The 125,604-nt window shown below is 40.0% G+C and overlaps 8 protein-coding genes and 1 long non-coding RNA gene across 14 annotated transcripts in view; 4 read left to right on the top strand and 5 right to left on the bottom strand.

Moving 5' to 3' along the window:
- Positions 1-3,918: 3,918 nt before the first annotated feature.
- LOC102221067 (switch-associated protein 70-like) lies at positions 3,919-38,950 on the bottom strand. Of its 2 annotated transcripts, none has more exons than XM_005807438.2 (12): positions 38,739-38,950; positions 35,292-35,432; positions 25,634-25,807; positions 21,735-21,962; positions 20,076-20,222; positions 19,806-19,914; positions 18,736-18,917; positions 12,559-12,666; positions 10,233-10,399; positions 7,618-7,816; positions 7,110-7,206; positions 3,919-5,806 (listed from the first exon to the last, which is right to left on the bottom strand). In XM_005807438.2, the coding sequence occupies exons 1-12, from the start codon at positions 38,832-38,834 to the stop codon at positions 5,688-5,690; spliced, it is 1,767 nt and encodes a 588-aa protein (XP_005807495.1). In that variant the 5' UTR covers positions 38,835-38,950; the 3' UTR covers positions 3,919-5,687. The 2 variants fall into 2 exon arrangements, with proteins under 2 accessions (XP_005807495.1, XP_023206708.1); XM_023350940.1 differs by lacking the exon at positions 38,739-38,950 and adding an exon at positions 35,540-35,621.
- A 1,305-nt stretch (positions 38,951-40,255) lies between these two features.
- wee1 (WEE1 G2 checkpoint kinase) lies at positions 40,256-49,732 on the bottom strand. Its single transcript, XM_005807460.3, has 10 exons — positions 48,579-49,732; positions 47,889-48,100; positions 47,515-47,581; positions 46,171-46,343; positions 45,804-46,072; positions 44,881-44,970; positions 44,053-44,138; positions 43,785-43,955; positions 42,643-42,788; positions 40,256-41,371 (listed from the first exon to the last, which is right to left on the bottom strand). The coding sequence occupies exons 1-10, from the start codon at positions 49,068-49,070 to the stop codon at positions 41,215-41,217; spliced, it is 1,863 nt and encodes a 620-aa protein (XP_005807517.1). The 5' UTR covers positions 49,071-49,732; the 3' UTR covers positions 40,256-41,214.
- Positions 49,733-51,382: 1,650 nt separating this feature from the next.
- znf143 (zinc finger protein 143) lies at positions 51,383-69,416 on the bottom strand. 2 transcript variants are annotated; one of them, XM_023351457.1, is made up of 15 exons: positions 68,992-69,416; positions 66,350-66,478; positions 65,984-66,172; positions 65,752-65,832; positions 64,733-64,929; positions 64,512-64,580; positions 64,312-64,428; positions 64,064-64,139; positions 63,720-63,845; positions 61,054-61,233; positions 60,726-60,953; positions 60,483-60,616; positions 60,165-60,317; positions 53,922-54,050; positions 51,383-51,777 (listed from the first exon to the last, which is right to left on the bottom strand). In XM_023351457.1, exons 1-15 carry the CDS (start codon positions 69,191-69,193, stop codon positions 51,694-51,696), a joined length of 2,094 nt encoding a protein of 697 aa, XP_023207225.1. In that variant the 5' UTR covers positions 69,194-69,416; the 3' UTR covers positions 51,383-51,693. The 2 variants fall into 2 exon arrangements, with proteins under 2 accessions (XP_023207225.1, XP_023207233.1); XM_023351465.1 differs by having other exon boundaries at positions 66,350-66,462; positions 68,992-69,136.
- A 3,783-nt stretch (positions 69,417-73,199) lies between these two features.
- Positions 73,200-77,552, bottom strand: akip1 (A-kinase interacting protein 1). Of its 2 annotated transcripts, none has more exons than XM_014474992.2 (5): positions 77,476-77,552; positions 75,173-75,333; positions 74,970-75,044; positions 73,876-73,983; positions 73,200-73,757 (listed from the first exon to the last, which is right to left on the bottom strand). In XM_014474992.2, exons 2-5 carry the CDS (start codon positions 75,326-75,328, stop codon positions 73,596-73,598), a joined length of 501 nt encoding a protein of 166 aa, XP_014330478.2. In that variant the 5' UTR covers positions 75,329-75,333; positions 77,476-77,552; the 3' UTR covers positions 73,200-73,595. The 2 variants fall into 2 exon arrangements, with proteins under 2 accessions (XP_014330478.2, XP_023182845.1); XM_023327077.1 differs by having other exon boundaries at positions 77,321-77,539.
- Positions 77,553-78,345: 793 nt separating this feature from the next.
- On the bottom strand, positions 78,346-81,150 carry rpl27a (ribosomal protein L27a). Its single transcript, XM_005815185.2, has 5 exons — positions 81,085-81,150; positions 80,415-80,478; positions 80,249-80,324; positions 79,476-79,650; positions 78,346-78,521 (listed from the first exon to the last, which is right to left on the bottom strand). The coding sequence occupies exons 1-5, from the start codon at positions 81,085-81,087 to the stop codon at positions 78,393-78,395; spliced, it is 447 nt and encodes a 148-aa protein (XP_005815242.1). The 5' UTR covers positions 81,088-81,150; the 3' UTR covers positions 78,346-78,392.
- Positions 81,151-83,418: 2,268 nt separating this feature from the next.
- LOC111605928 (transcription intermediary factor 1-alpha-like) lies at positions 83,419-90,397 on the top strand. The gene is made up of 9 exons (XM_023325761.1): positions 83,419-83,487; positions 83,699-83,971; positions 84,091-84,215; positions 86,091-86,256; positions 86,848-87,407; positions 88,661-88,769; positions 88,925-88,999; positions 89,509-89,661; positions 89,880-90,397. Exons 2-9 carry the CDS (start codon positions 83,819-83,821, stop codon positions 90,060-90,062), a joined length of 1,524 nt encoding a protein of 507 aa, XP_023181529.1. The 5' UTR covers positions 83,419-83,487; positions 83,699-83,818; the 3' UTR covers positions 90,063-90,397.
- A 17,872-nt stretch (positions 90,398-108,269) lies between these two features.
- LOC111606193 lies at positions 108,270-110,280 on the top strand. Its single transcript, XR_002751950.1, has 3 exons — positions 108,270-108,476; positions 108,723-108,876; positions 109,863-110,280. It is a non-coding gene; the product is annotated as an uncharacterized LOC111606193 (long non-coding RNA).
- Positions 110,281-111,239: 959 nt separating this feature from the next.
- Positions 111,240-116,064, top strand: LOC111610659. 2 transcript variants are annotated; one of them, XM_023345526.1, is made up of 14 exons: positions 111,240-111,411; positions 111,517-111,658; positions 111,888-112,036; positions 113,095-113,214; positions 113,299-113,782; positions 114,321-114,381; positions 114,564-114,614; positions 114,687-114,731; positions 114,803-114,864; positions 114,943-115,006; positions 115,201-115,254; positions 115,458-115,484; positions 115,572-115,725; positions 115,804-116,064. In XM_023345526.1, the coding sequence occupies exons 6-14, from the start codon at positions 114,337-114,339 to the stop codon at positions 115,995-115,997; spliced, it is 696 nt and encodes a 231-aa protein (XP_023201294.1). In that variant the 5' UTR covers positions 111,240-111,411; positions 111,517-111,658; positions 111,888-112,036; positions 113,095-113,214; positions 113,299-113,782; positions 114,321-114,336; the 3' UTR covers positions 115,998-116,064. The 2 variants fall into 2 exon arrangements, with proteins under 2 accessions (XP_023201294.1, XP_023201289.1); XM_023345521.1 differs by lacking the exons at positions 111,240-111,411; positions 111,517-111,658; positions 111,888-112,036; ... (6 more) ...; positions 115,572-115,725; positions 115,804-116,064 and adding exons at positions 112,102-112,527; positions 112,619-112,773 and having other exon boundaries at positions 113,299-113,346; positions 113,552-113,635; positions 113,717-113,782; positions 114,321-114,550.
- A 2,595-nt stretch (positions 116,065-118,659) lies between these two features.
- rergl (RERG like) overlaps positions 118,660-125,604 on the top strand; it is a 12,861-nt gene continuing 5,916 nt past the window's right edge. For both annotated transcript variants that reach the window (XM_005807439.2, XM_023344704.1), the window contains exons 1-2: positions 118,660-119,364; positions 125,186-125,242. In XM_005807439.2, the coding sequence (XP_005807496.1) occupies positions 119,313-119,364; positions 125,186-125,242 (109 nt within the window). In that variant the 5' untranslated portion in view covers positions 118,660-119,312. The remainder of the gene's footprint in view (positions 119,365-125,185; positions 125,243-125,604) is intronic.

Genomic DNA, 125,604 nt, shown 5'->3' with positions numbered 1-125,604 from the left:
ACCGGTTCTGTTAGCGTCTGAGCCGACGGAAAATTGGATCTCATGATGTACGACTCAATTGCAAGAATCAAGACAGACTCCACGTCCAATTCTTCCCTCACATACAGGCTCCGACACAACGGTCCCTCTACGGACGAGCAAGATTGAGAATTCATGTGACGGTACGTACACAGCATGAACATGAACCGCTCAAGGTGACACACCTGCCAAATTGCTGCAACGTTCTCACCAAATTAGACCCCACCTCTGTCTTGGTTGGACAGTTGGAGTCACAGGAAATTGCTAAGGCTCGCTCCGTAGGAAGCTCCATTAACTTTAACATGTTTGGGCCAAGATACACTTGATCCCATTTGGCATCGGATCCAACAGAAAAGTGGGTCGGATGATGCAGCTAATGGGGCCTCACCGACCGCTAGCGATTCCCTGGTACTGCAGCTCCGACTGTCCTGAGACTCTCTATCTTAGTCGACTCTGACTTAGAGTAGTTTATCTTGGTCGGAACTACGCAACAATTTGACGGGAATGTCATCTATCAGGCAGGGAGTGAGGCACTAAGGCAAAGTAAAACATATCCACTTTGGGGGAAAACACAAACTAAAATATTTTACTTGCACAAAAAGCAACGTACTGACTCATGGCAGGAGCTCAGAAGTACATGTTTATGCTGCTGGGATTTCCAGTACACACTCTCACAGGAACACTTGACCTCGTGACTCTAGTGGTTCATTAAGGGACCCTCGACTCAAAGCCTGTATCGCTGCGTGAAGGATCGGACAAAGGCGGTGGTTCATGGCCTGTGTCAGCGTTTCTTTCCCTGTTGAGAAGTAAATCATTCCCACAACATGATTCTGCCCTCATCATGTTTCACCATAGAGATGATGTGTAGTGTGAAATGCCGCGTTATGAAGCGTACAAGGTGCTCATCTGACGTGGTTTGTGGTAACTGCAACTTTAAAAGTGATATGGCTTCATTCTAGTTATCCTGGATTTTATTTAGTAGTATCAGATTAAAAGGGGCTTAACACTCCAGCATGCCCTTACCTTTCACATTTTCATTTGCTAGGAATTTTGAAACCATGAGTAATTTTCCTTCCACGTCGTACATTTGCATGGCCTATCACATTAAAATCTTTATAAAGCACATTGACATTTGTGGTTGTAACAAAAGGAAATATGAACTCTAAGGGATGCGAATAGTTTTAGACATCCTAACCCAACCACAACTTCCACAGACGCACGCTCTAACACACAGAGATGTGCTATAAACCCCCTGCGATGGATTCCAGATCAGGAATTTAACGCATTTCTGTTTCGCATCACCTCCCAGGAATGCAGCACGCGTGCCACAGGCCTCATAACCTCATCACAGTGATTACGAGGATATATAAAGATGGAGCGATGATGGGATGCAGACGCTGCTGGGGGTTGTGGGGAGAGCTGGGAGTGATCGGAGGGCGCATCCGGCACTCTGGTCGACACTAACGACGAGCCAACTTGTTGTATAAAGCGGTGTTAGTGCAGCTGTGGTATGTGGAGACTGCATCTGGACAACAGATTTTTTTCTTTTTTTTTTTTTGGAGGGGTGAGAGGAGGTGGATTTTGTGTGTATGTGTTTGTTTGGCCCTTCCCTTTTCGCTCAAATGACTGTTGCACGATACGGAAAAGGGATGGAGTGAATTAGCTTGGTTGGGGATTCTGTGAGGATGGGGCTGGGGAAGGGGTGAAATAATAGTGGAGATTTTACAAGGTAGATTCATCTGCATAGAATGTGGATACTATTTTTTCTGCTGTAGGATGTCAGTCATTGAGATAATTGAGTTTTAGGACCGGACGTTCATTGCTGGGTGGATTTCCAGGAATGATGGGGAGCTGGGGACTTGCCTAGGTGAATTGGGGTGAGGCAGCCGAGAAGTCGTTAAAAACTCGGAGTTGACCTTTATTTCTTTTTTTTCTTTAAAGTTTGATTCAGAGTGCAACAAAAATTTTGAAACTTGGACGGGGAAAATAACACTTGAAGAGCTTACACACGAGAATATATTTTTTTTTTTAACCAATATTCATTATGATGTCAATGCTGGTCTCTTTTAAAAATAGATTTTCTGGCTCCCATCCCAAAATCTGAAGTCAGAAAAGTCTGAGGGACGATAAGCAGGGACGATGTTTTTCCAGCCAACTCGAAGTCCGTCTGTCTCTTCCCCTCCTGCTGAGCCTAATTGAAATGCCTGATAAGGTTTTATATTTTTCTTTCATTTATTGGATCGCTTTGCCTGTTGTTGCTCTGCAATCCAATAAATATCTCGTTTATGATCCGTGGAAGTTGGGCGCCTGAAACATGTCCAGAACTATAAGCACACTGACCTGACCTGACTGTGGGCGACCATCAACTTTACCTTCAACCGTTCTGAAATGCCACTGACTGAGTTGTCAAGAGACGAGCGCGTGCCCAAGAACTGCGAAGTGAGCTTTTGTGAGAGTTAGACGCACGCGATTCAAATTATTGTTCGTTCTCAAAGATGTGTGCGCACAGATGGCTCACTTAGCAGAAATCGCGCCATATTTTCATTGATTTTGGTAGAACTTAATTCCCAAAGGGACTTAAGGCCCGTGTGAGGGGGAGAAAAGCCTTGGTGTGTTTGTCAGAGAAGATTAGAATGTGGTTTTATTTTACTTTGTAGAGACATTTTTTTATTTTATTTTATTTATTTAGCATACTCAAGCAGTTTCAGATATTTTCAAGTCTTCATATTGTTTCTCATTTTACAATTGGAATTCACTGTGGGCATTATTTCTGTTCAGTAGTTGAAATAACAGTAAGGCTTTCTATAATATTGTATATCCATATGTTCGTTTGTTGCTGTTGCAATATTTGAGGTGGGATATATAGATTATTTTCTCTCCAAAGATTTTTCAGATTTGTTTCAATATAAAACTTGAAAAAATTAATACTTTTACAGTAATGTACAAATGTGCACTTCCAGTGACAGTATGCAGTATTTGCAACAAACAACAACAATGCTGGTGAACAAACAAGAGGTCTCACTTTGACATAAACTGCAGGTGTGTCTCCGACATGGTTGATTTTTGGCTAAAACTTGTTTCTTCTTCATTCACTTAAGTTACTCAAAGTTGGTAGCATATCCAGAAATTACAATGCGCTACCCAAACCATGCTTCATAATATTATTTTTCAATTAAAAAAAAAAAGGTGGTTAGTTTTTAGTGAACGGAGATTGTTGGAATTAATAACTAGAATGTTTTTAAGCTGGCAGCGCCAGTTTTGTTGAGGTTTTTTTGCGCGGGGAGGGAAATATTGCACACAAAACTAACTATCGTTTAAACAATAATAAGCATGTATTTGTGTCAACACAGTCTTTCCACGCCCCCTTGCATGCTTACAAAAACAACAGAAATATTTCATGATATATTTAGGAGAAATGAAAACAAACCTACAATTATATTTTTATTAACACCAAGTTACTCGTGAACACCAATGTAATAAATCACAATGAAATCAGATGTCAGCTATAGTCATGACTCTTTTTACATATTTGTGATGTCAAAAACTGTTCTTTCAAATTCCAAATCTATAAATAGTGCTGGCTTGTCCTGATATTAACTGTAGTATTAAAGATTCAATGAAAAACAATTCCATATCATTTTATTCATTATTACCAGTTTTCCCTGTTGTGTATTTAGTGCAAAATTAGCCGCGCACAACAAATGAAGGATTTATCTTTTATTAACAACAGAGCAACAGAACTGATTGTTGCGTTGGCTATGTTTATTATTGAACTTGGCGCCCCCTGTTGGCAGCTCTCTTAATCACAGGCCTCAGCTGAAGGAAAGTCTATAATGAAAACTGCTGCGCAATGGAAACAATGTTGGGATGAAGAGAGAAAAATTTGATTCCACAACTCAATCAGAGCAAAATTAGAAATAGTTTTTATTACACAGCTCGGTCTCCAGCTTTTTACAAATGCATATATCAAAACAACAACAACAACAACAATCACAGGAGTTAATCAGGACATTATGAGTGCAGTAGAGACATCCAGCAGTTAGAAGTCCTGTTGGTAGTGGACGCCGGCTAAAATGACTAAATGTCTCATCTTCATATTAAAATGGTCCGAGAGAGTCCAGGGACAGATTCAGCTTCTGACCGTTTTGACAGAAAAGGTACAAAATGTACTTTTAACAGCTTGAACTGCAAGCCTTTTGTTTGCTTGAGTATCAGGTTGAAAGCAGTGCCTTGTTTAAGTACGAGCAGAGAATCTGTTCCCTCATCAGATGAAATAAACCAACATCCCCCTTTAACCAGCTGCACATCATAAATCAATCAATTTGACAATACCTGCTGATAAAATATTGTACAAACAACTAACAATGTTACGGGAAGCGGATGGGCAGATCAACTGGCTCGTTGTTCGCTGCTCCTAAATGAGTTTACAGTCACAGCCACAGTTTACTGGTGGCTCTAGCACAATTTGTCCCTGAAACGTTTCAAACCTTTTGACGACAATAATCCGAGAGGAAAGCTCTAAAAGCAAAATGGAACTAAAATCATGAGGTTGCACAATTTCAGTGTCTCTCAAAATTCATTTTAAATAGATGTAGCTGAAAGATGTTTAATGCGTCCTTTATTTTATTGAAGTTGAGATTTAAGGGACTTCTAAATAGCATTCCATAATATAAATTCAACCCAATTCAACCGAACTTTATTAATCCCAAAGAATACTTACATCACCTTCATATGATCGCCCGCTGTCTGGCCTAAGAGTCGATTCAGGGAAATCTAGTTAAAAAACCATCAACACCCCTCTGTCTGTTTGCTCCATTTCGGTCAAACGTTGCATTAGAAGAAGTTTCGGTCCTGCAGGCAAAGAGAGTTTCTCCAGGACAGGAGCATCAGTAACTGCGCCACCAGTGGTTTAATGCAAACATTTTTTCTTCAGGTGTGATTTATTTCCCCGCTTAGACTCAAAGTAAAGGCAGAATCTTTTCTAAGGTTGTCATTTTTAGACTACACTACTCCATGTGCACCAGAAGCACAGACAAATGCAGACCGCACACTGTAAAAACAAACAAAAAAAGAATACCCACAATAAAAATGTCTGCTTGTTGTATTGATGTCAAAGTATTAGTGTGCTTTTCCTGTTTCTGTGCAGGACAACGGATCAGAATAAATCACTAGAAGAAACTGAGGAGCAGGATGATGCAGTTTTGTATTGTATTTTTGTGACGATATCTCAGATTAATGACTTCATATCTACAGCATTAACATAACAGCTCTGTTGTATTTACAGCCTTTAACTAGACCCTGTGACTGCCTGTGTTCCAGCGTTTCCTCACCGCTGTCACAGACGTCTGGATTCTTTACTGGATTCAAGTTAAACTTGGCGCATCATGTTTAAACTACAGCTCTGGTCTTTAGTGTTGTACACTGACAGTAGGGCTGGTTAGTCTATAGCTGGACAACACTAAAGATGTATTTAAAGGAACCAAGCTAATCAGTTAATTAATGCCCTAATTTAAAAATGCCTCAGTTTGCTAGTAAACCAGGTATTTGTATCCCGTTGGAAAATCCAGCCACCAGGTTTGATTTCAGTCACTATACATTTGTTTTACTGAACACGTCTAACCAGTCTTCTGAGTTAGTGACCTGTTTGAGGCCGAGTTCTCGCGGCAGCTTCACTGGGCCTGTGCGGCTTGGTTCTTCATCTCCTGCCACTGCTTCTCCCGCAGGTTGAGCTCCACGTCAGAGAAGGCTGCCGGGCCCCAGTTGGTGATGTTCTGTGGCCCCTTGGAGCCTGTGGACGACAACAAAAACATCATTCTTCATCCAAAGTTCCAGCAGGTTTCACCAGCTGGAAATGAACACTTTTCCAGATGATTATGAATTAAATTTAAGACAACAGAAACATACAGCAGAAAATTGCGGTGCTATTTGTAAGATTAGCTACAGACACCTTGCAACCTGCTGAAGGGCAAAAAACTGCTGGCGAACAATGGCTACCATTGGTTTTAGCTGTTGAGGTGTCAACACAGCGCGCTAAATATTAAATGTATGTGTGATATATAAAAGCAAAAGGGACTCAGTGTTTTGCTACTAATCATCAAAACTATGACAGTTAGATAACCAGGTTCAAGGTCATCACATTTCACAGGTCAGTGGAAGGTTTTAATTTAAAATAAAAGAGAGGGAGAGAGAAGTTATGCTAGCTTGACTTTCACAAACTTAACATATAGATGTGCTGCAGGACTCAGTGTTTTGGTTCAGTTAAAAAAAAAAATTAAAGCGACCCACACCCCAACTCTGACAGATCATCAGTACAGCAGGTGTTTAGCTAATCAACCACCGCTGTGTTCAGACGATCACTTATTAATAATCATAAAGTAAACACCAAGCCTGAAAACGTAAAACTGACAGACTGAATGTTCTGGGAAATGTTTGTGTGTTTTTTCCCCGTTGAATCCTGATACATTCATGGCGCTGTTAGTCGGCTGCTATGGCAACGGGTTTGGGTGTAGCCTAGTCGGCACAGAGAGCGAGACAAGCGAAGCAAACAAGTGGTTTTTGAAATGTTCGCCTTGTGTCGTTTCTTTTCCTGCTTCTGTGTCTGCCACAGAATCAGTTTTTGATATGAGCCATTAGGGCAGCTGCCCAGGGCGGCAATAAAAGGGGCAGCAGATAAAAAAGAAAACTTGTTATCTAGCTCCACTCTAGACAAGTTTTCTGTTGCTTTTATGCACATGGTGTTAATGTGGAGTTGGTGCCCCGATGAATGCAAACAGTGACCATGACTCCCCTAAATATAACTAAGTGTAACAATGTCACTGAATTAGCAAATAGTGTACATCTGTGGGCACTTTAGTCTTTGTAGAAGTTACATTAAATCCCAATAAAAGATTGCACTAGGACTTTTATGCAAGTATGAATCTTTCTGCAATAGACAGTGCTGTATAGTGTCAACATCTCACAAACATCTAAAAACTCAGGTTTGGGGTCCTAATCATGGAACTGCAACCTTAAAACACCTGCAGCCTCTTCCTCTACAACCAGATTCAGACTCTAATTCCAGGAGGACAGAGAGGGGAAGCAGAGAGCGTCACCTGGTTGGATGAGGCGCAGCATCCCTTCTTGCTGAGCCACTTTGTGCTTCCATGACTTGGTGTTGTTAGTTGCATCTTCCAGCTTTTTCATCACCGTCTGATTCACACACAAAGAGTTACTTTAGAAACCTTGTTAAACACATACACACAACAACTATTTTTAGCAGCAGTGAGAAACGGCTCGACATTTTTCATTTAATAAGTTTGACAGGCGGAGTATGAATTTGGAAGAGTTCATTCCCGCTGTTTTAAACTGAGTTCTTGTGAGACAAAAAAAAAAAACAAAACCAGAGAATATTTCCATCAGGTTTGAGATTACTGGACATGAGACACAACAGAAAAGGATGAAATCTAAAGCTGGGGTGATTTAGAAACACAATTAGGTTGAGAGGACCCAAAATGAGACATGGAGGGAAAACCTGAACTGAAGAATTTGTCATATTTAACAAGTCATGCTAAAACGTTAAGGCCCTGATTATTTCTGGGTCACATGACATTTGCAGCTGACCTGGTATTGCTCCAGCGCTCCTTGCCTCTCTTGCTCCAGCTCTTCCAGTTGTTTCATGGCGGCCTGCAGGGCGCTCTCCTTGGCCAGCCGCTCCTTCTCCAGCTCCTGTTTCTCCGCCTCGGTCTCAGAGATGGCCCGCTGCTGACGCAGGTGGATCTGCTCCAGCTCGGCTCGCTTCTCAGCCTCCTCTTCAAGCAACCTGCTCCACACACAGACGAGCAACGCAATCAGTGGCGCTTACTGATAAGGGCGAAATGGGCAACCGCCCCCCTCCCACCGGTCCTCAGTTTTCTTCTCTGGTCACTTTGCTAAATGATAAAGATGCACATTTTAACCAATCACACTCTGATACTGGTGAAGGTGAAGCAGGAAGTCTCTGTCCTGTTTCCTGTTGGATGACCGAGCCGGTCCATTTGAAGGCAAAAAAATACCTTGTTACTAGATATAGTTTTCAGATTTGGACTTGAGTGTTTCAGGTATCTTATTACTTATTTAACCAATTTAATGTGAAAATATTAGAATTTGGATATTGTTTTATTTACCTTGGTACAATATAAATATAAACCAGAGATTAGAATCAAACTGTCAGTAAGTAAAAGTAATCTTTTTCCTAAACACATGTGTTCTTACTTACATTTTTCATGACTACTTCTTATTTCTGCTAGAGTAATAATATCCTTTAGTGCAGGGGTGGGCACTCCCGGTCCTCGAGGGCCGGTGTCCTGCAACTCTTAGATGTCTCCCTGGTCCAACACACCTGAATCCAACAGCTGAATCTCCTCCTAAGTGCAGTCAAGTTCTCCAGAGTCCTGTTAACGACCTCATTATTTGACTCAGGTGTGTTGAAGTAGAGATGCATCTAAAAGTTGCAGGACACCGGCCCTCGAGGACCAGGAGTGCCCACCCCTGCTTTAGTGGCTTGGGGAAACTTTTAGGTTGCTCCAGCCACCTCTGACCACAAGAGGTCACCCTTTGCAGACGTTTTATTTTTTTCCTCCCTTAATGGCCTGCTCTTCAGATTCTCCCAGGCCTTCGGGTGTTTGGGGGGATTTTAGTGTTTTAGACTATTTTGACATTATCACAGTCAGAGTGACGACGTCAGTCTAAAACTGAACATCTGCACACTTTTAAAGTGGTGAAAACCATTCTGAGTGGAAACGCCGGATCTGCACATGAAAACGGCTCTGAATAACCAAACTACAGACACTAAAAAACGAAACCAAATTTGTGAGATTGTGACATTATCCAAAATAATGAAAATAGTTTGGATGAATTTTTTCCTCTGTTTTGTTCTTACATAAAGGTTCTGTCATGTTTACATCAGGGTATGGATGGAAAGCCCATATTTGACCTGAAATGGGTCATTTACAGCCCAGAGAACAAGGAAGGTCTTGATTATTAATTTGTTCAGTTAGAGTAATTTTAGAAGAATTATCAGGGATGCAAATAATTGTGCCACCAGTGAGTTTATTAAAAACAAACAAACGCCTTTCCCAGGACTGCCAGGAAATGTGGTCATGTGTGCAGGAAGTGTTTTTGAGTGGCATTCTGACAGTATGCAGGAAAGATGACGAAAGTGAAAAATCACTCCACTAGTGTAGATTTGTGTATGGAACGAGTCTGTGGAGTAGAAAACGTTTCAGTCTGAGATATCAGTGGCAGCCTGACGTTGGATATCATTGTGCATCAGCAGGTGGCAGTGTGGTGCCTTCACCATCTGTGACATCAGCCTTCACAGAAGTAGTTTTAAATTAGTAATCTGGAAATTCTTAAATCGACTTTATTTTATTTTTTCAGTATTATTTGTATAGATGTTAGAATCTTAATCCACCCTCCTTACCAGTTGGTGGCAGCAATGCACCGTTAAGTTGTTTGCCACTAAATACCACAAGAAGAAGAAGAAGAAGAAGAAGAAGAAGAAGAAGAAGAAGAAAGTTCTTCAATACAAGTCACTTCCAGCAGGAAGTGACTTGTATTGAGTTTGGACATTATCGTCACAGAAAGGAAGCACAGACAAAAAATAACTAATTTTGACTCTGAAGAGAGTCTGCCCCATCACTGCCAACTTCATATTTCGTCTGCAATCATTAATATTACCAACGATTCTAAGTAAATAAACTTTAACTCAGCTTAACCATAAGTAACCACATTTCCTTGTAGCTGCAAACAAAAACTCTGTTGACCCGACCTTAGGTTCTGTTCAGATGAAGCTCAGGCTGGTAGAGCTGATTGCATCAATGAAGGAAAAACATATTTAGCAGCAAGTTCAGGACAGATTGTCGTCTCTCAGACACTGAGTTAATTTAAGAACAGAGTGAAGCACTCAGCCAACGGGACAGTGGAAAGCTGATGTCAGCAGAGAGGAAGGAAGGACAAGAGAGGAAACGCAGCGGCTCTGTGGCAAAAACGAATAAATGACCCGGTGAGACTCCCGTGAAAAAAAGAGAAGCAATCTGAACTCTGAAGGCCTTTTGTGAGTTAGACGTTAATAACTTTCTTGTAATATTAATATCTTGTCCCAACTTTACGGTGGAAAAGGAAAGAAGCCCTGTATTCTTCCAGTGAGGATATTTCCTCTCTATGGCGTAATCTCCGCCCTCCACCTTCGGACTGACCGTCCCTGCAGCTTACGAACGGTTTCCTCATCCTGCCTGGCCCGCCTCTCCTCCTCCAAAGCCTCCTCCAGCTTATGGTACATGTCCTCCAGCTCCTGGACCCTCTGCAGGTACTGCTCCAGCTCAGTGGACTTCTGAGCCACCTGCTCCTCCATCTGCTGCCGTACCTGGTAGACGAGAAATGAAACCCCGTTTCTATTAGCAACGGAGGATGGATTTTGTGACGATTTGACATCTTTTTAAAGAAGATTCTAGGAGTCATATATACCTGCTGAACGTCATGCTCTCTCTCGCTCTCTGGCAGCATGAATGAACCGCAGACATGTCTTACACTTTCCTTTTATGAGGTTTATATCGCCGTGCTTCCCCTAGATACAGTTTAAATCACTTCAGCAGCTGGATTTCCACTAACCATACAATTGTGCAATTTGACAGTTTGAAAATAAATTTGTTTAATGGAAACACGACAATTTAGAAGATAACTCAAAAATGTTTTGATGTCAGGATGAGGTGGCTTTATTGGCCGTATTGAAATTGGTTTATTTCGCAAAATTGCAATGGGAATATTGTTTTGGCGTCACATGAGTCACATGATCGACAGCTAGACGTTGCCACTGGAAACCACGTAGAAGAAACCGACAGGAGGTAGTTGGAGAATGTTTTTTTTAATGATTTATCCCGCGAACAAACTTATTCGTGTGTGATTTTAATTGTGCTTCTTATTTAATTGAAACACTGCCATTGAGAAATTGTGCTTTTTCAATATTAGTGGAATACTGACAAGGTTTTGCGCATATTTGTAACAGGATCACAGCTACCGATGCTGGAAATAGAAACTTCACCACCACAGAACGTCGTTAAAACGCGGTACAGCTTTAGTATCTGCCCTTACTGATCAGAAAAAGATTGGATTCTTGAGTTTCCAACCAGCCGCCCTCACATCAGGACCGTCAAACCTTGAACATCTCTTGATTCAGGTCAATCTAGTAATATAGATCCACCAATAAGCTGGGCAATCAATAAATCAACCCCAGTTTCCTTAATTCTGGGTGTCACGGCTTCTACGCTCCAAACAAAAAATTATTCCAAGTAAACGTCTGTGGGTGACAACAAGTGGGTTGTTCCTTGAACGCACTTCTGACAAATATATGATGTCTATTTCCAGCAAAACTATAGACAAAATAATAACTAAATAATTCTTACCACTTAGATGTAAAGTTAACTTAATCTGATCCTACAAGTTCAAAGAGTGGTAAAAAAACAAATGTATATATTTTTAAAAACCTCCCATCATCACACCGTCCATTTGACAAACAAAAATCATTGGGAGGGTCAAAGTGACCAAAGTAATCAAAACAATCCCAAATACAAAAGTTAATGCAAAATTTTGGTTCCAAACCAACTTAAATATATTCCACCTGAATAAAAAAAAACTCAAAAAATTGACAGAACTTATGATTTAGAAAACTTCATCGATCATCAGTCAAACAGATTTCGTCTGCCTCCAGAAATGTCTGGAAATGAACCATTGCTATACTTAGTGACTTTTCAGACAAAAAATAAATAAAAATCAGCCAAAATTGGAACTGGCTTTTTTTGATCGGACAGAAAACTACAATCGGTGAATCCCTAACGAGTATGAAAAAGGTTATAAAGGGCATGAATGTTGCACTGAACTTAATATTTGTTTTAAATGTACTTGCTGGAGGCGACAAAAAACAAAGTCTGGGGGATTTCTAGTTGAAACAGAAATAAAATTAAAAGTAAATACGTCAATAAGACAGCGGAGGCAGCTGTCTGAGCAGAAATACGCAGATAAGCATCTTTATAGAAAGTCCATCACACAGCCACAAAGGGCGCTCAGCGGTTCATGTTATTTTCAGAGGAAGTCATGAACTAGATGAAACATCTTCTGGTCGCTACAATTACCAAATGTGTATTTCAGTAACAAGAGCATGGCTTCATTTAACAGAGAAACAAAGTTAAGCCAGATATATTAGGAATTGTACTTCAGGTCTTTATTGGGGTAGATTTTTTTTTATTTTGAGCATTGAGGTTTCTTTCAATCGTTTGTTGTTTTTTTTTAACCTGGCATACCAAGACGCATGCAAATACAGAGCAGCTCATTTATACCTGCTGAACGCCATGCTCTCTCTCGCTCTCTGGCAGCATGAATGAACCGCAGACACGTCTTACACTTTCCTTTAATTAGGTTTATAAAAGGAAATCTTTTATAAACCTCATTAAAGGTTTATAAACCTTTTTTTAAACCTTTTTATAAACCTTTCCATAAACCTCTGGTGGAATAATTTTCTGAATCGCGTACCATTTTTTCTCTCTCAAGCTCCGTCCTGTAGCGGTCCTGAAGTTCGGTGTGAGTCAAAAGGCGTTTTTTCTCTTCCTCTGCTGCGTTTGCTGCTGCCTCCTCCAGAGCCTGACCAGACATAAAAAACAGAAAACAAACATCAAAAAGGAGACAAGAACTATAACGAGCAAAGTGAAAATGGCTGTTTGGACAGATGTCAATACGGTCTGGTAAGATCCTAGACATTTAAAGCTTAATGTTAGATGATAACGTTTGAGTGTAGATGTTTGTGATAACACACGAGCTGTAATTAGGGGCAGTATTGTGTATTTTCCAGCCACATAGTTTCATTTTGTAGCACAATCAAGTAACAATGTTACCTTCAGTTGTTATAAAAATGCTCTATCAAATATGCCTTAAAAGAAGTTTGACTTCGTAATTTAACGCCTTGAAATTGGGCCTCTGTCTCTTTAAGAAGCGCCTGCTCTTTCTGACACTCCACCTTCAGGAAGTCATCACAACATGCTTCCTGTTAGCTGATTTCCTTTGGGTTTCTTTTAGCATTACACTTTTTCCTATGTCATCTTCCAGAAAATTCAGAATCATGGTGTGTGGGACAAACATCTGTTGCATCTACTTCATGTCGGGTCTCTTGGCTGCTTCTCTGATTAATCATTTCCTTGCACTGCCTGTTAGTTTAAATGGATGAACGTGATTTAGTGGGTCTGAATGTGTGCCATGCATTTTCATTCAGCATTTTCTGCAAATTGTCATAAACGTGGGGTCACTCTGAGAAGTACTGATCACAGATTACAGTAAGATATACTGTAACACGTTTTACCCTAGATTTGTTGGCTCCTCCACCGCAATTTGAATATTTATCTGAAAGAGTTTAAATGTCAAATATGACAAACAGCTGTAAAATCAGATCTGAGAATAAAATTATGCAACTTGTTAAGATATAACATCAACCAGGGGTGAACTTCGCGTTATCTTTCTACAACAGCACAGAGACAGAGAGTCTACAGCATGTGTGTGTGTATGTGTGCGTGCGTGCGTGCATGCGTGCGTGTGTGTGTGTGTGCATTTGTTTCTAATATCTTGTGGGGACCATTTTCCTGACATATACAACGTTGTGGGGACACATTGCTCCTTGTGGGGACCGAAGCCTGGTCCCCACAAGGGGAAACACTGTTTTTGGGTCAGGGGTCAGATTTAAGACTAAGGTGTGAATTGAGTTTTGGTTGGGGTTAGGGTTAGGTATGTAATGGTTAGGGTTAGGATAAGGGTAAGGGTAAAGTTTAGGCTGTAGAAACAAATGGAAGTCAATGGAAAGTCTCCGCAAAGATAGCTGCGCAAACATGTGTGTGTGTGGGGTGTGGGGTGTGGGGTGTGTTTGTATCTGTCTGTGTGTTCCTTGTGCATTCATGCTGCTAACTATGTGAGATGGCGTTCTGCACCTCGACGCCAGACTGTTGTGCATTCTCATGCTGCTGTCCCACACAAAGCCTGGCCTGTCCTCTAGTGTCTGTAGCATCACAGACAGAGTTACTTCACTCTGCCTGTGCGACTGGCTGTTTGTCACCATGGTGCTGCCTCCCGCATCATGACACGTAATTCAGCTCACAAGCTAACAGATATCTGCTGAAGTTCCTCTGAGGTACATTAGAGGTGATTTTCATGTCTTAATTAATAAAACATTTTTTTAGAATTGTCAGCCTGATAAAATAATATGACTTCTAATCAGTCTGTTGCGATTGTGATGATGGTAGTGAAGCTTCATTTGCGTCACTGAGGTCTGGATGTAGAGCTCTGTTCCTGTGCTGCTTTCGTTCTTCGTGTGTTTTGATGGTTTTGGTGATGGCACTCAACAAAATGTAATGTTAAGTTACAGATTTTCTCAATTGTTGACTGTATGGCGTGTTATGACTTTGTATTATTATGATGTAAGCCACGTTGATCTTCCTTGTTGCTGAAATGTGTAATACAAATACTTTTCGTTTCCAACACCGCCGCTCCGTCAGATTAAGGTTTGAACTTTAGGTCCACTGATTCTTCTCTTTTCAAGCCGCTCTGTTGTCGCTGGCCTTCACTGTCCTGATTAAATCTAGTTTGGCTGATGCTTCAGAAGTCACACAGCTGGTTTCACATGTGAGTGGAGGACAATGTGGCAATGGCTGCAAGGTGCACAGCTTGTGTAGCCGCAAAACAAACCCAAATCAACACCCCCCATCACCAATGCTTGACAAGTGCTGTAAAGTATTTGTGCTTAAATATTTTTAGTTTTCACCTAACATGCTGCAGTGTTGTATAGATACAGTAAATCATCTCTCTACTGTATTCAATTAAAAATACCTTATTTATTCCAAAGAAAAATTAAATGTGAGAACTTATATCATCAAAGTGTCTTCAAAAGGTTGTTGTGGATGATGATGATGCGTTGGGCAGGAAGCACCTAGAAAACGTTTTCCACTGTTTTTCACTCCTTTGAAGAGTGCCAACTCTTGGACATTTTCCACTGTGGATAATTTGCATCATTTTTGTAAAGTAAGCTTAATACAGTTTAGAAATGGTTCCATAATTCTTCCCAGATCAATGGACAGCAAAGATTTGCTTCTCTTAGGTGATTTCTAATGTACACCTGTTTGCTTCAGACCATCAAGATGCCATGACTTCTTTCATTGAAGTCACATTTGCTGGTGTTCATTTGATCAAGTATATTTTATTAGCAACATCTGGCTGCTACCTTCCAGAAAAAGCGTACCTGGATTGTCCCAATAAAGCATTTCCACATTTGTTTTTGTTAAATAAACCTTTAGGAAGCAGATCTAAAATAGTTATAGAATCTGGTCAAACTTGAGATACTTTCACATTATGTTTTTATCAAACTGAATGAAGGCGCATTTTATTTTTTACCAATGTTGTCTGTTTTGAATTGCTTCACCAATTCAGTTTTGCTCCTTTAACTTCATCTTCTGTTGTCCTTTGTGATACATTTTTAATTAGACTGGTTCCGAAGCCATAATTCTACTCAGAGGAAAATGTGGCAGTGATTATCTGAAAGTCAAACACAAATGAATAAACTGTGATGTAGAGTTTTAAAGGCATCAATAGACAAAAAGTTCAATTTTTTAACTCTGTAAATCTTTGCGTCATCCGAAACTTAAAGGTGCAGCAGAGAACATTTCAGAGAAAGGTGCTGTTAGCTACTGTGATGTGGACGCTGGGTGGTGTGTGTTTGATTTTCAAAGTTTGCTAGCCAGCAGTATTTACTGAACCAGTGGCTCGAAAAATTACCATCAATAAAACCTAATCCCATTGAATTTGTCTGCCATTTTGAGGCGTCTTCAAACTCACTGCAACACAGACTGTTACAGGAGATCCTTCCTGCCCGACGCCACCGGCATCGCCACCTGCAAGAACTCTCTGAAGAATCTTGGATCATTAAAGTGTTTAGTGTGGGGTGTTGTATATTATTATTCAGACTTAAATGCCCTGAAATGTAGATGAACTGTTTCCCCTTCCCCCCTCCTCCCCCCACATTGGTTCTTGTTATGGCAGCCATGTTGGATTTTGAGCTCGGGGGCAGGGGTGGGTGATGTGAAATCCAAGTTATTCTTTCCAAACTTCTAATTTGAACTTCAGATTAGAAATCAAAAGGCATACATATATCAATTTATTCAACCAAATACGCCACCTGACTGGACAAGCGTGATTTTTTTGTTGTTGTTGTTTTGTTTTTTCAAATTAAAAAAAACTTTGCTACTCTGAAAACTCGGCTTGGACCGTGTTGTAAAACAGCCACCGGTAACGACCAATCAAAACCAGAACTCTGACGTGACTAAGCAGAGTAATGAGTGACATCACCTTTTTTTTTTTTGATAAAGCTGACATTTCCTGTCCACCTCATTGTCTCTGGCGGTAATAAGAGGAAGCTGTTAGTCAAGACCAGCGTTTGATGAACTCAGGTCTAAGAAGAAAAACATCGATTGAGTAACGTGTCCTCTCTGCCACGCCCACGGTTTACTTTATTCATGAGAAGTCTGTGGCTTTTCAGAGCAAATCAGAGGTTTTAGGGGATCTAGTTGGGCCGGTTGAAACAACAGAGTGCATGTGTGAAACCAGCAGTGCATGACAAAGTGGAGAGCACCGAAGATAACCGAGCACTAAACACACTCTGGTCCTTTTATTACGGTGACATAGCTGCACAGGAATGCTGCCCAATCAGTTTTGTGACTTATTTAGCCTCCAGCAGTGCTGCTGTGACGTAAGTGTGTGTGGGAAACCACTCAAAATAATGTAACACACACACACACACACGCACATTATCAGGAAATGTGTAATCTTCTGCAGCTCTGAATCGTTAGCTTGCAGCAAAACAGCTCGATAACTGAGGGCAGCAGCAGAGGAAAAAGAAACACAAGATTTTATCTTGTAGAAACCGACATGGTGAAGAGACAACCAGCACAATGTCAAGGGTGAATGGTGTGTACAGGCAGAGACGTTTGTGTAGCACTTCTTTGCATTGTTTCTTTTTGCACACAGCCAAAAACACCAAGTGCTGCGTTTCTCAGATCCACATTCAACTCTGAGCAACAGAAAATCCCAATTTTCTTTTTTTTTAAACTCCAAAAAGTTGGAGTTAAAACAGGTGAAAGGAGCTCAGATGTAGATTGTGGTGCTGGTTGGAGTGTTTGTGGTTGTGGCGGTCCGTGTTTTGTTGTTGAGTGGGAGGGACACAATTCAAAGTGAACACCATTTTTCTGCTGATTATCTTCTACAGAGTTACTATTTCTTGATAGAATGAATTCAGTAGAACCGATCCGATATCAATACCTGTATGGACCCCAATATTGAAAGCAATTTTAGGTCATGTATTAGTGACAATGCACCCGATCCATAAGGGAAGATCTATCCACTCTAACTCTATGCTTTGTACTCTGAGCAACGTCAGGTTTTATCACTTACTTTACATTATATTTAGATTTCCCAATTGTACTTTTGGAACTACTTCAAAGAAAGTTTGTTGCAGTTTACACATTTGACCAATCTTGTGAAGCTAGTTAGTACTGTAACTCAGTACATTTATGTCCTGGTTTTAAAAAAGAAACACTTTAAGTCAATTCAGCACTGCTTTTCTGTATCGGACGACACTAAACCTCAGGTATCGGAAGTGAAAAAAGTGGATCGGTGCGTCGCTAGGGTTTAGGAATGTTTGTACTGTTTGCCAGGAAGTTGTATAACCACATATTACTGGATTCAGCTGCCTTGCCTGTCATGCAAGAATGTGATTTTATTTCCTGCACTGCTTTCTGTATACCTGAAAATAAAATCTTGACTCTTGAAGTCAGACATTCCACGATTAAATCTCTGCAGGTTCTCATTTGTTCTGTTTCTAGAGTTTTGTTCTTAGTTTTGCTGGTTGAGGCACTTCTTGGCCTGTCACAATAAATTTTGCTGGGCAATAAATCGTCCCTGGAATTACTATGATAAATGATAATATTGTTGTTTGGTGACCATTTCTGAAATATATTGATAAAGGCATAATAATGTAAGTGCCCTCTCTAAAATACTAATAACCTTTAGTTTTGCAAAGAACTAAAGTTCTAAAGTTGACAGTAGAACTGGAAGACATTTTATACATCCAAAATAAAACTCAACAACCAAAGACAATAAATGGAAATAAAAAACACACACGACAATAAACCATAGATAAAGTGGATTATGACACGTCTGTAAACAAAATGTAATCAGAATGGAAATCATTGAGCTCATTTTAACTGCGACAGTCCCAGGTTTCCCTCTGGTTTTGTGTTGTTTGAAGGATTTTTGCTCTTGCCTTTTACTTTTGTCTTCATGGATGCAGAATAATAATAAAAGCTGACAGCTGTGACACTTTATCTTTACTTCCTCTCTGTCTAATTTATGTTTTAGTGTGTTTTCTTTTTTTGTTGCTTGATCATAAACCACATTCGCTGAGTTATTCCCATGAAGATAAACAGCACAGAGTTTAACTTCCTGATTTACCAAAGTACAGTATATCCGTCCAGCTGTTTGTTCACTTCAGATTACTTTTGGGATTATATTTGCTGTTTTATAAATTATTTTCAGCCTTTTATTTTTATTTCCACCAGTTTCACTTATTTCCGTGTCCTCCAATAACACGCTTCCATTAATACAGAAATATTTTGTCCTTACCTTCCTCATGTTCTCCAGCTCAGACTGCTTGGCCTCGTTTGCCGTCTGCAGCTCCCTCATCCTGAGCTCCAGCTCCTCCTGCTCCGCCTGCTGCCTGAGCCGCAGGTCTCGCCGCTTCTGTCGGGCTTCGTGGTGCGGCGCAGGCCGGCTCAGACGCAGCAGATTCACGCACATCTGAATCGCTGAGAGGAACCGAGGAAGAAGAGAAAAGCAAAATAAAGATGTACTGCACCTAGTAAAAGTGCTTTTCCCACACTTTTGTTTTCATTATTTGGAGGAAAAGCAGTCAGTGGGTGCACAAGACTTTAGAAAGGGTGGAGGTTCACTTTGTAGCAGGACAATACTAAACAAGAACTACGGTTTAATAATTTAGACCACGTGTCAAACTTAAAATCCGGCCCACCAGAAGTTTTTATGTGGTCCTCTGGATTCTGGAACTTCAAGATAATAACATTAGTGGGCTTAAATATTATTTTATCAGTCAAATCACTGCATTTTTATCTGTATTCTGGCAAATTGAAGTTATCATTGTAGGCAGAGACAGTAATTTAGTCGTATTTGTTATTAGGTAGCTTTATCAACACGGTCGGCCATAACCAGCCCTTTATAGACATTCCTGATCCTGATTGTGGCCCAAAATGAAAAAGAGTTTATCATCCCTGATTTAGACCAAACTATCATTATGTTGGAGCAGCAGAGACCAAAATCAAATTTACAATCATTGTCAATACTTGAAAACTCATGATCAAAAACGCTCTCCATTCAATTTCACTGAACTTCAATGATTTTACAAAGACTAAACGTCGGTAGAGAGAAATCCCAAGATACTCAGGGGGCTCAAGAAATATACAAACCAAAACAATAAATAAATAAATGATGTATAGTATTCTTAAACTTTACAATTATTTACTTTGTGCTTGTTTATCACATTAAATCTTATTAAGATGCACTATTGTTTGTGGCTGGAGGATGACAGTTCTTCAACAAGGTTTGATTACTTTTCCAATGGGGAAAATATGGAGAAGAGACACAATTCTTTGAGGTTTCGATAAACTTTTCACACAGCTCACCCTGGATCCACTCCTGCTTCTTCTTCTTGTCCGATGCGCTGATTTCGAAGCTTTTATGAGACGACTTGATGAGGAAGAGGCACTTCTTTCCCTCTTTGTCTTGTAAGGACTGCAGTGGAAAGCAAGAATGAAACATTTCACCAGTCTGGACATATTATGAACCAAAACATAAAAATGCACACTTCAGAATTAAATAGGGTTGTTTTGTTTTGTTTTTTTATCTCCGTGAAACAAACAAAGCACAAAGCAGTAGAATCTGTGGTTTCGTGCCTCCACACTGCAGGATCCGTCCAATGGGATGTCTCCTTTCTTCTCTGCGAGGTCTTCGCCCACATAATACGAAATAAAGCCAGGCTTCAGCACAAACCAGCGCTCTGTCCAGTTCTTCCTCTTGTGGCCTTTCTTCATCATATATCCCTACAAAGAAAAAGAAATATGAGAATTTTTTTTTTTCTACCTGTTTTGGGAGTGATGTCAACATTGTGGATTGGCCCAACCGGATCTGTGGAGGAAGCTACGCATTAGGGTGATGGTGAGGAGGCCTTTTGGGAATATGCCTGTCTCATTTTCTATCAGAGATAACCTTTCTGATTGACTGAATATAATCATTAATCTGAATTGTGATGTTCTTCAGAAAGCGGCCCATTCCGCCATGATGGACGTCAAAAGTCCTGTTGAACATGTCAAAACGCAGACGCTTGGTAGCCTAATATTGCTTTTGATTAGTCGGTTGCATTGTAAAAATGATCATAGGGTTCACTTTTTACCTAGAAGATTAAGGTTCATATGCTTCATAAGTAAGAAAGTTTGGTAAGATACAATCAAATACAGCAATGGAAAAGGGAAGCATCTAATAATTAGTAACCATGGAGAAAATGCCCATCATGTAGCCTAGCAAAAAACAGTGGCTAGCATCTAGACTATTATACACTTTCAAGCCTGCTACTGTGTAAGGGAAACACTGTTTATGATTTGGTGGTTTGAATCATGTGGTGTGAATTCAGGCGAAGGCAGAATTGATCAAATCAACTAAAACATCAGGAGGGAAAAGTGCGGGTCGCTTTCTAAGCCAGCCAGTTCCAACTTTTCACAGCTATGAGCCTTAAAAGAAGAGTTACTTTCATCGATACATTACCTTGACTTAAACAAGCGGAAACCATGGTTACATTAGCAAAAACAATCATAGTTCCTCTGTTCAATACATCCATCATGGTGCTGCAACGTTTTTAGTGTCCGTAGTTCTAAAGGGTTGATGCAGAAATATGAATAACTGTATATAAGAGTGGCTATAGTCATCGGTTAAGTATTTACTGACAAAAATCATGACTGTATGATTCCTTGATGCCAGAGTCTCTCTGACTGGCGGTGGGAGGAGCTACTTTTAGCTCCTGCTGACATGATGGCCCCGTTTCACACTTAAATATAACCTGGCTGGTTGAAATGACACCTAAAATGTGGGAAAATACACAACATAGAGTATATCAGGGGTGTCAAGAAAGGTAAAAATTTGGCCAACAAAATAAAAAACAACCGATAACCCAAAAAGTTTGGAAATTGTCTGTTTTCCTTTTACTAGCAGCAATCTGAAGCTGGGTCTTTCATGATAAAAATTTTCATAAAAATAGTATTTACTGTTGTAATACAAAAACTAAAAAATTCATAATCACAAACAAATTTTTGCATTTTTAATTGAATTAAAGTAGGTTAAATTTGCAAGTTTTGGCCCACAGGACAAAGGTTTGGACACCACAGATATATACATTGAGTAGGAACTATTTTCCGTGGTGGACCAATGGACAAAGCCAAGTTATTTTCTAATGAAAAGGAAGAAAAAGTCCTGGACTTGTATCATGTCCAGATATAAAACCTGATAACAGTTGTTAATCAACCAGACAGTTTGAAACCAGAAGAGGTTGAAGTGTTGCCCACCTGTTTGAGTACATCCAGGATGAGCTCCTGGTAGACCTCGCTGATGCCCATGGACAGCGTCGGCTGGTCCATGCCCTTGCTGAACTGGCCTGAGCCCACCAGCGTGATGAGCTCCCACACATTCAGACACTGCTGCTTGGAGCTCAGCTCCAGCTTCAGGTCCTCGAAGCGCTCCTCCACCCAGCTTCCTCCCATCGCCTCCGTCAGCTTACGCAAGAAATACTCGATCTGTGGAAGAGGACGCACGCCACATATGGTCAACTCCAACAAACAAGTTCAGCTGCTACGAAAGGGAAATCGCAAAGACTGTTTGATTTCATGGAGTTATTCCTAGGGTGGACATTCACACTGCAAAAACACAAAATCTTACCAAGTATTTTCTGTCTGGTTTCTAATGCAAATATCTTAGTACACTGAGTATACTAGGTAACTTTTCAGCAAGATATAGGAGTTTGTTTTAAGACAATAATTCCTTAATATTGATGAAAAAGTACTAGTTCCACTGGAAGACAATTTAATTTATAGTAAGACCTTTTTCCCATAAGTGAAATAATGTGCCAGTGGAACTCCTATATTAAAGAATTATTGTCCTATATCTTCCTATATCTTATCGACACATTTGTGACGGACTTGGCCGAACTAGCAAACACTCAGACTGTTGGTGTGGACAGAGACGTAAGTTGGATGTGAGTCTTGCTGAGACTCGCAGCCCCGCTGAGGACTCAAAAACTCACTAACGGAATGGAATCGATGTAGGAGAAGTTGCTAGTTTCGGCTCAGTGGAACGCTCAAACTAATTTGGATAATTGGAAACTGAGATGTATTGGAGAAACTTTAGGGAAGATTGAAATTTATAATCTACCTTAACTAAGACATTCTGTATCTGAATTGGCTTTCCCCGTGTTGCCTTGGAAGGGGCTGCATATTTCCAATCTCCTTGAAGATATGTAAACATAACGCTCCTTTCTACCTCACCCCCTCCTGTTATCCAGGCAGCTGTGGAGCTGAGCGCTCCCAAGGATATTCCTTGATAACAACATCTAATCGGACTTCTGCTGGGAGGCTGAGCAACGTGGTTTCATGACCTTGTGATGTCACTGCCTTCACTTGTGTCTTTGTTTTGCCCTTTTGTTTTGTCTGAATGTTGCCATGTGCCCTGTTCTTTCCTCTTTTTATTTTATTTAGTTTACCTGTTAGAGACTGTGCAGTACTCCCTATTTAACCCAGTAAAGGATTACTTTAGTCTAATAGTAATATCAGAAATTGTGGAGTACGTACTATTTAGATCAATATTATACAGACTCATTTTTAAGCCAGAAAAGGAATTAGAATAGTCACTCTTTAGCTTATTTTATCAGAAACTGTAGAGTATTCACTATTTAGATGTCTTGTAAAACACTTTATATTACCTCGTTGCTGAAAATGTGCTATGTAAATAAAATTACCTTACCTTGCCTTATTTCAAGTATACTAACAAATTTGTGCTAGAAAATGGACCAAATATACTTGGTTAGATTTGGTGTTTAGCAGTATGTCGTTTATCATGTATCGTTTATCGTGACAAAATTTCTTTTTGTGATAAAATCCTGGTTTATTGTTGTTACGATAAATTCCAACTAATGACGTCCAAAAGGAAAAAAGCCAAATGGTGCATATTGTTGGAATTTCTACAGTTTGTTCAATGAGAACATCAATAAATATCAATAAATTTCAAAATGGGCTTAAATGAAGTTACTGTGTGCAGCTTAGTGATACAAATCTACAAGTGACTGGGAATGTTTTTCAAGAGCAATATTCATAGTCCTAAAGTTACATAAAAAAGTACTAAATAGTTCTTATTGTCACCTTTAGAGTTATCATACAAAATGTTGTGATAAAACTTTAAGTCCGTATCGGTCACCTCTATTTATGGATGCTGTGCAGTCGAAAGGAAGTCAGCTCTTACTTTTTTAGTACCTTCAAACAGTTGCTGTAATGGATAAACACAGCAACAACATATCCTTTTTACAACTGGGAGAAACATTTAAGATCCTTTTGGGATAAATAAAGTATTTATGAATTGAACAGAACCTACTTGAACAGAACAAACGACAACTCTCCCTGATCTTTCTACCTTTTACCAAAGTAGAAGTCTACATTAGCTGAGTGAAGTGTTTAAAATGTCGTTTCAATTCAACAAACAATCCTGTGATTCAGCTCTGATGTTTGCCATACTCAACAATAAATCTTCCAGCATTTGTAAAAGAACAGGAAGCTGGAAACTTCCTTTTCTGCTCTTGAGCAACTGACCAACTGGTGAAACAGCAACGCACCGCGTATGCAGCACATCACTCTGAATGCCTGCTACAGTAGAATCGCCTTTGCAGAATTTGCAGAACTGCTGGAGAATTTAAACAAAAACGTATTTATACAAAAAACAACTGAAATGAGAAGTTCAGATTAACTGGCTAATATGACTCCGTTCATATCTTGTACATTTGTGACTTCCTCTAGTTACCAGCCAGAAATTTGTCACTTTGCTAAAAGTGCCTCTCTGGTGTGAACGACGTCAGAAACGTCCACACACTCATCATGAGCTCATATTTATTTAAATTTGTTTTTAATGAGTTTTAATTCGCAGGGTGGAAATCATTTTTAATAGGTTTATTTTTAAAACCATGAACTGGATGTTCCTGTTTTGTATTCATTTTATCTGATCAACATGAGTCCCTTAGTATCAATAAAGAGATTGTTTAATCTATCTGGTATTACATATTTGGAACGTGAGAGGGAGGGAGTTTATGTTCTTCAGATTTTCATTCAGGTTTCTGCTAAACTTCCTAAAAAGATGCACCAAAACTAAACTCTGTGGAAATCAAATATGGAGGCTTTGCATAGTGAAATGCAACTCCACTGCCGTGCAATGATAAAGATCAACCGCTGAAATGCTTTAGAAATGTTGTTTCACAGCTGCTTTCACACACATTTTCACTACAGGATGCCAAAACTGATAAAACAGGATTAGGTGAGCATCACATACTGAAATGCTTGTTTGTAGTCCCATGTATTTATTGTATGGAGGGCAAAAGAAAAATAGAGAGCTTGCCAACGATTACTACCATTGGTTTTCGGTGTCAAGTTGTCAACATAACGTGCTAAATTTGAAATGTGCAGGTGATATATAAAAGAAAAAGGGATGCAGCATTTTGCTACTAATTGTCAACACTACAACAAGAAGATAAGGTCCAAGAGTATCACATTTAACAGGTCAATAAAAAGCTTTTAAAAAAAGAAAAAATATAGCGAGGGACAACAAGGAACTTGCTCAAGCTAGCAAGGTATGCTAGCTTGACTATGACTTTGTTTACTTGCCATTTGCAGTGGTGCGCTGCAATAGATGAAAAATACCAGCTTCTGCAGGTTTCATTTTGTCAACAGAGTTGCTCCGCTGCAGCAGTGCAGCGATGGATGGCAGTGAAACAATCGTCTTTTTGCCTTCTTGTGTTGTGAGCGCGTGTGAAATTTTTGGATGTATACAATAACATTCAACGTGTCTAAATGTGGTGCTTTTTTGTACATTTTGCCACCTTATTACTACAAATTTTAGTGTATTTTATCTAATAAACCAACATGAAGAAGTGCATAATAGCACATTTTACTAGCCTTGAATAAAATCTAATCCAATTAAACGAATTCAGGAAATTAAGCAAACATTAGCCTCCTGTCTAGGTTTTATAGATACTGATCCTGATACTGAGCCATTTTATTTTTACAGTAGTATTTTCCACTTAAGTTGGTCTGTTTCTTTTGTAACATGAGTAATAGCTATTGCTAAAGATTTTGTAGTGGGGAAACAAATGCTACCCCTTGCCCCATGACCTTTCCTTCATTGTAGGGATGCTGCTGTGATGTAATCTCACCTCCTCTGTGACGATGACCAGCGGGTATCTGTCCTCACACAGAAAGTTGAATATGCACCATATCTTGAAGGCGTCGTCGTTGGAGATGAAGAGCTTTTTCTGACCCAGGTTCTTCCTAAAGCACAACGTCCAGCACATTTTATTGAAGTCCTGGCGGTCAAAGTTATCCTTCGCCTATTGCAGAGAGAAGGAGGGTGGGAGGCATGAGGAGGACAACAAAGCAGGTCTTGTGAATTATCTGTTCGAAAACAAGGAAGAGAGTTTTTACCCCCCACAAACACGAACAGTTTGTCAAAAGATAAAACCACCTGAACATTTCATAACCTTGAACTTTCTCATATTTTTTCTGCCACCAGCAGCACAATGGAAAGCATATTATTGACTTTTTCTTGGAAGCCCAGCAGAAAGTCGTGCGTAACCTTGAATTTGAATGAAAATAGTACTTGGTTTTTCTGATTTGAAAAAGCAAAAGTCCAAAAAGTAACTTGAATTTAAATTCTGCCCCATGTTACATTGATACCCCTGAATAAAGAGCAACCAGGCACATTCAGTAGTCAGATACTGTTACATCTGAGTAAGTTAATCTCAGTATAAGTGCATTTTTTGAGCAAAAGCCTCAGATGGTTGTAAGAGAACATTGAAAAATAAAAATTTAAAAGTGATCCATGCTTTATTATTTGAACCAGGACAAATTGCCCTCCAGAGGTAACACATTCTGTAAATACTGGACGTCTGTGTTAATTTAATTTCAGTAGACCAGCACAATCGTTCTATGAGGTTTGATGGAGAACATTAGTAAAGAAAGCCTAGTGAAGATTGAGGATGACAGCAGACAGATCAGAGATACAGTCATGGAGAGGTTTACAAACTGTTGGGTTTATAACATCTCAAACTTTAAAAGTCTCATGGAGCGCTGTTCAAACCATCAATTTATGACAAAAATAGTATCTCGCACAACTACAAACCTTCCGAGATATGACCAACTAAACAGATAAGCTGAAAGAAAGAGACAATTGAGATCTAGACCTTCAGAGTCACATAAAGACAATTACAAAGGCAGCCTTCTGTCACCTTTCCAGGAATAAAGTTAATGAATTTCCATCAAGATTTTTAGAAACTTATCTAGGTGTGTATCTTAATCCAAATTGACTGCTGCAACTGTATCTTTACGCGGCTGCCTATAAAGTTCTACAACTTCAGCAGATTCAGCTGGCGTTCTCACTAACACGAAGAAAATAGAGCAAAATCACCCCAAAGCCCTTCCACTGGCACCCTGTAGTTCAGAGAATACACTTTAAAATACATTTGTTAGTTTAGAAATTATTGAATGACTCGGCACCAAAGTATGGGCTATCCAGCGAAACCTGACTAAATCAGAGAAGCAGCCAGGAGGCCTGCATTACCTCTGGAAAAGCTGCAGAGATGAACAGCTCAGGAAGCAAGAGACACTGTCAAAAGCTAAACTATTAGCTATTAATCTTGGAAGAAACCCTGTTAGAGACTAAAAAAAAACTTTCTCCAGGATTAAACATGTAGCCAGAGTGCATGTTCATGCAGTAGAAGAACCCATAAACAATCTCACAAACAATCTGTGGCAAGAACACTGCTTAGCTCAGGTTGAGCCATCTGGGTGCAACTTTCAGTCTGCAGATCTGAGAAGCTGTCAGAGGAAAAGCCCAGGTTTTTAGTACTTAACTTTTCCTGAGATGAACTTTGAATGCTGCTATAAACACGAATATTTAGTGCTCCTGCAATTAAGGTCAGCTGTTGTGGGAAAACAAGCATGGAGAATGACCCAGAGCTGTGACCAGGCGAAAGTTGATATGACTGCAGAGATGCTTCAAAACTGTGACAAGAATCAGAAACCAGCCTTTGGTTTTGGTTCTCACATTCCAGAGCAAAGTGGGTAGAACGCTCTTGAAAAGGTACAATTGGTGCTGGAGAGGGAAATGTTTTCTTAAAGTCTGTGAACAGTGATGTTTCCATGGAGACTGCTGGCAGGCTGACTGTGCAGTCTTGTGGAATAGAAGCACATCTCATCCCGCTGGGTTCCTCTCTGTTCAGTAAGACCCAACTAACGCTCCACGCTGAAGGAGAGGTAAAACTTCAATCTAGAATCGTGATCGGAAACTTTAAGCAGCAGCACGTGTACAGGACGCTTCAGTTTTCACTTCATTTCATCTAAATATCTGATCTCGGTCAGAAACAAAAGTTGGTATCTAACCTGAATAGCTAACAACTAATCTAGGATTAGTTGTTAGCTATTCCTAACAGTTCTACCTCATTTAGGTAGAACTAAAATTAGGCAGGCTTTTATGTATGGCGTTTATTTAATTGTTTAAATTTAACCTGAAATGAACAATAACACACCATCATTATTGTTTTATCAAAGCTGAATTAGGCGTCTGCACGGTGGTATGGTATGGTATCATATAGCCGTCCCACACTGTGCCCCGTAAATTGCTCTTAAGGAACAGTGTTATGTGTTTTCCAGGCATATAGCATTATTTTATAGCACAATCAAGTAACTATGTAGCCTTCAGTTCCTGCAGACTAGCCAGCAGCAATTAGCAAACATCTGGTGGAAAAGCGCATAAGCTGAGCTCGTTACAGGAGCTTCTTCTCAGTGCCATGCTGGTAAAAATGTTCTTAAAGGGTTAATAGAGGAGCCATGATGTGATGACTTCCTGAAGGCGGAGTTTCAGAAAGAACAGGAGTTTTTAAAGAGACACAGGCTCAATTTCAAGGAGTGAAATTGCAAAGTCAAATTTCTTTTAAGTCATATCCATCCATCCATTTTCTGTACACTCTTGTACAGACCCCCAGACTGGGGGTCTGGAGGGGTGCTGGTCTATAAAAAGGCACCATGTGCCTGGAAAATTCACAATACACCCCATTTAAAGGATTTCTCAAACAAGAAATGAAGAAATAACAGAATCAACCTGACAATAAATCCAGCATGTTTTTCATGAAGGAACATCACTATAACATGATGCAGAGTCAAAAAATTATGATTTTACAATACGTGTGTTGCCCTGAGATTAACTGGCAACCTGAAGATTTAGGGTGAAGCAGACCCGATTACAGCGAGGACCACATAGGCAAAGGCTCAATGAGCTAAGACATTTGGTAAACAGATGAAGCCAAAATAGCAAGCCAATCTGTTCAAAATGAAGGACAAACCGAGATTAAATAAGTTCTTCAAGCATGTTTTGCAAAAGTCGTTTTCTGTCCGACTTCTTCTTCAGTCAGTTCAGTTTTTAAGAAATGGAGCAGTTGTTTTCTAACAATCAAGGTCTCTTGAAGGTCACTCAAAACAGAGTACTCAAAACCATTTGTCATGTGAGAAATACTTGTGAACCAAGAAACTGGGTTTAAAAACAGGAACTCGAGATGATTATTCATGCTTTTTTTTCCTGTCCTCTGGGCAGTGCACTTCAACCAAGCACATTCAGTCGGTCCAAACCAACAGAGAAGATCAAACTGGAATGTATTTTATGTTTTCTGAACTGAGTACATTGCTATAAATGAACATTTTCAGCGGGCTTGGTGCAGTATTGGTTTCTGTCGTGCTTGATTAATTTATTTTTGGACTTCCTGTGTAAAAATCACAGTGATCATGAAGGAAGTCGCAAGTTCAAATGTGTTTTAGTTTAAAAGAAAAACGGTCGAGAACTATGTTTGTTTAACGTGATGACAGGACTTTTCGTAAAACACATTTCTTCGGCTAAAATCTGTAAAATGCCACAGAATTGACACATTCGGTGTTGTGAAAGAGACAAAAACCAAAGAAATAACTGCACCGAAGAGTAGAGGACTATTCTGAAACCACTCATGATCTGACGCAACTCTCTGTTGTGCTCATTTAGGGTAAACGTCTGTGTGGAAACCAGTGTTGGGTGTTAAAGTGATACTCCACCCTGCAATCTATCAGGATCTTAATTATGTCAAGCTGGATGAGCAAATCTAAAACATATTCCTCCATTATTAAACTGTCGACGCTATTTTTAGATTTCCAACAGCTGAAAATGGCTCCAGCAGACATGACTAAACCAACGTCAGTCATCTTTTAGCGATAACCAGAAATGTATCAGCTTGTTGTGGCAGGTGTTACACGCAGCGTGAGAATTACAAAATAAACGCGTTTCAGCAGCCTCCGGCACACAAACAACGGAGGCTTTTCCCAAACACACCTTAGAAATGCTGTGTTCTCACTAGAGCAGTGGTCCCCAACCACCGGGCCAATTGGTACCGAAATAATGAACTACTTCCGGATGTTTTATTTTGAAAATCCTAAACCGGATTTTACCGGTTACACACTGCCCCCCCCAAACAACAGCATCGGACTCTATATTCACCCCCCGCCCTCAACACAGCTGCTTTTTCCGTAGAACTGCAAAGCTCCTGCAAAGCCGCCTCTAAGCCGTCCAGACGCCCCATGATGCTCTACACAATAAATGTTTGGATGGAGTCGAAAGAAATGACATGAATGCTGAGAAATAGACTCAATCCATAATAAACGTTATATCATATTTCAGAACAAATACATCTTTAACGAAGCACCACGGTAAACTGTACTGCTGAGACGAGGAAGAACAGCACTGATCACATGTTGAGGTCGTTTTATCTGGGTCGGATGGGAGTGAATCAGAGCGGTTGCAGCAAGGCAGACGAGGAGGTAGCTGATGTTGTGAAAGAGGGATTTGCTTCCTACATCATCTTTGTACTGTGTTTTCCCCATGTGTCTTTTTCCTTATGGCTCACTGGTTCTGTCCTGCTGCCCTACTTCCAGTCCAAGTTCACATATTTCAAGCATATTAACATGCCACGTGTTGATTAGTTTATTGACTTTCTGGGTCCAAACTTCAGTTTCCGTTTTGAAAGTTCATTCTGCATTTCCTTGTTTATCAGAGTCAGGCTGAACTGGTCGTTTCTCTGAGATTGTTCCATGAGAAATCCTTTAATCTCCCATGGCAACCATTCCAGCTGTGCAAAACGCCTGGTTGGACCTAGGTCCGCCTTCGAGGTGCAGCTCCTCCTCCTCCCGCTAAATATGCTAATGGAGGAGAAACAACTTACCTTGCAGAAAAAAATATTATATAAACTGCAGCTTTAATCTATTATATATATATGTATATATAAATGAAAATCTGAAGTGTGGCATATATTTGTACCTTCTGTATTTATCTACATCCTGTGACCAGCTTTCTTGCCCTCATAGCACCACTAAATTTCACTGGGTGGGACGTACAAGTCTGAACTCATCTGATCAGAGCAGCTTCTTCCACAAATTTGCCGTCTCCCCTACACGGCTCTTGGAAAACTGGAAGCATGATTTTCTTTTATCAACCGCTTCCTGATTGCCACCATTCCGTATCGACCAGATTTATGGACGGCTTTGCTGATAGCCTTTGTGCCAACAGATTGTCCCACCAGAGCAGTGGTTCTCTCTAGAGTTATCACGCACCTTTTATCTGCTACCCTGACTAAAGATCCACCTTTTTCACTATGTTAATGCAGTGGTGTCCAAACGTTTTCCCATTTGGACCAAAAATTGTTAGGTTGACAGAACTCAAGGGTCACTCTTTTTTATTATTAAACCTGAAAACATTTAATTCTGAAGACATTTGTTTTTTTTATTTCTTCAATGTTATCCTAAAACAAAGTGGATCAACAGTGTAAATCCTTGAAGGCGGAGCTAAGTCCAACCAGGCGTTTTGCACAGCTGCGTGGTTGCCACGGGAGAATAAAAGATTTCTCAAACATGCATAAACGAATCAAAACAACACTTCAAGGATGTTTCTATGAGGAAATAACATTATAACATGATGTAAAGTTTAGTAAAGTCAATTTTACATCGTACTGGCCCTTTAATGCTTTAACCTTTAGTGAACCTTTAAATGACAGACTGTCCCAACTCGCTGAGCTCTGTCACAAGATTAAAAACAATTTTATATTCTGCTTTATTATAAAACAAACAGTGAGTCACTGAAGATGACGCACTTCTTCTATCTTCCTCTTATTTCCCATCTATAAAAACACACATGGATGCAGTTTCTCCTCTGTCCGCTGCTCTATTTAAATGTTCAACAGGATTTATTTTTTTTTTTTTGACTCTGGTTCACACTTGGGCCCATTCAACACGATTTCCTTGTGTGACAGGGTGGAGTTTCCTCAGCGGCCGAAAGCGTCGACAGCCACCCCTTCCACCCTTGTCCACAGGCCAGGGGGTGGCTGTGTGTGGAAAAGTACAAACAATGTTAGGAAGGAGGGGTGATTGTTAATTATTTTATTAGAAGTCACTTCTAATCCTATAGTCAGACTGCATTTGTTCAGAAACCACCTTAAGCTGGTAATTGATTAATCTGACGTCCAGGCTTGGGTAAATGCGTCGGTGTGTGATTGATTTTTTTCTTGCGTAAAACCGCAGAAAGAACTTCTGACACATTTTGTTAGACAACAATAACACTGAATCAGATTAGTCTCATTTGCATCTGTCGCCCATTTCATACACTAAACGATCTCAGACTTGCTAGTCGTAAAACAAGCTTTACAGCTTTTTGACCCGATACCAAAAGGAACAAGGAACTAGTGAGGACACTTTGATATGAAAGGAATTCCCAGAGCTTCTTCCAGTGTCCTAATGTTGACAGTTTACAGCCAGGTTATCTCTGTTGAAATGAACTCGCCGGGTAGTGAAGGACAATTTTGTAAGGCAGCCATTTAGTCGCAGAGATGTTGACATCAGCACCAGGTCTAATAAACCAAATAAAGGAGAGAAACCAAAGAAATTCCCAAAGGCCGAATGTGTGTTTTCCCTAAAACTGCAGTCAATTGATCAGTTAGTTATTATTATTGATTAATTATCGATACATTTGCAAAAGCAAACAACTTCTTTTTTATGTGACGGACCAACAAACAAATAATGTGAAACGGAAAAAACAGATTTGCATAGCTATAAGTATTTGTTGACCAAAAAACTGGCCTTAGTGAACAAGTGCCCAGTGGTAATAAAGCTACAATCCACATTAAAGGACAAACATCTGGAAGAAGTCATCATACAAATGTGCCATGCATGGCAGGAAACTAATACTGAACATTATCTAGAGTCACAATCTCTACAGTGAAACATGGAAGTGACTTCATCATGCTGTGGGGATTCATTTGGAGTGTAGGGACAGAGAGACAATAAACAAGACAACCCAGAAAGGAAACCTCTTAAAGGGTGTTTGCTAATTGCTGCTGGCTAGTCTGAAGGAGCTGAGTGGGGGAGAGAGTGGGGGACAGCTGCTCTGAGCCAGAAGCTCAGAAACACATCAAAGGTGAAGCTAGATCCACCTTTGAGCTCAATGGTTGCCGTGTTGATAATAGGTTTTCTCAATCATGCTTGGAAGAATCAAAGCAACACTCCAGGTAGGTTTTTGATGAGGGAATAACATTATAACATGATATAAACCCAAAAATGTAAATTTTACGTGATATTGCCCCTTCAAAGGCTGCAGAAGACTTTGCTGGGGCTCAGGTTCACCTTCCTGCAGAGGTATTTTACAAATAATAATGTGCAGAAAAATCAATTTAGATATGTGGGAGGAAGACAAAGGGAATGATTTGCATATTTTGAAAAATAAGATCAACCTATTCATGTTATACATTTTTGTTTTAAATTTTAACACCATGTGGTATTTATACTAAACATTAACTAAAGCTGGGATCACCAGCATGATGGGTAATAAAACCTGAGATCACGTTTTTTAATCTGTTGTGATTTCGACATCTGGAAATGCAAAACACACACGAGTCATAACAGCACATGAAGGGAAATAAGAAAATAGAGAAATAATCACTAAAATATCCAGCATACAATAAGCTACAGTTAAAAATGTCAGATAACTAGATGATTCCTGCATTTCTGACACCTTGGCTATCAAAAATGCATTCATTGTTTTGGTTTGTCCCTGTTGGGTTGCCACAGTAACAAGGTCTTATTTTCACACATTTTTATATATTCTAATAAGAGCTTGAGCCACAGCAGCTCCCGTTGACAGTAACCTCTTGGTATGATGTCACGTAACAGAAAGAAAAGGCTGTTTCAGGCTGTCCAGCTGAATGAACACCAGAGGCCTTTTATACAGTGATGATGACGCCACCATGAAGGGGCAGATATTTTACTGAGCAAAGTCAGCGTTTAGCTCCAAGGACACTGAGTAAACATAGAAAGGAAGACGCACAACAGGTTGCTCTGTGTGTATAGCTAGCGTGCTAGCTAGTAAGCTGAGCAAAAAGGTCTACACCTCCAAAATTAAATGGCAACCAATTTTATACTTTAGTAACAATCCTTTATAATCTCATTTAAATAGTAGAGAAGTGGAAAATAGTGAAAAAAATGTTATGACATTTGTTTTGTCTTGTGGTAATTCCAGCTAAACCGCTATAAACTAATGCTAATTTCCTGTTAAGAGAAAACCACAGTGTCGTTGTACCCTGTAGAGCTGCTGAGAGTTAGATGTTACGATAACCTTTTGATTCTTTGATTTCATTGTATTTATACAAGATTTAAAACTAAATAAGCTCATTCCTTTCATCTAAAAACAGAAAACAACAATTGCCACTGATCCTGGCTTCGTCCAAGAGCATTACACTTACACTTCACGCTAACATATTTTTTAAAGGCTTTGTTGGCTCTAGTGGCCTTTATTTGATAGCTAATTGACAGGAAAGTGGGTAATGAGGGAAGGGGAAGACATGCGGCAAAGGTCGCCAGGCCGGGAATTGAACCTGCGATGGCCATGTTGAGGACTAAGGCAACATAGCGCCAAAAAGGGTGCATTATGGTTGTGCTGTGGTGGCGCCGGGGTTAAGCACAATCCACATATGGAGATATGTGGGTTGTGCTTAACCCCGGCGCCACCACAGCACAACCATAATGCACCCTTTTTGGCGCTATGTTGTTTCTAAGTAACACAAATGGAACAAACTCATATCAGCTAGTTAACTAGTCAGGCAATCTGCTCAGGTAGTTAGCCGGCTGCTCACCGCCTGTAGCTCGCCAACTGTAATTTACACAGTGTCACCCTAATGAGTTACAGATGCCACTCCTTTAGGTTTTACACCCCGACTGCTTATTTTATGTCTGAAAAACATACAAATGTACCCATCTTGTAAGTGTGGTAAAAAAAATGTATTGGTGTTCTTTCATTCAGCTGACCAGCAGAGAGCAAACAGAGTGCAGTGTTACTCCATGTTCCACAAAGTTGGAAAAAAAGCTCTCAGTTACTGTAGGAGATGCTCTCAGATCCGAACGTCACAGCAATCAGGCTGTCATGGATTTCTGTGAGTAGCCTTGTTAGCAATGACAACCTTACCACTGTTTCAGGTCTGTTATATTGTAAACGTACTTCAACTTAACAACCTGCTGCCCCAGTTTATGTTCTGCTATCAACTCACTGATAGTGTAACATTTTCCTTACATGCAGATAAAAAGTCATGGAGCAGATTGCTGACTCAACGTCAGTCATTTTGTTGGTACAGTGTCCACAATGGTGAACCAATAGGAACCTTTGAATTATACATGGAACACAAACATTAAGAACCTGAAAAAGGCTAGGTTTGGTCCTAGGCTCGTTGTGACCGTGCGCACTGTGTGGTGTCACTGACTGACCTTATCCAGGATGAACTTGTTGAGGTACGGCATGTACCCCTGATTGGAAACAGGACCCTCGTCATCGTCCTTAAAATGTTCCTCCAGCGCCACCGGGTCGTGTGGGATCCCCAACACCGTGCACAAGTTATGAGAAAGCACCTGAAACAAGAGGAGAAGCAGGTCAAATAAACATTATGTTTTGACATAATGTGTCATAATATATGATCAGCACAGAAAAGTAAGGACACTTTGGTTGAGTTATTTACTTTTTTATTGTGACAAATCTTCTGCCCTTAGAGAGCCTGTTCCGATGTCACCACATTTGCTGTGGAAAATGCACATTTGGTTTTAGTAGCAAACTTCTTGCCTACAATAAAAACGAGCCTTGCTTTTCAATTTAGGTCACCCAACAAAATCACACTACATCCACATAAAACTGTTGGGCGGTGGCAGAAATTTACTGGGAAGTTTTTCACGGGTGGGACCCATTTACTCACCCCACAAGTGCAATTTAAAGGGATATACACTTTTTAACAACATGCGACGTATTGACAGCAAGAAATGGTACAAGACAGGAAAAATAATTTACCACAAATTCACATGTTATGAAAAGGACACTAATGACGACGTTTTCAATCTTGGGGAACAAACACAGAAAATGCAGGTCTCTGAGTTCTGCACAGCAGGAGCAACTTTACACCCCACCACTGCTACCGCTGCTAGCTCCTGCTGGGAGGCAACGCTTCACCCTAGTCTGTGGGTGGAGTCCAAAGATGATCGTTACCACGTCAACAGATTCTTTTCCATCTTCAGAGGATGGGCTGAACAATGCAGCGTTAGATGGTCAAAGCTTAGAATACCATTTCACAACCTAACATTGTTTAAGACTTCTCCATAACTTCATCCACGATCCATCTGGCATTCGTCGCTCTGAGGTTTTCTGTTGCTTTCTGTACGTTCCCTGTCCAGCAGCGTAGCACATACAGAAATAGGGCATAGAGACAGGAAAGAAAGAGAACAAGAGCAAACAGAGAAGACAACAGGTGGGGGCAAAAGGTTAAATATGAAAGAGAGAGATAAGACAAGAAGGGACCAAGAGGACACAAGAAAACACCTGCAGGAAGAGAGTAAAAAAAAAAACAGAACCGAGAAACCACATTGGTCTTGATGGAGCCGTCTGTCCACTAATGTTCTCTAACAAACTTCTGAGGCTTTCACAGAACATCTGGGTTTATGCTGATGTTAATCACATTTAGGCTCTATTAAAAACTGCTAGAGGTAGGAAACAAATACAGGAGGTGTGTCTCGTCACAACAACAAAGTTTCTTGTGAAAGCAAGAAACAAACTCATTAAAAGAAGAAGCTTCATCAGTTTAACAAAATATAAAACTCATAATAACAAGTTTTATCTCAATAAAATAAGAAATGGAATAACCATAAATGTCTGACATATTGTGATTTCTAAAAAAGGCACAAAATGGGTTAAACAGCAACGTACTCTATATGTTGGTTTTAATGATATAAATCTTGTCAAAACGAGAAACTTTCTTGTTCTAATGGCAAAGTTTATCTTTGTAACAAGACACGGATCTATATTTATTTTCTTGCTTTGGAAGTTAAACACTTCTATAGAAGTAAGCTTACAAGTACAGGCAAAACTTTACAGATTTCAATTTAGAGAAACTGAACTATTGAAAACTACAATGTTTTTACAATCTACCTCACAGTTATTCACTTCTTTGGGTCGGTTATCACGTAAAACCCACTAAAATACTCAGAACATTTGTGTTTATCAAAGTAAACAATGTGACCAAGCTGAGGAACGTCAATAATCTCGTGGGGCATGCACTCGGATACAAACAGTAATGAAAGTTAAATGAGAACATCCAAATGTCCGGTTATCGACTCAGAAAAATGTCCTTCACAAAGTGAAGGAGCAGCTGCTGCTCTATCGCAGAGTTTTGAGAAATGCAATCGGCTGCAGTTCCTGTGGTGCAGGTGTGGGTCGCTTGAGGGGAAAGGAGGAGTTCAACAATACAATGCTTTGCGAAACTAATCATATCTCATACCTTTTTATATTTTAATGCATTATTACCAACATTATTGCATTTTATGGAGATTTCATGTGACAGAACAACACAGAACTGCCCATCATTTTGAAACAGAAGAATATGTCATTTTTAAATAAAAAGTATAAAAAGTTTGGGGTGTTACTTTCAATTTATCCCCATTCAACACTTTGCAATTACAGCTCAAACTCCTTTTGAGTGATTCAAACTAGGGCCTTGGGAGGCAGGGCCAGCCAAAGACATACTGTATATATGCGAGTTAAGCGGTTGCTTAGGGCCACCACACCACCAGGGGGAGCCCCAGAGCAGCAAGCTAGCATGACAATAGCTAACCTCTTCCTGTTGGGGAAATAAGATATCAGACTTGTCAACTCGTTTACTGTAAATTTAATGTTTAGCAGCTGGTGTTACTTTCAAATAGTTAAAATAATATGGCACCCTTACATACCACCCTGCATTTCAAAATCCTTTTTTTTTGTTTGTTATTCCTGTAAGGTTAAAACCAAAAGCCTTAATAGCATTGGTATGATGAAAGCTAATTACAAATGATGCTAATGATATAGTAGGTGTGCTACATAGAGTAGCTTAGGAATGATAAAGCATCTGGTGTTGACATGTTGGTAAGAGGGAGCCCCTCCCGTCCCCAACACCCTCCCCAAAAAACAAAACAAAAACAAAACATTAGGGCCCCAGAAAGGCTTGGGCCGGCCCTGTTGGAAGGACTTTCAACCGCAGACTTTAACATGGTTGTGGGGCCCAGACAGAACATCAGTGAAGTTAGTCAAGCTGAAGCAACTGCGGTGTGACCAATTAGACTCAAGTAGTGACAGTTTCACATGTTACACAAGACATGAAACAACTCTTGACTTGGCCAAACTCTTAGTTGTTGTTTTTTCTCCCTCTCATCAGAATCCCAGTCAGCTGGCCTCCATGTTGACCTTTATTGTTGCTTGGCCAACAATGCTTGGCTGGCACTCAGCTGCACTATCAGTGAGGCTCCTGACCCTGGAGAAGAGATTTCGTTGCAGAAAACCTTCCCTATAGTCGCGCTTGTGCTGCGGGGTTTCTCAACTGGAACGTATGAATGGAGACGAACTGAAACCGACAACGTAGCGTTTTCCGTCGCGAGATGTGATTCTTTTCCCACGGACACTTGTTTTGAGAGTTGGATTTGTGCCCCATCACCACCAGGTGCGCCTCCGCCGCTCGCTGCAGTCTAAACAGAGGCGCCCTGTGTTCTCAGGGAGGAGGAAGAGACGCGGACGGCATTAAAAACCAGGCAAACATACCAGAAGTGGGGAGAAGCATTGACTGATAGCACTTCAAATATCAATTAATATACATATATATATATTAAAAAAAAAAAAAGTAAATTGGTGCGACTTGATAAACTTACTTTGAGCTGAGATTTGGAGACTTTCCCGCTTTTATCCACATCCAGAGCCGTGAACGCGTGCCATATAGACTTTAAAAGCTCGTCCCGCAGCGTCATGATGCCAGAGGAGTGTTTATCTTTCTTCTTTTTATTACTATTTCTTACTCCTGTCCACTGAGTGTGTCTCTTCGCACTGGAGCAGTCTGTGTGCGCTGTCTCCTCTGGACGCCGAGAGGGCGGGTCACGTGACGCTCCGTGTCTGGCATGATGATGATGATGAAGGAGCGGAGCGAAGAGCCGCAGCACCGCTCAGCGGGGGGCCACGCGCATCAGGAGGAGGCTAACATGGGGGGGATGTTGGCATTATTATGAGCTGTCGCTGCATAACAGGGGATAAAGAGACATTATGGTAAAGTTAGAGGCATGAATGGGAGATATTTTATATTTTTAAGGTAAAGTTGAACCTGAAAGACGTCAAACCTTCACGGAGGGAATAAAATGATTTCAGTTGTACAAGCTAAGCCCGTTTTACATTGAAAAACAAGTATGCTAGCAGCTAGCATACTTGTTTTTCAACATAAAAAGGCAGGATTTTAATTTTTAATGCCTGTTCTAGAATTAGCATACATTTACACTCAAAATGTGACTTCAAATAACGTCCTACAGTTTTTTCATTATTATTTTTGTTCTGCCTGAATAAAAAAAAATGACTTGGTTTTAGCATGCTAACATACCAATGTTATTCCAATTTAAATGAATACAAAAAAACCTCTTCATAATACAAGAAAAATGTTAAATATATCAAAAGATGAACTTAGCCGTTCGTTTGTTTTAAACATTTGTTTTGAAGTTTCGTCCAGTCATCAAGTCTTTGTGTTTAGCATAGCGTAGCCATAAGGCGCTTCTCAATTTATTACATATCATGAGAAATATAATCTATTTTATTTAAAAGTATGGAACTCCGTTTTTATTTTAAAAGTATATGTGTATATATATGTGAATACAAAGTACTGAGAGAGAAGCAACACATACAGAGAAAATGCAAATCCCATGATGGTTTTAAACTCTGAACCTTCTTTTATTTTCACATTTTCTTTTATTTTCAAATGTTTGTAGTCTGTTAGTGCTTTCAACTTACCATTGTTTCACTGCATGGCGAAAATTTGGATCAGAGCACATTTCTTCTTTTCTTTTTTTTAAAAATCACCAATTAAGAATATTTTTCAAAGGAGACCTGACCCTCATATTCATGTTTGAATGGCCCAGTCAAAGTCTGACGTTCACTGATGCTCTACATTCAGTCTACTTGGGCTTAAAGTATTTTGCCAAGATCAGTCAAAAACACCTCGCTACATTTGCAAATATATTTGGAGGAGGAGTATCCCAAAAATATTGAATAGTTCAGCTCATTATTATTCGTACCTCAACCAATTTTTTTGGTTCAAATAATTTTAAGAGAACCAAAGAAAATGGTTTCTAATTAAGACTTCTTCTCTTGTATGTTATTTTTGAACTTGGAAATAATGCAATCGCCACAATTTAACAAAAAGATCATTCACGAGAATTTATTACAGAACATATGTACATGTTGCAGCAACAAACGCTTTGTGTGTTAGGGGTTACAAGAACATGAAGAGGAGTAATCCTTTCGACATTCAGAGTATGAGCTTTGGGAAGCCGACGGCAGGACAGGACGATGATTGTTCTAATGCTACAGGAGGGCTGGGGGGTCTGGAAGCACAGATCACCAGGGAAACTAAAACCAAAGAGTGGATCCGTCCAAAACCTCTCAAATAACGAGTCCGATTACTGGTTTCTGTAATTTAAAACAGAACGAAGTCTTCAGATCACATGATCCAAAAATCCATCCAAACTGAAACGGGAAAGGGGTCGAATGGTGGAATAAGAGCCAACAATCTCTAGAACAGTCCAAACTTTGAGTAGAAGCCCTGACACACACACACAACATCAATAGCAGCAAGATAGTTTCTTTTTTTTTCTTTGTCTTCCTTAAAACGCTGTGGTAAGCAGTAGTACCAAATGTTGCCCTGCAAAGTGCTCCTTTCCAAACAGTCATGGTCGCTCTCCAGAACATCAGGCAGTAAGGTGCGCACGGCTAAAGGGAAGTACATTCACTCCGAAGGGAGCGACGAATCGCCGACGGGCTCCACCGTCGTCCGGGCAACCTGGCAGAGAGCTTGACGTCTTGGCAAACTTAAGGAATGACTGAGAGTGAAAGGTAAAGCAACTACCTTTAAGGAAATAAGAGTTTCTTCCCCCCCCAAAAAAGGAGGAAAAACAAAAAAAGCCCACCAGAAATGGGGCTGAACTACACCAGAGTTTATTGAGAGAACTTCCAGTTCGGTGTAGCAACAGTCTACAGCTCGGGTCGGGCAGAAGACCCCAACAATAACGGACAGGGGGGTTGGGAGATTCTTCTCCAAACACCAGACCGCCTCTACTCCTTAAGAAGGTCCATGAGCCTTTGGGTTTCAGGTCAGTAGATGGTGAGGCTGACCGACCGGTTCATCTTCTTCCCGATGAGTCTGGAAGTTCTGGGGTTGGACTGGAGTGTGGAGCGGGTCAGGATCCGGTCAGTGGACAGCACCTTCTCTTCGGCCACCGCTCTGGCCTGCTGGGCTTTCTTCAGCTCTCTGGAGAAGACGCAGAGGAGAAGGGTTACAAGCTTGAACTCGAGAGCAACAGGAAGTGGCGTGGGTGGGTTCGTTTTCATTTAATTTGGTCGACTCTTCATCAGATTATCCCTACGGTTTAAAAGTTCTTTTTCGCGAGACACCAAAACAATAAATGAAAAGAAAAAAAAAATCTGAAAGAACGCAACATATAGTCAAAAATCAGAAGTAAAATTGGTCCACAGCTGCAAGTGTTTTGAAACAAAAAAAAAAAAGTTTAAATTACACATCTCATCTTCTTAATCTGAGATGATTTCAAATTTTTTAAATACCAGGTTGTTAAACTGCTGTTATTTATAAAAGACAGCAGCACAGAGGTTTTAATATTTTTGCACAATGTGCACAATATGAAATCCCTTTAATTCAGCTTTCATTTTGGCTTACAACTGTATCAAATATTAGGCTGAAACGATTCATCGACTTGAAATAACCGTCTACTAATGTAGTAAGTAGTGATTAATCGTTAACTGGAGTAACTGGCTCATAAAAAGGCCAACTGATGAAGGAACAGCATCCTCAGAGTAGTAACTAAGCTAAAACTGAACAAAAAAATAAACATTTTTAATTTAATAAAAATATATATTTATCTTAGTCTAAATATATTCTACCAGAACTCCAAATGTCAGTTTTAGATTCAAAACCAACACCTTTAAATTCTGTAAAAAAAAAATTTAATAAAATTAAGCTCCTTTTGCTGCCCATACTAAATTGGTTAATCCAAAAAAAAAAAAAAAAAGAATAATAATTTACATGTTGATGTTAGATGTGGTCTTTTGCTACAAATAATCACGTGTTCACTGAAGAAATGCTACGTTGTTGCATTGTAGACAAAAAAAAATATTTTCTTATTTAAAAACAGAATTGAATTGTTTGTTTATTCGGATATTTCAATACATTTTCAATATTGTGGGAAAAAAAGGCTATAAAAAATGTGCAGAATGCGGAACATATTTTATACAATTAATCAAAAATAATCGATATCCAAAATAATAGCTGCAGCCCTAATTTTTTTTTGTTTTTTTAAACTATGTTTTCCATTATCTTCTGTACAATGGTATCAATATGTGATAAGCATTTTTAAAGCACTGCAAACATCGGTTAAATAAAAAACATGATCCAACTTGAAATTGAACGTTTGGTTTGAAACGGGAAACGGCGGCATTTCCACTCGGTGACGAACTGAACTCGTTCTTCCTGGAAACAGCCGCTGCTGTTCCTCGCGCTGCACTTACTTTTGCAGCAGAGCGTTCTTAAACTTCTCAGCGTTGAGCTCGACTCGGAGCTGGTCGGCGCTCATCCTGGCCGCCGTCAGCAGCACCGGGTGTTTGATGAGGTCAGAGGCCGACGGTCGTTTGGTTGGGTCTGGATGGATCATCAGCTGGAAGAAAACAAAACAAAACGATACACAATTGGAAAGGAAAACTACACCGCTGTATTTACCGAGAAAAATTAGAATAACGTGCAACAGCTAAATAAAAATGTCTGCATAATATGCTGTTCGAAAAAAAAAGAAAAAGAGTATCATCATGAAAACGGGGCCGAACTTTTAGCCAGAAAATCCAGAGCAAAAGCTCCAGAAGAGAAGCAGCGTGTTCAGGACTTGAGACACAAATACGGTTCATTCAGGCTGAGAGAGAGGCAAACTCTCAGCAAGCAACAGGAAGGCTCAGTGCTATAACAGAGTACTAGGGACAGTGTTGGTTTAAAAAGAAAAAAGTATATTTCTAAAAATCTCAGCGATTTTTAGATAGGTAGTCTCAAAAGTTTTCTAGAAAAAATAAAAAAACTTCGACATATTTGAGTTTGAAAACTCAAAAATTTGCTTGGGAAAAAAAAAAAAAAAAAAAAACACCCTCAAATTTTGAGATTTATCTGAGAACTCTGGAAAATGTTCGATTTTTGAAACTCAGAAACTTCCATGTTATTTCTAGAGCATGTCAACTTTTCTGGCAGAAATGTATTTTTCTATCTACAATTGCCGTAATACGCCGCTGTAGAATGCATTCAATTTATTTAAATTCCAGGATTTTTAACATGCTTACAAAGAATATGCTGGATTAGGATATTTTAGCAGGCTTTTAGATTTCTCTGAATTTTGGTAAGAAATTACATTTTGTCGGATGAAGACATTGAGACTGCTAATTGTGAAAAAAAAAAAAAAAAAAAAAAAAAAATAGCCAAAACACAAATCATTTATCCTCATTTGAAGAAAAAAAAATAAAAAAAAAATGTAAACCAGGCTGCCCATGTTTGGAAGGCTAAACAAAAAAAATATAAAAATAAAGTAATAAGCAAAATAAACAAATTAGTTAAAACATTTTGATTGATGCATTTGGATATATGAGAAAAATCCCAGACTGATGCTGCTGGCTACCTTGAGTAAACTAAGGAACTCTATAGAAAGCACTTGTGGGATGGAGGGTAATTTGCCCCGTCTGATTTCATGCCACTTTTCCCCGTTGGTGGGTAAAGGCTCGGCTCCCGAGGCGCTGACTATCGTCAGGGCCAGAGCAAAGATGTCCGCCTTTGTTAAGTTACTGTACTCCTACAGAGAAACACAGAGCAGGTGTAAACATGGACCGCCTAGAAAATGAGAGACCTTTTTGTTTTATTTATTTATGTTTCCAAGTCAGAATAAATACCTCTTGCAGAACTTCGTTGGCCAGATATCTGCTGTCCCCTTCTTCCACCTGTGGATTGTTCACCCGGGTCACATGACCAAGGTCGCCTGAAAGAATAGCAGAAAATAAAAAGCTGAATATTCAGGGTTCGTACACTTTTGCTTACAGTAAATTTCAGGCACTTTCAAGGTAGGTTTTGAAACTTCTCATTTTTCTTTTGAGAAAAAAAACACAAATAAACTAACATATGTATGTGTATATATATATATATACATATATATATATATATACACACACATGCATACATACATACACACCTTAAAATAATGGCCTAAGCTAATTTGTTTTGCCAAAAGCGATCTTGGACAAGAAAAAAAAAAGTATTGTGATAATCTGCATAGCGGGAGCAAAGTAAGATGAAATATAGCAAAACGTTATGTTTTGAAAATCTTCTCACACACACCCTCCACACCTGAATGGTCTGAGACTAAAATAGAAATTCAACAAAAATTCTCAGTTTCAATAACTAACAAACTATAAGACAACCTTTATTTCAATCAAGCAGATGAATAAGAAATATTCATCACACTAAACCAATCAGTTTGTGTTAAGGGAAACAACCTTCCTGTTCAAATTAAATAATCAAACTTAAAATAAATAAAATCACTTTACTTTCTATAAGGCGTCTTTTCTCCTAAAAAAATTATTACAGCTTTATAGCAAAACTGTACAGACAGAATGTAAAGAACCTGAAAGCATTTTATTGAAATTCAAGCATTTTTAAGAATTTCAGGAAAACCTTGAATATTACAAAGATTTAGTCGACTGGGGAAGCATGGAGCAGCTTACCGATTTTGTAGACGACGCTGGTGGTGAGTCCATCGTCCTCGTCGGATTCGTCACAGCTCGCTACAGATTTACGGGAAATGAAGATGTTGCCTGGAACAAAGAGGGAAACATCAATTATCAGCAACGAAATCATGTCGTCCACAATTGAATTTTTTAAGCAAATTAGAAAAATAAAAACCAGTGTTGAGACTAGAGATGCACTGACCCACTTATTCAGTACCAAAGTCTGAAAAACCATTGAAAAAGGGTTTTTCTCTCCATTTTTTTAAACAGACGTGTTTAAAATTAAAATTAGGTCTATCAAAATAAATTTCGCGGGGCTATAAATTGTCCCACAAGTTATTGCGATAAAACAATAGTATTATTTTGAGACCACTTTCAAGTAGTATAACGGTCATGGCATAATGATACAGAATGAAACTTTAAATAACACTGCAACTGGAAGACATTTTAAATATCCAAAATAAATGAACAAGACAACAAACATGAATTATGAAATCTTTAAACAAAACCGTACTTCAAGAGAAAGACATACTTGAGACCAAAACACCAAACTGAAGACTTTTATCATCCAGTATTTGGCAGAAACAGAAAGAGAAATCACACAAATTTAAGTTATTGAGTTTGTTTTTATTTATGATGCGATTAATTGATTTATTGCGACAGACATGTTTTAAACAGAGAAATTGTTACCTGCATCAAATCTTCTTTCAAATGGTTCAAAAAGTGCAATTAGTTATTCTAAATATAATGTAAAATAAATAAAGCATAGAATTAGACTGAATAGGTCTGCACTTAAGGATCAGGCGCATTGTCACCGATATCTGATATAAAATCTTTTTTCAATATTGGCACCGATACATATATTGGATCGGCGCGTCTCCATGTAGGACGTGTCGGCTGAGCGCAGCGGTTGGACTCACTGGGCTTGATGTCCATGTGCACCAGAGACATGGAGTGGATGTACTTGAGTCCCCGAGAAACCTGCAGCAGCAGATCCTTCAGCTCCAGCTCCGACAGGTAGCTGAGCCGCCTGTAGTTGTCGGCGATGACGTCGGACAGGGTGCCGCCGTTGCAGTACTCGTTCTGGATCAGCATGTGGTCGTCCTCGGCCCAGGCCGAGTAGTAGCGCACCACGTGGGGGTGCTGGCCCAGCACGGCGTGGGCGTAGACCTCGCGCAGCGCATTCTGTCTGTGAGGGAAGGGGAAAAAAAGTTGTTTTTTTTTTTTTTTTCAATCAGAAAGCACATTGTTCAGCACACTTGCACTTTCCGCTTATGCTCAACTTACTCATCTACCGATCCGGCCAGGGGCTTCTTGGACCTCTTAATAGCGTAGATGCAGCCGTCCAGCCTTTTCACACACTTGAACACGGCGCCAAACTCCCCCGAGCCGATTTTCTCCAGCTCCAGGAACTCTGAGGCGTAGCGGGACATCATGTTGCTCTCCATCATGGTGATCCTCTGCAGAGAGAACGGCATGTTTAAGCAGGGGTGGAACACATCAAACACACACACACACACAGATCTAATTAGCATTCACACAAAAAAGCAAACACAGTTCCAGGGCATTTGCATATGAACTGGCACATTTGCCTGCAGCCGTTTGTGCTTCAGATAAATGCTTATTGAGCAATACAAACACCATGTACAGTACAGCTTGTTACATCGTTCTACCCGCTGGGCTCCTGCATGATCAGCATGTTTAAAATTCCATATTTCCCAAAGTTAAAACAAATGAGAACAAATTGAATTAATGAGATTGAAAGGTGGTCAGATTCAAGGACGAGACGGAGGAACGACCAGAAAAACTGAAGGAAGTAGTAACATGATTAGGAAAACCTGGGTTTCTGCAAGCTTTATCAACTCAGATTTAAGACTTTTTAAGACCAATATGAAGTGAATTTTTAACTTGTATTGTGACAGAAATGTACAAAAGAACAATCACAAGTGATGTAGGTTAGCAACAGAAGTTTGCCAATGGCTAACACAAACATCGTCAGGCCAACTGCAGATAACTTTGCACTCACTCACGATTGACACAAATAAGCTAGCTAGCTTTACCCTTGATGGGTATATTGGCAGCTAGCCACCGGTAGCCGCAACCGCCTCAAGTCACAGAACGCAATAACGGTGTCTTCAAACGACTCAAAGCTTTGGTAACAGTAAAGTCCTGGGAGAAAAAGGAAACTGCATAAAACATGAGATTAAATGATCATGCTTTAAAGACCTGTGGTGAACGTGTTTGAGGCCAACCTTTTTCCTTCCGTGGAATTAAGACTTTTTAATGCCTTGATTTTAAATAACAAGGCCTTATTTAAAAAGTCAGTGCAACTTTTTAAAGATGCACGGACACCATCGCTTTTATAAGGGCTAAAATTCATTTATTATTATTCAGGCTTGGAAAGCATTCTGATCAAATTCCACACATCTACAGATTGCACAGAAACGGCATAGTGGCATATTTGCAATTCAAGTCACTGAAATATATTTAAAAGCATTTTCTACTGCATTAAGAAAACACCTTTGAATGTCAGGTTAAATTTGAACTTATTCCCTGGTTAAAATAAATTATTATTAACACATCCTAGGGAAAAAAAAAAATTATGACGAAATTTAAAGATAAAAATTCCACCTTTGATGGCGGCAGAATTTCATCTTCCCCTTCGACGTCACTGGCCTCCATGTCTTCTCCACAGGAACTGCAATAATAAAGTTGTTTGTTAGCGTCCTGTCCAGCAGGGGGCAGCACTGAGAGCTACACAAGCACATGGAGATCAACCTTAACCCACAAGGTCGTTGTTATCGGGTAACTCCCCCTCGACCTAATCAACAACTTCAACATAACTATGTTAAAGAAAAACAAAAAAGGTGACTGAACTGGCTTTCCACTGTGCAATAATAAGCCTTTGTGTTTATGTTAAACAGGAGTAGGTCTGCAAAGGAAATCAACTTTTTTCTTCTTCTTTTTACTTTTTCCATGTAACAAACTCCAAAAGCTTAACTTACTCATTCCAATGCGCTCGCTTTCTGTTGTTTCTGTGCTGTGTGGCGGACTGGATTAGCAGGGAGTCGGGAGTGAAAGGGTTAAAGTTGACCATGGGGATCTGCTGTTTCCTGCTGTCTGTGAAGGACTTTCGCGGAGACTCGACATTCTTGAAGAGAGCAACTCTCCTGCTGGAGGATCCCGGGGCGGAGCTCCTGGCTCTGGACAGCAAACTCTGCAAAAAATTTTTTTTTAAAATAAATGAATGAATGACATCCAGATTCGTGGGGAAAAAAAAAAACGAATAAAAAGTCAAATAAACGTCAAAAAAATATTTAAAGTTTGCGTTCTCTTCAACGCCAACACGAGTCTGGGCATAAAAGACACCCAATCGCTGAGCCCAATAAATTATGCAACAGGTAGAGATGTTAAGTGGGTCAGTGGGTCAGTAACGGATCCTGCAGATAAAACCAGATGTTTAAAAAATAATGTGCATCTCCTGACCAGGTTCGGATTGTGCAAAAAAATAGCATAAAATAATTAATGTGTTTATATTTTTCTTCTTAAAGAGCAGAAATGAGATGTTGCTCATGCAATATATACATATATATATATATATATATATATATATATATATATATATATATATATATATATATATATATAATGTATTATTTTAAAACTAAAAGAAAAAAAAGTGGGCTAATTCTAACCTTTGGTGTATGTGGTGTGTCGAAGAGCCGAAGTTTCCTGAAGGTTTTATGCGGAGGTGTGTCGGGGCAGTCCGGTATCGGGGAGCTGGAGCCCTCCCCGTCGTCCTGGATGTAGCTCCGCTCCGGCGACCCTCCGTACATCCGCGACACTTTCTTCGGCGACGGCGAACAGTTGGCGAAAATAACGCTGCCGGGGGACTGCAGCAGGGACGGGGAATCAAAGCCCTCCTCGTCCCACAGCTCCACGTCGTCGTCGTCTCCGCCGGACTGGTTCAGCGGGCTGCTGCCGCCCACTTGGAGCTTGTCCGCGGCTCCTCGTCGCACCGGCGTCGGGGAGTCCATCTCCGTGAAGCCGGACTCTCCCCCGGTGCTGTTGTTGACGTCCTCGATAGAATCGTCTTCTCCGTCGCTGGACGTGAACTGCAGCTTCTGGCGAATCGGTCGGGATTTGGGGGAAGGCGTTCCGAGCCGATGGCGACTGTAGTTGGACATTTCGAGGATTTAAACCCCGGCTTCGTGGAAGAAGAGGGAGGGAGAGGAAAAACACGCGGTTGGTGCTCCCACCGAAGTGGTAGCTTCCTCAAAAACGAGTTAGCTTTAATTATTTACCTTTAAAATGGTGTTAAGCTCATGAAAACTACTTTTAGCAGTTCAGCTTCACAAAAACTACTGTACTTTTAAAGTCCGACCCCCCAGTAAAAACTGGGAAAATGGCCTCGTACTTGCTAGAGCCGAACGCAAGCAGCAACGTCCTCCGTAGAAATGAATGGTAAAAAAATAAATAAAGAAAAAGAAAAATAGAAACAATCCTCCTTCTTCTAATCCGTCACGCTCTCCTGGATGACTGGCCGACACAGAAACGCGTCTTTCCGGAGTAGAAACCTTAGCAATGTTTACATAAAGTTTGAGGGAGCCGAAAACCGAGCTCTTCCCATGAAGCGCGTGGCAAAGAACTTCCCGCGACCGTTGATCACGTGTCGCCGAACAGCCAATCACGGCTCGACGTTGAATTTTGAAAGATGGGCGTTCCAGTGTAGTTTTTGGACGGGCTGCGTCGTCCCTCTGGTAGTCCCCTGCGGTGGAAGAATGTGGCGCGAAGGCTTGTGTGCCTTCAGCAGACAGAAGTCATGAGTCACGGTGACAATGCGTCCATTATTACTGCCCAAAACAAACAACAGACGGATGAGGAAAAAAAAAAAAAAGATTTATGTATGTGAGGGCGAAAATAAAGTGTTCTATCACCTAAAAAAAAAAAAGTCACTTATTTTGTACAGGACATTGTTTTTACGTACAACAAAATTGAACTACAATTAAACATTACTTGTCTTTAAACATTCTATGCACGTTTTTGACAAGAGCAACATGCTACATTAATGCATGACTCAGAAACCTTGGTTTATACCAAACCCAAAACTTAAACCAGCATTTTAGATTATTTTTTTTTTAAGGCTGCATTAGCATGGACAAATTTGAAAGTTAAGTCAGAATAAAATTATGCCATGCAAATTAAATTTCTTCACTTAATTTTATGTGTTTATTGCATTTTTAGACCCCTTAAAACATGTGATTCTGGCACCATTTGAGAGCGGGGCCAAGAGTTGTTTTTTTCTCTAACAATTATATTATTCATATGATTGCAAGTGTGTTTAACAAGATGCCAGTAAGAGTGCAAATGCAATTTCTGAATGTTTGGATCTTGGATTAAGTGCTTGCTGCCCCTCCCACACCTGATGCTGCAACACTGCAGCACTTTAGATATATTTGCAGTTGTGAACATTTTCAGGGGGTCAAATTGGAAGCTAGAGGGAGCACCTCTTAAGTCCAGTAAGGTGAACCCCAGGAAGGCGAAGCTGCTTTCAAAACAAGCTAAGGGTGACGTGTCTGGTACTCCAGCAGTAGTATCAGCCTGTTATACTAGCAAAACGGCAAAATTGTGTAATATTTTAACTCTGCACTCTTAAACTACTACTAAATTTCACGTCACCACTTTGCAGCAAATCTCCCCTTAAAAATGGCTAATAAATAGTTCATAGACATGTTATTAATTCATCTCTAAACACTATAAATTGTTTATTATGCATCAATTAAGGGTGAGAAAGAGAAAAAAATTATGCAAATAGTGATTCAAATTTGTAAACTTTTATATTTTATCTGGTGTTATGCTAAATCTTTTAGACTACCTTATAAGCACAACAAGCATTTGTGATGTAATTTTCTTTAGCATATGGCCTCCTTAGCATCAATTAATGCATAATAAACAGTTATTAATGATTTATAAAGTATTTATAGACAAATTGGTAACTATAAACTATTAGCCATCGATAAGGGGAGTCTTATTGATTAGCAAGTGTTATAATAACCTAATACATTGGTTTTAGCTGTAGAAAGTGTCATTTTTCTGTTTTAAACTTAAATAGAACACACAGTTTTGTTTCAAACGTTTGTGCAAATAGAATCACCACTATGGTGAATATTGCTTTTCACCATGGAAAAGCAATATTTTCAACTTAACATGAGTCATTGCCTTGTATGGTAGACAACTTTAAGATGGAGTCTGTCAACATGGTGGAGAGAATTGCTACGAAAAATGTACAAAGTGAATCACCTGAATCACCACACACACACACACACACACACACACACACACACACACCCCCTCTTCTCAGATGCTGTGAAGCAAGTTCGTCCTTTTATCCTTCGTCTGTATCCACAGTCAGCTTTTTAAATCTCCATTTGGTCAGACACCCTTTCGCAGTTTGTTGCATAACTTCTAAGGCAGAAGTATAAGCCAATCATATCCACGCAATCTTTAATTTTTATTTATTTATTTTAGAAATAGCATTTTCTGTACACTGCACTGTGCATTCAGCAACATTAGAAAGCATTAATTCCCCCTTTCATTTTTCCGTAAGAGAGACAAAATAGCACGACGCAGCTTCAGTTATCAAAATCCTATTTACAAGTAAAAGCCGAGTTCAGTTGTGAAAAAAAAAAAATAGGGAAGACATGATTTCTCCCAAATATATATATCTATATATAGATATATCTATCTATATATAGTCCATTTGAAATGGTCTTGATCTTCATTCATTGTCCCTGCAGAGTCGTCAGCCAATCAGTCGTCCAGGCCGGGGGTTTCTCCTTGCTGTATCCTGGAGGCTATTCTAATGGCTTCTTCCAGAGAAGGCTGATCGCTCAGCTACGAGAGGAACAACAAAAAAAAACAGGAATAAATCACTCACTTTAATTAAAAACCGCTTAACTAATCGCTCCTAGAGATGCATCTTTTACTCTGCTGTAAAGTGCGGTCACATGACAAAACAAGCAGACAAAGGAAGCTGGTTCTAATTAGAATACCCCAAAGGGAACGAGGTGCTAATTAAAGACAAAAGTTTTCAAAGGAAAACAAGGGATCAGACCTGCCTGCTTTGATCTAATCAAGCTGCCACCCCATGACCTTTAACTAGTAACAAGTTACATTTGCTTGAGTAACTTTTTAGGGGGGTAAAAGGATTTTTAGGAGTAGTCTTACTGCTTTTCACTTGAGTAATTGTATAATGAAGTATTGCTACTCTCATTTGAGTAAAATTCCTGAATACACTGTGAACAACTTCACAGAAACAAGAACATGGCAGCTTTAGCCAAACGTTCACCAGACAGACACACACCTGCTGATTGTGTTAAAGGTTTATATTTAATGAAATTGATTTTTTTTTTTTTCCCCTCCAGGGTTTTTGTTTGTGGGCTCTAGTGTCCCTTATATGAAAGTAGGCTGACAGGAAAGGGGGAAGGAGAGGGGAGAAGACATGCGGCAAATATCGTCGGGTCCTGGAATCGAACCCGCGACGGCGACTCAAGGCCTCCAAACATGGGCCGCGCTAACTCCTACGCCACCACGGCACGCCCAAAGAAACTGATTTTGAAACATTTATCTTTTGCCTGATTTTGTTTTGTTGTTTTAGTAATGACGCTATTTATACAAATTATTTTCAATTTGGTCCTTAAAATATCAGAAAATGTCCACACAACTTTAGATTTTGGTCCGTCTGATGATATAATTTTTAAATGAATTGATTGACATTTTGATCAGGTACTTTATACGCAAGTCGCCTTGTTACCAAAACCTGTTTTACTCTTACTTGAGTCATTTCCTGGATGTCTACTTCTTACTGTTCATATATATTTTTTAATTCTCTACGATAAGAAACAGAGTCCACCCACAGGGGGCAGCGGTGAGGTTACGCCTCCTGCAGGAAACTTGTAGCAAATATTTAATGAGGTGAAATCTGAAAAGAAGAATTACGTTGCAAGACTAACAGAAGTTCTAGTCACAAAATCCATAAAGAAATGTGAACTTTGACCTCTTTTGAGCTCTGTGTTGGGTTGAATCTGACTGTCTTTTTTTTTGTTTTGTTTTGTTATTTTGAGACTGGGAACCAAGAGTCTCTCCAGCCTCTGCGACCGGTTTGAATGTGACCAGAAAGTGGCAAATTTGGACAAACTGAGCAATGGCCACTGCAGTCAAACCGCCATGCTGTTGTCACAATTATCACTGAAGTGCTGGAATGTTTCCTCGACTTTGTCACAATCTCCAGGACGTCCCTAAATATCCGGGATGTTTCTGCAGCCTCGCTGTGAGGAAACAAACGCTCCACATTTTCAGAAACTATCCCACAAACAAAATATGACATTTTGTGTCTTCCTTGATCACTAGGGGTGAAGACCTGAAGTTGAAGTTGATCATGTCATGCAGTAGTTGTTGCAAAAATATTTTAAACTTTATGTGTGTAGAAAGATAAATAAAAAAAAAAAAAAGAAACAGTGTGATGTTTTGTTTCTAGAAATCCATCTGTGTCTCATTACTTTATATCAGGACGAACCAAAAACAGTTGAGTTATTATAGCACTTCTTTTTTTTTTAATATTTAAAATTGTTGGAAAGATTTCAGTTTCCAGATTGACTTTCTTTGCTATGTTGCATATATATATATATATATATATATATATATATATATATAAACAAACTTTTTGTAGGCTGCTGTTGATACTAACACAATCTGGCATTTCTAACAGGACAAACATGGACACATCTAGTTTATATCTGGCAAATAATGATGATTTCCATTCAGATGATTAATATTTTTTAAGAAAAATGTTGTTTACAGACACATCATAACCCATTTTATTAATGCGTTTGGTTGTAAATGGTTTTTATTTATTGTTTTTGGATGTTTAGTGTTATTTTGGAGAGTTAAAATATCTTCTAGTTGTTCAGTGTTCAGAAGTGCATATTTGTCTAGGTTATTACCCGGTTAGTTGTCTGGACTAGTACTGGTTTACCAACCTGAACGGCGATGTGAGTGCCATTGGGCGTGGCCAGTAACGTGACCGGATGGAGATCCTCTTGGTCTTGGCCGTAATTTGCTTCCTCCACGGTTTGGAACGACGCCATGTCGGGTGTCATGATGGCCACCTGAGGGCGACAAAAACGCACTTTACCGATGCAGCAGCTAGTGTTTTATTTCTATACAGTCAACAGTGCTAGCATAGATGTTACACACAGCAGCACCTGGAACTCCTTTTTTGTTTGTTTGTTTGTATCCCACATTTCGTCCACATTATAGTCACAGTTGTGAATCTGAATCGTTCAAACATCTTTTTTAAAGAAATTAAAGTTTGAAAACTGACCTGACACTAACTTCTCCTGTTATTTATTGAAGAGGTGTTTAAAAGTAAAGAGTTCAGCCACTGAAAAATGACAGTCTCTGTGAATCATTTTCAGGTGACTTACTGTGATGGCTGCAGTTACAGCCACACAAATGTGGTAATATTCACTCTCACCACACGCAATAAGTTCATTTCACTTATATTTGGATTTCTTTAAGTTTAGGATTTAATTTACAGAATAACTGGTTTTGTTTAGAAAGCAACACATCACATTGTATTCTAGAATAAGTGCGCACATTTTAGTTTACATTGTTGTGTTTGCTTGATTTAATCTTTGTTTTGTTTTTGAGTTTAAGTGCTGGCTGCCCAATCCTTAGGAGAGCAGAGAGGTGGAGAAGGGGTGGAGCAAGCCAGCTGAGACTGCAAATTGGTTCACACCATTACTCATCATCCAGAGGGGGGGAATGGGATTTGCTATGTTAGTTTCAGTTAGGTTTCTGTGTATTTTCCCCTTTGTGTTTTGTATGTGGCCTGATCAGCCAGTATTTAAGTCCCCTTTTGTCTCTGTTTGGGAGGTCTGTTTTTTGAGTTAGTCTGAGTTGATGTCTGTTACTTTGACCTCTTTTATGGGCCCAAATTTTGTCATTTTTTCTATTATTTACCCAAGTTTTGTTTTGGGTTAAATAAAACAATTATTTTTGACTTTGAACCGGTGCCTGGCTGTTCCTTAACTGCTCGGTCCATCACAGTGGTGTCAGAAGTGGGATCTTGCAGTTAAAGGCACCGGTTATTGTTTTTTTTAGTAGTCCTCTTCCTCCTCTTACCAAGCCATGCAAAGAGCAGGAAGGAGTGCCAAAGGACAAAAAGGAGATCCTCAAAACCAGCCTGCCGGAATGGAGGAGCAAGTTGGAGAGGAAAAAGGAGCCTCTGGAGGGGTGGATAGCACTGAGGGTAAGGAGCCAACAATATCAGAAGTAATTTCCATTCTTCGTTCTCATATGGGCCAGCAGGAAGCCCAGGAAACAAGACGGAGGGAGGAGTTTAATCGGCAGGAACAGCGCTTCAGAGCACTGCGACACCAATTTCAGCTGCTACAGGTGGAAGTGCAAGCGCGTACCCCCCTTTCTCCTGAGCCTCGATTGGATGAGTCACAACAATCCGATGCAGAATCAAGTGAAGGTGATGACCATACCTGCGGCAATAATGAACAAATATATGCTCCCTCAGGTCAGTTTCACTCTCATGAACCCAGACTTGAAAAACTGACGGATGAGGATGACATTGAACATTTTTTAACAACATTTGAACGCATGGCTCTAGTTTGCCGGTGGAAAAAAGCAGATTGGGTTTTTTACCTGATTCCATTACTCACTGGCAAAGCAAGAGCTGCGTATGTTCACATGGACATGGATGACTCTCTGGATTATTATAAAGTTAAAGAAGCGGTGCTTCGAAAGTACGACATTAATCCTGAAACATATAGATTGAGATTTCGATCATTGGAAGTAAAACCTGAGGAGAATCCAAAAGAATTGTATGCAAGATTGAAGGACTTGTATGGAAAGTGGATGATGCCAAGACAAAAAACTGTGCAGGAGGTTGGAGAGATCATCATTTTAGAACAATATTTAAGAATGCTGTCTCCTGAGTTGCAGATATGGATTAAAGAACACAATCCAAAATCGGCTGCAGAGGCTGCCCAGCTGGCTGACGTGTTTGTGGCAGCACGGGCAAAAGGACAACCCTGGAGTCAAAAAGCATGGAAGTTGAGGGAGGTTGCAAGACCTGTTCCCCATTACCAAAAGGCAGGGGTGAGTAAACCTCTAAAGGGCCAATCATGGAATGCTTTATCAAGAGTCCCAGCCAAAACAGTGATTTGTTATTTGTGTGGGATGGAAGGACACACAAAACCAATGTGCCCAAAGAACTCCACCAAAATAACACAAATGTGTTTTGTGCCCAGACAAAGTATGGACTCCAAAGGGGAGTCTAGTTTAAGAACGACCTCAATTGAAGTTGAGGGTAAACAATTAGAGGCACTCATTGACTCAGGAAGTACTCAAACTCTGGTGCACAGAGACTTTGTTCCAGCAAATAAGGTTAATGTGGAACCAATCCCTGTCCGCTGCATTCATGGAGATGAGTTGTTGTATCCAACAGCAGACTTGTATATTAAAGTACAAGACCAACTTTATCTTCTAAATATTGGTGTGGCTGAGAATTTGCCATTTCCAGCAGTGCTGGGTCAAGACCTGCCTGTGTTGGGTGATTTATTGAACTTCAGCAAAATGTGTAACATTGCATTAACCAGATCTCAGGCTAAAAAGAGAGAGGAGTTTATACAACCACTCTGTGCCTTGCCTTTTTATGACGCGGACCTGGAGACCACACCCGGGAAGTCTCGCAAGTCCCGCAGACAGCGACGGCAAGAGAAATTTCAACACGCTGTTAAGTCACCTTCTAGCTCTGAGCCTGAGTTACCAATGGGGCTTAAAATCCCTGCTAACATTAGAGAATTGCAGCACAGCGATCCAGCCCTAACATCTTTATTTCAGAAAGCAGAGGGAAATAAAAATCCTGAACGAGGTTTGAACGGCCTGGGTGAATTTTTGCTGAAAGATGGCATCTTATATCGTCAGCAGGGGTCAGCACTGCAGTTAGTGGTTCCTGAACCAGTCCAGAAGGTGGTGCTGTCTTTAGGACATTCCATTCCATGGGCTGGCCATCTTGGAAAGCACAAGACACTGGCCCGCATCAGAAAATATTTTGATTGGCCTGGAATACGATCTGATGTGACTCTGTTCTGCAAAAGCTGCCCTCAGTGCCAAAAGTCTTCCCTAAAAATTCCCCCCAGAGCTCCTCTTCAGTCTTTGCCAGTCATCAACACCCCATTTGAGCGGCTGGGAATGGACATTGTTGGCCCTCTAGAAAGAAGTAAATCAGGTAATCGTTACATGCTGGTGATCCTGGATTATGCTACAAAATATCCAGAGGTTTTTCCTTTGAAATCAATAAAAGCTAAAGCAGTTGCCTTCTGTCTCATACAGCTCTTCTCACGAGTTGGGTTTCCAACTGAAATTCTCACCGACTGTGGAACTAATTTTCTGTCCACTTTGTTGAAGCAGGTGTACCAACTCCTAGGAATTAAGAGCCTAAAGACTACTCCATATCACCCTCAGACAGATGGCCTGACAGAGCGCTTCAATCAGACCTTGAAGCAAATGTTGCGCAAGTTTGTCAATGAAACCGGCACAGATTGGGACCAGTGGCTACCTTATCTTCTCTTTGCATATAGAGAAGTGCCACAGGCCTCTACTGGTTTTTCACCTTTTGAATTGCTGTATGGCTATGAAGTCCGGGGTCCCTTATCTCTGTTAAGAGAGACATGGGAGGGTGACAAAGAAAGATCTCAAGCTGTAGATGTTGTCTCTTATGTTGTCCAGATGCGGGAACGACTGGAAAAGATGATGGCATTGGCCCAAGCTCATAAGGAAGAAGCACAGAAACATCAGAAAAACTGGTATGACCAGTCAGCTCGCCAGAGGTCTTTCAGCCCTGGCCAGAAAGTGCTGGTGCTCCTTCCTAGTGCTGACAGTAAACTGTTGGCAAAATGGCAAGGTCCGTATGAAATCCAGAGCAAACTGGGGCCAACAACCTACAAGATTGCCATTCCAGATCAGCCCCGTTCCACCAGGGTGCTCCATGTCAACCTGCTTAAAGAATGGGTAGAAAAGCCAAAGGCAGATGTTTTTCTTATTCAGGATGTGACAGAGGAAGAGGAGGAGGATAATCAGTATCTGCCAAAGCCCTCACCTCAATCGCTGGATCTGGACCACCTCTCGGAAGAAAAGCAGGCTCAGGTGAGAAATCTGTGCACCCCAAACATGTTTCAGGGAAATCCTGGTAAAACGGACCTTGTCCAACATGACATTGTATTAAAAGATGGAGCTTCTGTGAGAAGACTGAGTTACAGAATACCTGAACGTCTGTTGGTTTCACTGAAAGAGGAAGTTGATCTGATGCTGTCACTCGGAATCATTGAACCATCAAGAAGTGAATGGTGCCACCCAGTGGTCTTGGTGCCGAAGAAGGACGGCAGCCTACGGTTCTGCATTGATTTCAGGTATTTGAATGGAATAACACAATTTGATTCATATCCAGCCCCCCGCATCGATGACATGGTTGAGCGGATTGGGAAGGCCAGATATTTAACAACCATAGATCTCTGCAAAGGTTATTGGCAGGTACCCCTGACGGAGCAGTCAAAAGAACTTACTGCTTTCCGGACCCCATGGGGCCTGTTCCAGTTTAAAGTCATGCCATTTGGACTACATGGTGCCCCGGCAACATTCCAGAGATTGATGGATCAGGTACTATCTGACATGTCTGATTTTGCTGCAGCCTACCTTGATGACATAGTCATTTTCAGTGCTACCTGGGAAGATCACCTGAAAAATTTGGAGAAGGTGTTGGAGCGACTTCAATCTGCAGGGTTGACTATTAATCCAGCCAAGTGTACAATTGCCAAGTCTGAAACTGAGTACCTGGGGTTTGTTATAGGAAATGGAGTGATAAAGCCTCAAATAAATAAAATTACAGCTATAGAGTCCTGCCCTCTGCCTGAGACCAGAAAACAGTTAAGATCTTTTCTGGGTATGGCAGGGTTCTATCATCGGTTTATCCCTCATTTCTCAGCCAGGGCCGCGTTATTAACGGACCTCACTGGTTCAAGAAGCCCCAATAAGATCCTCTGGACAGAGGAGGCCAGAACCGCTTTTCAGGACCTGCGGCAATCTCTGAGTAAGAGCCCAGTCCTGCACAGCCCTGAATTTGAGAGACCTTTTATTCTACAGACTGATGCCTCTGAGAGAGGTTTGGGAGCTGTTCTGTTGCAGGGACCCCCTGGAGAGCGCCATCCAGTGGCTTTTATTAGCCGCAAGCTGTTTCCAAGGGAAATACGATATTCAACCATTGAGAAAGAGGCACTAGCCATTAAATGGGCCCTGGACTCATTCAAATACTACCTTCTTGGCAGAGAGTTCACCTTAGAGACTGACCATAAAGCTCTCCAATGGATAGAGAAGATGAGAGATACCAATGGAAGGATTACGCGATGGTACCTTGCCATCCAGCCATTTCGATTCACCATCCACCATATCCCCGGCAAGGACAACTGCATCGCAGACTGTCTCTCTCGCTGTCCCAGTGAGAGATCTGAAGAGGGGGAGTGTGTGATGGCTGCAGTTACAGCCACACAAATGTGGTAATATTCACTCTCACCACACGCAATAAGTTCATTTCACTTATATTTGGATTTCTTTAAGTTTAGGATTTAATTTACAGAATAACTGGTTTTGTTTAGAAAGCAACACATCACATTGTATTCTAGAATAAGTGCGCACATTTTAGTTTACATTGTTGTGTTTGCTTGATTTAATCTTTGTTTTGTTTTTGAGTTTAAGTGCTGGCTGCCCAATCCTTAGGAGAGCAGAGAGGTGGAGAAGGGGTGGAGCAAGCCAGCTGAGACTGCAAATTGGTTCACACCATTACTCATCATCCAGAGGGGGGGAATGGGATTTGCTATGTTAGTTTCAGTTAGGTTTCTGTGTATTTTCCCCTTTGTGTTTTGTATGTGGCCTGATCAGCCAGTATTTAAGTCCCCTTTTGTCTCTGTTTGGGAGGTCTGTTTTTTGAGTTAGTCTGAGTTGATGTCTGTTACTTTGACCTCTTTTATGGGCCCAAATTTTGTCATTTTTTCTATTATTTACCCAAGTTTTGTTTTGGGTTAAATAAAACAATTATTTTTGACTTTGAACCGGTGCCTGGCTGTTCCTTAACTGCTCGGTCCATCACACTTACAAAGAAGAAAACCAGAAAAACAAACAGACGTCATAACGCTGAAGCCTTCATCTTCGTTTACCTGTTCGTCCGAGCCGTCGGTTGCCACCATGGTAACCGAGTGTGCGCCTTGCGTCGCCAGTTCGTGCGCTGGGATGGTTATGGTGGTGCCTTCTTGGGTTACCATGGTGATTGTGCCACCCATCGCTTGCAGATCTGCTTCAGAGATGCTGACCTGACATGAAGCAAAAGACCGAAATCTACTGATTTCAACAGTTTCAGAACAGATGAAGAGTTGCTTAAACCTTTTACTGGTACTGTGAAAAGTATTCACTTCCCCTTGGATTTCTTACTCCTTTATTGCTTTGGCAAATAATTCAATCCAAATCCAACAGCGTACCTGTTGCGTTCCGTCTTCCTGCGTTACCAAGGCGACCTGCGGCTGACCGGACATGTCCGAGGAGTCCACTGGTTCCGAGTCGTCCGTGTCCACCACGGCCGGTGTGTAGCTCACGTTTGGGTCGTCGATGGCGTCTGAAACAAGTCAGTTGGCAGATTACCTTCTACCGCCGATGACTAAAAAAACGTAAATAAATAAATAAAATAAAAGGAAAGGTGCAGCCGTCGACACGGCGACGCGGACCTGCCGGTGGCTCGAAGTAGGCCTCCTGCTCCTCCTCGATGGGCTCGGAGTCGTTGTGCGTGGTGCGTTTGTGCATGGCGAGCGTGGAGATCTGCTTGTAGGTCTTGCCGCAGTGGTTGCAGTTGTAGGGCTTGCAGGGCGTGTGAACCACATGGTGTTTGTACAGGCTGGAGTATTCGGTGAAACGCTTTTCACACCCGGGCACTGTGCAAACGTACGGCTTCTCTCCTGGAGAACAAAGCAAGACAGTCAGCGGGAATGTTTCAGAGCGTGGATTGGAACATGCAGGTCCACCTGTGTGTGCGTGCGTGCGTATGTGGACACACACCTGTATGGATCCTCATGTGGTTCTTGTAATTGGTGGCGCTGGCGAAGGAGCGGCCGCAGCTGGGCTCGGAGCAGTAGTACGGCCGCTCCCCCGTGTGCGTCCGGATGTGAACTTTGCGGATGTTGGACGTGGTGAAGGAGCGGCCGCAGCCTTCCACTGGGCACTTGAAGGGCTTCTCCCCTGAAAACCACAGAAGAAGAAAGAGATAACCGTTACGTCTCCGTTCTGTACGAAAGGCTTCTAAACCTGGAAGAATGAAGCCTTGAAGTAAGTAGAAACTTATACAAAAAAAATTAAAAAGTCGTTATTATTACAAACATTTCTGACTGCTGAATACTTTTACTATTTCAAAATGGCCACAGATTGTGAGGTGCCATTGGTACAAAAGTAACAGTTATTTAATCTGTTGTAAAAGAAGACAGACTAAATAACTGTCAGTTCAAGGTTCAGTTTTCAAAATACATTTTCACCACAGTGTTCGTTCATTTATAAATGTCACAGTTTCAAGTTTCAGTTTGCTAACTAAATATTTAGTTTATAAACAAGCTTTGCTGTAAATATGTTGTTTGAAACTAAGTATTTACTTCACTAACTCAACAAAACACTTTGTTTAAAGCTAACTACTTGGCTTGTTAAATAAATATTTAGTTTATGCTAGCTTCAAGGTAAATATTTAGCTTCAAACTCAAGATTTACCTCACTGACCTAGCTAAATATTTAGTATGAAGCAAAATATTAGACTTTCTAACTAAATATGTGGTTGAAGAAACTTCAAACTAAGTTAAATATTTAGTTTTGTAATTAAATATTCAGTTTGAAGGTGGCATTTATAAAAGAACGAGTAGAATGGTGAAAATATGACTTTGAAAATTAACTCCCACCTTTTTTCTCTCTTATTAGGCCAAGTCGCTGCAGTTTATTTTGTAAATTATAGCTTTGTGAAGGGAACCCTGCAGCATAGAGGCATCAGGTTCATCACAGAAGCCATGTGTTCTTCCCTCCAGCATGCTGTGGAACATTGACAACCCCTCATGCTGTTCCATCCAGTCTTTTCTGGTCTTGTTATTTTTTCAAAAAAGCCGTTGTATATGGCCAGAAGCTGTCAGTTTGGGATAAAATGTGATTGTTCGTATCACACACACGCCTCTGAAAGGATTCTTTGTTGTGAAGTCTGGAAGGCAGAAGCATCAGTTATCAGAAGCTAATTTAATTCCCTCCAAAAGAAACTAAGCAAATCTGAAGCAGATGATTTTGACCTCGTCCAAATGTCCTTGAGCGCTGTTCAGCCAGCTAGAAGCTAATAAGAAAGGACCCGATTTTTATGTTTCTGATCAGTGAACCCACCGTTAACAACACTCTTGGTGGCAGATACAGTTACAGACCGAAGAAAACTCAAAAGTTCCTTCCAGATTACCGTTTCGTCCCATGACGTACATGTCCTTTTCACACCTGAAAGATTCTGACTCTGATTGATCCACTTGCAGTCTCAACCCTCCACTCTTCGTCTGGTGAGGTGTTACCAAGCAAAGATGGCGGCCGCAGCACGGCGATGGCGGAGGGATCGCATCACCCTTCAGTATCAGTGTTGATCAGCCGAATCTGACACAGATAACTTGCTGAGGACTGGGAACAAAGACTGTCCTGGTATTTACAGGAGCATGCATAAACAGATTATCCTTGAGGGAAATCCCTCACAGGGAAGAAAAGCTACAAATCCCTTTGATTCAGCAACCCCAGCGACGTTATCTGAATGCTAACATGATCTTGTGTGATGCGTAAGGACAAAGTGACCTGCCATGTTGGAGCTGATGGTTAAATGTTTACTGTGCAACTGTGGGTGAATTCACACCAGCCCCGTTTAGTCCGCTTCAGTCGAACTCTGGGGCGTTTGTCTGGGGCAGTGTGAAATCTGGTCCACCTACAAACCTCGGTCTCGGCTCGGCTGAAGTAAACTCTGGCCCGGTTCGAAGCCTATGTGAATGCCAAAGACTGCTCCAAAAACAGGAAGTGGACTACAGCGCAGGGCATTCTGGGTAAATACAACCTGAACAAACCCTGGTGTCTAGCACTAGGGGGAGGAGAAATGGCTTGCGGCGTTTTACCAAAGCCAAAACAGAAATCCTACAACCGCTCAAATCTGACGCCACTGTATTTTAGTTTACATTTCATGAAGAAGGAAGCTGATCTCAGTGTCTTCTTCAGAGGTTTCCCTGGCGTTTCCTTCAGTGGTTTGAACAAAATTTATCAGGCTCAGTTTATTATATTCTACTGGATCTGTCTGAAGCAATTTTACTGCAGCAACAGAAACACGCTGAGCTTGCACTGACGCGCATCTGGCGCGTTTAACCCATTTTCAGTAAGATAACTGGTACTCCATGCTAGTAGACCTAACTGATCATATGCTAAAACTTTAAATATGAGCTACATTTTCTCTACTTTTACACTAATTTTAAAATAGTAAAACTCCATATCAAAGCTGTCACTTTGAAGATAAATAATTACTGACAGGTCATGCAGGAGGGCTAGAAACAAATATTTCAGCTGGAACAAAACTTTGTGTTGGCAGGTCAAACATTTCAATAACCAGAGATCAGAAAATGATATAAATTCTACTAAAATAAGAATTATTATTATTATTATTGTTCTATGAGATTCTGATTCTGTACCTGTGTGAGTCCTTGTGTGTTTCTGAAGGTCTCCGGAGGTTTTAAAGGACTTGCAGCAGTTCATCTCCTGGCATCTGTATGGCTTTTCCCCTGTATGCGTCCGCGAGTGACTCTTCAGTCCGTAACCTTCAATTTCCACAGACAGACAGTTAGGGAGGCTTTTTTTCCTTGGTGAACTCTTCATCTGTTTGCAACAGCTGAAAAACGCTCCATTGCAATTGTTTAGTTCATATTGCAATAGCATCTTCCAAGACATAAAACTAAAACAAGCATTGATAAATTAAAGCATAAATACAAAATAAACAAAAAACATTTTTAAAAAGTAATAAAATTCAATTAGCCACCTGTTGCAAACTTCTTTCCACAGCCCCGATATTCGCAGACGTAAGGTTTATCACCAGTGTGCGAGCGCTCGTGTACCTGCAGGATGTCGACACAAAACCCTTTCAAACAAAATGGCTGACAGACAAATGCACTTTTCCGCAACATGCTGCAAGAATACAGCCTTTTAAAGTTAGAACATCTAGAAGCGAGAACATTTTTTTGTACTAAAATTAATTTGTATCCATTGAAACGGAGGAGCGAAGCGAACCTTGAGATGGTGGGCAGTGGTGTAGAGCTTTCCACAGCCTTCGTATTCGCAGCGGAAAGATTTTTCTCCAACGTTTGTCACTCTTGGTTGCCTGTTGTCTTGACCCTGCAGCACAATCTGAAGACGTGACGCGCAAATCAGAATGGAAATCGGATTTCAACCCAGGGGTGAACAGAAAGAAAAACACAAAGTGACTCTACCCTCATGTGGATACCGCTGTCTGCTTCCACTCTGCCAAACGACCCCAAGGGGTTTTCCACGTTCTCCACCTAAAGGAGGAAAACAGGACATTAAAATATATTTTGTGCTTTTTCTTTAAACACATGAACGCATAGAAATTTAACGGAAGGAAACAATGCAGAGAAAGAATGCTGAGTTGGGTAAACTGCTGCTACAGCAGTAGCATGAAACGGTATATCACCTTGGTGCCGTAGTGTTCGAGCACACTGATGGTTTCTGGGTCGATGGCCGCGGCCTCGGCCTGCAGGTCTGCGATGGTGCCGTCAGCCTGGATGGCCAGGATGGTGTTGGGCTGAGGCATGTGCACCGTGTGCTGGATGTAGGCGGTGCTCCCATCCTCTAGCTGGACCTCCTGCAAGCCGCTCTGGTCGTATGTTTCTACACAGAGACAGGAGGCAGGGTAGGATAAACACTAGCTCAATCAGGAACCAGTTTTGCAGTACTGGGCACCACTAACTAAAAAGTTAGCTGTGCTAACCCTTAAGCATTAATTATTAACGTTAGCTGAATGCTAAAGCAAAAGACAAACATGGAAATGATAATGTTGAAGAGCAACACCAACATAGTATTTAATCAAGTTAACAATGAAGCCCTTCACCAAAACGGTATTTAGCAGAAGTATTTGCTAAATCGCTATACTAACACAGTATTTAGAGGAAGCTAACGCTAAAACATTATACCAATACAGTATTTAGAGGAAGCTAACGCTAAAACATTATACCAATACAGTATTTAGAGGAAGCTAACGCTAAAACATTATACCAATACAGTATTTAGAGGAAGCCAACGCTAAAACACTATACCAACACGGTATTTATCAGAAGCTGATGCTAAAGTGCTATACCAACACAGTATTTGGATGCCTGAGAAATATTTCCCAAAAATTAATTTAGGGTAAGCTAACTGTGCTAAACTTTTTCAAAGTTAGCAAAAGGGGTTAGGTGCTACATAACAAATTAGCTCCACTATTAGCACGTTAGCAGAGGTGTGCCAGCCACTGTACAACAACAACATTTCTCGGAAGCAGTTAAGGTTGTTTAGGGACTTTTGAAAAAGATGAGGCCAACTCTTTCCCGTCAGAGTAGAAACCCTGGTTCTAAGATACCAGATGACTGAACACTCTTGCTACGACTCATCCCAGGAAGAAAACTGCTGTTTTTCAAGCTTTCTACTGAAGTCCACACAAAGAGCAGCGTTTACCTTTGGGAGTGTGAATGTAGGCAGTTGTTCCATCTTCTAACTGGACAGCCTGGCCGTCTTCGAGCTGTAAACTGTCTCCTCCTGCAGCACACATTTAGACAACCGTCACTACCACCATTTTAGAGATTCCATTGTTGCACAGCAGACACACTACTACACACCAAAACAACAACATCATATAATAAAGCACAGTGGTGAACTATCTAATCATAAGTCAGGGTTTATACTGTACCTGCTTTAGGCATGGACACATGGTGGACGTAGGCAGCTGAGCCGTCCTCCAGCTGGATCACCTGACCGTCCATGATCTGTCCATCAGAGAAGGACGCTTTGGACTCATGCTGAATATACGCAGTGGAACCATCTGCAAGAGTGACAGCCTGCAGGCTCACTGTGTCCATGTTCTCCATCTGATCACCATCTGGGAAGTAAAGTTTGAAAGTTAAGAGTTTGAAAGTTAAGAGTTGTCTCTGTCTTCTAAGATGTAAATGGACAATCTTCTGTTCTTATAGCTTCTGGAAATGTTTTCAATGTTTTTAACTGTTATTATAGCAGTTTATGGTACAAGCAACAACCTACAACCAGTGTGGAAACTCACCTGCCACCGTCACAGCCTCCGTCAGACAGAGCGTGACCGGCTGCCCGTCTGCATCATGAAACTCGGACATTCCCTGGGAGTCCCGGTTGATCTGGGCCAAGAGCATGCTGCAGCTGGTGGGGCGACAAACTGAGGCGAGTTAACCCCGGTGCTCACAAGTCAGCAAACGCAAGCACTGAAACTCCACCAGAAATCTGAGCAAATGAGCCGTCTTTAAAACTTCAGTTTACCATATATCAGCAATATTTGGATCGTGAAATATAAAACTAAAATGTCTGGCCTGGTTTATGTAGTTTGACGTATGTGTCAGAACCAATTCAGACATATTCATCTGCGGAGTTTAAAGACACAGTAGGGTTGGGAAACACCACTTAATAATACGATCTGCTGAATTGTTTTTTACCTCTTCCGCCCCCCACACTTTCTTCTCTAAAATTAGACATTAAAAATTACAGAAAATATTTTCAAAAAGTGGCTTTTGTTTCAATCATTCCTTCTGTGAGTTGAGTATCAGGGCCAGGCTGTGAGGGGTTTTGTTTAATTACGAGAACATAGTCGGAATATTAGCAAAACGAGGGCGCAATTTTGCCTTAAAAACGTCTTAGAATTCTGAAAAAAAAATATTGTTTTAATAAAAAAAAAAAAAGCTTCGAGAGTTATCAAGATCTTTCTTTGAAATAGATTTAGTCATTTGCTCAGTCGTTTCAAAGTCCTGCTGCTGGTAATTATTTGATGCTGACATGTTATTTGAAGTATTAACTTATCTGTGAAACTGATACCAAAATATAACTTCACAAGAGCCTCAACATTCCTCATTTTATTTTTTTGTCTTCCTGGGAATAAACCCATCAAAAGATGTCACTCCTATAAACAATCATCAGGAAACCACAACAACATGAGAGCTTCCAGGACGATCAACCTGCCACAACATCTGCTGGTGACCTTCCATCGCTGCTCCACTATTTTTTTTATACAATTAAAAACACTTATTCCAAAGTATTTTTCTCATCCAGTCTGTATGTGGCATTCATTTTATGTTTACAGCTATCTTCCTGTTCACTAAATATGTTGGCATATTAAAATATAGGCTGTGTGAGATGGAACTGCATGTGATATTTCTGACTTCAGATTGAATTATTTTTTAGACCTTATGAGAGCTGTTTTGTTTTTCTTCTTTTAAGCTAGTGCAATGAACATTTTGCTGTACACCTGGGCAACAACAATTAAAAGGAATCTTGAATCGTTTTTTATTACCTATTTCTGTTATAAATGTAAAAAAAAAAACAGACTCTATCCTTTACCCGTCTGGTTAGTGCATTGCTTTTCATGGCCGTTATTCTAACAAAACCTCTAAGACCTTCACAAAACAACTGTATTTGTTTAAATGTATTAGTGTTTAAATTAAACCCGCATGGATTAGATTCCTGGGGATATTGAAAACCAATATACATCACTTTTTAGGAACTTTAAAAAAAAAATAAAAATAAAACTCAAGTATATTTTCCATCTAATATGGGTCATTTATGCTGGACTATTTCATAACCCACATTGAGGTCATGTGTCAAAATGTTAAGTTTAACGACATTTATTTGTTATCCACAAATCAAATGACTGAACTTCTATTTCAGGAAATATGTTATTCCTATTTTTTTTTTCATTTAATTAAACATGTCCTGTCAGCAAACGTTACTCAACAGTGTTTAGCATTTAATGTGACTTTTACCAACACTCAAGACATTTAACAACGCTTTGCATCACACAACAAGAACGTAAATAGCCATGGTTTTAGCCAACAGTGTTTTATTCCGGGAAAAGTGACACCTTGGTGCAGGGAGGGAATGGTTCTTGAGAAACTAACGGAGGGAAACGTAGCTGCTAACAGTACCAGAACCTTGGACCAGCGGGGGAAACGTAGCTGCTAACAGTACCAGAACCTTGGACCAGCGGGGGAAACGTAACGGGGCCACATAAACAGCCAGTCGCCCGCTGATGAGTTTTTGGCGCTTGTTTGTTTATAGCCCTTTCAGCTGGTTAGCTACAGCTATGACTTGCAATATTTTCCCCTTTTAATGACACGTCATACAAAGCAAAAATGTTAAAACGAGTCTACTGCGGGACACGTTGGTCGAACACTAAAGTGGTGAACTTTGCTAAATCCTTCAAACACTTCGCTGCTCCACCCGCAGCACCGACATGTCAGACGGGGTAAGCTAACTAGCTAACTGTCGAGCTAACGACGCAGCTAAGTACGCCAAGCGCTGCTGACACGACTTTTTTCTAGCGGCGGAGAGCAAATGTTTCCTGTAAAGCTGTGGTCGACGCGATCGCTTTTGTTATTCTGAGCCATTTCGTGATGCCTGAACAGACAATGTGTGGAAGATGGAGCCAAGCTAGCTCTCCCTAACAAGCTTCCAGCCCGGTTGAGCCAACTAGCCACAGAGACGGAAACAAGACCCAGGAATCCATGAGCTAATTAATGATATAAGCATTTTTGGTCGCTACATTTCTATTCGGTTTTTTCCATTTCAAAGTATTTCTCCCGATTCCTGCCGACTCCCTTCCCACAGCCTGTCACTCCCACTAGCAACAGCGATGGCTGTGGGAATAATGCACACTGGGTAAAAACCAATTTATATACTAACCTCTGAAAATTTCCAACAATTCCTCCTGTTCGACCACCATGCAACAGTGCAGGAAACGAGCAGCGACGCTCACAAACCAGGAACATGTGTGACCTGTTGCTGTCCCGCCTATTCTTCTACCACGGGATATGATTGGGTAGTTGTTTGTGAGGTACATTCCTATTGGTCTGACGAGGCGTCGCTCGGCCTCGGGAGTCGACATTCAGCCTCCCGGGCCCCTAGCAGGCGCCATTCCGCGCCGGTTTTCGTATTGTCTCAAGCTTTCCAGTTCCACTGCGCCCTGTCGTCGCGGAAAATAAATATTTAAGCTTTCAAAGGAGATCACGGAAAGCCGACTCTGCGGATCCCTAGCTGCGGTGCGCCGCAAACTGCAGTTAAAATGCTGCTTTTGTCGCACAAACATGGACGTGTGCGCAGGTTTATCGGCATCCATGTTGAAAACAAGGTCGTGTGGGAAAAAAAGGGGGAATGTGGGCAATGCAGTGAAAAGAGACTCGGTGGAATAACGTGTCCGTGGATTTGAAACACGGCAACATAGAGAAACGATACATTTTACATGTACAAACACGAACGTACCCATAAACTGTACTCAAGTAAGAGTAGAACTACTTCAACAACTTCATTTTTCTCAAGTCAAAGTATTTTTTGCAGAACATTTGCTTTAATATTTAGAAATAGTATCATCAGAAAGACCAAGATGCAGATTTCTGCCCAGGTCCCTCTTGAAAATGAGATCTAGATCTCAATGGAGACCTTGTTAAATAAAGGAAATAATAAATTATTTTTTTTTAAAAGTCTGATAATATTAAGACTAAAGTAAAAAACAAAAACAAACAAAAAAACGAAATTCAAAGAAATACCATAAACCCTAAAAAGGGTTTGACCTGACAAAGTACAACTTTTTTTGCATTTTAGAAATAAAAGGCATCTTCAAGACAGGCCTGAAATTTGGTGTTAAAATTTGGCCAAGTTTCTGTGTAGGGACTGAATTTACAGTGTTTACTTTTGATTTTTCTTTGCATCTTCTTGACCAACAAGAGGCACAGGAGAACAACAAGCAGGAAGTCTCACTTCAACAGAAAGTGTAGGTGTGTGTTTCTCTGGTGCATTTTTTGTTAAATCAGATCAAATTTGATTTGATTAGCACATTTCAGCAACAAGGCATTTCAAAGTGTTTAGCCTCATAAAAAAACACCAAAATACAAAGTCACAGAACACACAGTCAACAATTGAAACATTTTGTCATGTGTCATTGTTCATTTTTTTCAAAAGCAACTCTGAAACCGGTGGGGTTTTAGTCTATATTTAAAGGTACTCAGTGTTTCAGCTGTTTTGCAGCTTTCTGGATGTTTGTTCCAGAATTGTGGTTAAAACATATTTGTTCTTAATTTGGCAAAGTTACTTACACTGAGAAGAATACCTGAAAATGTTACTTCAGGAAGAGTTGTGATACTTCTTAATGTAGGAAATATTTCTCCTCTGTTAACCTTTAGCAACAATTTTACACTGAGAAGTAGCTCCTATAATGAGCTCAGCAGATGCCACAACTGTAGTGGCTTAATCAACAAGGGCAAAAAGGGTCATTAGCACCAGAGGTTTGCTAATGACTGCTGGCTAGTCTGAAGGAGCTGAGTGGGGGACTAGAAGGAGAGGGTTGCTATGTGAAGTCTGAAACTGCAGCTCCGAGGAGGGGCTTCATCCTCGAAAGTCCACCAAGGCGTTTTGCCCAGCTGAATGGTTGTCATGGGAGATTAAAGGATTTCTCAATCATGCTAAAAGGAACCAAAGCAACACTTCAAGGATGTTTTGAGGAGGAAATGACATTATAACATTAGACGATGTAAAGCTGAAAAAAAGTAAAGTTCACATAATCTGTTTTATTTATTTATTTTTGACGCAGCGTGAATTACTAAGTGAAAATATTCGGTGTTGTACGTTTTATTTAAAAAGTTTCAGAGCAGAAATCAAACCTCACACAGTCTGACTTCACCGCCTCCATGGAGGCCCCCCCGCCCCCCCCTCCTCCTCCTCCTGGACGTGATGACGTAGTGCCTCGCCGCTCGGAAGTCCTGGATGCTGCGGCGCTGAGGCAGCAGAGGAGGCTGAAACAAGCCATCCAGTTCCTGCACAGAGACTCAGCCGACCTGCCCACTGAATTGAAATCAGGACTTTGTGATGACCACACCAAAACACTAACATTGAGGTCCTTAAGCCACTTTTGCTTTAGGTTTCAGGTCATTGTCCGTTTGGAAGACCAACCTGCGCCCAAGCTTTTGCTTCCCGACGGATGATGTCTGTCGACGTTCTTTTCCCCGTGAAGCAGTCTATCATCAGTCTCGCCTTCAACCATCTGGAAATCGATCCCAAGGATGAGCCAGACTGGTGGAGCGCCACAATTCTCCTCCTGACATCTTGGCTGATTTCGTTTCATGTCAAACCAGAAAGCAGCGAGTTCCAGGCATTCCTCCACCCATCAGAACCTATCAGAAGTTTCCATTATCATCTGGGCTTCCCCTCCTTGTTCTTAAGAGATAGTAATTATTCTGTATGTCAATTTCATATTTTGAATACATTAATAAAAAAAAAACAACCTCTGACATTATTTCTCTCGTTATTGTGGGATTTAGCAAATAGAAATAATGTTGGTAATCCCAATGTGATCTGTTATAACTTCAAGTAGTGAAAGAAGGGCGTCTTTTGTAAACTTTCAACTGCATGTTGCACTCTTCATTTTATTTACACAAAATAAAACGAAGAGTTGTGGAAAGCCACATATTAAATGTTACATGCATCTGTATTCCCAGGAAGTGAAGTGAACAGGACGACGTTACAACGCTCCAGCCTCCCTGTCCCACAGATCAGCAGCTCACCAAACCACCGCTCCCTGTTTCAGCCTCTTCCTGGTGCCAACGCAAAACACATGGACATCAGAGATGTTTTCGGAACGGCCAGCTTCAAGCCTCGACCGCCTGCACAGCGCCAGGTCCTTCTCTGCTGGCAAAGCCACTCTGATCCCTACGTAATAATGGTGTAAATGTGTGAAAAGATGGTAAGTTTACTCTTTTATTGCAGCAGCATGATCTCCCACTGATAAACGGATTCAGTTGGAGGCAAAAGGAACGTTAATTGGTTCATAATAAAATTTGTTTCACCAGTTCATTGCATCCCTACCAATTCCTATAAAAGCAAGTGAAGTAATTTAAAATGATATTTACTCTTTAAAATTGATTAGCTTAACTTTATCAGTTAAAAAAATACTGTTTCCCTATGAACATAAATATGTGACCCAGAGGCCAATTTCTATTAGCTGTTGTTCAAAATAGTAAAGATTAGAGATTTGGCTTCATTTTTATTGATTATAATTCAGGGATTAAAAATAAAAAAAACAGCTGCTCATTAACTTACACGATACCAGCTTACCAACTGGTTGTATGGGAGTCATGCTAGCAAGAACGTTTTTTGTTGTACCGTCACAAACGTAATCTACAGAGTATTTGTATTTTAGTCAAAGGAAACAAAAACCGAGCTTTTCTGTAGTAAACGTCTGTGAGGTGGAAAACAATTTTTGATATGTGGAGAAATATGTGATCATCTCCGTTTAGTAGGGATGCACCGATCCACTTTTTTCCACTTCCGTTACCGATATCTGAGGGTTAGTATTGGCTGATACCAATCCGATACAGAAAAGGCGCTGAACTGACTTAAACATTTCTCTTTCTCTCTTTTTTTTTAAAAAACACAGACAAAAATCTACTGGATTACAAATGTATCTGATAACTCTGCGTCAGTACAGCACACTTAAATACACCAATAGCTTCACAAGTTTGGTCAAACATGTAAAATATAAACTGACAAACCTTTCAAATGGTTCAGAAAGTGACATTAGGAATTCTAAATATAATATCAATAAGCATGATGTCGCTCAGAACCCCAAGCATAGAATTAGACTGAATAGATCTGCCCTTACTGATTGAGCACATCGTCTCCAAGACCTGAGCTAGAATGTATTCGTTTCCAATATTGGGATGGATACATATATTGATATTGGATCCGTGCATCGCTACCGTTTAGCATGATGCACGATCTGTTCCTACGTTATTGAAACTTTCCAGGCCATTTTAATTGTATAAACGGGGCTCTCGATTGGAAAAATGAGGATGATAATCAAAAACATCAGGTGAAATTGAAATACTTCATCAGGCACAAAATGTTTTTCTATGGCCAAAAAAGACCCAAATTTTAAGGCTTCACAAGAACTGACTACACTGAATGTAGAATGAGCTGGATGATTGTTATCTTGGTAAAACACAGGATATTGTGAAAAAAATATATATTTTATTGTAAAAACATAAAAATAAAGCGCGGTAGCATCGCAGGTTATAAAATCCACAAATGTTTACATGATGCTGGGTAAAATTCTGCTAACCATGTATAAAATGTCCAATAATATGGCTTTTCCCCATGATTTAAAAACAGCAATCCATTTTGAAAGCAAAGCATTAGACTTTAAAAAAGGCAAGAAGGACACGCACACACACGTAGCCTTAGCATTGGTCAGTTCTGTTATTGAAGCTCAGGGCGGCCAGGTCAGCTTAGCCAAGACGTCAGAGGTTAAAGGTGAGGACGGCGCTCTCTCCAGGTTGAATGCTGACCAGGTGAGTCTGTGGCTGTGAATCTGGGAAACTGGCAGAGACGGAGTACATTCCAGGTGACACCTCGATGTAAAAGTCTTCATCCCTAGCCACGACGGGGCTCTGCGGGAAACGCTACGGAATACATGAAACACTTTAGCATTAGCCATTAAGTGTAGCTAATGCTTTAGCTTGAAGCTAAAGCTCTTGGTTGCATTAAAACAGACATGTTCCGATCGACCCTGGGTCTCACAGGTTTTCTCCTGGGCCGTGTAGATGTCGTCTGCTGCATGTGGAACCTGGACATGTGCTTCCTCTCAGCGGCGCTGTGCTCCCCGGAGCTGCCAGACTCATAATACTTCTGCATTAAATAAATAAATAAATAAATAAATAAATCACTGTCTTTTTTTTTTTATTCTTTAGTCTCATCATCTTTCAAAAAGAATTCATAGCGCTTGAACTTTTTCCACATCTTTTGATGTTAGGACCAAAACGCGTACACAGCTAAAGCGACTAATCCGAATAATCGTGATGAATCCATTGTTGAAATAATCGTCAGCTATCAATAGTTAACTCAAAAATGTTTTTGAATATTTATGTTTCCAATATAAAATTAAAAACTGTCAATATGTTTTACCCAAAACTCATCAACTGGCATTTTGTTTCTATATTCACCCGGTTCAAATTCACTAAAGGAATGTCATGTCATTTCATTTTAAGCAATAGATTTTTTTTTTTTTTAAAAAGAAACCGATTTGTTAATTTTAATCTTTTAGTGCGTTTCTCTTATTGTAGAGAAAAGGCTTAACTAGTTTAATGAAAATCCTGCAGAATGGGACAATTTTCCTTATCCGAATAATCGATTAATCGTCAGAATAATTGGGCCTGTCACAGTAAACAAATTTTTCTGGACGATAAATTGTCCCAGAAGTTATTGGGGGAAAAAACGATAATATTGTTGAGTTGAGATCATTTTCAAGTAACATAATGTTAATGGCATAATAATTCAAGAACACATTATCAAAGATTAATAAACTTTAAATCCACTCTGAACATTTAACAGTCAAACAGAAGGCATTTTAAAAATCCAAAATAAAACCAAAACAACAAATAAAATGCATTATGAAATCTCTCTAAACTAAACTGTCCTTTGAAAAGAAATCGTGCAATTTACTGACTTATTGCAACAGGCCTAAGAATAATTGATTAATCGATTACTAAAACAACTGGTGCTGTACATCCATACGATCCCAATAAAGTGTGGCTGTAGCATGACATTATGAGGAACACTTGCATTAAGCGCAATGCAGTGTATGCACAAGAAAAAGTCACGAGATCCTCCCTGACCTTGCAGCGGCGGCTCGTCTGTGCCATGAACGCGGCGATATTTGCGAAGGCATCACGAAGCTCCGACTGGGTACTCTGAAAGGTGGAGAATGAAGCGAAAGCGTGTTTGCTTAATACGATGTGTTTGAGGCGCACAGTGGACGGACAGAACACAAACCGACAGCAGGCGTGGAAGCGGGAACCCGATAAGAACGCGTTCCCACCTCAGTAGCGTCTCGGTTGGACGTCGCAGAGGTCTGGGACGCTCTGATGCCGGTCCAGTCTACGCCGCGCCTGGACGCTCGCTCCAGCACTTCCAAGCCAAGCCTGCCAGAGCGACGCAGGGAAGACTCCAGCCACGCCTGGCTCGCCATCAACATGTTACCTGAAAGGTCATAGGTCACACGTTGTACGACAAATTGGCTGGAAATTAACGCTGAGGGTCTTTCGTAACAAAGTCTGGCCCGTTCCAGTCTGTCGTTCGTTAAATTAGAATACACGTCCCGATGAGTAAACCAGTCACAATGGGCAATTAATCAATTCATCATGCATGGATGTTTATGGAGACGTCATAATACGTTTTATTTATAGTTTGGGTTTTTTTTATTTCCGTTTCATCACTTTTGGTTTTTGAGTTTTATATTGGATATTTCAAATGTCTTCCAGTTCCAGTGTGGTGTGTTCTTTACAAAATGTAAGTTTTTTTTTATGTCTTTCAGAGTGAAGACTTACATTTTTATATTGCATACATTACTTGGATAGGCCCCCCGACATTATCGTTTATTATGGTAACTAAAGGTACAATTTATATCGTCCAGCAAACCTTGTTATTGTGACAGGGATACTTTTTTTTGTCAGATTAAAAAATAAAAAACGTTCAAACATCCGTTTCACTAAGCCTACATTCCTGTTTGTAAAACTTTTTTTTATTGGTCTGAAGCAACATTGTAATTTTAATTGCATATTTTCATTAGCTCCTACCAGAAAATCCTCATGATCAAAAAAAAAAGAAAGAAATGTGTTCATTTTCAAATTAATCTATATAATGTGTTTTGCTTGGTGATAAGGTTACTGAAATAAACTAACGTTTTCAATAATATTCTAATTTATTGAAATTGGTCTGTAACGCAAAGACCAGATTCCATGGACATTGGATTTTATTCCTAAAAAGCAACTATTTGAGCAGTGATCTCAAATAGTTTTGGAGGACACTAAAATATAAGTGTTTGCTTATATTTTACTAAATATAATTAAACACATCTCAATAAGAAATTGGACTAAAACATGCATATAACAAGGAAAGACAATGACACTCCTGAAACCGTTTGCCTTATCTGACGTCTAACGTTTTCAGCGTCCGCTGGATCCAGAAGGACTCTGTCCCGTTTGTCCAGTGGAGACGCACCAGGGATGTCCGTCTGTGCTCTACTTTGCACACAGCACATGAGGGGACGCTGCTGGCAGGAATGTCAAAGACAGAGATGGAAGATAGACAAGGAAAGAAGTTCTGGTTCTCCCAGCTCTAAAGGACTGCAGAATGCATCATGTAAAAATGTTTGGCTGTAATTTGATTCGTTCCTTAGGTTTTTTTTTTTTTCCCCTTTACTGTTTTCATTTTTCAGATGCATGGGAGGAGTGGATGTATCAGATGCGCTGAGTGCTCCACAAAACATGAAAGTGGTACAAAACATTATTTCATCACTTTGCTGTGGTGAGTGCAAGTTGACTGCAGAAAACTCACACAGAAGTTTTCTCACACAGAAAACTTTACAGGAAACACTGGTGAGACCAGCTCAAGGCCTTAGGCTCAATAAATTGGACTTGCTCAGCCAAAAAGATTAAATTGTTCCCTCTACAAAAACCTCAAACATTTGCATGTACTCTAAGTGGCTCAAGAGCATCTTCGGATTCATTTTGGGTATGCTTTTATCAGCTGTTTTTTTTTTGTTTTTTTTTGCATTTTGGGGGATGAGGGTCAAAAACGACGATTTAACTCACATTACATTATTATTTAGGTGCGCAGGTGACAAGCTAACGCTCTCCATGGATTAAACCAGTGCTTCTCAATTCCGGTCCTCAGGCCTCCCTGCCCTGCCTGTTTTAGGTGTTTCCCTTCTGTTACACACCTGGATTGAATCTATGGGTGATCAACAGGTTTCTGTAGAACTTGATGGTCATGCAATCATGTGAATCAGCTGCTCTGGAATAGAGGCACATCTAAAACGTGCAGAGCAGGGAGGCCTGAGGACCGGAAATGAGAAGCACTGGATTAAACTAAGGTTTTAAGCAGTAGCTTTACGGGATGTAGGTTCAGAAACTCCGAATAAAAACACTTTCAAATATGTTCGCCTGCACGCGCCGCGGTTTCCTACCGTGTCGTCACAACAACTCTCCGTCACCACGCGACTAATCCGCAGCAGCTCTAGTTTACGTCCCCGACGCCTTGCCGGTACGGCGGGACCCGGAGCCTGGTTTATTTTAACAGAGTCAGAACTTCGGAGAGCCGAGGCTTATGGTAAATACTCACATTTTCCTTGACAACTGTCACTTTCTTTTCAAATGACACGACAGGAAATCCTGCTCGTTAAACCCCGCCCCTTTCAGGAGGCACAGATGAAACGTCACCGCGCTTCTTCTGTTTGGAATAATAAATTAAATGTTTAAAAGACTTTGTGGTATTATCTCCTATTGTAATAACTCTGAAAGTTGTATTTTTAACACAAGTTTAATTTATTTCTGCAAAATTTTTTCATTAAGTTTACAAACCTAAATCTGATTGAATCCCTAAAATTGAGTAATAAAGAGCAACATTTTTCTAATTACAACAAATATTTTTCTGAAACAGTCTCTTTTAATTTTTTTCCTAGATTTTTACATTTTTTATTTTGATTTATTTTTGCATCCGTTTTGTGCATTCTTGTTCAAGGATTTAAAAAGTTTAGAAACAGGGAAAACCAGTTTTCATTTATTAGAACGCAAATATTCAGACTGAACCTATTTCTATCTTCCATTTTAGAAGCTGATGAGCAGAAAGTGTATTCATATCCAGCCATCAAGCAGGAATGTGTAAACATGGGTTTTTGCTGTTCCTATTCTGCCTGTAATCTATACAAATTTACAAATGAAATTGTCAATATTCAAGTTATTAATGACTTTCTAAATTTCTAGATCCGACATTTTTCCAATTTATTCTGGAAAACCAATTAGCTGATCCGTTCCACCTTTTTATTTTATTGAAATAGAACTTAAAAGTGAATGGATTTCCCCTGTCGTACGTATAAAGGAACATTTCACAGAATAGTTGTTTTAATTTTAGAGGCTTTGACAGTTAAAACTTGTAGGCCACATTTGAGCTCATTCTTGACCTTTTTACTGCCAACAGAAATGAGACAACAAGTTCCTTTTACACAATTTATTCCTGCCAAAAACAAGTAGAAAGAAACATTATGCCATCAGCACACAGGCTCCTCCCACTTCCTTGATCTTCTCCTCGGCCTTGCGGCTGAAGAACTTGGCTTTGACGATCACGGGCTGCTTGGGCAGCTTGCCTTTGCCCAGAACTTTGTAGTAACCCTGCACAGGAAAAACAACGAGACCAAATTATTTATGAACACATAGCAAAAGCATCAAATATTACGTAGCTGGCCGTATCGCAGGATCAATTACAAATGGCTGGAAGCAAAAACAAAACACATGAAACTGAACCAACACTTAAGTGGTGATGGCTGAGGAAAAACATACAATACCATACAAATATCAATTTAACAATCATTATAAACAGAAACCACTTGTAACCATTTTCAACTTGAGTTAATCTTTATAAGTAAACAAACAAGAAAAAATAAAGATGGAGAGCAGAGGAAATGAAAACAGAAGGAAGGTTATCTAGAAGCTTACAAAGTTAGATTTTTTAAGATTTAGAAAATATCCATCTAACTTGATAAACATCTGGGGCACAAATTAGCATTGCTATGGCAACGGCTTTTCAGTTTATTTTATTTACGGAGCCAATCCAACTCATTTTCTCCTCCCACTACAACAGTTTCAAATTTAAGCTTTTTAATCGCAAATGTTAATATGTAAACATATTCTCGCTGAATGTGTTTACCTATTTCAGGTAAATTTGGTTTAAACAGTAAAACCAAAAGTTAAATCTATGATTTTTCAAATTTAACGCCTTTCTGCATTAGCTACTGTGGCACAACTTCCAAATTTAGGACAGAATGGAATATTTCTCTTTCAAGTCTAAGAAAAAAAAAAAAAACTCATTTCAATGTGCCTCAAAATTCTATTCAATCTTAAAACGTGATCTTTGATTTCAAGCCTTTAATCCCTTTCCAATAAATTTGAAACAGAAATCCTGCTTGAAGCTACATTTCCACCAAATCCACAGATCAAAACAAACCACGTACCAAACCACTACTACCACAAACAAACTTCTGGTTTTGCGCTCAAACACAGACCAAAGTTCTGCCTGTGCATCCCACAAAGTGCAGATTTAGGTGAATGGATCGACGGGGAGCTTACAGCGCGCACGGCGTCGATGACAGGCGCGGGGCCCTCGGGCTTTTTGCCGTAGTTGACCCGCGTCTGCTCGCTCACCAGCGTCCACAGCTTGTCCAGGTTGATGGTGGGGCAGTAGGACGTGTTCCTCTTCAAATGGTAATGTCTCATGCCCACCTTCCCAAAGTAGCCCGGGTGGCTGAGGAAGACAAACCGGCACTGGTTCAGAACAAATCTATGAAGACGTGAGGAGCCAGACGGAGCGTTTTCATACAGCAGAGGAGACCGTAACTGGTTACTTCTTTTCTTTTTCTTTTTTTTTATCCCACATGAGAGTTCCTGTCCCTCCAAGCTGGAGGCTTGGACTTGTCAGAGTTTCTTTGCTCTGGCAAGGCACACGCCTAACAATGGACGGGCAGGTTTACTACGTCAGAACTTATTCTGCTAGTGTGTTTCAAACCTTTAGCGCATTAGCTCTTTTTCAGAAAAGACAAAACCCACGTCAAGCGAGCGTGAAAAACTTACTTTATGCGATCTTAAGGAAGTTATTTTGATTTTTGCCACTTGCAAACTTTAAAATATGCATTACATAAAATCCCTTGATAAAAACACGGCTGTTAGACTGTAAACACAAACGTTGGGATACGAGACATATTAGGGACTAGCAAGTTAACGTCACGGTCATGCATCACTATTCAAGGGGGTTGTTTCAAGTCTGGTAAAAACAAGACGTCCAACATACCCGATACCACCAACGAGCCAAACAAGAAAGGCGTTTTTGATGTTTTAATACTCACTATTTGTCAAAGTTGATTCTGTGGTGATGCATGCCACCAGCATTACCACGACCTCCAGGATGCTTCCTGTGCTTCCCTGCGGACAGAAACCAGCTGCTCTTAGGGATAACTCTACATGACCTGTTAACTCTGATCATTCTGCATCAAAACCGCAGAATATGCTCACCAACGCGACCGTGTCCGTGGCTCACATGTCCTCGGAGTTTCCTGGTTTTGGACTTCTTGGTAGGCTGTAAGAAAAAAAAAAAAAGGTTGCTTATGGTTGAAACTATGAACTGATTTAGTTTAGCAATTGTCATTTTCGAAGTCGATGAGGATAACTGGACACATTTTCTTCTGATGAAAGTCGACTTTAACAGTTCCAATGCATTTATTTAACTAATTTAGAGCCACAAATTCGTGTTTCAACCACTAAACTCGCTGCAGACTACAGATACACTGCATGCCGTCTATGAGCTTGAAAGCTAACAGCTAAAACCACTAGCCGGTGGATAGTTGTGCTACTGCGACACCCAACAGCGAAAAAAGAAATTTTATACGGCAGTCATATTATGATTTGAAGAACAAATGTTCGCGTAGTCGTTATATATATTATGTTAATGCCGAAAAAGTAGCTAAACAAGAGCCGCGGCCCTAGAAAACCCGGTTAGCACAGTGTAAAACGCTCAGAAAGTCAGCTAATCTTAATAAAGTGTACAAATAACACACAAGGACGGTCACTGATAGATGAATGCATATAACGAGAATGTAAGTTTTCTATATTTTGGAAGTACAAATGAGGATGGGAACAGATTTCGCTGCATTTCAGTACACAAGGACTACACGGTAGCACCTACCATCTTGGAGGTTAGCTGAAAGGGGAACGGGATTTGGAAACAACGCGGTTTTGTGCGAGACTTGCTTTCTTGACAAACTCGGGCTTAACAGCCACAGCGACGCCTACCGTTAAATAGCGGAACACACACTCAGAGTTAGAGCTGATTTACATAAAAAAAAGGTCCGTTATTCAAAGTTTGCGTTACACCTTTACAGAGTGTAACTTCTCATTGGTTAAAATAACACCCAGGGAGAGGATATTCTCACCCTCAAATGGTTTTTCAGCCACATCAGCTGCAGCTGCTCGCCAGCATCATCAGAGTGGTAAGATCAACCATTTTAAACAAAGTCACATCAAATATGATCTTTTATTTTTATTGCATTCTCTGGGAAAGACATTTTACGAAAGTTAGTTGTAAAAACAAAACGGTAGAAGGAAACATTCAATGAGCAGAAAATATAACGCTTTTTAGCATAAATAAACCAAAATATTATCATATAAAACCGTTAAAAAAAAGAAAAAAGTACAAAATGTGAGGCGTTTCAAACAGAACCAAATAATGTCAGTGCATAACTGAGATGCTTTGTGAAACCCCCCCAAAACTGGATTGCCAAACATAATTCTGTGTCTGTGTAAAACAGATGGCACATCATTCCTGGGAAACACATATATTATTATTATATATATAATTTGATCCATAAACAATATTTCCTTCTAATCATATGGGAGTAATGCCTAATTTAAATTTCACAGGTGTGGCCGAAGGCTGCTTGAGGAGTATTTTACAAAACAAAGCAAAGTGGAAATGCTGTTATTTTGACTTGTGCTAATTTTACATACGGTAGTTAAAATGCGTACTCAACATATGATGTCACGGAAAAGAAATTACAAACAAAGTTATGTTTAAAAAACTGTAATGACATGGTGAACAAGCATTGAACATGCTAACAGAAATTTATTGAACTTGGTTTTAGATTTAAACTCAGTATTATGAGTTTCCCAGCCACATAGTGCCATTTTATCAAGTAACTTTGCTACCTTGTTGTTTCAATAATGCTGTACGTATCAAATATGACTTAAATTTTTTTTTACTTTGTAAACAACATCTTGAAATTTGGTCTTTGTCTCTTTAAGAAACTCCCACTCTTTCTGAAACTCCGCCTTCAGGAAGTCATCACAACATGGCTCCTCTATTAGCCCTTTAACCACGTTTTTACTAGCGTTTCGCTGAGAAGTGTTTCCTAGAATGAACGGATGCACAGATGCCCAGTTCCACCAGATGTTTGCTAATTGCTGCTGGCTAGTCTGAAGGAGCTGAATGGCGCGTTTTGCTCAGTTGAGTGGTTGCCGTGGGAAACTAAAGGATTTCTCAAACATGCATGAAGGAATCAAAGCAACACTCCAGATATATTTTTGACGAGGGAATAACATTAAAACATGATGTAAAACCACATTTTAAAAAAATATTTTAGGATTTTGATGAATGTAAACAATTCTCAAATATTTGAAAGTGATGGAACAATCTTGTGGGGGAACAGCTAATGAATAATGGAGCTAATGTATTAAGCCTATCATGGATCACTTCATACCATCTCATGGATTTGGCTTCCTGTTAATGGATTGTAATTTGTATTAGCAGAAGAATTTTTCTGGGCTCCTGCCCAAAACCGGCTCCAGCCTAGGGGCCCGCATCCATGTAAATCCTCCTCCAAACATGTTGTGTGTAAAGACATCCAGAGAGTACAGGTCTCCCAGTTTGTGACGGGCATGTTCAAGTCTTCAGCAGAAAACTGTAAGCAGGCTTCAGAGCTCTTTTTCTTCATCAGTGGAGAGTTGCGCAGTGAGCGTGCATAGAGGCAGTTTAGCACCTTTCCTTTTTTCTCTTGTGGGAAAAAAAAAACCTCCTTACTGGTTCCAGATCTTTGTGAAGCCCTCGCTCTTCGACAACTCTTCCTCTGACAGAAATCCTACCCAGCTGAAGCTAGTCTATAGGGAAGTTTTCTTCTTTTCCCCTTCTGAATTACAGCACACTGGAACATTAAGGAGTTTAAAAATCATGAAAGAGTAAGACTTTTTTGTGAAGGTCTTCTTCTTTTCTTTTAACTAATCATAACCAAGTTGTTGTTTTTTTTGTTTTTTTTAAATAACAAACACCAGAAAAAGAAAAACAACGAATCAGGGCGCCTGGAACGTGTTTGACACAAACACCTCGCCTGTTGTGACTTCTGGCGAACAGAGCTGAATTATCAGGGGGCTGATTCTCCGTCGGCTCTCCACCAGTCAGATCACACATCTCCTCTCCCCTGATACTGGACACATGGAACGGGTCCGTCCCTCTCCTCTGTGGCTGTAGACTCACTCATCTTCTCCTGGATATCTGAAGCTGACATCTTGGTTTTACATTGATTTATTTCACACTCAGGTGAAGTTTAATAATGTTTTGATCTAGTTTGTTTTTCTTTCTTTTTACTAGATAAGTTTGTTTTCAGTATCTCTTTCATACCTGGTGCCTTTTGTTGTATGGTTTCTAAATTTATTTCTTTTTTCTCTTTTCTTTTGGGTGGAAGATTTTAGAGAAAAATCACCTGAAATGTTTGTTTGACTGATTTTGTTTCCCGCCGTGTTTTCTGCAGTTTTCCGTTTATCTTTTGCCCTGTCCAACACGGAGCTCGCAGAGGATTTCAAACCGGCAGCGGCTTCTGTGCGTTTCCTCTCCTGTTTGTTCGCCCCCGAGAGGCTCTGATCTCCGGGCGATGGCGGCCCTGACAAAGAGAGGCCATGGCAACTTTCCCCAGAGGAGAGCCGCCCCGTTGCCACGGGGAGTCGGGTGCAGAGAGCCGCCGACACCAGAGACGGGTCCGCGTCTGGCGACAGCGGCGGAGGAACCGGTCCCAGCAATGGAAAATGTAACGCACACATACTCTTGTTTTTATTCAAGACTGACCAAGCCAATACATGTGAGACGAGTTAGTCGTATGAATATTATTTTGACACTAAGTATTTATTTATTTTATTTTTAATGTAGTTCACCGTTTCTGGATTGGGCCAGTCGGAAAACTGGTCCAGGACAGAAAAAAATCGAGCATCTTCTTCTGGGGAACTGGAAACTCAGGCTTACAAAAGTGTCAAAGATTTACTGAAGACGATGAGGTAAGCAGCCTTGTTGCTATGATTCTCATCTGTAATGTTTAAAGGAATAGTTTGAGATTTTAGATAATTGCTGCGCTCACGTTGAGTGGAATTTTAAAATACGGACTAACACAATTAGTGCAAAATTGTCAGATGGAACCACAAACAAACAAACAAACAAAAAAAAGGATGATGTTATCAAAATGTCTTGCAAGAGAAATTTGCATTCAACCCTCGTCTGGCTGTTACCTTTCTGTGCAATTCTGCTCGAGTCTAATCTCTGTTATCTGCTCCGTCTGGGATTTCTCCCATTGAAGTAGATTCCTCCGGTAGAATTTCATCCAGGCCAATCAGCAAACAGAAGGAGGTACTGTGCCACGTTAGGGCCATTGTAAATAGAGTAAATTTCAGCAAAATAAATAAATAAAATATTGAGATTAATCTTCATGCTAACCAATAAAGAAAGGGACACAGACACTCTCCTACGGTTTATGTTAAAGTGAGACATCTGGCGTGTACCCAAGCTTTGCTATAGTTATGTTATTATAGCTTTTTATTTTCTATTGTTGAGCTACTTGGAGGTCAAGTGAAGACACATAATATATTGTCACTGGAAGTATTATACCTTGTTCTAACGTATATATGAATTACTTACTGTGAGTATTGGTTTCTTATGTCTTACATTGACATTTAAGTGTACCTTCATATATTTCAACAAACATAAATTAGGGATGGTCGATATCCGATATGCTGATATACTAAAACTCATTTGCCTGATAACCGATCTCAATACCGATATCTTTTTTCCTACACCTGCTTACTACAAACTATATGGCTAACTCTACTGAGGAATTAAAATACTGCATTATCTTTGTCAATTTAGCCTGCTGCCAAATGCAAATGCTAAAAAGGAGGCTGAAAATGATGCAACACTTTAAAGTTGAATTATGTTTAATGTCACATTTATTCATAACATCTGCTCTCTAAGACAATGACGCTCAAAACACTCAAACGGTGCAAATTTGTAAATCTTCGCAAAACTAAACTCAGCCTGTTCACAAGCAACAAATGAAAAGCACATCAGTTGTGCATTAATACTTACCAGTTTCTGATGACGTTGTGCTGCAGGCATCATTGTCACTGGTTTGTCATATAAAATCAATAATAATTTGAGAGGCGTCACAAGCCGCAGTACATAAAGATAGACAGCAGGTGGACCCAGAGAGCTTCTAAGTTCAACACTTACTTTCTGACTGTAGCAGTAGCATGTGGATATACAGTATCTTCACTCGTGGAAACATTTAGTGGAATAAAACAGTAATACAAATAACAATAACAACAACCTTTTATTAGACCAGGTTTGAGAACAAAAGATCACTTTTACAAGAGAGACCTGGCCTAGACTGGCAGCATACAGAGAGAAAAACATCAGCAAACCTAGACATACAATAAAACATAGGCAAATACTTGAATAAAACAAATATGCAAGATAACCAGGGGCCTAGTAGAGAACTTTGTGGTATCCCCTTGTGAATAAACTGGTCTTCAGAGGAAAGACCATCACAGTGGACAGCCTGGCCTCTTCCTTTAAGATAGTTTCCAAACCATCCAACTGCATGTGTAGAAAACCTAGCGGATAAGTTTACACTTTAATTTCATTGAAGAACCTTGGTAAGCGTATGTTTTACTTTTAGCCAGAATAAGTCACTTAGCTCATTTTTTGTGTGTGCATATTTTTCGTATATTTATCTCTTTCTATATAGCTAACTTTAGCCGGCCTAAAGCCTTTTTATTTACTGATCAGCAAAGGCATTAAGTCACCCTGTAACTTTCTGAAAATGACTCGATGACTTTGCTGAGTTGATCGACTCACGTTTCCTCGGGTTATTTTCGCAGGATTCATCCAGAAGCCCAGAGGATTCTGGGTAATTCCGCAATTGCTGTTGTAAGTCTGGAGCGCCTGAACTTCCAGCGTGTATCGTCATCATCTCTGCAGCCAGTGGTGTCTCTGGTCCGACTGCCTCTTCAAGCAGATGTAGTTTCTCTAAACCGTCCTCAACAGGTCCGCAAGTTTGCATATTTTATTTGTCTGAGACAAAGATAAGTATGACGGTGTATCAGGCCCATCGGAAATCAAAAAAAGGGAGTAAATCTCCATCAAAGAGCCTTGACGTTTTGAGATTAATCCAAGACATTTGCTAGAAAAAAACGGGCATTTCTGAGCTTGAGAAGTTGAAAATTTACCAGAAAAAGACTAAATTGTTTTCAGATTTATCTCAGAAAATTTCTAAAAGAAATTGGAATATGAAAAGTCAAATATGTTAGAAAAAAAAAACTCAGAAATTTTTAGATTCCTCTCAGAAATGTTTTTGAGAAAAATCAAGAACATTTCTGAGGCTTGAAAAATCAGAAATTTGCTTGACTCTGGCATTTTGAGATTAATCTGTCAAGTTGTTGTCGTTTTTTGTTTTGTGCATATTTTTGACTTTTGGAGCTCAGAAACTTTCTTGTTTTCTTTTTTCTAGAAGATTTTTTAGTTTTTCAGTGGAAATGTCCTCCTTTTTGTTTATATCTACAGTTGCCCTAATATGCCGAAGTAGATAAGTTCGCATTTTGGTTCCTTAATTCTGTTTTCTATGCTATCTGTTGACAGAATGTGTTCAGTCCAACTCAGGAAGACATTTTGGAAGTCAACGAAGGCCCACCCCAGTCTGATGAGTGTCAGGTAGAAACCGTGTCCGCATGCTGGACTGAACCGTACTGCCCTGCAGGTTCACCGTACGGAGAACCAGAGCAAGACTCGGGCTTTGACTGTGAATCCAACCCTGATCAGCCTTACATCCTTCTGGATTCCGGATCGGATGATGGGAGAAGCGAAACAGAAACCTTCTACTTGGACCCAGACGCGAAGCAAGCTGTGATGATGGAACTGGACCCGGAGGCGAACCGGGACCTGTGCCTGCAACTGGAGGACGACCCTGATGTTAAATGCGAAGCCGACGTATTGGAAACGGAGCTCAGTGAAGACGGAGGCACCGACCTGTGTTGCCTGACCAAACCGCAGTCGGAATCCGGAGCGGGGACTGAACAGACGGAGGAGAGTGAAGATTTTTGTGCCGTTTGTCTGAACGGCGGAGAGCTGCTGTGCTGTGACCGCTGCCCGAAAGTCTACCACCTGGATTGTCACGTACCTTCTCTCATGAGCTTCCCTGTGTAAGTACCGTGGGAACATGTCAAAGTTCACACTTCGGATTCGAACCTCAGGACATAACCACATCATGTCTAGATCTTTCAGTAGGTGAGATTGGCGTTTCATTTAGGTGTCCTTCACACCATGCTAGCCTAATTTATTTTATAACGGCTATACAGCACATGAGGTCACACAACTTCTCCAACTAAAGTCCAACTAAAAGGACTTCTTCAAGAAGCTGCAACAATAAAGTAGGCTATAGACCAGGGCTGTCAAATTCATTTTGGGCCATATCAAGATTGCTGATGTCCTCAAAGGGCTGAGTTTAACAAACTACACTGATAAAACACATTTAAAAAAAACAGCTGACTCTTTTCAATAAGTTTCAATTAAATGTTATTTCATTTATTTAAAATGAAATAACATTGAACATCTTTTCACATTTATGTAATTTGGCTGTATACAGACAAAACTATTTTGATTTGATTGATGAAATAAAAATTACAAGTGCACAACTGTTTTCTTGAAAGCTCTACTTTTGTGTCCCTAGAATCTGGAGGGCCACAGAAAAAAAATATGTTGTGCAGGATTTGGTCCCCAGGCGTCCAAGTCACATGACACATTAGGTTTTAGTCATGTGACTAACAATTATCTGGCTAGCTAGCTATCCAGTTAAAGTTAGGTGGAACCAGGGGGCTAGCTATCTTTTTTTTGGCTAGCTAGCTAGCTAAAGAGTTAGCTAAAATGAAGATTAGATAGATAATATAGATAGCCATGTTCAAAACTAACACCAATACATGACTTGTGATAAACTAGCAGTCATACACTCTGTCACAAGGCATTCATCCATTCTCTCCCTTACCCATACCCACCCAAACTACTACCTACATGCTCTGCTAAGCTAATGACAGAACTGGTGCCGACTCCACCAGCGCACTGGGACTGAAACGGAGGGTGCAGATGCAGAAATGTCCCATTGCTTTAAGGTATTTCAGCTAATCGCTACAATATCCCAAAGCAGATGAGAAATCCACATCAATCGTGATGTGATTACATGACCGAAAAAAAAGCAACTACGAAAAATATTCAGTATTTGCTATGCACTAATACTGTTGTTGTCTTCAGAATGAGGTGAAGTTTTTAAGATTTCCTCAAGAGATCTTAGGCATTTTACTAATACTTAAATAGTTTGTAGTAACTTGAAAAAACATTAGATTTTTATTGGGGGGGTTTTCTCCAGCATTTTCATTCCTATATCCTGATCTTAAATCGACAGAGGAGACTGGGTGTGTACGCTGTGTAGAACTGACAAGGACCCTGTGGAGAACACACACCCCTGTGAGGCGGTCAGAGTGCCTTACACACTCTCCGACCAGGACCAGAGAGTAAGTTTTAATACACAATCAGCTGTCTGATTTAGATTAGGAGAGTGCTGAAATTAAAGGAAAATTACGAATTCTCAAATTTGCTTCAACTACTTCTTCAAATCCTTGTTAACAGTGTTCCTCTCTCTTCCTGTGCTTTTTTTGTTGTCTTGCAGAGGTGTGAGAAGCTGTCTCTCATGCTGTACTGTCACCCCCTCAGCGTTCCCTTCCACGATCCCGTCAGTCCTCTGGTCAGTTCAACACAATCACCTGAAATTCCTCCGCAACTCTGACGTCTTTTAGAAACCACCTCGGGAAAAAACGTACCCCGCTAAGACGAACCATCACAAGTGTGATTGGCCCCGGTAGTGCGTGTGATAGCTACGCAAAATAAAGAATCTGAAATCTGTGCTTCTGGTTCAGGGTTACAAAAAAGGTGTTTTTTTTTGGCTATTCTGGAATGAAAACATAATTTTGGCTACAGATCCTTTAAAACCCAGGTTGTGATTTGGGAAACGTGTTTTAAAAGTGTGATTGCGGTGGTTTTTGGGGGCCGAGAAGGCTTGGATTCACCAAGGAAACATTCATTCACGAAACATCGTTGTTGCTAAAGGTGTCTATACAAGCTACTGTATTATTGGTTTTATGTAGAGTGTGCTTTACTTTTGTTCAACTTATTGGAAAAAAGTTTAACCCCCAATTTACAACCAAGCAGGCACACTTGTCTCCTTCTGCTCTAATTCCTGACAATGTTCCCTAGGCCCGAAACTACTATCAGATCATCAAGAGGCCCATTGATCTGTCAGTGATCCGAAGGAAACTGGACAAATGCAACACCCTGCATTACTTCACAGCAGAGCAGTTTGTCGACGACATCTTGCTGATGTTCAAGAACTGCGCTACTTTCAATTATGTAGGTTTACTGTTAGGAAAATATAGTTTCCTAACTGGGAAACTATATTGCTCAAAAAAATAAAGGGAACACTTTAAGTGTTAAACACCTGTTTAAGTGTTCCCTTTATTTTTTTGAGCAGTGTATATTTTTCCTTCGAGTTAAAGTCTGTTTACACAACCCAGATTCTGAAAGCGGGTCTCCAGGTTTTAACCATTCCTCCGTTTCGTCCCGGGCAGCCAGACTCGGAGGTGGCCCAGGCCGGCCGGACCCTGGAGGTGTTTTTCCTCAGCAGCCTGAAGGAGGTTTTCCCAGAGCGGACGTTCCCGTCGGCCAGCCAGGACAGGATGAACAAAGCTCGCAACCGGTGGCTCAGCAGGAAGAGGAGACATGTCTTCAGTGGAAGGAAATTCTACCTATAGAATACATACATGTCTTCTGTCTTCATTTAGTTTTCTAACATATGTCAGCAAGCTTGAATAACAACATAGCTAAAGATGGAAAAAAATATTCACAGAGACTTCTTATGTTTGGACTGGAATCACTCATTTGTCAGCTGTTATTTATAGTTTTACAAGAAAATGTAGTAGACTGTCTTCTCTGCTTAACAGGAAGGTCAGTTTATGTTACAAATGAACTATATTTTTCTACTTTGGGGGAAAAATCTGTCCTTTAGACTTTCCAACAAGATTGGTTCAATCAGCTGTTAGTCCTGTCTTGAACAACGCCATGCTTCTCTGTTATTGTTCACACTTGTTCTTGGTGAATACAGATCCCTGTCATTGAAAATAAATTCTGCCAATTGTGACAATACCTTAAGTGGCGCCCCCTAGTTGTTCACAAAATACTGCATATAAACAGCTGTTTATTTGCCCTTAATGTGAGCTCAAAGTGTGACGTGTACAGTTAGCTCGCAGTTAGGATTGTATTTAAAAGTGATAATGGTTAAGTAGCTTAAGACCGGGTCACTCAAAAGAAAATATGAAGATAAAAAAGAAAGCAACTTCAGGATTACTTAAATGATCAGTCATTCATGTTTGTAGGAAGATTTTTTTGTTTCTCTGTGTGAGTTGACGGTGACAAGGCGGAGAGCAGCAGTGCGCCCTGTGCAGACTAACTGCATCTGTTAACACCTAAAATAACAAAAAATTATTTAAAAGAAACAAAGCTCAGAATCCGCAAAGAACTCAAAACGTCCCAAAGTAAACTTGTTCGTGGTTTTGTCATGGCCAGTCACATTTACCAAGAAGCACCACCCTTCCCATTAGAATGAACAAAGAAGACAACAATAAGTGAGTTAAGAGACTAATATTTCCATTTCAGGCTGTAAATATTAAAATGTTGGGTTATTGTGGGGGCAATTTCAGGTCAGGTCGTCCATGACTGTGAACTGGGTTAAGTTGTCCTCAGCCTGAAAAAGTGTCGTCAGAGTAATGGAGGCTAAACACAAACGCAAGAAACTGATTTTTATCTACTTTGTGATTTATCCCACAAAATCCTCCAAAACGTGTAGGATGGGAATGTAACACAATGAACAGGAAGCAAGCTGCTCTCCATGCTACATTGGCGCTGCATAGTCATCCTCCTTATGCGAGAGCCGGTCCGTTTCTCCTGCGATTCTTGTTCTGCTCTGTGCGTCGCGCTTCCATTAGCGCCCCGACTGCAGCGTTCAGATTTATGAATCCAAATCATATCCGCAAGTGTTTTTTTTTTTTACTTCAGGACATTTAGCTCAGATGCTGCTCAGCGTAAATCACCACACACAAAGAACCAAAAGACGCACCTTCGGCTAATTTGTGCCACATCATGTGCACAGAGTTATTTTCACTCTGTGCTTTCAAAAGACTCTCCCACCCCTTCCTCCCTATACTGCATTGTGTTTAGAGCTGCAGCACTTGGACTCTGTGAGCATCATAAAAAGACTTTTAAACAGGGGAAGAAAAAAAAATCCATTGGAAGCACTAATGAAACCCACTCTGCTCTCCCCACCCCCTCCTTGTAAACATTGTGTGTCTGAATGAAGTGAAAGTCTGGCCAGCACTCCTGTGGTTAATGTTCAGATGAAGTGGCGGAAACTGACCATGAGATGTTATTACGGAGACGTTTTAATGCTTTAACCCACTTTATTCAGTCCATTAAACCTTAGTCACATGTCGGCCTTCCTTGTTCCTCTACGGCTGCATGTCCCCCCTCCAACCACCACCACCACCTTTGTGTAGATGTTTCATTTAAGGACATCAAAGCGCGCCGCCTTTGTTCTGTCAGTTTGAATCACTAATGCACAAAAACAAGAGGAAGAAAATCAGACATACCTCCAGCTGCAGAGAGGAATGGCTCCTCTGATAAGACCGTCTCTAGTTCTTTATTTGTTTAAAAGAAGAAAAAAAGATCCCCAGCGTCCATTAGCTATGATTAAGCCGGCAGTATTCCCGATTCATATCACAGAAGCATCATTTTAGAAACACTGCAAGATCCGTCGCTCTTTTAAGAGCCGCTGGCTATGATTTGTTGCAGTTCTCTGTGATTTGTGGACATTTAGACTCATTTCCTCACTTCCACTCTCGGTAAGATATTGCATTAAAAACGCTTGACTCACTCAATCTTGGGCCTGCCAAGTATATGGACCGCGTCTCCCTTGGACACTGGAAAGCCAAGCTGATAGTTTATTACATCCTCTTTGTCAAAACAAGACAAATCCAGCCAGTTAAACAGATACGGCATTTTTTTTAAACGAGATGTTTCAACTTTTTTTTCTCAGTTTTAGATGTTTTAAGCTGTAAGAGACTGTGTGTGTGGGGTAGTTAAAGGGGTAGTTCAGAACGCTTTAAAGTTCTTTAAAGGTAATAAGCTCTTCAAACCTGGTAGCTAATTCCTAGAGGCTGAAGCTAACGGCTAATCCGAAACAGAATCAGACTTAAAAGAACTAAAATCTCAAGAACTTCGCTGCTGTTCATGTGAATGATTTGTTATGAACCTTTAAGCCATTATCCCAGTTGCAGTGGGCGAATATTACCAAGGACTCCTCACATTGCTAATAGAAGTTAGAAGATATTTTGTTGGATAGGTCAACCGTTTTTTGGGTTTTTTTTTTTTTTGCGATTCCGCCATTACGGACATTTACTTAAAATCAACAGATCCCTGCAATTTCTCGCGCGAATGCGTAATGGACCTTACCACAGGGGCCGCTTTTTATTGGCTGATGTCCATTCTACGTGGTCACGTGAGTGGCCATCTCACAAACACACGCTTCCCATTAGCTAAGTACAGCATAATGGCAGTACCAAGGGCGATTGTAGGATCTGACCTTTAGGGGTGCTTAGCCCCCAGTAAGACTAAGACCCATGAAAAGATGTTCAATGGTGCGGTTTTCTAAATCTAACTGCTTATTTACCTACATTCACAAACAAAATTAAGAGACAGTAATTCATAGAATAAACAATATTCATTTTACTCAAACATATACCTATAAAGAGTAAAATCAGAGAAACTTTAAATTTTTCCCAGAGGTGTATAAACTCAGTTTGAAACAGAATCTCTAGAACACATCATGCCTGTGTTGTGTTCTGGGGTTCTTTGTTTTCCTTGTGGGAGACTGCTTGCTGCTTCTCACCATCTAGCCACCAGATAGCGCCAGACTCACCTCTCTCCGGAGCGGTGTGTCGTCATCCTACGCACCTGAGATCAATCTGCTCGTCAGGCGAGGTGTACAAGAGGAGCTGACTACCAGTACTTCGATGCCTGAGTGTTAGACAGTAACGGTGTTTTCCCTGAGACGTCCTGGAGTCTCCTCGTGATGATTCCCCCTGGCTTCCTATACTAGACCTCCCTCGTGACGCCGTGGAACATACCCACTGGTTGCCCGAGTATCCAGACTCACCTCCTCTGTCTGATCGCAAGTTCCTCCTGGATGTTCCGACTGGCAGTTGTGCCGCTCCTCTGTCTCTGTTCTGCCTGAACCTACCTGTCCGCCCTCCGACAACACTCTCTCGCAGCCTTCTGGATCTCCGTGGCCAAGCGCTGTTCCTCCTGGACCACAAGGAAACAAGGTCCCCGAGCACTGCGGTTATCCCTCCAAATCTACAAACTCCTGTTGAACAAGTAAGATTATTCCAATTTACTGTCATCACTCCCGTCTCCTATACCCTGTGAACTCACCGTCTTCTTGCTGTGTTCTTTATAGTGTGCCGACCACTCCGTGAGCCTTTCCCCCCCTGGATAGACCTGTTATCTTCAGTGCATTCTATCATTGCTGTTGTAATAAATTCACTTATACTATATATTGCTCTCCTGTGTCGTGTTCTGCATGTGGGCTAGAAATATAGACTCAACATGACAGCCTGCCAACATCTGCTAACATTAATGACACACAAGCAGCTGTGGAGTGACACAGTCCTAGTGGGGGTCTGCTGCCCAGAAATTAAAATAAAATCTACTCAAAACTATGCATTTCCAGTCATTTGAAGAACATTTTACTTGATGCATAGAATTAATAAACCTAAAGCCAGCTTATTATCAAGGTAGAAGTTCAGGTTAAAGACTATTGAAAATGAGTCCTTAACCTGAACGTTATTTGAAAATCATACTTAGAAATTGTATTACCCTTATTTTTATCTGAACGTTATGCAGCTGCTGGCCTTTTTTACAAGAATGAATGTCCATCTATGGAAAAGTGGACATTATGAGTCGGGGTTTTATTATTTCAGTTCACAGTTCATGAAGTGGGCCTATCATAGTTTCTATTAATTCTATATTCAAGAAAGAATTTGATGTAAATTGTACGTTTTGTGATTCATATCCTTAAACTGTTGTCCACTTGTTTTGGCACTGTCCCTTTGTTGATGCTTTTTGGCAGAATCGGTGTGACTTTATCCACAGCAACATAGAAGCACAATTTATGCTGTTATGGGAAGATGTCTTACTTGGCCTCACTAAAAACAAGCTTAACAATTCTGAGTTTCTCATAAGTCCTTTATTGCCACGAGCTAAATATCATATTCATTGTTCCAGGTAGGGAAAGCCATGCCTTGCTACATTTTACAATGAAGTTCAGTTTTATATCCCGACTATCAAAGACTCTGACAAAAAATAGCTATTAAAACAATTGAAATCTGTATTGCTTTGAATGAACCGAAGCCCCTTAGCTTTTTCTTTTTCTTGAATATGTTTATCTGTATTTGTTTTTCTTGAGGCATAACAAATTTTTCACCTGTGTATCTGTGAATAAAGTTTTTAAAAAAAACATCCCGCTTCCCCCCCTCCACACCCAACAGACTTCTTGTGGCTTTGATGTCAAACAGTGATGTCACTCATCCTGTCTATGTCTGTGACTGTCTCTGTTAGGCCTGTCGCGATAAACGATAAATCGATTAATCGTACGATAAATTAAAACTATGGACGTCATTTCAATTATCGGCATTATCGTCTCTTCCGGCCTTTTTCTCTTTCTGTTGATGACACCGAATGAAAAAAGGCTCAACTCCGGTGCTCTCCACTGACCCTCCTTTCTCATTTCCTTAGTGTAAAGCCCAGAGCACACGACAGGATCTTAGAGCTGTCTGATTGTCAGCCCATTTTTAAAACCTGACAGATCACACATTACCAGACAGAAATCCTAGGTATAACTGTTCAGTGGTTCGTTCCTGCCGTGTGGTGTCCAACAATGGGCACAAAATAATGGCTGCAAGTCCAGTGAACTAATTTTAAAACCAGGTATTAATCAATGCTTTACTACAATCTACCTGCAATGCATGTGGCTAGTGTCAGAGTAAAGTCCTGACTGAATGAAAATCATTATAACCTATTTACGTCACGTTAACGAAGAACAGCTGAAAAGTTACCGGGTTTATCAACTGCGGTAGCAATTTCGCTCCAACTCCTCCTCTTGTCATTTCTATATTCTTTGCATGTTGAATAAACATTAATGTTGTTTCCACGTCCGCTGGACTTCGGGTTGCGCCATGTCAGCTGTTTGGGATTCCCCTCCGTAATTTCCCCTCAGAAAGTGCGGAGGAGAATCCGCGCTTTCTGATTGGCTACCTGTCACATTCAACAGGCTGCGTTAAAACTCCCAGTCGGGAAAATCCCCTGATTTGGATCGGAGACGATCTACCGTAACACACCACACAATCTTAGAAAGATCAACGTTTTAAGATTGTTGTAAAGGGAAAAATAGGAGCAAAAAATCATGTAGTGTGAATTATTGCATCAGGTAGTCGATGTGCCCATCTTCTCTATTTAAATCTAATTATTACTGAAGGGCAACATAATATACAGACTTCATAATCTGCACTCTTTTGGTTGAATGCAGTATTTATTTCCACTTTGGCTTTATGTTTAGTTTTTATCAAGTACATTTTTTGTTAATGGAGACTGAGAATCCATTTTGTTTTTGGTTGTTCTGTTTATTTAGTTTATCAGCTCCAGTGTTAAATATTCTTTTGAAAATAAAGTGTATCTATCTTTGGCAGGAAATCACATGCATTATTACGTCATTTCCATTAAATCAGTGTAAAAAGGTCTTCAGACAATATTATCGTTTATCGCAATAATTTTTTGAGACAATTAATCGCTCAGCAAAATTTGCTATTGTGACAGGCCTAGTCTCTGTATTCCCAGATTCCACAGAGAAATTCATTTGCAGTTTTAAGCTCGACTCAGAAAGCAAACAGAATGGCAGGACAGGGTTTCTTGTTAGTAAAAATTGACGTTTTACGAAAGAACCACGAGAAGCTGAAGAAGGAAAATGAGCAGCTTCAGCAGACGGTGGAGAACTTGAGGGCAAAATTCTAGCGCCTCAACAACAGCCGAAATAACAGCGCAAGAAGCTGGCAGGAAGAAAATGAGATCCTAGAAAGACAAAATGAGCATTATGAAAACCAGATAAGGTCTCTTAATTTGAACTTGGAAGAAACGAGAGCTACAGCTCAGCGATTAAAATGTGATTGTGACGACATGGATAGGCTAAATGTGCTCTTTGAACAGACACTAAACACAGAACAAATGCAGAGGACTCAATGATTGAAAAGTCCAAAACACTGTACTGGCTTAAAGTGCAGAACGAAGAGCTTCAAAAAGAAACCTGTGCTTTGAAAGCAAAGCTTGAGAGCATTAATGCCAGGGTGGCAGAAGAAACCAAGGATGTCCGGACAAGTGAAAAGACCCCTGATGAGACCCCCGATGAGATCCCAAGACCAACATTGTTCCAAAGAGTTGGACGTATTTTTATCAATATGTACGAATCTGGAACGTTAAGATACTGGGTGCCACCGTGGATTTTTTAATTTCTAAACTTTGGCCAACAAAAGCCCTCTTAGATACATATCTGCATAAATTCCTTTAAGTAAACAGGAGATAATAGTCCACTGCTGAGGCTTCCTTGTTTAACATAATGGTCTGACATTAATCTTGTCTTTAGCTGGCTTCTTTGTCTTGAGACAATTCCACTCCTTCAACAAAATTCTGGAAGGGTCTCCAAATGTTTTCAAATAATTCGCTTTTCCCTTTTTGGAGATATGTTATGCGTTCCAGAGGTAAAGTCTTCAGCATTTGCTTGATCCATTGTTTGATACCTGGTCCTGTTGTTCTCTTCCAGAATAGTGCTATCAGTCTGTTAGCTTGTAGTAGACACATATCAATCAATGGTTGTTCACATTTGGTAAACAAAGTATTTTTTGGATACAGACCTAAAATTAGAAAAACTAGATCTAGTGCAACATCCTTTGAGACAAGATGTTCTACAGTTTTTTAAACTGCTTTCCAAAATGTTTGCATTTCCCTGCATTCCCAGATAAAATGAAACCAAGTCCCTTTTTCTTCTAAACATTTTGTGCATATGTCTGGTGTATTAGGATTGTACCGATTTAAATTGACTGGTGTAATATAGATTCGCATTAACCGTTTGTATTGCAGTAACCTTAAGAGCGAGTTAACAGTTTGTTTCTGAGCCTTTGTACAGACAGATTGCCAGTACTCCAGTTACAGGTTTACTCCCAGGTCTAATTTACAGGCTTCTAGTTTCAGTGTTGAGTCCTCTAGGGAATTCAAAACCATAAAGTTGTAGAATTCTGAAATCGCACCTTTACTTGCGCTGTCATGATCTGCATTGTGGAAGGTGGTGAAGGCAGACAGGGTAGACCAGGTAGAAGTGAATGATGATTTAATAAGTAACCGGTACAGAGGGTGACGAGGAAACACTAGGACCACTAGGGGACTTGGAGGGCACACTAGGAGACTTGGAGGGCACACTAGAGGGTGACGAGGGAACACTAGGGGCAGGAAACGAGGAGGGAGCACTAAGAAACTCAGAGGGACTAGGAAACGACAAGGAAACACTGGGAAGCTCAGAGGGTACGCTAGGGAATTCGGAAAAAACACTAGGGGACTCAGAAGGAACACTAGGGGGCGATAAAGGGTCACTAGGGGCACTCGGGAGTTTGGAGGGGGCATTAGGAAGCTCGGAGGTGGCAGCGAGGTGGGGGACATGGAGTCTGAGTGGACCGTGTTCCGTGCCTCCATTGTCGAGGCGGCCGATCGGAGCTGTGGCCGCAAGGTTGTCGGTGCCTGTCGCGGCGGCAACCCTCGAACCCGTTGGTGGACACCTTCGGTGAGGGATGCCGTCAGGCTGAAGAAGGAGTCCTATCGGGCCTTTTTGGCCTGTGGGACTCCGGAAGCAGCTGATGGGTACCGGCGGGCTGTCAGGTTCCTGTATGACCGGTGTCAGAGTCTGGTCCGCATTGCCGGCAGTAAGTCGGGCTCGTTTCCGGTGAGAGTTGGACTCCGCCAGGGCTGCCCTTTGTCACCGATTCTGTTCATTACTTTTATGGACAGAATTTCTAGGCACAGCCAAGGTGTTGAGTGGATCCGTTTTGGTGGCCTTACGATCTCATCTCTGCTTTTTGCGGATGATGTGGTCCTTCTGGCTTCATCAGGTCATGATCTGCAGCTCTCGCTGGAGCGGTTCGCAGCTGAGTGTGAAGCGGCCGGGATGAGGATCAGTGCCTCCAAATCCAAGGCTTACTACCAACCAAAGAGGGAGCTGGCAGTTGACGAAAGGATGGTGCCAACAAAGGCAAAAACTGGCATGACCCAGTATATGAAAGACAAGCCAACTAAATGGGGAATAAAGCTTTTTGTGTTGACCGAGTCAAGCAGTGGCTACACTGTGAGTTTTAGCTTATACACTGGCAAGACTCACACTGCAAGTGAGCATGGGCTGTCTTATGATATGGTAATGAAACTTATTCAGCCATCTTATCTTGGCACCGGCTACCATATTTACATGGACAATTTTTATACCAGTCCTGACAGGCATTGAGGATGTCATCATAAACAGGCCGCAGTCTTGATCATTTGTCATAGCCTGGTGTTCCCTTCTTTTTGTCATTTTTGACATCCTCCTCAGGATTACTTGGGTGCAAGTTCCACATAATGGTCCTGAACCTGTCCCTTGTCAAGACCTTAGCTGGAGTTGGAACAGACAAAAAATGATTTTGTCTCCAGTAGTCCTGGACACTTGGTAGTTGCACCAAGGACATATAGATCAATAGACCAAAGAACCTATACAGCTCCTCTGTGTCTAATTCAGCCCATTTATATTTTTTTCCATTTGCTTGATTTTTTGCAGCATATCTGTTTGTGTTGTCACAGATGGTTTTGACTGTATCAGCTGCAAAAAACAACAAAAACAGCTCACTTGGACTGTGGTTGGACATCAGATCCATGTGTGGTCCTGGTGTTCTCCTTGGTTGAAAGCGGCTTACAACAGGGGCTGCATCTGCGTCCTCTTCAGTGTTCCACTGTCCAGCCCGTGTTTCTGGTGCTGCCTCAGTCAGAGGAGATCTGGATCTTGTCCGAGTTCGCTGCGCTCTCCGTGGTGTCCTCTGATGTGTGGGCCTCAACTGGACAGAGCACGTGGGAGTTTCCTCCTCCTCCTCCTCCCTGAATAGAATGGAGGGATCACCAAGCTGGAGATGGAAATTAGCATATAATGTGTTTCAGTGTGCATCTACTCCGATTATAATAATTTACTGTACATATCCCATGCCAAACAAAGAAATAAAACAAGAAAAAAAAAAAAACCTCATCGTCAAGCTCAAACTCCGAGTCCGAACCTTCTGGCAGCGCGCCTTCGTCCTCTTCACATTCGTACATGTACTTCAGGGCTTGCTGCGCAGTCATGTAGCGACTCATTTTGACACACACTAAACACTAAAAACCGTCTACAAACACTAATGCACACTAACTAACACACGTATGATCTAAAAATCTAATACAAAACACTACTTCCAAAAAATCTAATACAAAACACTACTAGTAAAATCCAAAATCTCAACAGCGCACCGTTCTCTTCCGCCACAAAACTCTCTCCCCGCGCTGCTGTTCCGATCTCAAGTCAAAATGCCCGAAAATGCTTTCTGATTGGTTGCTTCGGAAATGTGGTGCACTTGGAGGAACTCGGAAAAATGGCTTTCATGTTGCATAAAACAACTACTGATTGCACTCAACATGCGTAAAATGCGCACTACGCTATGGCTAAAATGATCGATCATATTCCTGGTTTTATTTGGAAGTAAATATAAAACAAAATCAATATAAAAACACTACTTTTACAAAGTTTGAAGTCTCTAATGTCCAACAGAAATGAAATGCACACTTCTCATGGCGTCTTTTTTTTATACAGAAGTCTTTTAAATGCATGACGTCATGCCCGCCACAGGGCGGGCGTCAAAGAAAGAGAGAGAGTAAAAAGGTAGGAGTGGTTTTGAGTTGATCACCTGTTCGGTTATTTTACCTTTGTTTACCTTTGCTGTGGCTCATTACAGCCGCTGTAGTTTCTAAACGTTGGACTAATTACCTCGTTCATTTGTGAGTTTAGGTCATTCACAACAAACATCAAATAGAACAAATATATTTCATAAAATTTTAACAAACAAATGGCTTTTACCGTAGTAATGATGTGAAATTAAATTAATTACATCCTAGCTTCAGAAGATTTGCCTTTACCTTTACAGAGCTCTTTGGTTCCTCCTATCAGTCTGTAGCTTCTCATATTGACATCATCAAACCAAAGTTCAGATCTAGTAAAAAAAAAAAAAAAAAAAAAAGAGAAGATAAATAGTTTTGGATGGATCATTAATAATGAAATAAAGGAGGTAGGAATACATCATTATTTAATTAGTCCTGTGGTGAGTATCCCTGATACTCCACCTTGGTTAAGTGGAAAAGCTGAAGTTGATTTAAGTTTATTGGAAAAAGGCAGACAAATAGAAAAGAAAGAGGTGGAAAGGTATATAAGGAAAGAATATGCAGAGTATATACAAGTATATACAGATGCTTCTAAAATGTCAAATGATGAAATAGGAATAGCATTTATAATTCCGGATTTAAGTATTATGAAAAATAAAAGAGTAACAGATAAGAAAAGAGTAACAGTAACCAGCTTGTGACTGAGAAACCAGTAACCTCCTCCCAGATGATGACATGAACTTGTTAGTTCCTCTGTCCATTTAGTAGCTGATATATTGTGAAAATCCTGTAGAAATGTTGCACTAATCGAGTCATGTTTACATAGAAACAACGCGCCGGGAGCTTTGTTTGTGAGACTTGCGGTCACGTGGGTCGATTGTGGGCGGAGCTTGGTAAGGTCCATAGCGAGTCTATTGCTAACTTTCAGCAAAACTGGTCAAAAACATTGGGATTGAGAGACTGCCAACTCCAACCTGCAGGTGGCAGTATTTCCTGCTTTTATTACTCTGCTGCCTCTGCCTCGCTTGATGTGAAGTTCTAGTCCGTGATCGATATGGCGACCTACTTCTTTCTCACCATCTTTCTTCTACATGTAGACTTTGGACCGGGTTTCATGAGGAAAACATTATTTTTTTGCAAAATTTCTTTAAAATAATTCTGAAGTAGTACTACAAAACATGTGATTTAGATGGGGGGAAAAAATCACCCCACAAAAAAAAAAAAAAAAAACAAGTACTGGAGGGATTGAGTAGATTATCTACTTTTGAATGTAAATGTGAAAGCCTGTCGGGTACTCGATGTATTTCTGGCTGAAGTTAGTAGAAAGAAGGTCGAGTCTGGCTTGTTTTTGATCAGCCCAGATAGCTGTTAGCTCATCTTTGCTCAGATTAGGTATTAGCTTGCCTCCCACATAAAAAGTCTCGCTGGTTCTTCAAACGAACATCACTCTCAGTGTTTCTTTCCTCTTTTTTGCTTCTTTTGTACTGCTTGAATTTAGAGGAAAAGCTGGAGGAAGAAGATGTTGTTTCACGAAGAAGCAGACAAAGGAGTCATAAAACTCTGGTTGGATAACCACCGGGTCTGCACTCCTCTTTCAAGACCTTTATGTGAACATAAAGGATTTCTCTTATTTTTTTTCTTACTAACCTGGTAAAAGAAGTTGAGGGCCAGTCTTGAAGGGGCTTCACGAGGACAACCACGTGAAACTCCACAGTCCCTCTGTGTGACGCTGATATCAGGATGATCGATAGCTGCCACCTCAAGCCGCCGTTGTTGTCTCTCTTTAGCAAAAGGAAGACCGCATTTTCCATCAAAGTCGAGTCAAAATGAACGGGGCTTTTTTTTTTCTTTCTTTCTCAATGTTTATCTTTAGAGAAACGGACGAATTGGCTCTCATTATGTTTATTTCCACTCCTCCCTTCAGCTGTGGTAGCTGGAAATCCAGAGACTTTAAAGCCTGCTCATTAAAAATAGAAATACCTTCCACAATCAAAACCCTGCTGTGTAATTTCATTGCATGTCTGTGTGATGTTTATCAGTCTTCGCATGTCAAGTGTTTTACTCGTTTACTTCTATGTATTTTCAGGCCCCACAGGGAAACAATCTCCTTTGCTTTGCTTTATTCGCATTACTGCGAAGGAACAAACCAAACCGCCACCGACAAATAAACCAGTGAGATTTGCGGTTTATACCGCCTGACATGTTCAGCCTAGGCTCGCAGTCCCTCTTAAAACTAAACACATAATGTTGGTAATAGTTGTATCATGTTGTAAATAGAAGTTCACTGTAAATGCCATTTTAGTCATAAACGTGCTATTAAACTGTCGTAACAAACCAACAGCACGTAAAGTCTTTAAAGCAAATACTCATGATTGAAGTCCTCAGAGTGAAAAATAAAATCAGAAAACATTTTCAGCAATAAAACGTTTTCGCAGTTAGTTTTCCTTTTCGTGGAGTTCCACGTCGCTTTCCTTTTGGATAGTAGAAGAGTCTGCAAATTATGAATGATGATGATGATAGCATTTAGTGGAAGATAAAGAATAAGGACGAGATCTGGTAAAATGTCTCCTGAGGGACTAAATCCTGTGTGAAATAAAAACAGAAGTTATTTCTACTGGGTAGCAGAGAAGAATGCAGTGGCCTCCATTTTCTCTTTCTCCCATATATGTATTTATATTTATATAAGCTTTTTGTTTAACAGCTTATATGTGAGGATAAACTACGATTATATGATAATCGTTTTTTTTTTTGAAAACCAGAACTAAACAAAACTGTCAGATTTACTCTAAATATTACAGGTGATGAATTTCCTTGATCAGCCTGTCTGACAGCAGCGACATGCGGCAAATGTTTAGCTTTTAAATGTTATTAGACTGAAAAACCACAATTTAAATCCAATACAGCTTTCCATACTTCGGACATAGTCTGACTTCACAGAATAAACAGAAACCTTCCAGAAAAAAAACCCCCAAAAAACTTCTTGGGGTTATCGTGTCATTTTGTACTGACAACGCTGACGTTCCGTGGCAGCTTTCTGATGTGGATGTGATGAAATTTTGTGTGTGTGTGTGTGTGTGTGTGTGTGTGTGTGTCAGTTGCCCGGTGTGTTCCTGTGTGAGCACATGATGGTGTCCCATGTGATTGCGGCTCTGCGGCCTCGTGTTGATCAGCTCAGGACAGATTGGCTTCTACTTCGCCGACTGATCCAACCGCACGGCGGATGGCACAACCCGCCGGCTTCCAAGTAAGGGAAGGAAATAAGATTCTAGCGCAATCCCAGCAGGAATGCCCTCCGACAACGTGGAGCAGTCATGGGAGGAAATGTTTTCCCTTTTTTTTTCTCAGTATATTCAGTCTCTCACTGACCAAATGTACACGCAGCTGATTTATCAGACTTTCACTGCTGTGAAAAAGAATGAGGCCCCTCAAGGATTCCTTCAGCATTTTGTTCGTTTTTCTCCCCCCTTAATCATTAGAGCTGCAGTATGTTTTGTTTAAAAAATATGTTTTTTTTTTTAACATATTTGTTAAAAGTGTCACCATGTCGTGACGGCGTAACGTGAAACGGATAACCTGTGAAAAGATGGAGCTCCTCTGTCTCCTCTCTGCTATTTGACGAAATGCAGAGCTCTAGTTAAAAACAGCCAATCAGAGACAGGAGGCGGGCATTAACGCTGTCAGTCATGCTTGTCTACATGCTGCTTTAGGTGCTGATGGCGAAGAAACAACTTAATGCTGCAGAAAAACAATTGACAGCGCTAAAACCCACCTTCACCTTCAAAGTTCATCTGAGAAGTACACTGAATTATTTGAAGAGGGTGTCTTGAAAGTTGCATGTGACAAAGATTTTACGGAAAAGAAGTCTTTCTTTCTTCGTACGTTTACTCTACTGCATCCCACAAAGCATTGCATGCCTGGCTGTGGAGAGGGCTCAGGTTAGCACACTAGCAGTGCTGGATTGAAGTCGGATCGAATTCACGCTGTAACCGAAACGCTCTACAGTAGAGTTAGAGACCACTGGGAGAAGGTTGTTTTGGTCCGGACTGTAGTACGATTGCTGTGTTCACATCGACATAAGCAAACCGCAACAAGCAGTGAAACTAACCATAGTTTGTTTTAAACAAATTAAACTCCTCAAGTGTATTTAATTTAAGACTCTTGGGGTTTTTTTTAAAGCCAGTTACCAATTATTTTGATGTTGTGATCACTGCCCTCAACCCAAGTGTGATTGACCTTAAATGTATCAACCGTTTGTCTCATCAATGCACTAAATATTTTTCCAAAAGTCCTGGGCATCATCAAGATGCTTTTTGCCAGAAGTGAGATGGGCCCATGTGTTCCCGATCAGATGTCAAAGACTTATCCAGAAGAATAAGTAATTGTTTGGCTCTTGGAGTAATTTTGGTTGGCCATCCTCTCCCTGGACGGATAAATACCGCTTCATGTTTTCTCTAAATTTTTGAACAATGGCTTCCGCTGTAGTTCACTGAACTCCAAAGCCTTAGAAAGCCTTGTAACCTTTTCCACACTGATAAGATATCAATGACTTCATTTCTGATAGATTGGGGAATTATGTTGCTTTCTTAGATCTAGAAACCTACTTCCTGTTGTCAGACACATTCTATTTAACTGTTTCTAGAAGTCTGGTAAACAGGCCTTGGTTTCTGGTCAGTGAAATTCATTCATAGTTTTCCGAAATATAGGGACTTTTTTTCAATAAAGGTGAGTTTGGATAGTAGCTAGTGGAACTAGAAAAGTTAGTTATGCTGACTGTGAAATACTGTACCAACATGTTAGTTAGCAAACACTAATGCTAAAGTGCTAAAGCCAACCATGTTTCCATCCACCATGTGTCAACGACACAACATGTATTACAATATAGTATTTTGCCCTCAACAAAATCAGATTTATTGACTGTGTAGTTGCTCTTCAGGAAGTTTCTCGAAGAAGCTTAATTTAAATAGAGCTTTCTCTAATGACTTCAGTTTTATAATTAAGAATATTGCTAACTCTGTTGCTAACTTAGGCTAACTGACCACTGCAGGCCTTCGGTAGATTTTAAACTGTTCTACAGCGATGCATTCTGGGTGCAAACTCTTCACCCACTGTAAAATTATAGCATGACTATAAACACCTGGCTACTTGAAGTCAGTAACCAAAACTTCAGCACAAACGTCAAACTTGATTCAACTGAAAGCTTATAATACAGTTACGAGAATTAACACTTTAAATTATTTCAGAGGAAGCTTAGCGCATTAAATGTTTCAAAGGTTAGCTAAATTGCTAATCAGCTCCACTATTGGCGCTTTAACGGAAGTGTGCTCATCACTGGGGTTTCGCTTCGTAAATGGGATTCTTGTATTTGCTCTGGTTATCTTTGTTGATACTGTTGGGAATTCATGTTTGTTGTTGTTGTCACGACGACGATGAAGCTCAATTGACTCGAACATGTTTTTACTATTCAAAATATTAATCTCTCTGGTGCGCCTTTGTTCTGATGGAGCAGCTCACAGAACCTGAAGTGGTGTGTTTGTGAGTTCTGTCCACATCTGAGTACACAGAACCAAAGGTTCTCTGGAACCAATTATTTTTTGTCTCAAACAGAAAGGATTTTCAGGGTATATGATATGTAAACATCACAGAATGGAAAGAGGACGGCTTGGTAAACATTTCAAAAGCGGCTCCGATCTGCATGCCGTGTCAAACACATGGACTTGGACTCGCACAATGTGGTCAGGTTGCTTTCATTTCTCTGTTGTGGCTCACGTGTTAACACTTTCAAAAGTTCAAATTCCTGATCCTGGAGACCAAAACAACCAGCACGGGGCCGCGTTCTTTGCAGGAACAGAATTGGCAAGAAACCTTTACGTCAAAACTGACTGAATTTCTAAGTAGATGAGTAAAGGACCGTACAGTCCACCAAGAGCAGAGGCTGAAAGCAGGGCTGTTGTGTTACTATTGTTGAAAACACAAAGCGAGACCAAATACAGACATTTTGAAGATGTGCCCAAAAATCAGCTGGACAAATTCAGAAGAAGGCCAGGAGAGACAGAAATGTTTTAGAACTTATCACTCACTCAACGTTTGGCCCTGCTGGCCAGCAAAACAAACATTCTTTACACTAATTACGCCATTGCTTGTTGAAAGAGACGGATTGCTTGTCTTAACTGGTTCCATTTGATGCCAAGAGTGTGACGGATGGGTCTTTCTGGCTGACCCTCACTGTGTTTTGGACTCAAAACCTTAACCTTATCGCTTTACTATTCATTACAATGCGCCAGTTTAGGAAAGAGTGACCATAAATTTCATGTATTATATCACCCACAGCAACATTTGCCTGAACTCTTGCACTTTTTCAACAATTGCCATGTTTCCGTCCAATTGTGGTGCGAATTTATAAAATGTCCGCACAAAAGGAAATGCAAATTAGGCATGTTTCCGTCTGCTGGTTTGAAGCTAATCTAAGGTACAAACCCACCAGCGGATGGGAGAGTTCGCTACATCAGAACTTATTTGGCGAACGTGTCTCTTTTGCGCAATCAACTCTTTTTCAGAAAATTGAAAAACCTTCTCAAGCCAACGCAAAAACTTTCCTTTGCGAAATTCGTAAGGACTTTTTTCTAACTTGACCATTTCCATCAACCTTTTCTATCGCAACACTTCAAAATGTGCATAAAATAATCTTGATGGGAACGTTGTTATTTTTGGGGTGCAACGTCAAACCCTCCAAGGTCCGATGTCCGAGGTAAACGAAACGTACGCGACACTTCGGACTGCTGAGTCCACAACTGAGAATTAGAAGCAGCGGTAGTTCAGGTCAATTTGTCTATTTTTAACAAATGTGCACTTTTGTCCACATTGTCATAGCACGGTATCTGTGTGTCGAATTTTTAAGATAGAGCTTCATTTAGTATAACTTGGAATAAAGCCGTAATATGAAGTGTGGAAAACGTTAAGCGCTGTGAATACTTTCTGGATGCAGCGCACAGCCAAAGCTAAAAATAAAAGACGATCAAAGATTAGAAAATGTCTGCTCACAGATGTTTTCCAACCATTCTGATTGAACTTTAGCTATTTTACCAAGCACCTGCCAAAAAATACAATCCTTAATGGGCAAAGCTGGTAAAGACATGCAGCTGGACCTGCAGTGAAATATGGCTCTATGAGGAATTAACTCATGGAGCCGAAATATAAAAGCATATGCCACTCTTAGGTTGTTAATATCCAAAAAATATAAAAACCCTTGTGTCATTTTGATCCTACAAAATTTCGCACTACATTGTATCGATCTAAAACATAAAAATCTTAATAAAATACGCTGAAGGTTGTGGTTGTAATGTGAAAAGGCTATTACAAAAATTCACGCTTTTTCGAGAATAAGGAACATCTGACACATAATGAGCCTTATGCAGAAATATCAAAAATCCAAGCGGGCAAGAAGCTTTTATTTAACTAAATGTTATTTAGAAAAAGAAAGCTTCGATATTTATTATACATCTTAAAAGTTTTCCTCTTGAACTTTTTCGTGCTTGTGATGGTCCGTGCAGTCGAAAGAGAGCCAGGCACAGGCTCAAATTCAAAAAGAGTTTTTTATATTTCTTATTTTTTTATTTAACCCAAAACAAAAATTTGGGTAAATAATGAAAAATGACAACATTGGGCCCATAAAAGAGGTCAAAGTAACAGAATTCAACTCAGACTGACTCAAACAAACAGACCTACCTAAATGAGACAAAAGGGAAGCTTAAATACTGGCTGATCAGGCCACAGAGACGACACAAAAAACCTAACTGAAGCTATGATAGGAAAATCCCATTTCCCCCCCACTCTCGATGATGATAATGGTATGAACCAATTTGCAGTCTCAGCGAGAGGGTCTTCGCTGCAGCCTGCGGAAAGGGGCGGTGACGGACCACTGTCAGTCTCATACCTTATATGGAAATTGGACTATTACATTCCGGAAATGAAGGGGGCGCTATTTTCACAGTCACTAGTATAAATACCTTAAAGAAGCGGGGTAAGAAGTTTGAGAGGTTTCACCACTGACATTTGCCACGCGATCCACAATGCAAAAACCAGGAAGTCAGCAAAAGGTACTTTCTACCGTATTAAATCCTTTTTTTACAGAGTAAATCAATACGCTTTTCTAGATTAGTTAGAAAATATAATTGACAGCTGTAAACGAGTGAAATTCGTAGTTCGGGAAGGCTAATTTTAGCATGTAGCATAGCTAATTATTTCGTGCAGGCCACCGTTAGATAAAAATCTAAAAGTAGAAAATGTATAATTGAAAAATGTATTTTATGCTCAAAATTTGTTTTTTTATTTAAATTTCACAGATGCACGTATCAATTTGTAACACTGGGATCGGAGCTAAAATTGTTCCGTACTGCATGAACAACAAGTACTACTGTCCCCTTTGCTCATACAGTGCGGATGAGTCTTACAAGGTTAAGAACCACATTGCAAGAACTGCTGTGGTTCAACATAACGGTATGGAAAAATACACTAATGAATGTTTTTTTTTACACACTTATCAGTTCTCTCGTGTTTTTATTTTATTTTATTTTTTAAGGTTAATATTTTTTAAAATATGTTTTTGTACACCAATGTTCAATTTCTGGAAAGTCTAATATTTTTTATAAACTAACAGCTTTCTTTATAAGCTATCAGCTGCCATCATAGTACCCAGAGATGAGTACATCTCTGGGTATTTTCAATGTATTTCAATGTATTTTTAGTAACTGTGCAGCAAACTACACATTTAAAAGTAACAAAGTATTTTGTGAAATGGCTATTATTAAGTACTGTTTTACTGATTATAACGTGCAATGTAATATTACCCATTTATTTAAGCAGACATTAATAAAAATGAAGTTATGTGCACTGTTAGGTATTTTAAAACCAAAAAGGAAACATTTTAATACAAGACAACAAATTAAGGTTAGAGGAAACCTAACATAAACAACTTTTATCTGTGTATCGTGTTTAAATTTTTTGTGTATTAAAATGTGTTCTTCATTCAGTGAAGTTACTCACATTATGTTGCATGTAAGAGTATAACATTTTGAAAAATGGTCCTAATTATTTATTTTTTTGTCAAAATTACAGAGTAATTGAGTTAATCTGATTAGTTAATCTCTGCCCATGGCTGTTTGAGCAATATCACTTCTAAAATTTAAATTCATTTTTTGCAGAATATATATTTGTTATCTGGAAGCCATTAATTGTTAAATCCTACAAAACAGTAACAATGTTAAGGAATGTACAGTGATTAATTCAAACATGGCTTTTTTTCTACCAATCAATTGTGTATTTAATAGCTACTACTTTTATTGTAGTAGCTATGAGGCTACTAAGAAAAACAGGGATTCATTCTCCCTGTTCTGAGGGATAATGAATCACATCTTGTTTAAACATATCTGCAATGTATATAAATGCTTTTTTAAAATTTTACTCATTTCTTTTTGTTACTGCAGAATTCCATATCTTCAGATGTGGCCTACCATGTAGAGACACCACTCACTTCCATTGTCCTTACTGTTTTTCCACCATTGACAGAAGGGACAGGTTTGTTAATCATTTGGTTAATCACAGAATGACTTTTCACATGGTGTCCAGCTGTGCAGCAGCCCAGCCACCTGTCCACCTACCAGCTACAGACATCCAGGCTACACAGGCGCCTGTCCGTCCAGCAGCTACAGACATCCAGGCTACACAGGCGCCTGTCCGTCCAGCAGCTACAGACATCCAGGCTACACAGGCGCCTGTCCGCTCAGAAGATATGATTACATGTGAAATGTGCAATCTGCGCCTGAGAAAAAAGAATCTTCGTATTCATTTGAAAAGAAAACACCATGAAAAAGTGGAGCTGATTTCACAAAATCATCATTTAAGGAGTCAGTATGTGGATGCAAAAAAAGGTGTTTTTGCTGTTCAGAAATCCTTTTGTGGTCCATCAAAACCTATACATGTAATCAAAAACACCTGGTCACAATTTCACAGATCAGAGTGTGAGCTTGACAGGTGTAATGTGAATGCACAATTTGCCAAGCGAAGTGGGATTTTGCCTTTTGAGTGTGAACACATTCAATCATTACGCTTTTGTCCACGCGCCACAGACTCAGAAGGACCTCTGTCTGAAACTACCCTCAACATCCTGGTTGACAACTTATGGTTCAGTGTTAAAAGAAAAGAAGAACTTTTAAAAAATCAGCAAGAGGCGCTATCAAGTAATACGCCGTTTTCAGTTCTTCTTTTTGGCAGTGGGACAGACACAACTTTTCACGTGTCTATCTTTGAACCAAAAATGGCATTTTTCAGCAGACTTGGAAGGGTGATTGTCACTTACGACAAAGGAAAAAATACCTGGCATTGTGCATGTACAGAGGGCAAAAGGTCCTGTACGCACAAGGCTACGGCAAAGTGGCATCTTTTTGAAAAAATGCCAGACATGTTCAAAGCAGCAGTACATTCAGAGGAGGATGTTATGTGTGGGACAACAGTATCAGAATGTCAGGAGGAAAGTGGTTCCATTACTGATGATGCAGCAGAGAGGATAATCAAGTATTTGATTTACCACAAGAAAATACCTGCTGATCTTCCTGACAGTCTTATCACCAGAAGTAGAGACGCCCAAACATCTGATCCCATCAGAGACTGAATGCACAGAATGTGGACAGCACGCCAGTCTTGGTGACCCTCAGTTGTTGTCTTCCCTTTATCCACGTAAGTCTGGTGTCTACTCAACAGATAAATGGGAAACATTTTGTGTACCAAGTAATTCATGTATTAATGTGACTCAAATGTTTTTCCTTGTCTCCATTGTATTTCTCAGGTGGCTGCAAGAATCCTTTTGTTGTAAAGCCTACTTATCACAACTGGTCCCCCTGGATTGGACCACAGACAAGACGATCTGACATTTTGATCAACACAGAGAGTGAAAAAGTCCACTTGCCTGATTCCGACAGTGATGTAGACCAGTTTCTCACAGAAGAGCGGCTTGCAGATGAGGTTCTCAATCTCAAGGTAGTCTCTTTTTTTTTATTTATTTTCAGAATTTTCCGATTGTGTTTGTCTTTCAGGACAGTTAAATAATATTAAAAATAACTAACTTTTGGTTTTATTTTAAAGCTACCTGAGATCAGGAGACTCTGCAGTCAATGTGGAATTGACAGCAGAGGTTCTAAGATGGATCTTGTGCTCCGTCTGCGGGACAAAATGGCTTCTAGAGCCACATATAACAAGGTTTTTGAGAAAGTGTGGGGTGCCTCTGGTAAGTGTGTGACAACTCCTAACAGAAAATGTGTTAACCCATAAGAAAGTATGACCTTGAGAAAAATAGAAATTACCAAAAAAACATGCCTTGTGTATCTGCTATTTTGAACATATAACACGTTGTCATAGTAATGTCAATGCTATTGTTAAGCTTAATTTAGTACACAACAACAAGGACCTAGATAAGTTGTATGCTGTACTAATAAGAATATGATTTGTTGTTTCAGGTGGATGGGCTGTAATCACTTGTCCCTGTGGCATTATTTATTCTGTAAAGTTTAACCTGAGAGCGGAGAGCCCTAGAGACTTTGCAGACCTTCTTTTATCCTGGAAGTTTTTTCCCAATATTACAGTGTATGACTACCCCAGGGGATTGGTAAGTCATCTAAAGAAGAGGTGTGCTAAGGATACCCCATTTACCATCCACGATGGTTGAGGCCACCCCTGAAAACATAAGACAAGCTACTGAAAAAAAACTTGCTGTAAACTTACCCTGGTTGAAGCACAGGAAAGAACCAGAAGACAAGGGAGGGCATCCTGTCACTGGCTCATTAGAGCATTATTGTCTGAGTGACGTTTTCCACCAAGGCAATAGTAAGGATGAGAAGGATGTCTTGCGGAAGATTGAGATGGTTCCGGAACTGGCAGGAAGATTAAACAGCCAGTGTGCAGAGCAACTATTTGCAGGCATGAGGAAAAATAACTACTTCCTGAATATGCTCAACCCATCCACGCACATCTTTCTGCAAAGAAACATCCTCCACCATTTCAATCTTAGGAAGAACACAAAAACCAAACAAAACATTCTAAAAGTTGCGGGGCCGCATGCAAATTTGGTCCTAGACAAAAATGGATGCATCATAATGGGTAATGCTCAACTTTTGTGTTATCGTTGTGGTAGTCTCTGAAATTAAAGCACAACACATATATTAATGTAGGACTGTTTCTGTTGATAAAGGCTGTGAGAAAAACCAGCAACATGCTTGCAGTTTGGAAGCCAGCGTTATTCAAACTCACCAATGTTCTCTTGATGACTCTTTGACAAGCTTACAAACAACTGGAGCAAATAAATTCACCTGGACTCAAAAGCCTAATAACACAGAAATTACTTTGGTAAATATTTATATCAATTTTGCTTGGTGTTTGTTTTTTTAATATTTCTTTCTGTGTTTTTTTTTTTTCAAATAATTTTTAGTACTTATAGTTGTGACATGATCAGGTGTTTGAATTTTAGTTTAAAACAAAAGACACTGCACAACAGTGTTCCCAATATTTTTCTGTTAGAGACATCTGTTATGATGTGAAATTTCTAACAAACAAGCAGTATAAGCACATTGTAAGTTGTGGATATCAGTAAACATACTTGAGGAATGCATAATATTGTGCAAAATTAAGTTAATAAAATGTATTTGTCTTCCATTTTTCTTTCCTAAGCTTGCTCAAGTATTGGACCAAACCAGAGATCCAGCTGAATATGTTGCTTGTGTTGATGGGCAGGTCCTCACCAGAGGAGACATGTTCACTCTTGGTTTATCGCAAGACATGAATGGGCAGGTGAGTTTAAATATTTTTCAAGCCATATCAGTGTTAAAGTTGTTTTTTATGTTGTTAAAATATGACTGCTACAATTCTTCAAAGATTCTGAACTCCTGTCTGAAAGTTGTTGAAAGAATGTGCATCAACAAGGTATGTCAATTTATGTAACCTACATTTGTTTCATGATATTTGAGAGGTTGGAATCGTATAAAAACTAAAAGAGTAAATCTCATAAACGTGGAAATGAAAAACAATGTCAGGCATGGTTTCGGATGTGAATTTAACATAGATGACAAAAAAGTGTCTCTTTACTTTGAACTTCTTGATTGTCCCTTTTTTATTATTATTTCTCTAGGGCATCAAAGTTTTTGCAGGAAACAGTCATGTAGTCCACACCTGGTTTCCACCTCTTTCCCTTGACCCAGCACAACACCTACCAGTACATCCTGTTGATAAATTTATGTTCACCTTTGGAGGTCAGATTCACCACAATATATTAATTATTTGATTTAATTGGAAGCCGCAGGCACAAGATCTGGACTGGGTTCTGATTCCTGTGTGGCATCCTGGACATTGGACACTATGCGTTAGTACAATACTTATTTGATATTCACCTTCATATTTACTGCCTTTCTTGAAAGTAGTCAAATTCATTCATTAATGTGCAGTAGTGTTCACCATCAGTGCGACATATTATTTCAGATTCTGAAGCCTAAACATAGGGAGATTTTCTTCCTTGATTCTATCAATGGCACTGGCTTCACTGATGAAAACCGCATCAGAACATTAAGGTTTTATAGGAATAAGTTTGAGTGTGGCATGTGTTCAATATGTTGTTCCGTTGTTCCACGGAGGCAAAGGTTCAGCATTAATCTTCATTTTTATGTAACAGTAAATATACAAATTGAATTTGTGAATAACATTTTAATGTCTGAAATTTGATAAGACACACATTTTGTAAGCAGTTTCTTGTTTCTTTTTAACAAAGACATGGGTTAAAGCTGGACCATCAAGAGACCGTTCTGTCTCACATCTGTCTTGCATTTTCATACATCTTTATAATTTTTATGTTGTGAAATATACCCTTGCTAATTTTTAACTTCTCTTATGATTTGCATCATCAGAGAAGTCTGTCTTCAGATGTCATCTGGTCCATGGACAGAATTTGTTGGCAACGATGTTGAGGTGAGATGTTATGATGGGACACTTGTGGTTCTTAAGAGCTGCTTATTTCAAACCGTTCCTGCTTTAAATGTTTATAAGCAATACTGTGGGTAAGGCTGTTGTCCTTTACCTCAATTTTATAGTTAAAGTAATGACGCATTACTTTTCTCTACCCTGTTTGAATTTTCTCTTAAACACCACAGGGATTGCCGAAACAAGGACTGTCCAACAACTGTGGAATGTTTGTAGTGATGGTAACATCCGCTTTCACCCACCATATTGTTGTATGGTTTGTGTAGATGTAATAATCAAAATTTTCTCAACAGTATGCACTGTACTTTGTGATGGGAGCATCATTTGATTTCAGCGAGGTAAAGAAAAAGATGAGAGTCTATTATTTCTGTTTGATATTTCATTAAATTTCAACCTGTGATGTACACAGAATGATATGATGACAATACGAAGATGGTGGTCTCTCACTCTCTTGACAAACTTCCCTGTGAAGTAAGAACAATAATGTACCACATCATGTTACAAATATGACAGTTTTTTTAAGAAAACATCCCTTTGTCCTTTTTAAAGGTCCAGAGAAGAACTGCAAAAGGAGAGAAAGCGGAAAAAAGTTGAGGAAAGGGAAAAATGTGAGGTGAGTTGTAGCTAAAATTCATGACTTTGTATTTTCAAATCATGTAATTTCTATTCACAGTACACTTTTGGTGTATGCTTATTTTTTTAAGTCTGAAATAAAATCAGGATAGAACAATTAAAAGGGTTGAATGACTTTTTATGTTATTTGGGCTTGCATTAATCTTCCACTTAAAAAAATCTATATTTTTACAGACTCTGTTTGCTGATGACCACAACTATGCCAAAGCAACCGAGGCACAAATTGAGGTTAGTTTTTAAAAATATGCATAACTAGTAATTTTGATTTGTGTATCTTTATGTGCAAATGAAACTACAACTCTAAATGATTTAGGCAAAAAAAAGTAAAATGTATTATTTGGACAGCGTTTTTTATACCATTACAGATGGATAGGATAAGGTACTGACAGATACTAAGTCTTAATTATTGTTTCATGCTCGTCACCATTCAGGTACAAAGTATACCGCCAATCTTACAGGTAAGATTCATTCATAATCATGTCATAGCCATTCTTCCAGGATAAGTCTTGCAATGCACCTGTTTTTTTTACTATCATTATTTTCAGATGCCTTTGATTGTCCTGGAAGCTATTCTCCAGGAGGTAATACTGGCACAGGGAGACACAGCTTACCTCACGTTGGCATTGACATGCAAGTCCTTTGAAGCCATTGTGTCTGACCCAGTGTTCAGGAAGAAGACTCACTTTGCTTGGTTGGATGGTAAGGACCTTTCACTTTTTTCACCTAAAACATGTGAAATTAGATTTCCACTACATAAAATAAGTTTTTCATTAACAGGTGAGATCAACTGGGAAAATTTTTCTGAATCATTCAAGGCAGAAAACAGGATTCCTTTTGCGGTTATCCAATGTTCTTCCTGTAACCGGCAGTATAAAGACTCTGTGGGCTTCACCGGGCATGGAAGACGAGGAGAGTTCCCTCGTTACTATTGTGATGGCATACCTGGACACTGCCCTGAATGCCAGTACTAAATGCAAGGAAGATATTAGTTTTTTTTCTTTTTTTTTTATGATGAAGCACATTTGCCTTTTTTCTTGTTCAGTCATTTGTTTTTGAAATATGTTAATAAAATATTATGTACATTTTTGAATGTTACTTTTGTTGTAACTCATTTGATTGAAATTATTTAGTTTTTATAGAAATGGTGTCATTTCCACACAGTTACATTGTGGCTGTATTTTGTTGTAGAGTAGAGCCAATAAAATGGTTGTAAATATATTGTAACAGTGTTGTTTAGTATTTGGATAACCTTGATTTAACAATTTAAAATACATGCTAAGTTCATAATTTTCAATATTTTATATGTGTAAATACAATGTTTCCTATACTTTTTCAACAATGACTGGAATCAATACAAATTTCATTTACAAACCTGACATACGGCACAAACAGAAACACAAATGTTTCTGCTTGTTTTAACAGTCAGAATGAACTGTTTTATAATAAAGCAAGCACATACAGAAACATTGTTTAGTTACAAAGTTATAATCCAAACATAAGATTAAAGGTAAGCTGAGCAAAAGTAGAGATCAGGTGGAAGTGATGGAAGCTCAGGTGAGGAGCAGTTGCACATCAAGCCGGAGTTTCTGAAGGGTGGAGGAGATAAGACCGGCGCCGTGATCAGGTGAGATGAAGACAGTTATAGTTACAATTTACACAGGTTTAATTTATGTATCCAGTGAATTTATTAAAAAAAGGTTTTCATATAGAAAAAAATAACTCCTGAACAGCAGATCATTCTCTCTGGCGGTGACCAGCGCAGCGTCTACGGCCGGGTCCGAAGATTATTTCTTATCAAATAAAATTTCTAAAACCTACTTTCTGTGTGAGTCTTTCCAGGTTGAAGCTGAATTTAAAGTTTTAAATGAATCACTGGGTTCTGCAACAATTGCATATTTAAGGTCTTTGGAGCGCAGTTTATAAATTGATTGCAATTAGAATAGATTTGTAATTTCTAAATGGAATAGTGGGACACCAACCAGTTTACTGGTTAAGACATTATGGTAAACAATAACAGTTGAGCTTGTTAGAAGTTCAAAAGTCATTTAATTTGTTAGTGAATTATATTCAAGATATGAATAATAAGAAAAATATTTGGCAAATAAACAGAATTGTGAATGAACGGACCAGGTTGGCCAAAATTGTTGACCAAACCTCTTTTCCATCTAGTCCTTATGAAATAATGAAAAGGACATTGTATATTAGATTTTAACTTATTTATTTTAAGAATACCATTCACAACATCTAAAACTATTATTTGAATTTCAACACCAGCAAGTATTTGTTTATGGATGGACTGGCGATGTGTCCAGGGTCCATCAGCAGCTCTCACCACCCCGCTATATGTGTATAATAATTAATGGAATGGATAGATGTGTTCTTAATGTAATGTACATTTGTCTCTAAAATATTAATTTAATTTGTTTTATGACTTTTGTTTGGGATAGTTAGGGTGTAAAGATAGATAAATACATCTCCATGATTCCTTCTTTTAGATTGTTTGTTAATATAATTTTAACATCCGAAAAGAAAGATTTAATAAACGTAATATATAACGTATCTCATTTCCTTAACGTTTAATTTGTAATTAATTTTAAATGTTAAAAGTGTTATTGGGTGTTTTGAAAAGTTTTGAAAGTGTAAGTTTTGAAAGGGGTAGTCAAATAAAATGCGTTATTATTATAATTATGAAAACACGGCGCACCCTTCATTTCCTTATTATTGTTTATTGTAGATTGTTTGTTACTAATGTAATTTTAACATCCGAAAAAAAGATTTAATAAAGATAAAAAAGCGGACATACCACGTGACTGACATACCACGTGACTGACATACCACGTCACTAACATAACGTAACACGTGGTATGTCATTTCCTAATTAGTAATTAATTTTAAATGTTAAAAGTGTTTTTGGGTGTTTTGAAAGGCGTTGTGAAATAAAATGCGTTATTATTATTATAATTATTAAAACACGGCTGGTACAGGAAATGGTGTCACTGGCGCCCCCTTCATTTCCGGAATGTAATAGTCCAATTTCCATATAAGGTATGAGACTGACAGTGGTCCGTCACCGCCCCTTTCCGCAGGCTGCAGCGAAGTGTACTTGGTCTCAGCAGGCTTGCTCCACCCCTTCTCCACCCCTTCGTTCTCCTGAAGGACTGGAGCGGCCGGCACTGAGGTGACTCAAATTAAACAGAGGTTAAACTGAGCAAAACATAACAGTGTAAACTAAAATGTGCACACTTATTCTAGAATACAGTGTTATGATGTGTTTCCTTCTACACAAAACTAGTTATTCTGTAAATTAAAGACTTTAATTGTATGACTGACTAAACTTTAGCTCTAATAACATTAAGCTACATCATTTTTAAAGTTTAATCAGTAATACTTTTATAACTAATGTATGACAGATCATGATTTCTTGGTTAATGTCAAGTTGTCATAACGGAGATATTTTGAATAATGTCAACTTTGTATTAAAAGTGTCATGATTTACCCAATGACACTTTATGAGAACAGTCATAAATATTCATGAAGACTTACTCATGTTCATGACGGTTCATGTTCATGTCATGTTTATGACAGTGTCAGGAAAGTCTTATTCACAACCCGTCAAATAAAGTGTTACCAAAAAAGTTGTTCTCCCACGAAGACCTCGTTTATTAAAGCAAATACATTTATTTTAATCGCCGACGTGGAACAATTCAATCGAACAACGATCGGCTCCGAATCTGCCAGGAGGAAACGAGCTTCGTTATCGTTGGTGTATGAAGAATAACAGAAAGGCTCACAGATGGCAGTGAGTCTACAGTTACACTGTTAAGGGCAGGATCAGCAAAATAGGTTTAGTCATTCTTGGCCTTTGAGTGACCCCTGTGTGGGAGGGGGCAGAGACAGAAGAGACATATAAGAAATAAAGCAAGGGGGGGAAAAAGGAAGACGGAAATGAAAACAGAGTGAGGGGCAGCGAGGGGAGGGAGAGAGCTGTAGGATAACAGAAAGGGAGAAAACAGACACGGGAGAGAGAGAGACATGTACTGTAGAGCTCCTGGAAACAAAAGGAGGGAGGGGGATTGCTTCGTCGTCTCTCTTCTCTCCCTCTGGCTTTAAAAAGTGAAACAACTCTTTGAAGAGAGGAGGTGGAGTTGGTGGGGGCACAGTGCTGCACCTTCACCATCCTGTCTGGACCGTCAGGAGTATATAATGCACGGACGCGGACCTGAATCCCAGACGCAACGCGGAGCTGCAAACGGACAACCAGCCGAGGACCCGACGCCACGACGACCATGAACGACGTCAAGCTGGCCCTGCTGGGAAGCCAGGGGGCCGGCAAGTCAGGTGGGCCACAAAACCAACTCGGATAACGGGGAAAAATAAATATTTACTTGGTTTTCTTCTCTCTCTTTTTTTTCTTTTGAGGCAGAGGCATCCTAGAAATCAGTGAAAAATGTATCGATGTAAATGGATCGTTTTAGAACTAATTGTGACTTTTGTGTAATAAACCAGATTCTTCTACTTATTCCTGAGATGGAAAGAATAAAATAGATCTTCTTTGTTAACTAGATTATTTTTTTTCTGCTTTACTTATAAATATAATATTTTCAAAAATGCAGGGAAAAAAAACATATGAGCAGCAACAGAATGTACACTAGACATCCATTCAGTCTTCAGGAAAACATTGGCTGTGTTTGTCTGAGAGATGCTGCTGGAAATTTCAGCTAATTACTGATCAATTAATTAATCACTAATGACTCGTCGTACTTGACGCCCTCGCTCCCTGTTCTTCCCAAGAAGCTGAAATCTGTCACTTTCATCTTAAAGCGAAACAAATCTGCTCTACTCATCAAATTAAATCCAAACATGACATTTATTCAGAAAAAAAGGATTTTTTTGTATCTTATTAGCCGTTTAATTTTTTAAGAAACTATATATTTTTATTCCTGTATAATTTCTTCTTTTTTTTCCACTTAGACCTGACAGTATTGTGTTTTCTTCTTAAATCAACTGTTCAGATGTGATAAGATGAATATATTTTATATTTTTTTGCATTAATCTTGTTTGTTTATTTTGCTTAGAACGCCTTGATTAACTCTGCGATGCGTTTCACGTTTTCTCATTTAAAACTTTCGAGGGTGTTTGTAATGTAATAGCAATGAAAATAAATTTTAAAAAAAATAATAACGATTAAGGTACTAAGAACATTTTGTATTTGGAATTTAATTACGTCATTGAAATTTCTCTTGTAACGCAGAGTTAATTACTATTTTCAAGGAAAGTATATTCTTTATGCTCTTCTTCATCTCCTTATTAATAATAATAGTAATAATAGTCTAGTAATAATTAGGATTTTTTTTGCCCAGCTAACAAAACAGTAGCACTTTGTTTTTCTGGATTCTTGGCACACCTGGAGGTCTTCATTTTCACTGACGTAATTATAAAAAATAAAAAAGTAAAACAGAGGAATTTTTGCCGAGTTCGTGTAGATTCATCGACTAGCATGAATCCCATTTTGACCCAGGTCCATGTGGAAGGTTTCGATTTGCCAGAGTTCAAACTTCACATGTACTGGAGACCAAAATATGGTTGATTTTTTTTTTTTTTTTTTGCACAATGAAATCGTTCCAATTTTAATCAGAGAGAAGTGGAAGAAAAGCATCAAGCAGCTGGCACCGCTCTCAAGCCCCCGCCGCTCCCAGCAGGCTTATTCCAGTTCTGAGATTCTTTACTTTTCTGCTCGATAACACTTAACCCTACCACTCACTTCGACCTTAATCACAAACTACAACATTAGTTTGTAATGTGAGTGAGCTGATGAGTAATGGTCAAACTGGCCACTAGGGGGTTTGGAGCTCGATGATACCAATATTTGTCCAACTGTGAGAACAGAGAAGAAATTGGATACGTCTCATTTCTGTATTGGACGATTGGAAGTGACAAAAACCTGAAATGACTTCAGACTGTGGAGTGTTGACTGACTTTTACCCAAACAGCTAAAGCTAGCACGAGCAAACTACTAGCTAGCCACGGTTGCTGCTCTTTCTCCCAGTATGAAAACCAAACTTTTTAACAGAATATACGATATATTACTGAAACAGAAGACAAACGGGGTCTTGTTTTCCATTCAAATATTCATCGGTGTGATTTTGTTTTGGTAGGAAAAAAATAGGTAAATGCCGAGAAGAGCTATGCTAACAGTGGAGTATCTGGTTTTTTTGTTTGTTTGCCACTGAGAGTTTAAATGTCACCATTTCTGAAGCAATTTTTAGTTAGAAAAAACACATTTATTTAACCAAATGCGGTACGCAACTAAAACGGATCAAACCGAGATTTAGATGGGAATAAAATAGAGAAAGGAACAAGCAGAATTAAATCATGTTACAATGGACTAAAGTAAAAACAGAAACAGAAATAAAGCAGCTTACACTGTGAAGATAAAGAACCAAATAAGTAGGTTTTTAAAAGAAAAGACACACTAATGTTTAATGGCAACTTTTCCCATAATCTCCAAGAATGAAGAGGCTCAATCTCCTTTGAGCTTCGGCCTTGTTTTTGACACAACCGTCATAAACTGGTCAGCTGATTGAAGGGCCAGATGTGAAACAAAAGGAGAGCTATTGAGAAGAAAGAGAAACGAGACATTTAAAAGCCAAGGAATTTTTTTTTGTTTTTTTACCCCTCCAAGGGGTCTTTTGTGGGCTCTAGTGTCCCTTATATGATAGTAGGCTGACAGGAAACAGGGAAGGAGAGGGGGGAAGACATGCGGCAAATGTTGTGGGTCCGGGAGTCGAACCCGCGACGGCCACGTCGAGGACTGAAGGCCTCCAAATATGGGTCGCGCTAACCACTACGCCACCACGGCACACCCCTAAGCCAAGGAATTTAAAATAATTTCTTTGTCACATTTCTTGGTTTTCCTCACTGGTACTTGAAAAAGAGCTGACATCGTACACATTTTGACATATTGCTTAAATTCAAATGAATTAGTAAGGCACACATTTCAAAATAAAAGTTAGGCTAATTTATGTCCAACTCAGTTGTTGCCATATTTTGATGTCAGTTCTTCGGGTTGTGAATTGAGTGAATACAGACTTAGTGCCTGATTTAAAGGTTTTATCACAGTCAGCAGTTAATCATTCAGTTTTGTCAATACAAATGTTGATAGGGTTAGGTTTTTTTTCTTTTCATTTTATGTGAGAAATATTGTAAACATCATATTTACTAGCGCGGTAAAAACCATCTCCTTGTTCTACGCTTGGCTTCGTCCAGAGGGTCTGGACTCTTTGGCTATTGAGAAACGATTGCTTGCTGTAGATGTGGATTGTATTGAAGTTTTAAATTTTACCCAATTGCTGCGCCAGTTCGACACTATGAAGCTTACCAGAGATCACGCGCGCTGCGAACAGCCATATCAGTGGCACAAAATCTTGCTTTTCGATTTTTTTGAAGACTTCTGTTAGTATCTTGTGGCCTTGAGCTTGTCTAGCTAGCCAACGGTTTGTTTTGAATGTCTCCCCTCTGTAGATAATGTACATCTCCTGAGAAGCTTCTGCTGTTTTCTCTTTGAAGGCCCCAGGTAGTGGATTTGAGCTCAACATGGCGTTCCCTCTCACTACTTGGAGGAGTCACGCCAGGGGCACAACTACATACTTCCTGAGGTGTATGCGAACATGTCATGGGCGTTTTCCTACACAATCCTAACAAACGTTTTTAATGTTCTCTTCACAATATGTATTAATTTATTTCTTAATCTATTTGTATGATATGTTCTTTAAATTGCCATCTATATTATTTTTCAGTCTCAGGAAATGATTGAGGGATGAAGAGACTGATGTCTGGTTCTTTAGGTTCTGACGGGTCTGCGGTTCCTCTCCTGATCCATTATATCTGATATCTAACCCACTGAATATCGCCGACACATTTATTTTAATGCCCCTTTAAAACGTCACTGTGATTGTTTAGCCTGTCTTCCCACTACCGTCTGTATTTTTGCCAGAGGTTTTGCTTCTAAGGACGGTGTTTTATTGGGTGGACATTTTAAAAAGAGGCGGGTTCATAGCAGCTCACCGCGGCTGCGTAGCAACGGTCTCTAGGCAACCGTGAGAACAGCGTCAATTCGTGGGGTTTGAGGGAGGAGCGGGGCTCCTATTTAGGTCCCGCAACGACATTTTATTTGACCTTAATATTTCCCGTGTTTTGTTTTGGTCATTATTATTACACTCACTGTTGAGATGTGTGATAGGGTGTCTATCAAACATTATAGCAATACGGAATAAATCGCCTCCCGTATTGGTTCAATACGGGCGGAGACAAAAACAAGTACCTGTCATTGTAGCCTAGCTTAAGCTAACCTGAATATTTACAACTCTCTAGTTGATACACTGACATTACTTACCTGTTGTCTTTCAACCACTTTGAAAAGCTTTTCTTCGTCTCTCCAACATCTTTATCCCTCCCCAGCCCCGGCTCCAGACGAGTTTAACATGGGGGGCATCAGCTTATTTTGGGAGGGGGGGGGGGGGCAAAATGAATACACAGCAATAATAATAATATTACTCAAGTAAAAGAAAAAGGTACAGTGCAGTAAAACTACTCATATAAGTAGGTTTTTTTCCCCCAAAAAAGTTACTCAATGTAACTACACACGCTTGAACATAAACAACATCAGTAGCCTACAGGCTGCTAGTTAACAAGCTGAAGGTGCTGTATTGGTATTAGCTAGTCATCATTTAGCTAAAATTACCTGCATCCAGCAGCTTTACTCAACTCAGTCGGTTAGTTTGGGGAAAAAACAGTGGAACGTTCTTCGTGTTTTGCTGCCATGAATCTAACAGACCTGAGTAGCTCTGCAGCTGCAGCAGCAGCAGCAGCAGCAGCAGCAGCAGCAGCAGCAGCAGCAGGTCTCCTTCACTGCCGCACAGGTATAAACCCAGTGCGAGAGTCGTAGCGCTCATGTTGCGTTTAAAGGCGGCTCGAAGAAACAGGTCACGACGTGTTAACAACGATTAACAATTAATGATTAACAGGTTAACAACGATTAAACAGTTTGCAAGAAATCAGTCAAAGGAAAATGGCAGAGAACCCCAACCGAACTCCCCATCTAAGCACTGAACATGCTGAAGCTCTTCTTCTTCTATTGCGTTTTATGGCAGTTTACATACTTTGCGTTTTACCGCCATCAACTGGACGGAGATGTAATCTAATATATATATATATATATATATATATATATATATATATATATATATATATCTTTTTTCTTTCTTTTTTTCCCATTCAGTCTAATTCAATATATAATATATATATATATATATTTCAAAAAGAAATATATATATATATCTTTTTTCTTTTTTTCCCATTCAGTCTAATTCAATATATAATATATATATATATATATTTCAAAAAGAAATATATATATATATATTTCTTTTTTCTTTCTTTTTTTCCTTTCATGTTGAAGCTCAAATGTTACTGAAGCTTTTATGCAGTCCTAGAGATCAGAGGACATAACAGTAACTGAACGGCCTACATCGGAGCTGTGACTGTGGAGGGTTTGACCCTCTGCACTCTGTTCCTGCATGCTTGGGTCCGTTCGTTACCATTTCTGCTCTGCTTGCTGCGCTCTGTGCTCGGTTTTGTTCTCGGCTGCTTCGGCCTCTCGGCTGTGGCAGCGACAAGAACTTCCGACGCGCTAAAGCACAATGAGATGTAAGCCTTCGGGTTCTTTTCCGAATTGAGATGACATCGTGTGTGTGTGTGTGTGTGTGTGTGTGTGTGTGTGTGTGTGTGTGTGTGTGTGTGTGTTTAGTCCTACCATCATTAATGTTCTGTTCTGGGACCCCGGCCCAACAATTGAAACTTGTTGTCTGTGGGACCAGAACTGGCCCCGGTCAGTCGGTTCCATGTGGGCGTGAATGGACCCGCTCGGTGTGCCAAACATGCACACAAAACTTTTCCAGCAAAGCTCCGTGGCCTGTTTGATGTGGATCTAAAGGTTTTCACCGTTCCAGTCCCAGAAACTGTTGGCTCTGTGTTGGGCCTGCACAGATAAATTAAGTTTTTTTTTTTTTCCACACCTCATTCCCTTCACCTGTGAGACATGAGACCTTGATGATCCCGTGCTTCATATTGCTGCTTCTTCTTCTTCTTCTGTTTCCTCCAGCTGTCCTTGTGCGATTCTTGACCAGACGCTTTATTGGTGAATACGCCTCGAATGCAAGTAAGTGTTTCCAGATTCAGAAAGCCCTTTGCTTTTAAAAGCTTTAGTAGCAGACCATAAATACCTAGCGCTGCTATCAGAGACAGATCGGTGACGGTCGTTTCACCTCTTTATCGTTTTGGTCGTTTCCTTTCACTGAAAAATGTTTCTTATCCAACCTGAAACCTGATGACCTAAGGTATTTTTTTCTGATGGATTTTTATGACTTTTAAAAAATTACCAACCAAACAGAAACTACTCAGAATTAATTTGGTGTGATCAGTTCATAACCTTTAATTTGTCCAGAAGTCAGCTTTACCATGATTACCATAATCATGATTAATGGCAGAGGTCATTATTTGAGTTTTTCACTTGCCCATCAT

This window comes from Xiphophorus maculatus, chromosome 2 (genome assembly GCF_002775205.1).
Source record: "Xiphophorus maculatus strain JP 163 A chromosome 2, X_maculatus-5.0-male, whole genome shotgun sequence".
Lineage (NCBI taxonomy): Eukaryota > Metazoa > Chordata > Actinopteri > Cyprinodontiformes > Poeciliidae > Xiphophorus > Xiphophorus maculatus.
This window is presented reverse-complemented; position numbering and strand designations above follow the sequence as displayed.

Bases quoted from the DNA above. Each gene is read 5' to 3' on its own strand.
- LOC102221067 (XM_005807438.2), bottom strand. From the start codon at position 38,834: ATGACGCTGCGGGACGAGCTTTTAAAGTCTATATGGCACGCGTTCACG. The intron at 25,808-35,291 runs GTCAGTCAGTGA...TCTCTGCAATAG, and splicing joins ACAAGTTCATCCTGGATAAG to GCGAAGGATAACTTTGACCG. The intron at 21,963-25,633 runs GTGAGATTACAT...CCTCTTCCACAG, and splicing joins TGGTCATCGTCACAGAGGAG to ATCGAGTATTTCTTGCGTAA.
- wee1 (XM_005807460.3), bottom strand. From the start codon at position 49,070: ATGTCCAACTACAGTCGCCATCGGCTCGGAACGCCTTCCCCCAAATCC. The intron at 46,073-46,170 runs GTAAGTTGAGCA...CTTCCCTCACAG, and splicing joins CTGGCCGGATCGGTAGATGA to ACAGAATGCGCTGCGCGAGG. The intron at 44,971-45,803 runs GTGAGTCCAACC...TCTTTGTTCCAG, and splicing joins GCACATGGACATCAAGCCCA to GCAACATCTTCATTTCCCGT.
- znf143 (XM_023351457.1), bottom strand. From the start codon at position 69,193: ATGTCGACTCCCGAGGCCGAGCGACGCCTCGTCAGACCAATAGGAATG. The intron at 64,930-65,751 runs GTAAACGCTGCT...GTCTCTGTGTAG, and splicing joins CTACATTCACACTCCCAAAG to AAACATACGACCAGAGCGGC. The intron at 63,846-64,063 runs GTGGCTAATTGA...TGGAAATTGAAG, and splicing joins TGGAAAGAAGTTTGCAACAG to GTTACGGACTGAAGAGTCAC.
- akip1 (XM_014474992.2), bottom strand. From the start codon at position 75,328: ATGTTGATGGCGAGCCAGGCGTGGCTGGAGTCTTCCCTGCGTCGCTCT. The intron at 75,045-75,172 runs GTGGGAACGCGT...TCCACCTTTCAG, and splicing joins CCAACCGAGACGCTACTGAG to AGTACCCAGTCGGAGCTTCG. The intron at 73,984-74,969 runs GTCAGGGAGGAT...TATTTAATGCAG, and splicing joins AGACGAGCCGCCGCTGCAAG to AAGTATTATGAGTCTGGCAG.
- rpl27a (XM_005815185.2), bottom strand. The intron at 80,325-80,414 runs GTGAGCATATTC...TTCTGTCCGCAG, and splicing joins CCACGGACACGGTCGCGTTG to GGAAGCACAGGAAGCATCCT. The intron at 78,522-79,475 runs GTAAGCTCCCCG...TTTCCTGTGCAG, and splicing joins TCATCGACGCCGTGCGCGCT to GGTTACTACAAAGTTCTGGG.
- LOC111605928 (XM_023325761.1), top strand. From the start codon at position 83,819: ATGGCGGCCCTGACAAAGAGAGGCCATGGCAACTTTCCCCAGAGGAGA. The intron at 87,408-88,660 runs GTAAGTACCGTG...TTAAATCGACAG, and splicing joins TCTCTCATGAGCTTCCCTGT to AGGAGACTGGGTGTGTACGC. The intron at 88,770-88,924 runs GTAAGTTTTAAT...GTTGTCTTGCAG, and splicing joins TCTCCGACCAGGACCAGAGA to AGGTGTGAGAAGCTGTCTCT.
- LOC111610659 (XM_023345521.1), top strand. From the start codon at position 112,290: ATGGTTCCGGAACTGGCAGGAAGATTAAACAGCCAGTGTGCAGAGCAA. The intron at 113,215-113,298 runs GTGAGTTTAAAT...AATTCTTCAAAG, and splicing joins CGCAAGACATGAATGGGCAG to ATTCTGAACTCCTGTCTGAA. The intron at 113,783-114,320 runs GTTAGTACAATA...TTGCATCATCAG, and splicing joins CTGGACATTGGACACTATGC to AGAAGTCTGTCTTCAGATGT.